This window comes from Engystomops pustulosus, chromosome 6, assembly GCF_040894005.1.
Source record: "Engystomops pustulosus chromosome 6, aEngPut4.maternal, whole genome shotgun sequence".
NCBI lineage: Eukaryota > Metazoa > Chordata > Amphibia > Anura > Leptodactylidae > Engystomops > Engystomops pustulosus.
The window spans coordinates 94,690,480-94,834,658 of NC_092416.1; the positions used below are offsets into that span (position 1 = coordinate 94,690,480).

Sequence of the window (144,179 nt, forward strand, 5' to 3'; positions counted from 1 at the left end):
ATAGATTGAGTGCCTGTATGTGGCAGTCCAAAAAAGTTTTCAAACCAGAGGAGCAGGTAGGTGGCCCTCCAGAAAAATGGAATAGATTGAGTGCCTGTATGTGGCAGTCCAAAAAAGTTTTCAAACCAGAGGAGCAGGTAGGTGGCCCTCCAGAAAAATGGAATAGATTGAGTGCCTGTATGTGGCAGTCCAAAAAAGTTTTCAAACCAGAGGAGCAGGTAGGTGGCCCTCCAGAAAAATGAAATAGATTGAGTGCCTGTATGTGGCAGTCCAAAAAAGTTTTCAAACCAGAGGAGCAGGTAGGTGGCCCTCCAGAAAAATGGAATAGATTGAGTGCCTGTATGTGGCAGTCCAAAAAAGTTTTCAAACCAGAGGAGCAGGTAGGTGGCCCTCCAGAAAAATGGAATAGATTGAGTGCCTGTATGTGGCAGTCCAAAAAAGTTTTCAAACCAGAGGAGCAGGTAGGTGGCCCTCCAGAAAAATGGAATAGATTGAGTGCCTGTATGTGGCAGTCCAAAAAAGTTTTCAAACCAGAGGAGCAGGTAGGTGGCCCTCCAGAAAAATGAAATAGATTGAGTGCCTGTATGTGGCAGTCCAAAAAAGTTTTCAAACCAGAGGAGCAGGTAGGTGGCCCTCCAGAAAAATGGAATAGATTGAGTGCCTGTATGTGGCAGTCCAAAAAAGTTTTCAAACCAGAGGAGCAGGTAGGTGGCCCTCCAGAAAAATGGAATAGATTGAGTGCCTGTATGTGGCAGTCCAAAAAAGTTTTCAAACCAGAGGAGCAGGTAGGTGGCCCTCCAGATAAATGGAATAGATTGAGTGCCTGTATGTGGCACTCCCAAAAATTGTTTAAAACAGAGGACCGGGTCGGTGGTCCTCTGCTTTACTGTACAAAGAGGAGGAGAAGGAGGAAAATGAGGAGGAGGAGGAGTGGATAAATTATTCAGGTTGAGCTTCCTTCACCTGGTGGAGATTGCAAATTATGGGAAATCCAGGCTTTATTCATCTTAATAAGCGTCAGCCTGTCAGCGCTGTCAGTCGACAGGCGTGTACGCTTATCGGTGATGATGCCACCAGCTGCACTGAAAACCCGCTCGGACAAGACGCTAGCGGCAGGGCAGGCAAGAACCTCCAAGGCGTACAGCGCCAGTTCGTGCCACATGTCCAGCTTTGAAACCCAGTAGTTGTAGGGAGCTGTGTGATCATTTAGGACGATGGTATGGTCAGCTACGTACTCCCTCACCATCTTTCTGTAAAGATCAGCCCTACTCTGCCGAGACTGGGGACAGGTGACAGTGTCTTGCTGGGGTGACATAAAGCTGGCAAAAGCCTTGTAAAGCGTACCCTTGCCAGTGCTGGACAAGCTGCCTGCTCGCCTACTCTCCCTCGCTACTACGCACTCTGCCGCTTGCGCTGTCAGAAGGGAAATACTGTTTCAGCTTGTGCACCAGGGCCTGCTGGTATTCATGCATTCTCACACTCCTTTCCTCTCCAGGGATGAGAGTGGAAAGATTTTGCTTGTACCGTGGGTCCAGGAGAGTGAACACCCAGTAATCGGTGCTGGAATAAATTCTTTGAACGCGAGGGTCAGGGGATAGGCAGCCTAGCATGAAATCTGCCATATGCGCCAGAGTACCAACGCGTAAGAATTCACTCCCCTCACTGGCCTGACTGTCCATTTCCTCCTCCTCCTCCAACTCCTCCAACTCCTCTTCTTCTGCCCATACACGCTGAACAGTGAAGGACTCAACAATGGTCCCCTCTTGTGTCTCGCCAACATTCTCCTCCTCTTCCTCCTCATCCTCCTCCACCTCCTCCGATATGCGCTGAGAAACAGACCTAAGGGTGCTTTGGCTATCAACAAGGGAATCTTCTTCCCCCGTCTCTTGTGACGAGCGCAAAGCTTCCGACTTCATGCTGATCAGAGATTTTTTCAACAGGCCAAGCAGCGGGATGGTGAGGCTGATGATGGCGGCATCGCCACTGACCATCTGTGTTGACTCTTCAAAGTTACTCAGCACCTGACAGATACCAGACATCCACGTCCACTCCTCATTGTAGACTTGAGGAAGCTGACTGACCTGACTGCCAGTTCTGGTGGAAGTTGACATCTGGCAGTCTACAATCGCTCGGCGCTGCTGGTAAACTCTGGATAACATGGTCAGTGTTGAATTCCACCTCATGGGCACGTCGAACAACAGTCGGTGAGCGGGCAGTTGGAGGCGGCGCTGCGCTGCCCTGAGAGTGGCAGCATCTGTGCTGGACTTCCTGAAATGCGCACAGATGCGGCGCACCTTCGTGAGCAAATCAGACAGATTGGGGTATGTCTTGAGGAAACGCTGAACTATCAGATTTAACACATGGGCCAGGCATGGCACATGTGTCAGTCTGCCGAGTTGCAGAGCCGCCACCAGGTTACGGCCGTTGTCACACACAACCATGCCTGGCTTCAGGTTCAGCGGTGCCAGCCACAGATCAGTCTGCACCGTGATGCCCTGTAATAGTTCTTGGGCGGTGTGCCTTTTATCGCCTAGGCTCAGCAGTTTGAGCACCGCCTGCTGTCGCTTAGCGACGGCACTGCTGCTGTGCCTACAGCTACCGACTGATGGCGCCATGCCCACGGATGGTAGTTCGGAGGAGGAGGTGGAGGAGGGGTGGGAGGAGGAGGAGGCATAGTAGGCCTGAAACACCTGGACCGAGGTAGGCCCCGCAATCCTTGGCGTCGGCAGTATATGACCAGCCGCAGGGTCAGACTCGGTCCCAGCCTCCACCAAGTTAACCCAATGTGCCGTCAGCGATATATAGTGGCCCTGGCCGGCAGCACTTGTCCACGTGTCCGTGGTCAGGTGGACCTTGTCAGAAACGGCGTTGGTCAGGGCACGGATGATGTTGTCTGACACGTGCTGGTGCAGGGCTGGGACGGCACATCGGGAAAAGTAGTGGCGGCTGGGGACCGAATACCGAGGGGCGGCCGCCGCCATGAGGTTGCGAAAGGCCTTGGTCTCTACTAGCCTATAGGGCAGCATCTCCAGGCTAAGCAATCTGGAGATGTGGACATTAAGGGCTTGGGCGTTCGGGTGGGTTGCACTATATTTCCGTTTCCGCTCCAGCGTCTGGGGTATGGAGAGCTGAACGCTGGTGGATGCTGTGGAGGATCGTGGAGGCGACGATGGGGTTTTTGTGCCAGGGTCCTGGGCAGGGGGCTGACTATCAGCTGACACAGGGGAAGGAGCAGTGGTGTGCACGGCCGGAGGTGAACGGGCTTGGTGCCACTGAGTGGGGTGTTTAGCATTCATATGCCTGCGCATACTGGTGGTAGTTAAGCTAGTAGTGGTGGAACCCCTGCTGATCCTGGTTTGGCAAATGTTGCATACCACAGTCCGTCGGTCATCCGGTGTTTCCTTAAAGAACCTCCAGACTTCTGAAAATCTAGCCCTCGCCGCAGGAGCCCTCGCCACGGGAGCTTCACTAGTTGACACATTTGGCGCTGATGCACCAGCTCTGGCCCTGCCTCTCCGTCTGGCCCCACCACTGCCTCTTCCAACCTGTTCTGGTCGAGGACTCTCCTCCGTCTCAGAAGCACTGTGTTCACCCGGCCTATCAACCCAGCTTGGGTCTGTCACCTCATCATCCTCCGATCCCTCAGTCTGCTCCCCCCTCGGACTTCCTGCCCTGACAACAACTTCCCCACTGTCTGACAACCGTGTCTCCTCATCGTCGGACACCTCTTTACACACTTCTTCCACTACGTCAAGAAGGTCATCATCACCCACAGACTGCGAATGGTGGAAAACCTGGGCATCGGAAAATTGCTCAGCAGCAACCGGACAAGTGGTTTGTGACTGTGGGAAGGGTCCAGAAAACAGTTCCTCAGAGTATGCCGGTTCAAAAGCCAAATTTTCCTGGGAGGGGGCAGACTGGGGGGGAGGAGGCTGAGGTGCAGGAGCTGGAGGAGTGGCGATTTCGGTGACATGGGTGGACTGCGTGGAAGACTGACTGGTGGACAAATTGCTCGAAGCATTGTCGGCAATCCACGACATCACCTGTTCGCACTGTTCTGGCCTCAACAGTGCTCTACCACGAGTCCCAGTAACTTCAGACATGAACCTAGGGAGTGTAGCTCTGCGGCGTTCCCCTGCTCCCTCATAAGCAGGTGGTGTCTCACCCCGCCCAGGACCACGGCCTCTGACCCCTGCAGTAGTTGGACGCCCACGTCCCCGCCCTCGTCCTCTACCCCTAACCTTTGGGTTAAACATTTTGAAAATGAGAGTTATAACTTGTTTTTTTGGGGTTTTTTTGTGTTTTTTAGTTTTTAAAACCAAACGATGCTATCCTATTGCTATGGCTATTTTCTAGCCAAGTATGAAAGCACACTGCTATGCCAGATGAGATGACGCTGAGTTATGAAAAAAATAAACGTAAAATAAAAAAGGAAATGGCAGACTGTGCCTAATTGAAATACAACCCCGGGCCCTAATAAATTTTCCCACTTCGGTCTTTGCGATGGATATGTGCGTCACTAAGCGCAAAACACAGCGGTCGCAAGTCTCACTCCAAATTGCTCACAATTTGCTAGTAGATGCACTGCAGCAAGTACAGCCACCAGCAGATCAACCAGAAATCAAATATATATAACGCTACTGTAGGCGTAAGTAAGCCGTTTGGATTCTCCTATGGCTATTTTCTAGCCAAGTATGAAAGCACACTACTATGCCAGATGAGATGACGCTGAGTTATGAAAAAAATAAACGTAAAATAAAAAAGGAAATGGCAGACTGTGCCTAATTGAAATACAACCCCGGGCCCTAATAAATTTTCCCACTTCGGTCTTTGCGATGGATATGTGCGTCACTAAGCGCAAAACACAGCGGTTGCAAGTCTCACTCCAAATTGCTCACAATTTGCTAGTAGATGCACTGCAGCAAGTACAGCCACCAGCAGATCAACCAGAAATCAAATATATATAACGCTACTGTAGGCGTAAGTAAGCCGTTTGGATTCTCCTATGGCTATTTTCTAGCCAAGTATGAAAGCACACTACTATGCCAGATGAGATGACGCTGAGTTATTAAAAAAATAAACGTAAAATAAAAAAGGAAATGGCAGACTGTGCCTAATTGAAATACAACCCCGGGCCCTAATAAATTTTCCCACTTCGGTCTTTGCGATGGATATGTGCGTCACTAAGCGCAAAACACAGCGGTTGCAAGTCTCACTCCAAATTGCTCACAATTTGCTAGTAGATGCACTGCAGCAAGTACAGCCACCAGCAGATCAACCAGAAATCAAATATATATAACGCTACTGTAGGCGTAAGTAAGCCGTTTGGATTCTCCTATGGCTATTTTCTAGCCAAGTATGAAAGCACACTACTATGCCAGATGAGATGACGCTGAGTTATTAAAAAAATAAACGTAAAATAAAAAAGGAAATGGCAGACTGTGCCTAATTGAAATACAACCCCGGGCCCTAATAAATTTTCCCACTTTGGTCTTTGCGATGGATATGTGCGTCACTAAGCGCAAAACACAGCGGTTGCAAGTCTCACTCCAAATTGCTCACAATTTGCTAGTAGATGCACTGCAGCAAGTACAGCCACCAGCAGATCAACCAGAAATCAAATATATATAATGCTACTGTAGGCGTAAGTAAGCCGTTTGGATTCTCCTATGGCTATTTTCTAGCCAAGTATGAAAGCACACTACTATGCCAGATGAGATGACGCTGAGTTATTAAAAAAATAAACGTAAAATAAAAAAGGAAATGGCAGACTGTGCCTAATTGAAATACAACCCCGGGCCCTAATAAATTTTCCCACTTCGGTCTTGGCGACGGATATGTGCGTCACTAAGCGCAAAACACAGCGGTTGCAAGTCTCACTCCAAATTGCTCACAATTTGCTAGTAGATGCACTGCAACAACTACAGCCACCAGCAGATCAACCAGAAATCAAATATATATAACGCTACTGTAGGCGTAAGTAAGCCGTTTGGATTCTCCTATGGCTATTTTCTAGCCAAGTATGAAAGCACACTACTATGCCAGATGAGATGACGCTGAGTTATTAAAAAAATAAACGTAAAATAAAAAAGGAAATGGCAGACTGTGCCTAATTGAAATACAACCCCGGGCCCTAATAAATTTTCCCACTTCGGTCTTTGCGATGGATATGTGCGTCACTAAGCGCAAAACACAGCGGTCGCAAGTCTCACTCCAAATTGCTCACAATTTGCTAGTAGATGCACTGCAGCAAGTACAGCCACCAGCAGATCAACCAGAAATCAAATATATATAACGCTACTGTAGGCGTAAATAAGCCGTTTGGATTCTCCTATGGCTATTTTCTAGCCAAGTATGAAAGCACACTACTATGCAAGATGAGATGACACTGAGTTATTAAAAAAATAAACGTAAAATAAAAAGAAACTGGCAGACTGTGCCTAATTGAAATCAAACCCCTAATAAATTTTCCCACTTTGGTGTTTGAGGTGGATATGTGTGTCACTAAGAGCTAAACACAACGGTAGCAAGTCCCCCTGCAAATTCCTCACAATATGGTACTAGCTGCCACCAAGCCCAGCCACAAGCAAATAAAAAAAAAAAGTATAACGTTATTGTAGCCCTAAGAAGGGCTGTTGGGTAGTTGTACAATCACTCCTGCCTAACAGTAAGCTAATAGAACACCCTAACGCTTTCCCTGACCAGCAGCAGCTCTCTCCCTAGCGGCATCCAGACAGAGAATGATCCGAGCAGCGCGGGCAGCGGCTAGTCTATCCCAGGGTCACCTGATCTGGCCAGCCAACCACTGCTATCTACGTGTAAGGGTACCACGTCATGCTGGGTGGAGTGCAGAGTCTCCTGGCTTGTGATTGGCTCTGTTTCTGGCCGCCAAAAAGCAAAACGGCGGGAGCTGCCATTTTCTCGAGCGGGCGAAGTATTCGTCCGAGCAACGAGCAGTTACGAGTACGCTAATGCTCGATCGAGCATCAAGCTCGGACGAGTATGTTCGCTCATCTCTAATCATCACTAATCAGTCTGCAACACAACTAATACTCACAGATCTAATACACAACTACAACTCACTAGTCTACAACACTTCTTGTTCATGACCAGATCACTACTCACTATTCACTAATCTACTACAATACTACTCACTATTCACTAATCTACTACAATACTACTCACTAATAAACAGCAACATCTACTAGTCTTTCACCACTTACTACACCGCTACTTTACTATACTTATACTACATACTTTATATAGGAATGGAGTGTTGCTGTACATCTGGGAGGATAAGGCGTTTATGTTACTTTTGCTGTACGGTACAGTATGGGAAGTCTGTGGTCTGTATATGTTAGTAGAGGGTATGGGAGCACAGCAGCGCACCCATAATCAGGGTCAGGCACCGGCTGCTTGTGATGCTAATAAGAGGTTAATATGATGCTAATGATCAACACATCTATAATGTATGTAATGGAGGAGGAAGTAGAGGAGAATAACAAATGCAAAGTGAATTAAGAAAATCCCTTCAGTTTTCGGTGTCACCGTCCTTTACCTATAGAACACTTCTTCTAGGGACACTTCTATACACTTGATACAGTATCATAGTATCATAGTATATAAGGCTGGAAGAAGACGCAAGTCCATCAAGTCCAACCTTTAAGAATTAAATAAATGTTTTATCCCCATAACCCGTGATATTTTTTCTCTCCAGAAAGGCATCCAGGCCTCTCTTGAACATGTACATAGAGTCCGCCATAACAACCTCCTGCGGCAGAGAGTTCCATAGTCTCACTGCTCGTACAGTAAAGAACCTTTGTCTATGTTGATGGTAAAATCGCCTCTCCTCTAAGCGTAGAGGATGCCCCCTTGTCCTGGTTACAGGCATAGGTATAAAAAGATCTTTGGAGAGATCCTTGTACAGGCAGTCCCCGGGTTACATACAAGATAGGGTCTGTAGGTTTGTTCTTAAGTTGAATTTGTATGTAAGTCGGAACTGTATACGTTATCATTGTAACCCCCAGCCAATTTTTTTTGGTCTCTGTGACAATTGGATTTTAAAAATGTTGGGTTCTCATAAGAATCAGAATTAACAATAAGGCTTCATTACAGACACCTGTGATAACAGTTATAGCTGTTTATTGTAGCCTAGGACTAAAGTACAGTAAATTGCCAACATCCAGAGGTCCGTTTGTAACTAGGGGTCGTATGTAAGTCAGGTGTTCTTAAGTAGGGGACCGCCTGTACTGTCCGTTCAGGTATTTGTACATTGTAATGAGGTCTCCCCTCAGTCGTCTTTTTTCTAAACTGAATAATCCCAAATGTTTTAATTCTAGTTTCCCCATTCCCCTAATAATCCTGGTTGCTCTCCTCTGCACCCGTTCCAGCTCTACTATATCCTTTTTATACACTGGTGCCCAAAACTATACACAATATTCCATGTGTGGTCTGACCATGGATTTGTATAAGGGGAAAACTATGTCTTTATCATGAGAATCTATTCCTCTCTTGATACATCCCATAATTTTATTTGCTTTAGCAGCAGCCACCTGGCTCTGGTCACTAAAATTAAGTTTACCATCCACCAATACCCCCAAGTCCTTTTCAGCTTCAGTTTTACTAAGTAATTGACCGTTTAGAACATAATTATACTTTTTGTTTCCATGGCCCAAGTGCATAACTTTACATTTATCTACATTAAACCTCATCAACCATTTCTCTGCCCACTCCTCAAGCTTCCACAAATCCCTCTGTAATGCTAAACTATCGACCTCAGTATTAATTACTTTACACAGCTTAGTATCATCTGCAAATATTGAAACTTGACTATGTAAACCCACTACAAGGTCATTAATAAAAATATTAAAAAGAAGTGGCCCCAATACTGACCCCTGTGGCACTCCACTGGTAACATAAACCCAATCTGAGAATGTGCCATTAATGACCACCCTCTGTTTTCTATCACTAAGCCAATTACTTACCCAAATACACAGATTTTCTCCTATTCCCAGCAGTCTCATTTTATATACCAACCTTTTATGTGGCACGGTGTCAAATGCCTTTGAAAAGTCCAGATATACAACATCCACAGCGTCTCCCAGATCCAGTCTTGAACTTACCTCCTCGTAGAAACCAATCAGATTAGTCTGACAGGACCGATCTCTCATAAACCCATGCTGACGCTGGGTTATAAGGTTGTGCACAGTGAGATACTCCAGGATAGCATCTCTAATGAACCCCTCAAATATTTTCCCCACCAGAGCAGTTAGACTCACGGGTCTGTAGTTTCCAGGATCGCTATTTGATCCTTTTTTGTATATTGGTACCACATTTGCTATGCGCCAGTCCTGTGGAACATAACCAGTCCTCAGTGAATCTTCAAATATTAAAAATAATGGTCTGTCTATCACCATACATAATTCATGCAGAACCCAGGGGTGTATGCCATCAGGCCCCGGTGATTTATCTATCTTAGTGGTTGCGAGGTGGCGCCGTACCTATTCCTGGGTGAAACTGTTGACATTCCAAAAAGAATTTACATTATTCTTCCTTCCTACACCAACTTTTGAGCCACTTATTTACCTCCCTGATCTCCCGCTGCCTTTCTGGTGTGGCACGTGGTACAGGCAGTATTTCGGAGAAAACTACCTTTGAGGTCCTTGCCCTGAGCTTATGGCCTAAATCCCTGAAATCATTTTTAAGGACCTTTCACCTACCTCTTACTTTGTCATTAGTGCCAATGTGGACCATGACCACTGGTTCCTCACCAGCCCCTCCCAGTAATCCGTCAACCCGATCCGCAACATGCCGAACCCGAGCACCCAGCAAACATTACACTGTTCAGTATGCATGGTCTTTGTGACAGATTGCCCTGTGTGTTCCCCTAATAATCGAATCTCCCACTACCAGCACCTGTCTGACCTTGCCTGTGCTCCCATTACCCTTCTTACTGGAGCAGACAGTCCCCTGGTTGCTAGAGGCCACGTCTTGCTGCAGCACTGCTACCCCAGAGCTGATATCCCCCTCATCCGCCAGCCGGGCAAACTTATTGGGGTGCACCAGATCAGGACTAGACTCCCTACAACTCTTCCCTCTACCCCACCTTCTACATGTTACCCAACTAGCTGCCCCCTCACTCTGCACCTCCATACTTCCCTCCCCACACCCATCTTCCCCATAGAGTTTCTGCTCCAGGAGCAGCAAACTTCGCTCCATATTGTCAATTGCCCGCAGCCTTGAAACTTGCTCTTTTAGATCCAGAATCTGGGCTTCCAGATGAGCAATTTTCACACATCCCACACAGCATTATTCCCCCTCAAACGGCTGTTCAAGGAAAGCATACATGGCACAGGATGTACACTGTGCAGCAATGCCACTTATGGAGTCCATTGTTCTAATGGGGATTACAAGAGAAATATGCACAGAAAGAAGAATTTACTGTCAAAGTAACACAAAACACAGCAGTTACCTGCTAAAGCCCCTCAAACTTAAGTCCCTTAAACGTAAGTCACACTTAAGACACTGCACACACTTTGGATCAATGCACACTCGCCACCAAGCTCCCACACTCACTTTTCTGATGCTTTTTTTTAAAGGTTATCTGCCACAAAAATCTGCAGAGCTCACTGCAACAAGATTTGGCTGCAAACCAGGAATTTACAGGAATTCTGCAGGGAGGTTGTTCCAAACATCTTAGAGATGTAAGCACAGATCTTACATGACTTCAAGGCCCCATAGCAGTTGCCATGGCTTCTACCCCAGGTTTCTTCCACACCTGCCCCAATCCTTTGCCCCAGATCCAGGCAAAGTAGGCACCTCATAATCTATATCTATCCAGTGTTACCAGTCTGTGCGGGTGCATAGGTGGGTGTGCCAACAACACCTCAGCAATTTGACAGGCTTGGTATTGGTAAAGCTGTCACCACGTGATGACATCTAGTAGAGCGCAGGATATCTGACTAGTTCCACTAGCACTAATAGACCAGATATGGAGTGAGATAAGTGCTATGGAACATGTAACTACAACTCCCAGCATGCCCTGACTGTTATAGAGGTGGGGTGCAGAGAGAGGAGGAGGAGGTGGGGAGCAGGGAGAGGAGAAGGTGGGGAGCAGGGAGAGGAGAAGGTGGGGAGCAGGGAAAGGAGGAGGTGGGGAGCTTGGAGAGGAGGAGGTGGGGTGCAGGGAGAGGTGGAGGTGGGGTGCAGGGAGAGGAGGAGGTGGGGTGCAGGGAGAGGAGGAAGTGTGGGAAGCAGGGAGCGGAGGAGGAGAAGAGCAGGGAGAGGAGAAGGTGGGGGGCAGGGAGAGGGGGAGGTGGGGTGCAAGGAAAGGAGGAGGTGGGGAGCAGGGAGAGGAGGAGGTGGGGTGCAGGGAGAGGAGAAGGTGGGGTGCAGGGAGAGGAGGAGAAGGTGGGGAGCAGGGAGAGGAGGAGGTGGGGAGCAAGGAAAGGAGGAGGTGGGGAGCAGGGAGAGGTGGAGGTGGGGAGCAGAAAGAGGAGGAGGTGGGGTGCAGGGAGAGGAGGAGAAGGTGAGGTGCAGGGAGAGGAGGAGGTGGGTGCAGGGAGAGCAGAAGGGGGAGCAGCGTGATATGGATGTGATGTGGGGGTGCAGGTGACATGGATGTAATATGGGGGTGAAGGGTGACTAGGATGTAATGTGGGGTGCAGGTAGGTCCCAGTGGATAGAGGGACCCGCTCCTTTAGCCCATTAGGATTTAGAATCATTTATATAAATCAAACTAAATGCTAGATGGCAAAACCGGGTCCCTTAGCCCACCAGATTTTGGCTAGTAAGAGATCTCCTTAAACGGGTTTTCCCATGAAATAAAGTTCTCACATCTCAATGTTTACACAATAAAGATAATTTTTAACCCCAAAGTTACAATGTTACTGTTAGTGTTATTGGTATTTTAGTTCCTATCACTCAATGATGGTCGGTGTAAGATTTCAGAGTGTGAGCGGGGACTCTCTGAGCAGACACTTCATGATCCCTCTGTGCTGTGAGCGGGGACTCTCTGAGCACAATGTGCTTAGATTATAAGGTACAGGGTTTATCTACACTTTCATTTACCTTCTGAACATTCTACTAGTATCTGACACATAGGAAGAGAGATGAGACAGATTAGAGATGATGAGATCCATGAGATGCCTATTACACAAAAGGGGCCAGATTTATCAAGCTGTGTAAAAGTCAGAATATTCCTAGTTGCCCATGGCAACCAATTACAGCTCAGCTTTCATTTCACCAGTGCTCATGAATATTTTAAAGGAGAGCATGGAGAGATTGGTTGCCATGGGCAACTAGGAATATTCTGACTTTCAGACAGCTTGATACATCTGCCCGAATGACACTCTCAGCCCTGCTACATCTCACACACACAGTCAGCTCTGCTATATGCCTCCCCTCCCCTGGATAAAGATCTTATATTTCCTTTAACGAATGTCAGCTAGTATATGGCCGCCAGATACGGACACATGTATTACTGTACTATGCCCCCCTAGAAAAAAGATAGAACGTGCTCCAATAGAAACATACACACACACCCCAAAAGCCTGTATTTCTATATTTAATAATTGGTATCACATTAGCAGATTACAAAGAACACGACCCAGACCAGTAATAATGAGACCATCCTGATACTATATAGATGTTACCCCACACATCAACTGACTGTAGGTGGCGCCTCTATCATCCCTCTCTCTCCATCATTGCTGTCTCCGAGTGACTTATCTCTAAATGGATCCTCTTACTCTTAGTTGTCAGTGTGGATCCTCTCACTCCTAGTTGTCAGTGTGGATCCTCTCACTCCTAGTTGTCAGTGTGGATCCTCTTACTCTTAGTTGTCAGTGTGGATCCTCTCCCTCCTAGTTGTCAGTGTGGATCCTCTCACTCCTAGTTGTCAGTGTGGATCCTCTCACTCCTAGTTGTCAGTGTGGATCCTCTCACTCCTAGTTGTCGGTGTGGATCCTCTCACTCCTAGTTGTCGGTGTGGATCCTCTCAGACCTAGTTGTCGGTGTGGATCCTCTCCCTCCTAGTTGTCAGTGTGGATCCTCTCACTCCTAGTTGTCAGTGTGGATCCTCTCACTCCTAGTTGTCAGTGTGGATCCTCTCACTCCTAGTTGTCAGTGTGGATCCTGTCACTCCTAGTTGTCAGTGTGGATCCTGTCACCCCTAGTTGTCAGTGTGGATCCTGTCACTCCTAGTTGTCAGTGTGGATCCTGTCATTCCTAGTTGTCGGTGTGGATCCTCTCACTCCTAGTTGTCGGTGTGGATCCTCTCCCTCCTAGTTGTCGGTGTGGATCCTCTCCCTCCTAGTTGTCAGTGTGGATCCTCTCACTCCTAGCTGTCAGTGTGGATCCTCTCACTCCTAGTTGTCAGTGAGCTACTGCCTCCGTTGAGAAATAACACATTTTTTCACACTGTAGCATTATGGAGTTGTCTCTCCCCCACACACAGACCCTATTTATAATATGTTTTTTGAGCATTAGTGAATTGTTTGCACACGCTTATGACATACTCTTCCGAAGATCTACTATCTGCTGTCCACATGTTCCTGCTTAGACGTCTAATTGAAGTGAGTGAGCCTTTCAAGCATTGTTCACACTGGGTAACATGAAACTGTACTAAAAAAAACCTGTGCATGCTAGTAGCACATTTTTGCACATATCTATATGTCTATGATTGTTCATTCTTCGGCCACTATGATGACACGCTTGGGAAGGGCTCTGCCACTTTATATGTGGTTATTACTTTGTAACATGTATAGATGTCAGATCAGACATGTGTAAAAATTACCAACAAGAATTATGTGGCAACCACTTCCTAATATTCACTAGTTTGTTTACAATACTTGTGCAATAATCATTGTATCTTTGTAAAGAAGCACCCTGTGTGTGGATAATGCGGATCATTTTTATAATTTGTTTCTGTTTTTGAACATTGAATTGTGTACACTCGTCTAGTGTTTCAGGTCTTGCTCCCCATAGGCCCATGTTCACATTTGTATGATTAGTGATCTCTGTTTAACATAGGCCAGCAATTCAAAGGTTAATGTTGGTTTGCAGCTTTTCCCCTCCCACTGGACATGAGGTCTAGGTGAGGAGGCTTTTTTAAACCGAGTTTGTTCACACAATTTTAGATCATGACTAAGGCTATACGCCGAAACGCGCCGATCGCTAATATTACGATGTACCTGTATTTGTGATCGCTATGTCGGATTTTAACCAATAAAGAAAAGGATTTCCTTACCTAAATTGTGAGTGCCGGATCCTCTTTCCATTTGAAGTAATACCGTGCTGTACCGTAATATGGTGGGCATACATCGGCGCTGGGGAGAGGAGCCCCTCTCCATAGGAATACACAGCGCACAGCACCGTATTCCGGGAAAGATAGGACCTGTCCTATCTTTCTATGGGCTACGGGACGGTACGGTGCCCACGGTACAGCACATACTGCTCCTGTACGGTGCCGCAAGGCCATTGAAATGTATGGGGGACGTATATACGCCTCCCATATGTTCGTGTGAATGTAGCCTTAAACTGTTACTAGAAAGGTTATTAGAAATGTTCTTTTTTTCCCACTAGAGATTACATTGTTTATATTAATAGGATTGTGATTGATGTGCACTTAACCCCTTAGGGACGCAGCCTGTTTGTACATTGAGGCTCAGTCCTTTTTTTTAAAACTTGACCAGTCTCTCCTCCAGGGGTAATAACTTTTCAACACTTTCTTGTGAGACATTGTAGTTTATGTTGGTAGTGTCATTTCACTGATCAGTTTCTTTTTTGGGGGGTAAAAATTCAATAATTTTGGAAAAATTTGAAAAAAATTACAATTTTCAAAGTTTCAAATGCTCTACCTTTTAGACAAAAAGTCAAACCACATTTTTTTTGTAGAAACCTTTTGCCATTGGTCCTCTTTTTATTTCCATAATTTGTTTTACGTTTCCATTTTTTTCAAGAGATTTCCGTTTTCACTAGATTGGTTTTGGGGGAGCCCCAGAGGTACCAGAACAGTAGAAACCCCTAAGAACTGACCCTATTTTGGAAACTACACCCCTCCATGAATTAATCTAGGGGTATAGTTAACATTCTAACCCCACAGGTGGACCCCCCAAAAATGCATAATGGATAGTGCATAGTAAAAAATATCCTTTATGTCATATTGTGCCCAGCCTCTGCCACGGGAGACAAACACCCCAAAAATCATGATGCTTGTTTTCCTGGCTACAGCAATACGGTGCAATCATCTACAGGTTGGGCACACGGCAGGGCTTAGAAAGGAAGGTGCGGCATGCGTCATGATGTATAAACTAGGCATAGTACATCAGGGTAACAACAGGGTAATCCAAAAATCCAGGGATGTGTGATAAATTTGGAAGCATCTTTCATACATAGTTCTGGGTTTTCTGGGCATGTCTCACAATGATAAATTGTGTCCTTCCCAATGCCTTTTTTGGAGCACACCCTGCACCTCTTCTGTGTCCTTCCCTTCTTGACAGTTTGGGGAACTTCTCCTGGAAAGTTCTGCCCTGGTACTATGCATGATGTGGCCTCAGTTCCAGAAGTGCTGGCCCTCCCCCTTCCTGATCTCCACAAAGAAAATACTTTATAACTACCACCTCTTGAAAATCCAGGAAAGTTCCCCTCTGTGCATGGTCAGCTTCTTGTACCACACCTCGACTTCCACATGGCGTTGTATGGCTGAAGCTCCTAGTCTGACAAGTTCACCCCTCCCATATACTTTTTATAATCTATAATACAGTCTGGCTTGGGGGTTTCTGTACTGGTACCTTGTACTGGTACAGGGGTGGTGGTGTGCCCATGTATTGTGGTTAATACAAGGACCTCTCTCATGTACTTGTACTTGACACACAATATAGAGTCACTGCATAGTGCCTGGCTCTCCTGTACAGTCACTGCATAGTGCCCGGCTCTCCTGTACAGAGTCACTGCATAGTGCCCTGCAATCGTGCCTTTTAAGTTTTTGCCCAAGCAGCGACTTAGGGAGACCTCTCTGATTTCTGCGTACAGTGCCGCATGCCGCAGTATTTCTGGAAGTGAGGCACTTGAACAGGGTAGTGCTGGTGTAGAAATTCAGGTAGAGGTGGTAGCCCTGGTCCAGCAGTGGGTGCACTAAATCCCACACTATCTTCCCTGTAACACCCAGGAAGGTGGGGCATTATGGGGGCACTATAGTGGAGTCCTTCCCTTCATATACCCTGAACTTGTATGTGTACCCTGATGAACTTTCGCACAGCTTATACATTTTCACACCATACCTTGCCCTCTTATTGGGCAGGTACTGGCAGAATTGAAGTCTCCCTTTGAATTGTACCAGGGACTCGTCTATGCTCACATGTTTGGCTGGGGTATTTGCCTGAGAAAACTTGGCACTAAAATGATCTAATATGGGCCTGACCTTAAATAAACGATCATAACTGGGGTCTTCGCTTGGTGGGCACTGTGTTTTGTCGGTGTACTGCATAATCTTATGGATGGCTTCACAGCGCATCCTGCTCATAGCCATGCGGGACATCAGGGAGTTATACAGAATGTCTGTGCTCCAGCAGTCCCTGATTGCAGACTTCTTTACATGTCCCATAAGAAGTATTATGCCCCAATACTTCTCCATCTCTGCTGCAGTGACAGGGGTCCACCTGTAGGGTTGTGCATAAAAAGGGGGTTTTGGGCAATATGCTGTGCAGCTTAGAGATTGGTCTGGACTACAATTAAAGTCAACAGCTCCTCATCAAAAAAAAGTCCACAGCTCTGAGCCCTGCCTTGTCAAATTTGATTTCAGGTTGGCCCAAAAAGTCAGGGACCTAAGGGGTATAATTATCTGGGGCTACCCATGTGGGGTCATTGGAAGCCCCAGACACCTCAATCGCAGAAGTCCCAGGCACAGGAACCCTATGGCACCTTCTCGGGGTCCTTCCTGGTCACTGGAAGATAAGCAGGAGGATGATGATAGGTCAAAGGGGACATCATCCCCACTAGTCATCACATTTTGTTGCACAGAATACATTGTGAACAAACGGCGCCCCATAGTATACAGCCCCCCCAGCAACCACTTTATACAGCTCCCCCAGCAACCACTATATACTGCTCCCCCAGCAATCACTATATACAGCCCCCCAGTAATCAATATGTATAGCTCCCAGTAATCACTGTATACAGCTTCCCCAGCAATCACTATATAAAGCTCCCCCAGCAATCACTGTATGCAATCCCCCAGTAATCATTATGTACAGCCCCCAAGCAATAACTATATACATCCTCCCTATAATAACTATATGCAGTCCCCCTATAACTATATATAGCCCCTCTGTAATAACTAATATATACAGTTCCCCTATAATAACTATATACAGCCCCCACTAACTATATACAGTCCCCCTATAAGAACTATATACACCCCCTATAACTATATACACCCCCTATAATAACTAACTATATAGAGACTCCTGTTATAACTATATAAGCCCCCCTATAATAACTATATACAGTCATAGGTAAAATAATAAAATTGTACTCATCTTCCATTGTTCCCCCAACGCGCGCTGTCCTCATCTTCCCTTGCAGTGGATATCGAAGGTTCAACAAGATGGCCAGCGGCAGGGTGCCATAATCTTGTTGAACCTCAGATTGTGTATGGCAGAGAAGGGAACTTTTTGTTCCTTTGTTCTGCCATACACAGTTTTTTCGGGCAGGTCTATTGTGTATGGGCCGGGGAGCCCAGACCCAAATATACTGTGGGTGATTCTGGGAGGTCATGCGACTGCTCAAATCACTGACATTTGGTTGGGGCCCAGTTAAGGGCAAACTTTTGGGGGTCCCAGGGGCGCGCAACCCTGATCCAGCCCTGATCATGGGATCTTTGGGCAAGCTTGAGGGCATAGACAGACAGAAATTAGTCTCCACCCACTTCACTTCTTATGAGAAAGATTCAGAACAGAAAGTGCTATAACTATGGAAAGAAAAAGGTGAGCAGCACAAAGTAGGCTTTGTTCTGTTTGTTGTAAATAAGGGAATCACATATAATAATCTGATAAAATCTTTACAGATTAACTTTACAGTTACCTTTTAAACTACAAACAATAGGGAAGATGAGATGGGTCCATAGTATCATTGGGAAAAGAGAGGGCCACAATATGATGGAGGGGAGAGAGAGCCACAATATGAAAAGGGAATTTATAGGGCCATAATCTGACGGGGAGATGATTGGGGCACACAGGATGAGGGGGAATGAGAGGAGTACCACAATATGAAGAGTGGATGAGGGGGTCACAATATGAGGGGGGCAAAAATGTGAGAGGAAGATGATTGGGACAGATGATGCTAGTTTCCTAGTGTTAGAGAAGACAGTCCTTCATGTCGTACAGGTGACTTTCAAATTAAACATTTCATGGCTCCTGGTACCAGGAGGGGAAGAAACCCCAAACACACATCAGTCTCTTAGTGTATGTAAAGATCTACTCCCTCGTTTATTTCACAACCACAGTCATATATAGAAAAAAAAAAGGACAGAAAGGTCATCAAAGAGGCGTGAATAGTACACTGCAATGCTATTGGCCATAATGAATTTACTAGCACATTCTGTGAAAAAATGAACAGGCCTTGTTCCTCAGACATGTTTATCTACAGAATGTACAGAGAATGTCTCCAGAACCCAAACATTTATGATAAGAAGAAGAACATACTGAAGGTCAAACATCTCTCACATGCAGGGCCGGATTAAGGTTGGTGGGGGCCCCTGGGCGCAAAATCTGGTGGAGGCCCCCACTGAGTGCAGCGTGCATACACGTCCTCCTGCTCACTATCCACTATCCCCGCAGTAACACAGCTACATACAGCCGCCTCACCCCCAGTAACACAGCTACATACAGCCGCCTCGCTCCCAGTAACACAGCTACATACAGCCGCCTCACCCCCAGTAACACAGCTACATACAGCCGCCTCGCCCCCAGTAACACAGCTACATACAGCCGCCTCATCCCCAGTAACACAGCTACATACAGCCACCTCATCCCCAGTAACACAGCTACATACAGCCACCTCATCCCCAGTAACACAGCTACATACAGCCGCCTCACCCCCAGTAACACAGCTACATACAGCCGCTTCATCCCCAGTAACACAGCTACATACAGCCGCCTCGCTCCCAGTAACACAGCTACATACAGCCGCCTCACCCCCAGTAACACAGCTACATACAGCCGCCTCACCCCCAGTAACACAGCTACATACAGCCGCCTCGCCCCCAGTAACACAGCTACATACAGCCGCCTCTCCCCCAGTAACACAGCTACATACAGCCACCTCATCCCCAGTAACACAGCTACATACAGCCGCCTCTCCCCCAGTAACACAGCTACATACAGCCACCTCATCCCCAGTAACACAGCTACATACAGCCACCTCATCCCCAGTAACACAGCTACATACAGCCGCCTCTCCCCCAGTAACACAGCTACATACAGCCACCTCATCCCCAATAACACAGCTACATACAGCCACCTCATCCCCAGTAACACAGCTACATACAGCCGCCTCACCCCCAGTAACACAGCTACATACATCCGCCTCGCCCCCAATAACACAGCTACATACAGCCGCCTCATCCCCAGTAACACAGCTATATACAGCCGCCTCACCCCCAGTAACACAGCTACATACAGCCGCCTCACCCCCAGTAACACAGCTACATACATCCGCCTCACCCCCAATAACACAGCTACATACAGCCGCCTCATCCCCAGTAACACAGCTATATACAGCCGCCTCACCCCCAGTAACACAGCTACATACAGCCGCCTCATCCCCAGTAACACAGCTACATACAGCCACCTCATCCCCAGTAACACAGCTACATACAGCCGCCTCTCCCCCAGTAACACAGCTACATACAGCCACCTCATCCCCAGTAACACAGCTACATACAGCCACCTCATCCCCAGTAACACAGCTACATACAGCCGCCTCACCCCCAGTAACACAGCTACATACATCCGCCTCGCCCCCAATAACACAGCTACATACAGCCGCCTCATCCCCAGTAACACAGCTATATACAGCCGCCTCACCCCCAGTAACACAGCTACATACAGCCGCCTCACCCCCAGTAACACAGCTACATACATCCGCCTCGCCCCCAATAACACAGCTACATACAGCCGCCTCATCCCCAGTAACACAGCTATATACAGCCGCCTCACCCCCAGTAACACAGCTACATACAGCCGCCTCTCTCCCAGTAACACAGCTACATACAGCCGCCTCGCTCCCAGTAACACAGCTACATACAGCCGCCTCGTCCCAAGTAACACAGCTACATACAGCCGCCTCATCCCCAGTAACACAGCTACATACAGCCGCCTCATCCCTAGTAACACATCTACATACAGCCGCCTCACCCCCAGTAACACAGCTCCATACAGCCACCTCATCCCCAGTAACACAGCTACATACAGCCGCCTTGCCCCCAGTAACACAGCTACATACAGCCGCCTCACCCCCAGTAACACATCTATAGACAGCCGCCTCACCCCCAGTAACACAGCTACATACAGCCGCCTCACCCCCAGTAACACATCTATAGACAGCCGCCTCACCCCCAGTAACACATCTATAGACAGCCGCCTCACCCCCAGTAACACATCTATAGACAGCCGCCTCACCCCCAGTAACACATCTATAGACAGCCGCCTCGCTCCCAGTAACACAGCTACATACAGCCGCCTCACCCCCTGTAACACAGCTACATACAGCCGCCTCGCCCCCAGTAACACAGCTACATACAGCCGCCTCATCCCCAGTAACACAGCTATATACAGCCGCCTCACCCCCAGTAACACAGCTACATACAGCCGCCTCGCTCCCAGTAACACAGCTACATACAGCCGCCTCTCTCCCAGTAACACAGCTACATACAGCCGCCTCGTTCCCAGTAACACAGCTACATACAGCCGCCTCGTCCCCAGTAACACAGCTACATATAGCCGCCTCATCCCCCAGTAACACAGCTACATACAGCCGCCTCATCCCTAGTAACACATCTACATACAGCCGCCTCACCCCCAGTAACACAGCTCCATACAGCCACCTCATCCCCAGTAACACAGCTACATACAGCCGCCTCACCCCCAGTAACACATCTATAGACAGCCGCCTCACCCCCAGTAACACAGCTACATACAGCCGCCTCACCCCAGTAACACATCTATAGACAGCCGCCTCACCCCCAGTAACACATCTATAGACAGCCGCCTCACCCCCAGTAACACATCTATAGACAGCCGCCTCACCCCCAGTAACACATCTATAGACAGCCGCCTCACCCCCAGTAACACAGCTACATACAGCCGCCTCACCCCCAGTAACACATCTATAGACAGCCGCCTCGCTCCCAGTAACACAGCTACATACAGCCGCCTCACCCCCTGTAACACAGCTACATACAGCCGCCTCGTCCCCAGTAACACAGATACATACAGCCGCCTCACCCCCAGTAACACAGCTACATACAGCCGCCTCGTCCCAAGTAACACAGCTACATACAGCCGCCTCATCCCCAGTAACACAGCTCCATACAGCCACCTCATCCCCAGTAACACAGCTACATAAAGCCGCCTTGCCCCCAGTAACACAGCTACATACAGCCGCCTCACCCCCAGTAACACATCTATAGACAGCCGCCTCACCCCCAGTAACACAGCTACATACAGCCGCCTCACCCCCAGTAACACATCTATAGACAGCCGCCTCACCCCCAGTAACACATCTATAGACAGCCGCCTCACCCCCAGTAACACATCTATAGACAGCCGCCTCGCTCCCAGTAACACATCTATAGACAGCCGCCTCGCTCCCAGTAACACAGCTACATACAGCCGCCTCACCCCCTGTAACACAGCTACATACAGCCGCCTCGCCCCCAGTAACACAGCTACATACAGCCGCCTCATCCCCAGTAACACAGCTATATACAGCCGCCTCACCCCCAGTAACACAGCTACATACAGCCGCCTCGCTCCCAGTAACACAGCTACATACAGCCGCCTCTCTCCCAGTAACACAGCTACATACAGCCGCCTCGTTCCCAGTAACACAGCTACATACAGCCGCCTCGTCCCCAGTAACACAGCTACATACAGCCGCCTCATCCCCCAGTAACACAGCTACATACAGCCGCCTCATCCCTAGTAACACATCTACATACAGCCGCCTCACCCCCAGTAACACAGCTCCATACAGCCACCTCATCCCCAGTAACACAGCTACATACAGCCGCCTCACCCCCAGTAACACATCTATAGACAGCCGCCTCACCCCCAGTAACACAGCTACATACAGCCGCCTCACCCCCAGTAACACATCTATAGACAGCCGCCTCACCCCCAGTAACACATCTATAGACAGCCGCCTCACCCCCAGTAACACATCTATAGACAGCCGCCTCACCCCCAGTAACACATCTATAGACAGCCGCCTCACCCCCAGTAACACAGCTACATACAGCCGCCTCACCCCCAGTAACACATCTATAGACAGCCGCCTCGCTCCCAGTAACACAGCTACATACAGCCGCCTCACCCCCTGTAACACAGCTACATACAGCCGCCTCGTCCCCAGTAACACAGATACATACAGCCGCCTCACCCCCAGTAACACAGCTACATACAGCCGCCTCAACCCCAGTAACACAGCTACATACAGCCGCCTCGCTCCCAGTAACACAGCTACATACAGCCGCCTCGCTCCCAGTAACACAGCTACATACAGCCGCCTCGCCCCCAGTAACACAGCTACATACAGCCGCCTCATCCCCAGTAACACAGCTATATACAGCCGCCTCGCCCCCAGTAACACAGCTACATACAGCCACCTCACCCCCAGTAACACAGCTACATACAGCCGCCTCGCTCCCAGTAACACAGCTACATACAGCCGCCTCGCTCCCAGTAACACAGCTACATACAGCCGCCTCGCTCCCAGTAACACAGATACATACAGCCGCCTCGCCCCCAGTAACACAGCTACATACAGCCGCCTCATCCCCAGTAACACAGATACATACAGCCGCCTCACCCCCAGTAACACAGCTACATACAGCCGCCTCGTCCCCAGTAACACAGATACATACAGCCGCCTCACCCCCAGTAACACATCTATAGACAGCCGCCTCACCCCCAGTAACACATCGTATCTACCTTCACCCCTACCAGATATGCAGTCCCATTTAAAATACACCTCAGCCCGTACCAGACATGCAGTCTGCAGTTTATACAATTACACACATTTATACACTGATATATACACACCTTTATATACACACAAAGTTATACACTCATATACTTGCATATATATACAAGTATACACACACATTTATGTAAATACAGAGTATACACAAACTCATACAGTATATATACACATCACACATACGGCATACACACATATATATATATAAATATATATATATATATACATATATATATACACACTTACAGTATACACTGACCATATATACATATACATGCAGTATAAAAACACCATATACACACATGCTGCATATACATACAGCAAATACAGACACATTCAGTATATACAGCATTTTCACACACATATGGGAAATACATACACACATTCAGTATACAGAACATATACATACATACCATATACACAGCATATAAACATACATCATATATACATATATATATATATGCATATATTTAAATGTGCACATATATATGCTTATATAAATATATGCGTGTATAAATACAGTAGATGCATATATACACAGTATTTACATATATAGACAGTAGATGCATATATACACAGTATATAAATATATAGACAGTAGATGCATATATACACAGTATATAAATATATACACTTTATATACACAGTAGATGCATATATACACACACAGTATATACATATATACACAGATACACAGTATATACATATATACACAGTATATACATATATACACTTTAGATACACAGTATATACATATATACACATATACACAGTATATACATATATACACACAATATACATCATATATACACACAGATTAATAAATATGTAATGTATACTTACCCTTTTGGGGTGTTCGGCTGTCCCGTCAGGAGGGTGTTCGGGCGGGGGGAGCTGAGGACGGCTGCTTGTTCCAGCTGGCATCGGGGGCCTTAAGAAGGATGACTGCTTGTTGGGGGGGGGAAGGTGTGGAACGGAGGGCGGCTTCGTTACCCGGCGCCGGGGTATGGGGTTCTTCAGGGCCCTGGACCGTTGTCAACTGCATGTTCCACGCCGGGGGGAATGTTCCCGCGGGGGGGGGGGTGCGCGGACAGCGGAGGACGGCTGAATGCTCTGGCGGGGGGGGGGGGGGGACTTGACTGGAGGACTGCTGAATGTCCCGGGGGGGGGGCGGGGAGCGGAGAACGGCTAAATGTTGCCCGGGGGGGGGGGGGCGGCGAGCGGAGGAAGGCTGAATGTTGCCGGCGCGCGGAGGACGGCTGAATGTTCCGGCGGGGGGGAGGGGGGTGGGGGGGGCTGTGCGCGGGGAGCGAAGGACGGCTGAATGTTCCGGCGGGGAGGAGTGGGAGATGCGGAGGATGACAGGAGGGGGGTGGCGGAGGGGGGATGCAGGGTAAGGCTGCGGGATGGGCGGCCAGGGGGCGGACGGCTCGGCCATGCAGCTGAAGGGCGGGGAGGCGGTAACTTGTGCCGGGGGGCGGACAGGTGGGCGGGCAAGCCATGCAAGGGGATATCCGCGGCGGTGGTGACGTGTGCCGAGGGCGGACGACTAAAGGAGGCGGCGGGTGAGGAGTCAGGGACCGGGGTACGCGATATGGTGGGGGCCCCCTGGGGGGGCAAGATGGTGGGGGCCCCGGGGCTCGAGCCCCGGGAGCCCCGCCTATAATCCGGCCCTGCTCACATGTGCCAAGGAAAAACTTTTACAAGCAGGTTATACAATAATGGCTGAATCATGACACTAGCTGGACAGTGGTCAGCGAATATGTCCGCTGTATCTAACATGGCTGACAGTTTGCAAGATGGTGTCCTAAACCAGTGCGATCTCCTTAACACTAGCAGCTATTTTGCCATGAAGGTCTCTAATCTGAGCTCTGAGTTGCTGTTAACTGGCCATTTCTGAGGTTGGTGACATGGATGAACTTAGCAGAGGTGATTCTTGGTCTTACTTTCCTGGGGCAGTCCTCATGTGAGCCAGTTTCTTTCTAGTGATTGATGGTTTTTGCAACTGCATTAGGGGACACTTTCAAAGTTTTCCTAAAGTTTTTCTTAAAGTAATGATGGCCACACATTTTTCTTTACTTAGAATTTGTATTATGGCTTGGACCATCAGCTATGTATCCACTTGACTTCTGCACAACACAACTGATGGTCCCAACACCATTTATAAGGCAAGAAACCCACTTAATGAACCTGGCAGGGCACCTGTGATGTGAAAACCATTTCTGGTGACTGCCTCTTGAAGCTCATCAAGAGAATGCCAAGATTGTGCAAAGCAGTAATCAAAGCAGAAGGAACTTAGAATATAAGACATATTTTCCAGGAATATGAATGTCTGACACAAAAACCAATGATGCTATAAATAAATTAATATAAAAAAAACCTTGATGTTATTAGTTATTAATAAAATGGAGCTTAAATAGCTTGATTTTATGCTTCACAAAATTTTATGGCCTCTTTAAAGTATGCAGTTATCACCAAGATGACCATCACTGGAAACTATAGTTCCCATGATCCTTTAGTTCTCAGTAATCCCTCCTCCCTCTTATGTTTTGCTCCCAGTGATGATCTAACAATTTTTTTTTTTGCTCTGTTACCATTAGAGATGGGCGAATCGATTCTAACGATTCTAAATTCGTTTAGAGTTTCAGGAAAATTTAAATTTGTTTTGACTCTGAAGTTTACAGTGATTCGTGGGTACAAATTTAAAAAAAATATATATATATTTATTTCCCCACCCGTTAATTAGCAAAATGGTTGTGAGCACAACGTGTTACATGGGGCAGAGAACTCTGGGAAGAGGAAAGGAACATCGCGGTACTGTTGATCACTGAATGGGGGCAGTGTTCCTCACTGTATGGGGGTAGTGTTCCTCACTGTATGGTGGTAGTGTTCCTCACTGTATGGGGTAGTGTTCCTCACTGTATGGGGGTAGTGTTCCTCACTGTATGGGGGTAGTGTTACTCACTGTATGGAGGTAGTATCCCTCACTATATGGCGGTAGTGTTTCTCACTGTATGGCTGTATTCTGGGCCGACTCCAGGTTTTAGTAGGCCCCTGTATGGCAGTAGTGTTCTTCATTGTATGTTGGTAGTGTTCTTCACTGTATGGGGGCTGCGTCCCTCTCTGTATGGCGTCAGTGTTCCTCACTGTATGGCGGTAGTGTTCCTCACTGTATGGCGGTAGTGTTCCTCACTGTATGGGGGTAGTGTCTCTCTCTCTGTATGGCGGTACTGTTCCTCACTGTATGGCGGTAGTGTATCTCACTGTATGGGGGTAGTGTCCCTCACTGTATGGCAGTAGTGTCCCTCACTGTGTGGCGGTAGTGTTCCTCCCTTTATGACGGTAGTGTTCCTCACTGTATGGTGGTAGTGTCCCTCACTGTATAGAGATAGTGTTCCTCACTATAGGGCGGTAGTGTTCCTCACTGTATGGTGGTAGTGTTCCTCACTGTATGGAGGTAGTGTCCCTCACTGTATGTTGGTAGTGTTCCTCACTGTATGGCGGTAGTGTCCCTCACTTTATGGAGGTAGTGTTCCTCACTTATGGCGGTAGTGTTCCTCACTGTGTGGGGGTAGTGTTCTTCACTGTATGGCTGTATTCTTCACTTTATGGAGGTAGTGTTCACTGTATGGAGGTAGTGTTCCTCACTGTATGGGGGTAATGTTCCACACTGTATGGCTATATGTCACTGTATGGGGGTAGTGTTCCTCACTGTATGGCGGTAGTGTTCCTCACTGTATGGCAGTAGTGTTCCTCACTGTATGGGGGTAGCGTTTCTCACTGTATGGGGGTATTGATCCTCACTGTATAGAGGTAGTATTCCTCACTGTATGGCTGTATTCGTCACTGTATGGAGGCAATGTTACTTACTGTATGGAGGAAGTATTCCTCACTGTATGGATGTAGTGTTCCTCACTGTATGGAAGCAGTGTTCCTCACTGTATGAGGGTAGTGTTCCTCTTATTGACACTGTCATGCCCTCTTTTCCCACAAGGAGGCAGCAGCGCTCCACCTATATTGCCCAAAACTATCAGATACGCATATATGTATTTGCAATGTGTTCTGCTCCCCACATAGCATTTACCTGAACTTCCTTCCCCCAACCCCCTAACAATAAAGGAACATAAACATCCTACATATACCCACACAGTGTGCAACCGCAGTCGCCTTTTGAAATACAGGTCCCGGTGAAAATGGAACCCTCCAGGCTGAAGTGTCAACACTTGCAGTGTTTGTGGGGGAGAGTTATCTAGAAATAACTGTGGCGCGGATTCAAAGCATACAACACAATAAACCTGTGAGTCAGTTACAGTAAAGTAATATGCTGATAAAACGGAAAAAAAGAGAAAAAATACAAATATAGCAGTGAGCAAACCGCTTTGCATACCCATAATAACACATTTATCGTACTGAACCTCCGTGTTTTAGAAACAGAGTGTCCAGGGTGAAACCACAGTCTTAGGTCGGACCATACTCACGGCACGACCCCTGAGAAATAGTAGGGAAAGTCCGGATCATTCTACGGCGTTGATGTCGTCCCTTATTTGCCGCTCATGCATGTCGAGCCATCGGAGTGCATCTTGGGGGGAATTGAAAAAATGAGTGGTGCCCAAAGCAACAACTCACAGAAGAGCTGGGTACATCATGGAGTAGGAGACTTGTAGATTTCGCAGACACCTCTTGATATCCAGAAACTTTGCTCTCTTTTTCTGTACATCCGCCGAATAATCCGGGAAGAAGGAAACTCGTTGACCATCAATCGACAGCCCCTCCATATCTCTGGCCTTGTGTAGTATAATGTCGCGGACACGATAGTGCAGAACTTTGACCAGCACAGGTCTAGGAGGACTAAAAGGAGGAAGTGGCATAGTAAGGACCCTGTGGGCCCATTCCACTGCAAACAGCGGGGTCAGAGAGTCCTTGCTGAATTTCTCAAAGAAAGAAATCAGTCGGCCGCATCCCCTCTACTTTCTCAGGCACTCCTACCAGACGGACATTGTTCCGCCTTAGGTGGTTTTCCAGGTCATCCTGTTTAGCCAAAATGGCGTCTAGGGCTCTTGAGTGTGTTTGAACGTCCCTTTGGAGGGGCGGGAGTGCATCCTCAATATCACATGTTCTATCCACCAAAGCTGTAGTGTGCTCTGAGAGCTTTTTAAAATCATGACGCATTATAGACATGTCTTCCGCCTTAAAGTGGTGGGCAGCCAGTGATTTATTTTATTGTAAGAATGTCTTTAAGCGTAGGTTCTTCTGTATCAGAGTGGGGGGGGGGGGGTTATCATGTTGGGCAGTGGTGAGTGGCTCTTGAAGGATGCTCCTGACTGTATAACAAGGGTGCCCACAGACTGGGGGTGTCCTGGTGTTGCAATTTATTACATGGGACGTTTGCACTTTAAATAGGGGTGGTATTTGCTCCCTTTCTCCTCCCTGCTGCTGCTCAACCCCTCCCATAGCTGAGGCTCTATAGGGCAGGCACTAGGCCTGCACTTCCTCTTGCCCGCGCCATCTTGCCCGCGGTATCTGGCTTGTGTCCTGGTACCTTAGGTAGCCAAGTTATTAATGGGCGATCCCTTCCCCTTATTATCCCCCTTATTCCCCTTTGCACCTGCATATGAACTGAAGGAGAGGGCTGGCTCTGCAGCTCCTCTCTCCTTCACTGCCCCTGCTTCCCCTCCATCAGTAATGTCAGTTTTGAAACGGTGCATAGGCAGTCCGTGCATAGGTCATGACTGCTGGCAGATTTAGGTATTGAGGGGATTACATGCCGCCTCAGCCTATAATGGGGAAGAAACAGTGCACTATTATATTACAGTTAATAGTAGCTGCTTTGCCCTTTGTTACTGTTACTGAGGATTATGTCCCTCCTTGTTGTTTGCTAGTTTTTGGTTAATTCTAACAGATCACCTCTTACTTGTTTGGAATTTTGGTTTCCAGCAGGTGTTTGTCCTGTTGGTAGTGGATCTGTATGAGTATGAGACTTACCTTTCACATAAGTGTATGTCAAGCTTTAATAGGACATTGGTGTGGTAGTGTGTCGTAGTGAATTGGGAGATAACCCCCCCCCCCCCCTTGATGTGCTTGGACGGTGTACGCACAAATGATGTAAGGCTAGAATGTTTGTCGGGTGGTAGGATGGCATTGTGCAACCCCAATTGCTGTTGGGTGGGGACCCTAGTGGTAGAAAAGAGAATTGATGTGTATTTTGCCTGGAAGTCGAAGTGGTGGTTCAGGGGTCCGGATGAGCAAACCGCTTCGGGCAGCTATGGTTTCCGAAGATACGAACAGAGATTGCGGTTGATTTTGAGAATATTAAAATAATAATAATTGAGTTTATCAGCAATAAATAGCTGTGAGCTTTTCTACCCAACAAGAAGCCGTGTGTTATAAATTCTTAGTTATGTTTAGTTATTAATGGTTGATGGGGTTAATGTTACGGGTAGAATTATGTATCTTAACTAAAGTGCCTTAATGTAGAGTTAAATGGGTAATGTTTTCTACCATCCAGTCTTGCCCAGTCATCCTCTGCTCCCTCTGTCTCAGACATCTCTAAAAACGACTCCTAACCGTGGCTGCCCTTCCAGGGGAGTAATAGTTAGGACCAGCCCAGTGGTCACCTCCTTCTGTGGGCCTATTGCGGGCAAACTGTCCTACCCTCTTTGCAGCACCTCTGGCTACCTCACCAACGCGCGAGGAGCGGGCAGGCATGGCCTCAGCAGCGCCATGTTGTGAGGCTCTCCTCATCCCCTTACCGGACTTGCCCCCCAGAATATCTGCTCCTCGAAGCAGAGTTTTGGGGCTCCGGCTGATGCAGGAGGGTCTCCCCTGTTAGGGGCACGTGAGTATGGCGCTTCTGTGAGTGAAGGTGCAGGCTGGGCACAGCGGTATGTACGGGTAGCGGCATGAGCTCAATGGCAGTGCGTCTGCTCACATCGCCGTCGTAGTTCCGCCCTCGGGGGTAGTGTCCCTCACTATATGGCGGTGGTGTCACCAAATTTGACGGATGACGTCACAGGGAGCGACGATCCTTGGAAAGATGGCGGCGCCACAATATGAGAGGAAAGCAATGGACCCCACCAATATGTGTGGGAGATGAGGGGACCAATGAGGGAGGGATGGTGGGTTTTCTGTATGAGGAGAATACGAAGGGGCCACAATATGATAGAGATAAGAGAGGGTAACATATGAAAGGAGGCCATAGATTGAAGAAGAGAATATGGGGCCACAGTATTAGGTGAGGGAGAGATGAGATGAGGCCATAATGTGAGAGGGAAGATGAGAGGACCACAATATGAGGGGGAGAGGATCAGGGCACACAGGATGGGAGGTGGGGTTGAGAAGTGCCACAAAATGAAGGGGGAATGAGAAGGACACAGGATGAGAGGGAGATGATAATATACAATATGGGCCACAATATGAGGGGGAGATGATGAGGCTGCAATATGAGGTAGAGATGATGGGGGCACAAGAAATAAGGGGGAGATGAGGGGACACATTATGAGAGGGAGATGAGCTGGGGCCACATTATGAGTGGGGAGATGATCGGGGCATACAGGATAAGGGAGGGATGATGGGGTCAATATGAGGAGGAGATATGAAGGGGGCAAAATATGAGCGGAGGCAACAATATGAGGGAGAGATGTGATGAGGAATTAATATGAGGGAGGAGATGAGATGGCCACAATATTATAGGGAGAGATTATCAGGACACGCAGGATGAGGAGAGATGAGAGGGGGGCACAGAATGAGCGGGAGATGAAAGGCCATAATATGAGGGGGAGATGACGAGGGCACACAGGATGGGTGGTGTAAGAGGCAGCCACAATATGAGGGGGAGATGATCAGGACACACAGGATGAGGGGGTTGAGAAGGGGGCCACAATATGAAAGGAAGATGAGGGGAACAGTATGGGGATAATAATGTCACAATATGAGGGAGAGATAATGGGGCACATGGGATGAGGGACATTACCCCTCCATCAGTAATGTCAGTTTTGGAACGGTGCATAGGCAGTCCGTGCATAGGTCATGACTGCTGGCAGATTTAGGTATTGAGGGGATTACATGCCGCCTCAGCCTATAATGGGGAAGAAACAGTGCACTATTATATTACAGTTAATAGTAGCTGCTTTGCCCTTTGTTACTGAGGATTATGTCCCTCCTTGTTGTTTGCTAGTTTTTGGTTAATTCTAACAGATCACCTCTTACTTGTTTGGAATTTTGGTTTCCAGCAGGTGTTTGTCCTGTTGGTAGTGGATCTGTATGAGTATGAGACTTACCTTTCACATAAGTGTATGTCAAGCTTTAATAGGACATTGGTGTGGTAGTGTGTCGTAGTGAATTGGGAGATAACCCCCCCCCCCCCCCCCTTGATGTGCTTGGACGGTGTACGCACAAATGATGTAAGGCTAGAATGTTTGTCGGGTGGTAGGATGGCATTGTGCAACCCCAATTGCTGTTGGGTGGGGACCCTAGTGGTAGAAAAGAGAATTGATGTGTATTTTGCCTGGAAGTCGAAGTGGTGGTTCAGGGGTCCGGATGAGCAAACTGCTTCGGGCAGCTATGGTTTCCGAAGATACGAACAGAGATTGCGGTTGATTTTGAGAATATTAAAATAATAATAATTGAGTTTATCAGCAATAAATAGCTGTGAGCTTTTCTACCCAACAAGCGGCCTTGTGTTATAAATTCTTAGTTATGTTTAGTTATTAATGGTTGATGGGGTTAATGTTACGGGTAGAATTATGTATCTTAACTAAAGTGCCTTAATGTAGAGTTAAATGGGTAATGTTTTCTACCATCCAGTCTTGCCCAGTCATCCTCTGCTCCCTCTGTCTCAGACATCTCTAAAAACGACTCCTAACCGTGGCTGCCCTTCCAGGGGAGTAATAGTTAGGACCAGCCCAGTGGTCACCTCCTTCTGTGGGCCTATTGCGGGCAAACTGTCCTACCCTCTTTGCAGCACCTCTGGCTGCCTCACCAACGCGCGAGGAGCGGGCAGGCATGGCCTCAGCAGCGCCATGTTGTGAGGCTCTCCTCATCCCCTTACCGGACTTGCCCCCCAGAATATCTGCTCCTCGAAGCAGAGTTTTGGGGCTCCGGCTGATGCAGGAGGGTCTCCCCTGTTAGGGGCACGTGAGTATGGCGCTTCTGTGAGTGAAGGTGCAGGCTGGGCACAGCGGTATGTACGGGTAGCGGCATGAGCTCAATGGCAGTGCGTCTGCTCACATCGCCGTCGTAGTTCCGCCCTCGGGGGTAGTGTCCCTCACTATATGGCGGTGGTGTCACCAAATTTGACGGATGACGTCACAGGGAGCGACGATCCTTGGAAAGATGGCGGCGCCACAATATGAGAGGAAAGCAATGGACCCCACCAATATGTGTGGGAGATGAGGGGACCAATGAGGGAGGGATGGTGGGTTTTCTGTATGAGGAGAATACGAAGGGGCCACAATATGATAGAGATAAGAGAGGGTAACATATGAAAGGAGGCCATAGATTGAAGAAGAGAATATGGGGCCACAGTATTAGGTGAGGGAGAGATGAGATGAGGCCATAATGTGAGAGGGAAGATGAGAGGACCACAATATGAGGGGGAGAGGATCAGGGCACACAGGATGGGAGGTGGGGTTGAGAAGTGCCACAATATGAAGGGGGAATGAGAAGGACACAGGATGAGAGGGAGATGATAATATACAATATGGGCCACAATATGAGGGGGAGATGATGAGGCTGCAATATGAGGTAGAGATGATGGGGGCACAAGAAATAAGGGGGAGATGAGGGGACACATTATGAGAGGGAGATGAGCTGGGGCCACATTATGAGTGGGGAGATGATCGGGGCATACAGGATAAGGGAGGGATGATGGGGTCAATATGAGGAGGAGATATGAAGGGGGCAAAATATGAGCGGAGGCAACAATATGAGGGAGAGATGTGATGAGGAATTAATATGAGGGAGGAGATGAGATGGCCACAATATTATAGGGAGAGATTATCAGGACACGCAGGATGAGGAGAGATGAGAGGGGGGCACAGAATGAGCGGGAGATGAAAGGCCATAATATGAGGGGGAGATGACGAGGGCACACAGGATGGGTGGTGGTAAGAGGCAGCCACAATATGAGGGGGAGATGATCAGGACACACAGGATGAGGGGGTTGAGAAGGGGGCCACAATATGAAAGGAAGATGAGGGGAACAGTATGGGGATAATAAGGTCACAATATGAGGGAGAGATAATGGGGGCACATGGGATGAGGGGGAGATGAGGAATGAGAAGGGGCCACAATATGAGAGGGAGATTATTGGGGCACACAGGAAGACTGGGGTGTGTAAGAGGGGGCCACAATAGGACGGGGAGATGATCGGGGCACACAAGATGAGGGGGAGGAGAGGGGGCCCCAATATGAAGAGGAGATAAAGGGCCACAATATGAAAGGAAAATGATAGTTGGCCATGATATAAAGGAGAGATGAAAGGGGGCTGCAAGATGATTGGAAGATGAGAGGAAGCCTCAATACTGTATAAGGAAGGCGATGGGGCCACAATATGAGAGAGAGATGATGGGGGTACATGGGATGAGGTGAAGAAGAGGGGCCATATTATGAAGGGGAAATGAGAAGAGGCCACCATACGAGTGAGCAAAATATGATAGGGAGGTGCTAGGCCCACAATATGAGGGGGAGATGAGGAGTCTCAATATAAGGGAGGGATGATAAGGTCACTGTATGAAAAGGATATGAAGGAGGCCAGAATGTGATGTAGAGATGAGAGGCTAAAATATGAGATGAGGCCACAGAATGAAGTGGAGACTATGGGGCTTCAATGTGAGGGAGAGATAAGATGGGGCCATAATATGACAGGAACCTGTATTTTCATCCCCACGGTAAGATGGGCTAAGTGAATGTTTTTGTGTAGAAACCACATTCAGCGTAACCTAGGAACGACATGGACCTAGTAGTTTTCTGATCTCTTCAGGTGCTGGTTTAATTTGAGTCCTCTTGCCTCACATCGGAGAGCTTGATTAATTTAAAGGGGTTTGCCCAGGAAAGAAATTTCAATCCCCTAGTGATGTGTACACAAGATAACTTTTAACCCCTTATTATTGCTGTTCCAGCTCCTATTACTCTCTAGGCTGATCAGTGTAAGACACCTATCAGAGAAAAATGGACCTATACCAAGACATAGAAAGGCAAATGCCATAAGATAGCAGGGCACAAATCAGTATGCAACCATCCGCTCAAACTTTACCTATAAGGAAAAAACTAATTGAGCACTAATGGTAATAGTAAAACCACAATTTTATTTAATGTAATTAAAAAAGAACATATGACAAACAAGGTGATTACATAGCAAGCATATATGAGTGCCGGGCAGTGAGCACGTTCAGTGAGCTATGAATATATCAATATATAATAAACAAAGTGGAAAGTGCATGGAGCTGAACATGAGAAGGAATAGTGTCAAAACATCACAAACATTAATAATGCGCACAAACCATAGAACATAGTGGTATATACCGTATATACTCAAGTATAAGCCGAGATTCCCTAATTTTACCACCAAAAACTGGGAAAACCTATTGACTCGAGTATAAGCCGAGGGTGGGAAATTCATTGGTCACAGACCCAGCCAAGTATATAGCCAGCCAGCCCCCTATAATATACAGCTTGCCCCCAGTAGTATACAGCCCCCGCTGCTGACATCATACTAGGCGCCGCACGGGAGAAGAACAATGGCGGCGCCCAGCACGAAGAAGACAGGAGATGGCGCGGAAGCAAGAAGAGATGCCGGGAAGCCAGAAGAGGAGCCGCGATGACATCGGGGGAGCAGCGCTGCGCATCGGGGCCACCGGAGGGTGAGTAAATAAGTTTTTTTTTTAGTCCATTTTTTATTATTTTTTACAAGTATTGACTCGTGTATAAGCCGAGGGGACGTTTTTCAGCACATTTTTTGTGCTGAAAAACTCGGCTTATACACGAGTATATACGGTACCTTAGATCCAGTAACAGTAAAATGAATTAGAAAGACGCTGCCCAGCACCTCCCCGACACGTGTTTTGTCCTCTGCAGGACCCCTTGACAAAGTCCTGCAGATTATTTATCAGGGTCCAGGTTTATATACACTTTCATTTAGCTTCTGAAAATTCACTAGTATCTGACACAAAAAGAGATGACACAAAAAATACAAAACCGATTGGTAGGAGCACAATCAATACTGTATTCAAATAGCACAAAAAGTTTGGACAACACAAGAATAAATTAGTCAAAAGTATATTAATCATATCAATCTTTATTGAAACACAATAAAAACATATATGCACAAGGCAATAATGAGGAAACTACAATGGATTAAAAATGTGTGTGTCCCTAGTAACAGCCTAAATGAGCCTAGAGGTAGGTTACACAATCATACCAACAGTACTCGTACATAATAATCAGTCCATTTGTAATAACAGACTGGCAAAAATATTATCAAAGAAATGACTACAAAACCTGTAAGGACAAAACTTTGTGCGGTCCTTAACTTGGTATGGTAAAATAAAAAGAGGAGAACCAGAGGAAGTGCTCACTTAGATTAAGCATGAAATGCATAGTTTCTTTCTAAAAATGATAGGTGGTAAGGATAAAGTTAGTAGCGATGTACAGATGCAAGGTGGTAGCTGCTTCAGTCAAACCAACTGATGGCTGAAGATAATATAGTAACTGGGCTGTGCAACTCCACTTTAATTGGGCAGCCACTAGATTTCAGAGAAAGGATAGCTCTAGCCACTCCATCTAGTTTTCTCACCCACTGTTCTCCAGGTTTGAGGATGGCATCTATCAGGGCCAGTACAAGGCATTTTGGCGCCCTAGGCAGACAAGCAAATTTGCGCCCTTTCCCCCCAAAACCTGCCTGAATTAGGGCCGATCCTAACTGGAAAAATTATATGCCCCCCATTAAAAATAATTAGAAAGGCCAACTGGTATGGAAACATCTACAATAAGGCCTCCCAGCCGTGAATATAACATCAAATAGAAAAATATGTCCCTCCTGCAATGCTTATACCAAAAATATCTACCTGCCAAGAATTATATCCTGCACTTATAAATATAGACCAAAAATTTATTTAGTGCACACATAAAAATATACCAGCATAACATATACTGCACTCGGGCACAGACATCACTTAATGCTGCTACTGTCAGTTTTGGCCTGGTCCATCCCGCTCTTCTTCCTGTAGTCTTCTTATTGTTGCCAATCCTTTTCCATCAGGGAGAAAATGTCATGGAAAACTTCTCCAGGCTGTGACTGTCTCTGCAGAATTTGCCACCCAAATGACTGTGGCCTCTGGAGAACATCTCCATACTCATCCCTAAAAAATCAGTTTCAATATACACATCAATATTATCTGTAATGCGGTAGCCCCAGCACACTTCCCCAGTATACATGTAGGTAGCCCGGGCCCTCAGTGTATAGCCAGCCAATATATGGTTTTTTATGTGGAAAAGTGTGGAGTAGAAACCTGTTGCTTCCTCTTGTGAAGGAACCGGCCTCAGAACATTCTTCTGTGACAGGGTCTTTATTTCCACTTACATAGCCTCCTGTGTGGCAGGACCAGAGACTCTTGTGACCTTGAAACGCCATGGTAAAGAACGATGAAGATCAATTTTAGACCCTCCTGAATTATATGTAGGGCCCAGTTGCATCCCGAGATCATCTTCCATTCCTGAAAGAAAGCAGAGTGCCTGCCCCATCAGCATTCTTGCGTTATTGCTGATTGGACTTCCTTCTTGAGTCGGATGGCTTGTTGAATAAGAATCCTCTTCATTTCTTAGAGCTCTTCCAACCCCCTTCTCGTCTTTCTTTCGGCATCTGACTGGAATTGAACTTCCTGGAGGAGGGATCAAAAAAATTTTACTGGGTGCGGGGAACCCTTTCTTCCAGCCCATGCCTTTTCCAGAATCCTGTCTGTGAAGAACCAAATGGAAAATCACCTTTACAAGGAATTATTATTACAATAATAATAATAAGTGGTTCTTGGAAGACACATCCCCTTTCCAGCCTTTAAGCTAGAGAGCCCTTCTAGCTCAATTTGACATACTCAAGGATCTAGCTGATAGCCTTAATGCATCCACTAGCGTTCGCTAGAAAGGTTGAGGCCTTCTGTGCAGAGGTGCCGTTCAACAACAGTTGCTCTCTGGGCACACCATCTTTAACCCCTTAGCATTTCGTGGCGGATATATATATATATTATAATCAGGTGCGCCTTATATTCCAGTGCGCCTTATATATGAACCTCAGGCATTTATAGATGGTGCGCCTTATAGTCTGAAAAATACTGTAACACAAAAAAAAGTCTAAATCATAACACAAACCCCACATATATAGTATCACCACATCCGTAACAACCCATAGAATAAAAGTAAATAATTATTGAACCCGTATGAACGCCGTGAAAAAAAACTGCCAAAATCCCTCCAAAAATTATGATTTTTACCTATTCAATCCTACAAAAAAATGCAATAAAAAGTGATCAAAAAAACAAGTACAACATGTCCTGCAAAAAACAAGCCATCATCCAGCTCTGTAACTCAAAAATTAAAAATGTTGTGCCACTTGGAAGACAGCAATGCAAAAATGATAGATTTTTCCCACATTAGAGTTTTATTTGACAAATTTAGTAAAACGGAAGAAAAAATATTCATGTCTGGTATCCCTATAATCGTACTGACCCATAGAATAAAGATAACATGATTGTTAGGCTATATAGTGAACACCGAAAAAAAAAGAGGAAAAATCCTGTACAGAACTGAAGTGTTTCTACTCCTGTCTTAAAAAAAAGTTCCTAAATTTTAACAATAGGGGATACCAACCCCAAATGGAAACACTGGAAAAAGCATCTCATCCCGCAAAAAAATGCTGTCACATGGCCCCAATAACGAAAAAGCAAAAATTTTATAGCCTCCAAAAGGGACAAATGAGTAAACTAAAATCCTGGCAGCTGCAGGTCCCTCCTTGTCTTCTGCGCCTCGCTGTGCGCCCATAAAACAATTAACAGCCACAAGTGGGGGGTCTCTGTACTCGGGAGAATCTGTAGAACAAATTGTATGGTGAGGTTTGTATTTTTATCCTTTGGAAATGTAATGATTTTTCAAATTTAAAAGAAGTGAAATTTAACCACTAAAATAAAGTACAACATGTGGGGAAAAAAACTCTCAGAATCGCTTTGATAAATAACAGTGTTCAAAAGTTATAACCATATAAAGTCAGAATCCAAAAAATGGGGTTGAGCCTTAAGCTGTAAAATGGCTGCGTCCTTAAGGGGTTAATTTTATGCTCCAACTGAGATAACCACATAATCAGGAACCGGGACACACATGTGGCTGCAATATTAGGTTTAAAAGGTAGGATTACGATTCCTATGAACAGCGAAGAAAGCTTTCTGCATTTCTATCCATAGGGTCCTTCAGGTAGAACTGATTTTTTTGACACTTTTGCAATAGCTACATCTACACTAGGAGCTGTATCCAAACAGCCAGTCCCTTTTTCTGAAAAGTGATATTTTCTTTTATCTGCACTAGTGACAAACGCCTTCCTCTCAGGCTTTCTCCATTCTGTATTAATAATGGACGTGATATTTTCATTAATAGGGAACACCTTTTTCCTTTTCTCCCCTAGTTCCTCAGTAGCTCAGTTCCTAGTTCCTAGTTCCTCAGTATCCTCTACTGGGAACAGAGGCCTTCTACTATTATTCTCAGAACCGTTAGACAACTCTGCATCAGAATGAACCTCTAAATCTGACCTCCTTGAGGTACTCGGAGAAGCTGGATACCTTGTATTCCTCCTAGAAGCTTTAATATAACTGGGCAATTCTTGCTGAATAAAAGAGCGCATAGAGTCCAACATAGCAGATTAAACGATGACTGGAAGACTAAACGATGGATGCGAGACTCACAGAAGGACTTCTGATAAGAAGATGGCAGGCTTTCTCCACAAATTCTGCAATCATGATTCTTTGCTTTTCTGGCAGCCTAGGGGTCTCTTCTCTCTACAATACAATTGCATAATAGACCGTCAGAATAGTTTATCAGGCCCAAAGGCTCTCACCCTTTCTCAGAGCTCATAGCGTAGAGATGGAGGGGCAGCAAATCAGGTCCATAAAGGAATACAGATGAGACAGTATTAGCAACAAAATGTTCCTGTGGCTTATTTTGTGATTATATTCCTACTAGATTTCTTCCTATCTGCAAAGTGGACTATTGAGGATTCATTTCTTTCCTCTTCTGGTAAGTGGAGTCTATTTATCTATTTTTTGGGGGTCTGTGCAATACTTTGTTTTATATGGCTGCTGGTAAACATTATTAACTTGTGGGCTCATTGTTCATACTTCTTGAGGCAGGGTGTAGGAGAGTGCCTCTAGGGACCCTGCTTTACACTCACAAAGGCAACGTAACATTGGTTTACGTTTTTAAATTTGCTGTGTGACTTGTTTAATTTAATAAAGATATTTTGTTCATAACCATTATTGCTCGTTGTATGCATCTTCCTGCTCTTCATGCGGCTATAGTTGTCTTATTGATGCATGGCTGTTATATTGTTGCAGTGCCCACCTCCTTTCCTTGTGCTGTACATGCAGGATATCGGGCGCACAATCCTAGTGAATCGAGGCAGAGTGCATTCTCGTCGGACAATGCACTTCGTCGGACAGGTAAGTAAATGTGCCCCAGTATATATACTATAATACGGTACATAAAGTATTCAGACCCCTTTACATTTATCACTATGTTTCATTGCAGCAAATTTGATTTTGTACACCTGCGCCCAATCTTGACAGAAAAAACAAAAAAATGTCGATATTTTTGCCAATTTATTAAACTGAAAAATCTGAAATATGACACGGTCAGAAGTATTTAGACCCTTTGCTCAGTACGAAGTAGAAGCACCTTTTTAGCTAGTACAGCCATGAGTCTTCTTGCGAATGACACAACAAGTTTTTCACACCAGGATTTGGGGATCCTCTGCAATTCTTACTTGCATATCCTCTCCAGTTCCCTTAGGCTGGATTGTGAACGTTGGTGGATAGCCATTTTCAAGTCTCCAGAGATGCCACTCAAGAGTTGTTCTGAAGCCACTGCTTTGTTATTTTAGCTGTGTGCTTAGGGTTATTGTCTTGTTGGAAGGTGAACCTTCAGCCCAGGATTTCATCCAGGGTGCCTATGTACTTGCCCGCGTTAATCTTTCCTTCAATTGCATCCTATCCCTGCAGCTGAAAAATAACCCCATATCATGATGCTGCAACCACCATATTTACTGTTGGAATTGTATTTGGCAGGTGCTGAGCAGTGCCTGGTTTTCTCCACAAATTCTGCCTAGAATTTACACCAAAAAGTTCAAACTTCATCTCATCAGCACACTCTGCCATGAAGCCCCGACTGGTGGAGGGCTGGAGTTGACTTTGTGGAACTTTCTCCCAGCTCCCTCCTGCCTTTCTGGAGCTTAGCCATAGTGATCTTGGGGTTATTTTTCTTTAGCTCTCTCACAAGGGCTCTTCTCCCATGAAATGCTTAGTTTGTCTGGACAGCCAGGTCAAGGAAGAGTTTCAGTTGTCCCAAACTTCTTCCATTTAAGGATCATAGAGGCCACTATGCTCGAGTGCTGCATAACACTTTTTGTAACCTTTGCCTGATCTGTGCCTTACCACAATTCTCTCGTGCTACGAAATGTACACACTTATATAGTCAGGTGTGTGCCTTTCCTAATCACATCCAACCTGTTTTAAATGCAGCTGGGCTCCAATGAAGGAGTAGAAGGATCAGAAAGAAATGGACGACATGTGAGTTAAATATGAGTGATACAGCACTTATGACCATGTGATATTTCAGTTTTACTTGTTTAATAAATTAGCAAATTATATATACATTTTGTTTTCTTCTGTCAAGATGGGATGAGGGTGTACATTAATGAAAGAGTGGTAATACAGCGGAAGCAGCCATAGCAGCTGCTATGGGGCTGACAGTGTCAGGGGGCCTCAATATCTGACACACTAAAGAATGAAGGATGTGCATATTTTCTGAGGGGGTGGGGGGACCCATTCAAAGTCTGCTACGGGGCCCTACCTCTACTAGTTATTCCCCCGGTTAATGAGAAAAATAAATAATTCTTTTGATCTTACCAATTGGCGTCAATGAAACAAAGTGAAAAATGTAGCCTTTCTGTACCCACTGTGCGTATAGATGTAGATTTATATACACCCACTTTTACATACTGAATAACACACACAAAGTATAGCTGGTTCTTGAACATAATAGATTTCAAAATAAAGACAAAAACTAAAGACCCCATACATTGATGCTTTATTTGCATATTACAGTTTTGCATGGGTATTACAAAACAGTATAAAGCATATAACACACATTTCTTTGTATGTCTGGATTTTTTCCTTCAGAAAAAGGTTAAAATGAATAGCAGATTTCTGCAGTTATTTAAAAAAAACTAAATAAACTGGTAATATACATGTAAAGGAGAACGGTAAAGGAATGGTTAACAAATACAGTATTAACAATACTATTAATAAGGCAGTATTTGGTTTTGTGGCAAATATAAAAAGGAAAATGAAAGGTATATAACCAAACATTATGAAAAGGCAACACTCCAGGTATAGTATGCTTGAAGGTTAACGTTAACAAAGCCATGTGATAAAACCGTTAACAAACTACAATGTATTAAAAATGTAAAAACAACTGACAACTTAGGATTTCTTTTGTTTTATAGAAGACAAAAATGTACAAGTCAGAATAATTACAGCTGGTTATGTCATTTTGTTTCTCTTGACTTAATGGTGTAATGGCATCCAGGAACGATTGTGGGCTTTACAGAAAATAACCAATCAAAAAACAAACCTTCATGATCTTGCTACTCTATATAACAGAGCATTTAAACATTTTTGGTACAATATCTTATTACCTTAAGTGACTTTGGCTATCTTAAGGAACAAACAATTTCCACACATAAGAGTGAAAAGCCCTCGAAATGATCCAGTCTTCTTGTTTCACAGCTTTGCCTTCTATGCAGGCTTTAAATTCTCTTATCTAGTGCAACTGTGCTCTGCAGAGCGTCATAGACGGTGCAAATGACCATCTGAGCATCCACTAATAAAGTATAGCATAGAATTTATCTAACACTTTCCAAGTGCTTCTGCATGATCGGGAGAAACTCACTTTCCATGTCCCTATAGTACTTTCCTCACTCTATAATGGCACATCTTCATCCACATTTACATCATATCACCTTCTCAGAACGGTCTATGTACATTTATTTACACACTTCACAACCTTCACTATAAACCATCATATCAATCTTCCGTGTTTCTACATAATCTGTGCCATAATGAAACAACTTTCTATCTCAGGATTCGTCTCTCACTTTCATTGTCCAACGAAATGTGCATTTTTCACAATCACACAAGCCCGAGGGTTTCTGTGGATTCTAGAAGCTGGACTGAAGCAGTGTGATTCGGATGGGTTCCCTTTCTTCCTTGCAGAAGTCAGTGACTTTGCTCATACTCAGTGGGTTATAATGCAAGTCTTCTATAAGGAAATCATAACTCGCCACCTGTCCGTTACACTTTGGTAGGGCAGAGGGGTCTGGATTTGTGCTTGGCATGTGATCTTTGCCCTCTCCTGGTTTTTGTGCTGGCCAGTTCTCGTAGTGCAGACTGCTGACCTGGTCTTTGGTCATGCCAGGAATAGAGGCTCCTTCAGAACAATGCTCGTGCAACACAGAGGAACAGCAATGCTCATCTTTCTTTGTGTAGGTTTTTTCACTTTGAAGTGAACTGGTTGATGCTGCTTGGCAGTGTTCTCGGACATCATGCTGTTTGCTGCTGTGGGAATCTCGCAGAAAGTCCCATGGATAGGTTTCATCTGATGTGGAGACATCACTGTTTGTATCACAGTCATCTGCTAAAGCTTTAGCTGCAGAGAACACCACAAAAGGCATTAGTTGAATCTCAATTTTCTTAGCTATTTTCTGACTAGAGGTGGTCATTTTTATTTAGTCTGCTCAATTTAAAAAAGGCCATTGATACAAACACTTACACACTTAAAGAACATCTACCACCAGGATGAAGGATTTTAAACCAAGCACACTGACATACTGGTGTGTGACTCATCTAGCAGAATCTGCTCTACATTAACTTCTTATTCCCTGGATTTAACACACAAAAAAATCATTTGCGTAATTAAAAAAACCTTTTTTTTTTTAAAGAACAAAAAGACATAGGAATCTTAAAGAAGAGCGGATATTGCCCAGAGGGGGATATGTCAGTGTGCTTGGTTTACAACTCTTCATCCTGGTGTTAGATGTCCTTTAATATAAAATGAACAGCCAATTATTACAATGCAAAAAGTTTTAAAACTGAAATAGCACTGTATATTTGGAGTATCGTGCAATAAATTTAAAAGATATACAGTCCACACATCTGATTATACCAGCAAAATTCATTTGATCTAAAATATAAACCTCTAGAAAATCTACTGCACACATATCATAGTTTAAAACCAGCAAGATGTTAAAGGGATGCTGTCAGCAGAAATTGACCTAATAAACCACTACCAGTATGTTGTCAAGCAGCTGAAGACCTTCAATATCATGTTTCTTTCATGACCCAGTGTGGTGGCAGCATTCAGAAAATCTACTTTGAAGTGAGATGTAAATTAGTTGTATAAAGTCAAGCTTCCTCTTCCTCAGAAAGCCCCCTTCACTGTAACTGATGGTCCTGCATCCAGAGACATCACTAACCAGATCTCCTGAAGTCCACTGAATGATTTCCATCCCAGAGGAGGAGGCGGCATTCAGAGCTCCCCACCTTGACTTCAGTGTTAAACTCTCCACCTCCCTGATTTTATACAGCCAATTTACATCTCACTTCAAAGTTGATTTTCTGGATGATGCCATGACACTGGACCATGAAAGAAACAAAAACTAGAAGGTGTTACGCTTTTTTAAAATATTCTGGTAGTGGTTTATTGGGACAATTACTGTTGACAGATTCCCTTTAAGGTTAAGAACAGAAAGTCACCTGTAAATATTTTGCTGCATTGAAAGGCTTCCGATGCAAGTGTATAGGACAAGTTTACAATCCGTTCCCGTTCATTCTCAACTGAGATGGTGTAGCCTTCACCTGGGCTAAAATATAAAATGTTTACAACAGGGAAAGAATGACAGGGCATATGCCATCTATCAAAATCATACTAATAAAAATGTATGTGGATTTATTACAAGGTTATGCAATATGTTCTGTCTAGAAGTTAGGAGCATACCTGGTCCTAGACATGGTGGGTTTGAGTCTGTCCGCAGCCATCCCTTCCATTTCTGGATTTTTAAAAGTGGCTGTTCCCTCACTTAATCTGTGCTGCAAAAAAAAAATTTAAAATCTGTCAGGCATGAGTATGTTATTTTGTGTTGCAAATGACTGATGTAAATGATTGAATGCATGCATGAAACTCCTCAAAACCCAACATGGGGAAACATTCTATATTTATTTCTATGTTGCAAACCATTTCAAACCAGTGATTACAGCTCTAACGTCTGTTTGGTGAACTTGTAGCCATGACAGTGTCATGCAAGCTTAACACCTTAGTAGTCCAAATGACCCATCAGCCTTTCTGTAAAATCACTCCCAGGGGGAGGGTCATGCAGTTTAGAAGCAATGGATCCAGCATGCAAACAAAACTTTGTTTGAAGCTTACCCCCTGCTTATTGTAGCTGCCATTGTGCATATCTTTTTTCACTTGCATGCAGGCAGCAGTGACAATTTTACTGCTTGTTCTTAATGGAGGAGTCACCTTTACCATCGGAGAGATCTCATGACTTGTAACAGAGGTAACACTTTCTGTCTGTGGTTCCATGACAACACTGTAGGTTGGGTCCTCAAGCATTGTATCTGATGAGGAATTTTTTGTAGCCTTTCCATTCAGGGGTGCAGATGTGTTGCTGGGGTAAAAAGAAGCCGTGACCCTCACCAGTGTTGGCTTTTTCTGTTCTGTAGAAGTTTTGTCTATCTGTTGAGAGCTTGTGGAAGAATCTGACAAAGACGTTCTCAACTGCTGAATAGGGGAAAACACAATTTAGCAGATATCTACGCTACACTTATATGGAGTTTATACTTATTATACAGATTCCATTGGCATTGCCTTTCCTATTAACGTAATGCATGGGTACAGCATTCTCCAGGGCATCTTTTGCAGCAATTTTCCATTCTGACCAAAAGAAGAGACTGATGTGACCACCTTTAAGGGAAATCTTCCATTTGTTTTTATGCATTGTGAGCCAAAACATACCTTGAGAATGCTTTAGCAGGAACATATCTGTTTAAAGAGAACCCGTCAGGCAAAATAACCCCCTAAACAAAAGATATTTTCATAAACAGAGCATTGCCTCTATCCCTTCATTGTCCCTCTACATGCCTGTAAAACTAAGCAATGAGGTGATAAAGCTGTATGCAAATGACCTGTGAAATGTCCAATGAGTCATTAACATATTCAAGCTGTCCACCTTATTCATGAGTGGGAGGCACAGCCACACCCCCAGTGCTTGACTGACAGCCTGTATAATGGTGTAATGGCTGCTCCATTTGCTTGCTGGTGGCCACGACCCTGCAGCCTGTGTGTGTATAGAGATACAACAGCTCCAGGATGCAGCCATGTTATAGCAGAACATGTCAGGTACTTGTGTAGCTGATGTCTGTGTCTCTGTGTATTAGGAGGATGCAGCATGTCAGCAGATGCAGCACTCACACTAGTAATGCTTTACTATATATTACACACAGACATGAGCAGGGGAGGAGAGGGGAGAGGTAACAGGAGTGACATCACTGCCTCTGACCATGTGACCAGCCTCATTTACATAATAAAGAATAGATGATTTTGCAATGATTAATGTATGAATTGACTAGATTAAGGCTGTGATGGGATCCTTGTGAGCTGCTCCAACAGGTAGTGGTGACAGGACAAGTGACAGAGACCTGATGACAGGTGTCCTTTAATCCCTGAACTGAGTGGTTTTGCTGAAAGAAAATCATAAAATTATGATAACGAGGCTCTGGCGCTCTTGTGGCCCTCAAACAGGGCCCTAGACGCTCTCATTTTACACTTATTATGCACTCCTCCAGCCTTGTCCAGCCCAGCATAAGCCTAGAACACTGTATTTATTCACTGGGGTGGAATTTATCATTAGAGCAGTGTTAGCCCTTGATAAATCTGCCAGCAGTGTTTTTTGCTGTGTGGGTTGACCAGGGCAAAAATTTGCGCCAAATCACAAATCGTGAATTCAGTCGTATTGTAAAAACTAGTCTATGCAAATAATGAATTTGGCACTGTCCTTTCAGTTCATTCGGTGCAATGAAAAGTCGCAAAACGGCATTTGTACCACAACTGCACCTAAACCACACCAAACAGACAAAAACCTCAATGATAACCCACCCCCCACTGTGTTGACCTTAACAAGTAGAGGTAAACATCCGCTTCACCATCTCCTATCTTCCGTGTACGAGTGATCCAGCTCAGGTTGATTAGTTCTGCCTGGACAGCGCAGGCAGCCCGTTGTATGTGGAAGGAATGTGTTTATATACGGCAGCCAACCTGCACCCAGCTTTACCAAGTTCCTGGGTGTCGTCAGCGGTGCTTGGGAAGGCTTATGGGAGGGCAAGATGAGGAAGCCTTAAGCACGCTGGAGGAGTGCATAATTAGGGTAAAAGCCTCATTATCATACTTTGAGCAAAACCACTCAGTTCAGGGATTAAACAAGATATGTTTCTGCAACAGTGTGGCTACAACTATCTCAAGGTATGTTTGGTTCACAATGCATAAAAACAAAATGGTAGATTTTCTTTAACAATTCAATTTATATAATTTCAGCAACTTCAAGTCTCGTAAAATTCCAAGTTTATTAGAACATTAAAAAAAAGAATTACATATTGAGTGGTAGCCTAATCAAAATGAGATTTAAGAGATTTCATAATTTATCCAAATCAGATTATACAATCCTAAAAATGTCATCATCAGATCCCTAAATCAACTTGATAACCAAAAAAAGATGTATTGTCATAGCTCCGTTATGAAATACCTACCTTGCCCCCTATGGAACCTGTAATGGACCGCTGAGAGTTCTGACGTTGTGTAGTGACACCAAGCTTAGGTTTTTCATGGATCTGTGCCTCCTGGTGCCTTCGCATTCTCTCCATCTGCTCCTCAGTACTCATTCTCTGCTTTCGAACTGTTCCCATTTCTGGCATATATGGTGGCGATGCCTAATAAAAATAAAAGATAATATATGGGGTTAGGCTTTTAGACTTGGGCTGGAGAGTGGACAAGTATACAGCAACATCAATATATACTGTACCTTTGGTTCTAGGGTCTTCTTGTGACCTGAAGGAATAGACACTGGGTTGGAAGACTGAAATGGATGATCATCTGCCACATCCTTGAGGGGCATCACAGCATCTTAAATATAAGAAAATTATTATATAATGGTATACTAGTTAAAGGGATATTCTCACCAGGGTACTGAAATTTAAAGAGGACCTTACTTAAGTAAGCAGCTACTAGTGAGGTTTTTTTTAGGGCGACAGGTCCTCTTTAATTAATCTGGCATATAGATACTATCCAATTTAAGAAATGTATTTAAAAAAAAAAAAAAAAAAGTACCCATGTGTATAATTTTCCATAAATGTAGCCATGGTGAAATTAGATGGTTTTCCTTGAATACAACCAACTCTGCTTTTCACTGTGATTTAACAAAGGAGCAAATTTGCATATGAAATGTCTAGCAGTTACTGCATGTCCCACAGCAGTCCTATGGTAATGAAAGCTGTATGTCTATGGAGCCCAGAGACCCTAATACAATTTTTTTTTTGTAAAAATAAGGGCATAAAAAGCTAAATGAAGATCAGACCCTGCCAGAGGGGGTACACACCAGTATGTTATTGTGTCCGGTTTACAATCCTTTATCCTGGTAATAGAAGTCTAAAAACCATGTTTCAGCAGGTAGCGCTGCTCAGGACCCAAGTTACCTGAGCCAACAGCACAGGGCCGCATGTATACATATAATACAGACATGCAGACACATAAATATATGTCTGTGTAGGTCTATATTATACATATACTGTATATGGGTGCAAGTATTATACATATATGTGTGTGTGCTTATGTCTGTATTATACATAGATGCGGGTGTAGATGATATTATATATTTGTATTTGACTGCATTACACATACAGGCAGTCCCCGGGTTACGTACAACAGAGGTCCCCAACCAGCTAGCTCTGCGGCCCTGCGCCTGGTCAGAGCTTTCTCTGTGTGGATTTATAATGTTTTCTGCCATAGCCATGACAGCTCGCAGCTCCCGGCAGAGAACATTATGCAGGACGGGGTGGGGCGTCGGGCGGGTCTTCGTGACGCAGCCCTCCACAGCACAGCAAGGTACCTGTTGTATGTCACGGGGCGGGTCTTAGTGACGCGGTTCTCCTGCACAGCATGGCGTGTCCCTGACGGGTGGGGCGGCAGGCTCTCCTTACTGGCACGCCCCCGGCAGAACATTTTATGTGGGGCATGCTGGGGCAGCAGACTGGCTTCAGTGACACGGCTCCCGGTACCAGTGTTCAGTGTGTAGCGCTGCTAAGCAGCAGTGCTGTATACACTGACGCTCAATGTACAATGCTGCTACTTAGCAGCGCTGTACACAGAGGTCCCGTCAGTATCCTCCCCATACAGTGCTGTCTGGTGCATATAGCAGTGCTAGTAGCAGTGCTGTACACTGAAACTGGGTTTTCTGCCATGACAACAGCAAAAACGAGATTACGGAGTAGACTGGACATAAGGAACACACTTCGGGTTTCACTGTCTCCCACATTCTCATTTTAAATGTCATAATTATATGATAAGTATGCACTAAGCTCCACCCCTCCATAACCCCACCCTATATGACCAAAGCCCCACCACCACCACCGGACCATGGAAAACTGGTCTAGCTTAAAGCCGGTCCATGGTGCAAAAAAGGTTGGGGACCTCTGACGTACAAGATGGGGTCCGGAGGTTTGTTCTTAAGTTGAATTTGTATGCAAGTCGAAACTGTATATTTTATAATTGTAGCTCCAGGCAAAAAAATGTTGTCCCCAGTGACAATTGGAGTTTAAACATTTTTTGCTGTAATGGGACCAAGGATTATCAATAAAGCTTCATTATAGACACCTTACAGCTGATTTTTGCAATCTGGGACTAAAGTAAAGCATTCAGAAAGCTTCACCAGAGGTCAGAAGGGTCTGTCTGTAACTATGGGTTGTCTGTAAGTCGGGTGTCCTTAAGTAGGGGACCGCCTGTATATGTTTATGCATATGACATACATTGTAATGTGGTTGACCGCAATATGCTTACCCTGTCAAGGGTACCTGCCACTCGCAGAGGTATCGTGTCAAAGGCCAGTACATTTTGTTTTTTAATCTGCACTGTGAGTTTGCAAAAAAGGAGGTGGCACTTGGTAAAGAAGGGGGAAATTTGGTATAAAAAAAAAAAAGAAGTAGCACATGGCAAAATAAAAGGGGGGGGGGCACTTCGGAACAAAAGAAGAACTATGTTCTAAGGGGAGAGCAGCATTTGCCTGTGGATTACAAATACTAATACTTAGGGTGCACTTCATCGAGTGACTGATACAGGAAAGACGTGTTCTTATAGGACTTGTATCTATCAAGTAACTGAGGGAACTAGGGGATAGTGTTAGTTTGCTGCAATTCAATATTACTTTGCACACTCATTTGCATACAGTCCTTCATCCGGATGGAAGATGCCCTTTAAAACGCTGTTTGTGTGGCATACCTGTTGAACCTGTGGGTCCAGCCCTTGGTCCTCTGCCACTTCCCCTTTCCCATTCTCAAAATGTCTCATAATAAAATGTCATTGTAGATCTTAAGTTTACCTCTGACTTTGACAAACCGTAACCTCTAAAAGCTAACTGTTCGGCTCCCTTCTCAAAACCCACCCATTCGCCAGGATTCTAAGTTTATGAGAGAAGTCAGCTACACACGAAGGCCTCACTCATAATCCGCAATGGGGGCCATGGTCTGGTCGCATAATTTGCGACCAGATCACAGCTCCAATAGATTTCATGGTCTTGTTCTGCCTATGGAGGAAGAATTTTCATTACAAAGCTACCTTTGCCTTATTTAGGAGTAATTGTCGTACATTATAAACCTTTAGCGAGTGCTAATACGCTAATGTGTGGGGGTATTGCAAAAGTAAACGGTCATCTAATCCACAATCCCTCCTCAGTTCATCCCAACAGCCAGCCCACTCTCCCACATGCATACTGAGAAGTGAAGACTCTTAGTGTGCATGCATCACTTAGCTGGTTGCTAGACAGTGAGTAAGTATGTAACTCACAACGTGCAACTGCGAGAATTGCTTGCTGCAGTGTGCTGACCAGGGTTGGGTTCGAGGGGAGATAATGAAAGGAGGAGAGGCGATCACTTAGGTTTGAAGTGCCCCCTTCTCAGGGACACAATTCTGGCAGGGAGCCAGGTAAGCTAAAATAAAGGATTCTAAAGCAAGAAATGTATTCCAAAATAAGAGAGCCAGCTACATAATGAACATACATTGGGTTTTTGGGACCGGCCATTATAGAAAAATCACCTTTGTGAACCTGGGGTGACAGGTTCCCTTTAGGTTATCCACCTTTCAGTGTAAACTGGAAAAAAGCATGCAAATCATCAGATTTCCCCAGCATAAGACTACAAGAATGCTGTGAGGTCCAGAATTCTAACTGAATCTCTGGACTATAATATAAGCTCATATAGATAGATAATGCAATCTATGGTATTTAATCAAGGTACTCAACTTTGTATGCAGAATTTGTATTTAAATGGGACATTGATAATTAAAAAAGTATTCCTATGAGGGGCGTGGCCAGCCATGGAAGAGTGAGGTCGCACTGAACCTGAGCTCTGCTGTGTATCCCTCTCCATCGACAGCCATCAGGCACACGGGCATGGGGAAACCCACCAGAAAAGGGCTACCAAAGACCCCCCAAAAGATCTCTACGACCAAAAAAGGAATTGGGCATTTTTTTACATCCACTCCGGAGAACATGGACCTTATGCCGCCGACCACGAGGAGCCAAGATGGCTGCCACCGCCCGTCCTGCTCCCCATCGCAGCCAGGCGCGGCAACAGCACCGCAGCTCGCAGCCTCCGATCCCGCTCGGATGACTGCTGCTCACACAGCTCCGCATACCTCAAACGGCTCTGCGCCTCTCCTACGCGCTGCTTCGCCGGAACCCGCGGCCATCGCCGAGGAAGCCACAGGCCTGCAACAAGCCGCAGCCGTCCAACAGGCCGTCACATACCCGCCGCCGGCGCGATCAGTGCCGCAGAAGCAGCAAAGACCTACAGGGAGGAGAAATGGCTCTGGACCAGGGAACATCACACAATGGAGGCCTGCTTGATCTTCCCGTGGAAACCCAGCACAAGACCGGGACAGGAGTCCCAGAGCCCTCGAGCCCCTGCAGTGCAGAACTAGGCCGGAGGCCTACGTGTGAGTACGGGGCTGGAGTCCCCTTAACCTCCCCCCTGCAAACCACACCACAGCTTGGGTTAGGGACCATTCCTGCTCACACAAGGCCTGGAACTAGCCCACAACCAGGAACTCTCACTCCTCCTATGGACATAGTGCAGGATTCTATACCCACACAACTTTCCCTCACTGAAGAGAGAATGCCCACCCTGTCAGACCTCCACACATTATTCGCCTCCCTGCCTACTAAGGCTGACATGTCTAACTTCGCAGCGCAGATAACTGCCGACTGCAAGCAAGAATTCGCCAAACTGCATTCTGAAATCTCTACGCTCTCCAGCAGAATTGATGTTCTAGATCAGGCAAAAACCTCCACGGAGGCATCTATTGAGACCCTACAAGACACAGTTCAGCGACAACAGGCCCAGCTTTTCGCCATACAGCAACATATAGACGATATTGAAAACAGAAGCAGGCGCAATAACCTGCGCATTAAAGGCCTTCCAGAGAGTGTTTCACAGGCTACACTGCTCTCGACAATAACCAATATATTCAATGGCATTCTAGGACGACCACCTGACACATATATTGAAATTGACAGAGCACACCGCGCTCTGAGACCCCCTGATCCGAACTCTCAAACATCTAGAGACGTCATTTGCCGGATACACTTTTACGCACTAAAGGAGCAACTTCTATTTAAAATCCGCTCTCAAAAACAGATAACATACCAGGGTACTGTCATTAAAATCCTACCGGACTTGTCCCGTTATACATTGGCTCAACGGGCTGCCCTTCGACCCCTGCTTGATCTGTTACGTGAACGTGACATACCCTATAGGTGGGGTTTTCCCTTTGCTGTGCATGTCCGCCAAGGTGGCAAAGAAACCTCTCTTCGCTCAACTGACGACTTGCCTTCCTTCTTACACGACCTGAACTTACCTACAATTCACCTAACCACTTGGCCTTCCTTCTCCATACCACCAAAAGGAGGCATCAATCCACTCTCCGCCAACCTAACACCATTAGGCCTCCCGAAGAGAAGCCCCAGGAAGCGGCCTCATCGCACCAATGGCCAGGACTCCGCACCCCCACGCTGATGTCTAGACCTGACTCACCAAAATATTGGTTCATGGACTCTATCTGCTGTTACCACAACTTAATTGCATTCTCCTTTCAGGAATCTATGCCCTCTTATCTGTAATGTATAATGTTTTGCCCACTATACTTAACATCCATACGTTCTGCCTGATGGCCCATAATCTTGCCAACTCACCATAGGGGGACCACCTGTGGCTCACCCGGCTAGAATATCACACCCCAATAGTTGGAGGACATCGGGCGACATTGGTTGTCAATCCGGCACCCTCTATACCACTGGTTATTAGTTACTGCTGCAGCTCCTTCGCTTCTCTTTGTAGGTGCTGCTTCTGTATTGTTTTCATCCCCTCTCTTTCCGCTACTTATTACCCTCCCCTCTTCCCACATCAACCCAACCCCACTCCCTTTCCAAAACCCTCCCTAAGCATCATTTTGGTTTCCACTGCTAACTCCTTTCTCCCTTAGTACCTAGAGACACGGAAATTCAATAAAGTGATCACTCACCCTGACGATGGCTGAACTCAAGATTGCCTCCTTCAACGCCCAGGGACTCAACTCTCCCTCTAAGAGAGCCCAGGTACTGCACCACTTCCACAGAAACAAAATACAAATTTTATGCCTGCAAGAGACACATTTTAAGGTGGGTCATACCCCCTTGATGAAACATAAACACTATACCTCCTGGCACTTTGCTAATAATCCCCAGTCACGCTCCTGTGGAGTAGCCATAGCCATACATAAATCCCTACCCCATACAATAATCGATTGCACAGTAGACCCCAACGCCAGATATCTTCTACTCACTATTGACATTAGTGGCCACATCTTCACTATTCTTAATGCCTATGTGCCCAACCAGGGCCAAGTGACCTACTTACTTAACCTGCTCGACGAGGTACTCCCATTGATAAGAGGCTCTGCTATACTATGTGGTGACCTAAATTTAACTCTAGATCCTACCCTTGACAACTCGTCGGGTAAATCTAGCATCGCTTACTCAGCTTTGAAAAAAGTAAAACGAGCCCTGCAGACAATTACAATTATGTGATATCTGGAGGATACAGCATCCCTCGGACAGGGATTACAGCTTCTACTCAGCTCCACATGGTGTTTATAGCAGACTGGATCACATTCTGACCCAACACAACACTCTCCCCTGGGTGGTATCCACCTCCATTGGCAATATATTGCTATCTGACCATGCCCCAGTTTACGCCTCTCTCAGACTGCCCTTCCTGACCAAACGCGAATGGTCATGGAGACTAAACGAGTCACTCCTGCTAGATCCCCTTTGCTCAGATGAAGTATCACAAGCAATCACTAACTACACTCAAGAGAGAGAACAAGACACGACCCCCCTTCTGACCAAATGGGACACTCTTAAATGGTTGCTTAGGGGCGTATTTGTTAGACATGGGACACGCCTGAAAAAGGAAAAGGCTCACAAACTGCATTTAGCCCTACAAAAAGTTTCCTCTCTTGAAACACAGCACAAACGCGCCTTAGCGACCCCTACACTACGCGAATTACAAGCGGCCAGACTAGAAGTTAGACACCTGCTTGACCAGGCACACGGGGGAATGCTGCAAATATGTCGCAGTAAATTTTATGAGTACGGCAACAAATGTGGACAAATGTTAGCGAGAGCCTTGAAGAGGCGCGCGGCCCAATCCTTTATTTCAAGTATCAAGTCTGCACCGAACAAGATAGCACACTCCACCCCAGACATATGTGAGGCTTTCCACTCCTTCTATACAGACTTATATAATCTCCCAATCACCCCCCCTCCCGCAGGAGAGGCGAACATATCTCCCCCCTCTCCATTCACCCTCCCCTCAGCTGAAATCATTTCTGCTTTGGAAGAACCATTCTCACAAGCAGAATTAGAAGCGGTTGTCAAAAGCCTCCCTGGTGGTAAGAGCCCCGGCCCTGACGGCTACACAGGGAAATTTTATAAACACTTCATGTCCACATTGGGCCCTATTTTACTGAAAGCATTCAACACGGTTTCTCCGGACTCCCCCTTCCCCCCCCAGGCGACTTCCGCACACGTCGTGGTCATTCCCAAACCAGGCAAAGACCCCCAATCCTGCGGTAGCTATAGACCGATATCACTCCTTAATATCGATCTTAAGATTTATGCCAAACTTATAGCCAACCGGTTAAACCCCCTTTTGCCAGATCTTATTCATAAAGATCAAGTAGGGTTCGTCCCTAGCCGGGAAGCTCGAGACAACACCATAAAAACCCTCGACATCATGAAATACGCCCAGTCCCATAAAATCCCCATGATGATACTATCCCTGGACGCCGAAAAGGCCTTTGATAGAATTGCATGGTCCTCACTAAAAGAAACCCTACATAACATAGGAATAGGCCCCGCCTTCACTGCCAAAATATTATCACTTTACAACAACCCATCAGCTAGATTGAAAATCAATGGAACCCTATCTGCCCCCTTCTCCATCAACAATGGAACCCGTCAAGGTTGTCCCCTCTCCCCGCTCCTATACGTTCTAGTGATGGAACACCTATTAGGAGCCATACGCAACAACTCTAACATCCAGGGTATTTCTATTGCCGGGGTCGAACATAAGTGTTCAGCTTTTGCAGACGACCTCCTGGTCTATATCACCAATCCTGCCCAGTCCCTACCAGCCCTGATGTCCACCTTATCAGCATTCGGGAAGTGGTAGAAATTTAAAGTAAATATGACAAAATCAGAAGCCCTAAACATATCTCTCGCCCCCTCTGAAGTAGAAACCCTCAAGACAACCCTGCCTTTTACTTGGCCTCCGGGAGGCATTACCTATCTGGGTGTTAAGATCTCTAGGGACCTATCAAAACTGTTTAATAACAATTTCTCCCCCTTACTGGCCAACTTCATTTCTGACCTAGATACATGGCGGAAAAAAGATTTCTCTTGGTTTGGCAGGTTAAATATCCTGAAAATGACCCTCCTGCCTCGACTACTTTACCTCCTACAAACCATTCCCATCACCATTCCTACCTCCTTTTGGGATAGAACCAGAAAGTGCTTCTCTAAGTTTGTTTGGTCCACGGGTAGTCCCAGAGTGAAGAGAGACATACTGATTTTACCAAAAGACAGAGGAGGCGTAGGTCTACCGGACTGTCGCCTCTACTACTTGGCGGCAGCACACGCTAGAGTGCTTGACCTCTTTCATCATAAACGCTCCAAAACATGGGTCGCACTGGCGCAAGGTATATGTCCCAGAGAACTTTCTACCCTCCCCTGGACGTGGTCCCCTACCGCTAGAGATCCCACCCCTCTCTCATTCTCCACAGAACACACACTGCGGATCCTGAAAGGCTTAAACCCCCGTTACTCCCTAGTGGACAAACGAGGACCCCTCACACCTATCATGGACAACCCCCTATTCCGACCTGGTCTCCAAAAAAGCGAATTCCTATCGGGCACACAGCATAAACCTCTTCGATTTACACATGTCCTAGCAGGAACCACCCTACAGCCGCTCTCAGTACTATTATCAGACACCACACCGACAGCCGCTCACCAATTCCAATATACCCAACTCCAACACTTTCATGCCTCCATTAAATCTCACTACCAACTCTCACGCACTCTGACACATTTCGAACAACTATGCTTGGCACGCACTCACACGCCCCATGCATTATCAGAGATGTACAAACTGCTAATTTCTACCAACCGTACGCCCACTCCGTCTTTTTGCAAAGCCTGGGAAACTGAATTGGGGAAGACATTTTCAGAAGGACAATGGTCACAGTGTTTCTCTTTGGCTCAGAAGGCAGTCATAGCCTCTAAACACCAAGAAACTAGTTATAAAATTCTGACGAGATGGTACAGAGTACCATCGTTACTACACAAAATGTACCCAAATGTCCCAGACACCTGCTGGCGTTGTGGATCGATGGGAGGTACAATGTCCCACATCTGGTGGAGGTGCCCTCGCCTACAAAGCTTTTGGCCCAAGGTACTTCAGGTCATTGAGGAAGTCACAGGCCTTAAAATACCCAACACCCCTGAAGCAGTGTTACTATTCATGTTTGACATTCCCGTTTCAACATACAAGAAATCGTTGGCAAAACACCTCTTGCAGGCAGCCAAGACAATCATCCCACGGAAGTGGAAGTCTGACTCCCCTCCCACACTGAGTGAATGGTTTGGGGAAGTAGCCCTAACGCACAGAATGGAAGAACTCATCGCTCAGTCCCCAAAGGACCGTATGCGATTTTCTAAGACGTGGTTTAATTGGCAGCAGTTCTTGAGCTCCCAATCCTATCGCGTATTACAAGACTAAGGTTTCTGTGGAGGTGGTGCAACTTGGGAAAAATACAACCCCATGCCCTCATCAGCGACATCACTACATGCCCCTCTCCCCCCCTCCCCCCATCCTCTCCTAACCCCCACTTACCTAATCTTTCGTCCCCCCCCCCCTCTATCTCCTATCTTCTCAAGCTATATATGTTATGTGTATTGGCAACAAGGTTTGCCTTAGTTTCACCACAATGTATAACCTTTTAAGACAAAGACAATACTATAGTGAAGATCAGTTCTTATTGTTCGTTCTTGTTATAAAGGTTCCCTCTTTGTATCTTTAACTGGAATGTTGACTTGTTAACTATGCATGCCCTAAAGGCATATAATGCATAAATTCATATTATTCTGTATGTTTCTCAACTTAAACCAATAAAGCCTTGAATGATAAAAAAAGTATTCCTATGTTAGGCACACCTTGCCACATCTCTATTAAATTGCATGAAATGTGGGGTCATCAGGACCAATAGAAAACTTACCACTGGGTGCACTTGACGTGGTTACTGTGCCCTCATGTTGCTCGGATACTTTATCTTGCTCATTCTATAAAGAAAGAAAGATGGCAGTTTAACCCAAATTCAGTCTCAGTTTGTGAAAGTGGATATTTTTTTGAACAAATATTTCATTGAATTAAAAAACAAAATTAAAATATTTCATTAATCTATGTTCCACTTTTTAGAATGCACTTTGTAATACATGTAAATCACTGAGTAGCCATGACTACATGCATACTAACCTGTTCACGGGTTGTTCCACAAGGTTGTCCATCAAGCTCACTAGTGGCTGTTGGGTGATTTTTAGGAAGAGGTGGTCTTGGAGGAACAACTTCAGAATCCTTTAAAATATAAATAGGGGTAGGTTGGTATTTAATGATTCACCTAGAAACTTAAAATTTAATGTTTCATAATAAGCTGCAATTTGGTCAAAAAGATGGTCAAACTTTGCAAAAGTCCAAAAAAGTCCTGCCCAAAGGTTGTTCCTACTAGTTTATAGATCAGTGATGGCGAACCTTTTAGAGGCCGAGTGCCCAAACCGCAACCAAAATAATTCAACCCTGTCTAATTCTCCCTCTTCCTACAGTCCCAAGTAGTGAATATATGACCGAAAGCAGCATCTTTTAAGTTTCTTGGAACTTGAGGAAGATTCTTTGAGTCCTGTTTGGTGTGCTGGGGCGATCGCCCGAGTGCCCACAACAAGGGCTCTGAGTGCCGCCTCTGGCACCCGTGCCATAGGTTCGCCACCACTGCTATAGATGTTTACAGAATCACTGACTGGTATCCTCAGAAACTGCAGATGTCCGTCTGCTTGACGCCAAGTAGTTGGACAATCAGCAATCTACAACCTGTATTCTCACACTTTGTTATGTGATAACTTTGAAGTCGATATTCAAGAATAATAGGAAAAACAATAGTAGTACTAGATACTGTGTGTACTATTAGAGTAATGATGGTAGCCAAGAAGTAGGGAAACAGTAGTACTGGATACACATTAATATAAGCCAAGTGTTGGATAGGTGTTTTCACTTACTATGGGATTTTTTTCTTGACCCAAGGGATTCAATACAGTCTGATGGTAGAGAAAGCTTCTCTGGAAGTTTGTCTGTGTCTCACTGGCAGGTGAAGGCGACATCATCATTGCTGCACAACATTACAAATGAATCCAATAAAAAAATTTTTTTTTTCAAAAATAGCTCTGAGAAGGAGGAACCCCCTAAATGAAATTATCTTACATACCAGGGTGTCTTGCAGGATCAGGAATAACATGAATGTTGGCTTTATTAAATCTGAGGCCAGATATGATGTCATTGATCATCCAAAGATCTCTTTGAGCAGCTGCCTGGTCCTTGAAGTATAAGAAATGAATTGAATACATAAAACATCTGGCAATATCTTTAATAGAGGAAAGTGACTAACTGAAGAGATATTTTTGGGCAGCCCTCAGGGGTCTTTCTAGAGTCACTGATATACATTTACTTACCTGTGGGTGTCCAATTTGACTGACTCGTTCTAATGTCTCCCGCACAGTATGAAGTTCGTTTTCTAGCATTCTGTATTCTTCCCATGCACGCTCCCGATCCTGAAAATATAACATTGGTGAATATAACCATCAATGTTATTAAGATGTAAAAAGGCATCTAGGCCCTTCTTGAAGCTCTGCTATCCGGATGAACACAGCCTATGTCAATTGAATTGGATATAAGCTGCAAGAGCACAACCTAAGGATAGAACATTGATTGTCAGTGCCTAGAGCACTGCAACTCTAGTTACTTGTAAAATCTTTTAACAGGACTTTAATATGTTCTTCTAATCACTGGGTATTTTAGCTAAAATTTGATAAGGAGAATTTATCTGCTTTAGCTATGAGAGTGCCATGGAATGGTCATGTTTTGCTGTTTTCTTGAGTTATACATCTGCTCTTATTTTTATTTTATAAAGCTCAGACAATTTAGTGTTTTAGTATGATCCAAATGCATTTACAGATGAGAAAATGCTTTGAATGAAGACTCACCAAAGAGATATCACACAGCCTTGCCCGTACATATACCAGGTCATCCTGAAGGAGCCTCTGCTGGTACCAGATATTCTCAAGTACTTGCTCTTGACCCTGAAACTCATCAAGGTGCTGATGAGTTAACTGGAGAGCCTCCTCCAACTTTTCCTAATGAAAAAACAGTGATACATGAATGGTTACATGGAAACAATTAAAAATGAACTATAACCCATTAAAATATATCTATAAATCCTCACAATTTTACATTTACTAGCTATATCACTACTTTTCTTGACATTGTGAGAAAAACCCTTTAAAACACATGACACCAGAAAAAAAAAAAAAAACCTTTTCAGCTCGAAGATGAGCAGATTCCTCTTCAATTCCAGCAAGTAGTTTATCTTGACCACACATCTTTGTGAGTAGAACCTGTAATTGAAGTTACAAATTAGGAGATGAATTGCGACTTATTGTAAAGCTCTTTAGTGTAAAACATAGAAAGGGGATAGACGCCTCACTCTTCACTGCTGCAATGAGATGGGTCAAGTGACCTCCATTTTGATTTTTGGAATGCCCTTAAATATTATTATCTGCTATTATTTTTTATTTATTTTTTTATTTTCCCCAATAAAAAAAAAAGTATTGTACAGAATAGAATGTCTTCCCAGAGCAAAGCACGATTATGCCTTTTCCAAAGATTTGCTATGGAAAAGTCTCCAGGATTAGAGGTGTCAGGATCCAATAAATTTTGGCACAAGATATAAGGTTCCCACACCGATGTAAATTACAACCTAGATTCTAGATTCACATCCAATGCAACACACACAAAAAACAAGGATGCAGGCCACATTGCGTATTCTATAGTATCCAACATGACATTCAGTTCTCATTGAGCTCATTGCAAGATTCAGGTAATCTCCTTGAGGGGTGAACCGATGTGTGGCATAGTAAAGAATCTGCAATTTGAGTCCTGCCTTGAATACAGTTTTCTTGTATCAAGGCTCTTCTGAATCATGTCCTGTAAGGTTTGAACCACTATTTGATTAAGTTGGCAGACTTTACTCAGACAGATTTATTACCAGGGAGCCGCTGAATAAAAAGGTTAGATGGTATACAATATTACCAAGGGATACAGAAACTACACACTGTTAAACTACAGAAATGTCTGTATACAAAAAAATGTCTTCATGCAGAAGTTAAAGGGGTTGTCCAGTCACAACTAGTTAGCCCCTATCCACAGGATATCCTAACTTGCTGATCCATAGGGTTCTCAGTAATGGGACCCCCCAAAGATCACTAGCACAGGGGCCCGGTGGTACACCAAAAGAATGTAGTGGCAGGCCAGACATGCAAGCTGCTGCTCCATTCACAGTCTATGGAATTGATGGGAATAGTCGAGTACAGCGCTTGGCTATCTCCATCAGTGCCATAAAGATGAATAGGGCAGCTCCACCTACTTGCCATACCTTTGTTTTCGTTCCAAAGTGGTTTGTAACATTTTAAAAGAGTCTAAGATAGAAGATTTCCTTTTAAAGGGAACCTGTAACCAGGGACTGAATTTTCACTAAAGATAGGCTGCAGATTGCCAAGATGTCTTTAAGGTCTTTTCTAAAGATTTGCATTACAATATAATTGTGTGTTATAACTTACCTTGCACCCTGACAGTTTGCGTGCATTTTAAAAAACAAAAATGCGACTTGTCTGTGCAATGCTCTCCTCAGCTCTCACCTTTGTGCTCCTGTACAGCTCCTCCCTCCCCACTGGTGTCAGCTCACCAGGCTGTGAGCTTTGTTCCTATGAGTGAAGAAGCAGAAGGGATGAGCTGTACAGGAGCAGAAAGGTGGAGGCTAAAAGCAGAGGAGAGCATAGCACAGACCAGTCGCTTTTTTTTTTTTAATGCATCCGAACCAGATCCACCAATGGGACTTAGCAGAGGATTCTGTCAGTGTGCAAGGTAATTTAAAACACACAGTTAAATTGTGATGCAAATGCATTAAGGCAGAAGGATATCTTTGCAATGCAGCCGTAATGGGATCTACTACCCTCCTTTCGTGAAAAAAATGAGGTCCCTGGTGACAGGTTCCATTTAAAGCCAAGTAGCTTCTGAAGCTGGATGTTTGCTTCTATTGTTTGATATCTAAAATCAAGGTGTATCTATGCATCGGAGGTCTCTGAAGCAAGTATTTTCCAAGTATTACCAAGTGAGCTGATCACCTCCTTTTCTGAATAGAGCCACAGGATGCACCTGTGACTGGCAGCTTTGTTCATTCAGAGTACAATGGGATTCTGTACTCGTGATGTGTAAGTCCCACCACTGAGATCCCCACCGATCAGCAAGTTAGCCCCTACACTGTGGATAGGGACCAACTTGTTGTGACTGGACAACCTCTTTAAAAACACTTACATCAATACTGTTCTCTGGCACACGAGCCGAATATGGAGTACGGTCACGATACTGTGTGGTTCCTGTTGGCTAGAAACAGACAAAGACCCAATTAGTAATGAAAGAAATGATAAATAGAGAGATTGTTAGATAATCTTTAAATAGAGGTCACTCTTTGTGATTGAGACAGTACCTTAAAACATTAGATCATTCTCTAATAAATATAACATTTTCTCATTTTAAGTACTTAAATCTTTAAAAAAGTTAAAGAAAACATTGTTGCAATTGAGAATGTAATCTAGATTATGGAAATCTCACCACTGCACTCAATGACATCCTCTTTCCAACCGGCAGATGTGGACGATTGGGTCCAGGAGGCAATGGTGGCAACTGTGAATAACTCACTGATCCCTAAAATTCAAACATAGATACCTGTCAAACTTAATGCATGATCTGGTGAATGGTAAAAGTGTTGCAGTACTTAAGGGGGAGATTTATCAGGAGTGTCTGAAAGAAAAACTGTTCTAGTTACTCGTGACAACCAGAGCTCAGATTTCATTTTCTCATTGCAGTTTAGAAAAGGGAAAAACTGAGCTCTGATTGGTTGCCATGAGCATCTAGGACAGTTTTGATCTTAGACAGACACTTATCTCCCCCATAGTGTGTGTCAAAGAATAGATGGTACACAGACTGCAACACAGTAATGTGTATTAATATATATGATCTAATCCTATGAGTGTAAATAATACTCTTTAATGTTGTTGACATCTCTACAAAAGCTGCAAACTCAATGTTATATTAACTTGTACAAGGCTACACTCACCATCTTTGACAGGTGCTTTGGTGTGTTGCCAAGACCTCGACTGGAACATGCTGCAGGGGGGAGGAATGACCTCTCAGAATACTATTGGCAGAAAGAAATGGAAAACTAATCAAAACAGGAACACAGTTGTATTGGGAATATTCCATTTGCTGTAACTACTAAAGGAAACAAAAAACATTTGTTTACAGTGATCCATGTGCGTTCTCAAGTCCATTTATAAATTCTATACTTCAATAGAGAGTATTCATGGATCACAAAATACAACAAACAGATACCTACCCTTGGACCTTGGCTCCTATGTCTTCTTAGAGATGGAGTCAGAGACATCTCTGCGGGGTATTCTTCTACTATGACCCTCTCTGATGGAGTGTTTTGTCTGATTTGCATTCTGCCATTTGGATAACCATGGGTTCTCGGGGGTAAACTAATTCCACAACCATCCAGCCTTTCATCTTCTGCCCCCAAAGGTTGTGATCTTCTAGAATATCTACTAGGTCCCTTTGTCATTGTACATGTACTGAAAGAGTCATCAGATGGCAGAACATCATACCTATCAGATGGAGTTAGAGGCCTTGATGCAGACTTCACAATGTGACTTCGGGTTCTGGAGCAAGCTACATAATAATCGCCCGATTTTTCTTCACAGAGTCTGATATTTGCAGAATTTGGGATTCTGTCTTCTGAAGGAAGAATGTCCACTCGTCCAATTGGAGTATTGGATCGAACAGTTATTCTTCCCAAAGAGGGGGAACCAGTCACAGCCACAAAAACATCCTCATTTGAAGCAGTTTTATGCTGCTGTGTTTGTACTTTCGGACTGAGGATTGGTGTAAAAGACATGTCTTTCTTGGTTGGACTTCCAATTGGTAACACAACATTTGCCTTCGAACTCTCAGGATAATGAAGGGTTTTCTCGCAAGGCAACTGGCTTCCATACTTCAAGTTAGGAGGAGGACTTCTTTTAATCATTCTGTGTCTAGTAACTTCTGAAGGTGTTGGTGGAAGAGATTGTGATCTTGAGGCCTTAATTATCCTCTGAACTACATACTCCACTCTTTCTGGCGAGGGGCATGTTGTGGTCTTTAATGGAGAAGAAGAAAGTGGGGACATTTTTCCCCCATCATGAACTTCCAATAGCTCAGGTTGTGGCAGAAGTTTTTCATCTTTTACATTCCAGTTGCGCTGTAAAAGGTCAGCTCTATAAACACGAGTAGGAACGACGACAGGAGAAGAAGGGGCAGAGAGTGAATGAGGAGAGGCATATTCATCATGTGGGCATTCAAAGCCCTTAGGCAGATGTCTAGGAGGACTCTTTTCTTGGTACGGCCTGTGAAAATATACAATTAAATATTACAAAAAAATAATGAAATTATTTGACTAGCAAGCACCTTGTCACATTAATGCAATATCACTCAAGCAGATGCTTACACTGACAGACACTTATGAAAAGGCACCCACTCTTCATCCTCAGGAATTGACTCCTTCCCCTCTGCAGACATCTTTGATTCCACTTCAGATCGGCTGTAAGTGAATTCTGCATGCTTTACTACACTTTCAGGTGTGGGTGGAGGAACAGCACCATTCTGGGATACAGAAGTATAATGTTGTATAGCATCTGTTAAAGACTCCCTCAGTCCACTGAACAAGCGGTCTTTTTCAAAGTCTCCATTTCTGTCTTGATCTGGAAGACTATCCCTGGAGCTCTCATCCTGTGATCTGGTTTCAGATAGATGAGCAATCTCTAAAGATTCTGAACTTTTTCCATCATCCCCAGCAGTATTTATTTCAGAGTGGGAGAAATCTTCATAACTGGCATAAAGTTCATCTTGTGGGGTTAAGTTGGGACCATGGCTATTCCTGAAAGAAAAGGTTAAAACAATTAAAGTTGTAGCTATTCTATCACCATGTATTATGTCCCATACTAAGGGAACAGTTATGCAACTCTACCCATCTAAGTTTCCCTGGGAGACCTCAGATTACGTCATTTTATACCCTACTGAATGTTGATTTCAATAAATAAAACAATTGGAATTTTCACACTGTGATAGAAGTGCCTGCCCAGTCCCATTCAAGAGGATTTTCCCCAAGTTTGACTGAAATGTGTTTACCAATGCTGTATGGTGTTTTTGTGTGTAATAAATATAATACAAGCTGCCTGCTTCTTCCCTAAATAGTTAATGCATAATTTGGAGGTGTGCTTTGGGTCATTTTCCTGTTGTAGAATGAAATTGGCTCCAATCAAGCGCTGTCCACGGGCATTGCTGAAAAATGGAGTGATAGTCTAACTTTTCAAAATCCCTTTGACTTTGTACAAATCTCGCACTTTACCAGTACCAAAGCAACCCCAGACCATTTTTTCTGGTCATTGTGAGAGTTTCATAGAACAAAACAAATGTGATGCTCCAGATTCTCAGCCAGCTTAAAAGGAAGGTCAGTTTTATAGCTTCTCTAATTAGCCAAACTGTTTTCAGCTGCGCTACCATATTTGAACAATGGTTTTCTAAACATCCATTAGCATTCCTACACAATTAGCAAACACAATGTACCATTAAACCCGATATATCGGACGCAGAGCTGATGCCGGTTATTTCGAGATCTGAGCCGAACTGTAATTAACAACTGACGCCCTAGTGTAACACCCACAGTTGAAGTGGGCTCCGATTGCAGGTGTTTAATCCATTAAATGCCGCTCTCAGCGTTTAAACTGCTTTTGGGGGAGGGGGGGGGGGGTCGGGAATCTTTCCCCCACGATCCCCCTCCCCCATATGAAAAGGTCGGCACTAGGGCCCCACAGTGCCACCTTTCATTATAGCCCAGCCTGTGATCCTATTTACACTGTTAACAGATCTCATTTTATGTTTTATATGAAGTGTTATTTTGTTTCATATGAAATGTTGTTTGCCTATAGGTGAATTCAGGTACATTCATGTATTTATATTGTGTATCAAATATAGCTTATGTCAGAATCTATAGCCACAAAATTAAATAAGGCTATTAGTTGTTATCAGGTCACTATTTGACTTTTTAATTCTTTTAAAACAAATATCTGTTCCAGATTTGCATCACGTGTCTGGTGTAGTGCGAGTTAGTGATTGGCATTTATTTTATGGACATACATAATATATACATACATAGCATGATATTGTGGTTTAGTATGAAGGTAAAATTTGCACAACCATCAAAATTTCATAACAATTTTAAGGGGCAGACTTTGATATAATTTCCACTATTAGAATGATACACACGTAATGATAAGATACATTCCCTTTCTGCCGTGTGCCAAAGCCAAGGGTGACTTCTTTTCTTATTTCTCTCATCACATTTATTCATACTTTCATTAAAATTCTGACTGCAAGCCAAAATGGAACTACAGAAGCTGCTCAGTAAGCTGGCTCCAGCCGGCTCCCATACATACACCATAATAATAGGTCACCCAATATCCATACTTGTTTTTGTTGTCACCAACGACCAGAGCAGATTGATTCATGGCACGGATCCAGGCATTCAAGTCTTCCTGAGTGTCGGCACCAAAGTAATAAGTCCTCATGCCAGGATGTTCTGCCTGAAAGGTTGGAGTAAATTAATGATGGTTACAATGTGCATGGAAAGCCAGTATTATATGCAATGTGTTTATAAAGTCTTCATCATTGATCTATCTATTCAAAACTAGCAGACCTTAAAACTGAATCTTCGGTTTTTTACTTCTCTTGGGTTGGCTGGCATGATTTCATAGCTTGGTAATAAAATACTGCCGAGAACAGTCTCCTCTCTGCTGTCTGTATAAAAATACAGCATAGAAAATTATTGGAGCAAAGTAAACAAAAGCATCTAATATTTTAGTGCAATTTCTCCCATAAATTGTTCAGCAGAGAAGCTTTAATGTTGAAGGTGTGTATTACCTCTATAATAGAACAAGCAGAAATCGGATAATACGAACCACCTCCTTTTCCATAGACGTAAACCTGCACTGTCCTACCAGAGAAAGAAAAAAAAAAAAAAAAAAAGGTCCATGAGGAACAAATTCAGACTGAAGTTCAAATATATTGTACTGCATATCAATAACATATTTTTCGCAAAAGTGTCTATATAGACAGAAGCATGTAACTTATGACAAGGTAACCCTTTCATTGCTGACAGTTATATTTCAGGGCAAAGCCAAGGGATGGGGCCAGAGAACCAGTTGCAGCTGGTACTGCGATGCAGGAATGTGTGTAGAAGAGATGAGTGTGTTCATGTAAATGTCCAACAGGGAATTTTTAAGTGGTGTTAAATATTTTATATTTTTGGATGACCACACCTGGGTTCAACTAAAAGTAAGGTGCATCTTATAGGCAGTAAAATACGGTAATTTAATGTTGTCAAACAATTCCTATAAATTTACGGCTACATATATACTGTCATTTTCTAAAATGCCACTAGAGGGAGATGTGACACCTTTTACAATTCCTGTTATCAGCTTGCTGGCAGGGATCCAGCTCAACTTTTATTTACATTTTTTAGTTATTGAAATGTGGAACCAGTCATCAGGTGGAAATGTCATATGCCGACAACAGGTTACTTTTATAGGTTATATTTATGCAAAACGTGTGTACACCAGAAAATATTTTACTGTAATAGTACCAAGTAAAACACCATGCTGCCTAATTGCTTCCTAGGTAAAATATGTACTCAAACTAATATTTATAGTGTTGGATATTATTTATGACCGGTTTAGATATATTCTTAATGGTTGACTGCTTTCGAAAGTTACAAACCTGTTTATACAGCCAGCCACGAATCACCACAGGAGAGTTGGGGTCCCGCTTGATAGAATATTCTCTTTTCCCAAATGTATGAACCCTCTTCACCGATCTGGTGGACGGCTAAGAAAAAAAAAAAAAAAAAACACATTGAACCACATTGTAAAGCAACATTCGGTTTAAAATGTGATATAGATTAGATTTACTTTGTATCCCAATAAATGTTAAGAGGAAAATAACTGGAACGTGTCACTGTAGTATCGGGCCAGACTTCCTTTCAAAAAAGTAGCTGAATGAATTGGATATGGATACATCCAAAACAGCCTCTCAGAAGGGATAGAGTGGGGGATTTGGAATTTTACTAAGTTTTCCAGCATTTAAAAGACATCTCCATGGTTTTGCTGGTGTGAAGCTTGTAAAAGTCTGCTGCATTAATCTCTACAAACATTGGTGTATACTCAAATCCCCCAGCTCCAAACAGCTCAAGTTTGATCCCCCAGTATATACTGTCCTCCTGGGAAAAGCCAGCTAAGAATGTTTTTTTAAACTGCACATACCCTTGACCCCTGGCCGACTGAGGCAGTTGTGATGATGCTGCTGGCCATACTTAGCCCACTCCTGGGCCTGTCCATTTCTTCAGTCATGGTTCACGCTTCCTAGTATTATAGGGGGTTTCACTTGCTTGATGAAGAGTTCATAAAAGTCCCTGTAAAATAAACAGTTCATTAATGATCAATGGTGAGTTACTCAGCTAGAAAGTCAACTCTCAACACAGAAGTTTTTTTTTATTCCTATGAACCTTACTATATAAAAGCTGCAGAACCCCTCACAGACTAGCAAATGCCACTTTGTGAGAGTGTATGCAAAGAAGAATAGTATTGCAAAATATGGATGAAAGGCACAAGGCACCTGCAGAACAGTAACACATTTCAGTTTCTCCATTATACAACGTTAAGTAAGTTTTGACAGAATCCATCTTTTAGATCCAATTTTTCAGCTCTCTCATGCAAAAATTCTGCAACATCTGTTTGGCAATACATTTTCAAAACAAATTCTTGACTATTTAAGATTATGGAAGGTTAAGTCTTCCTAGTTAGTCCAGGCACAGACATAAGAGAATCCATTTAACAGAGCGACAATGGAAAGATTTTTAGAAATCTTGTTTCAGTTTCAAACAAAATCCCTGTATCTGAAATTTCTGTTTATAACCCATTTTTTCCCACAGTCTGCCCATGGTATCTTCCAGCTGTACTGAGCAGCCTTATAAATAAATGAGTCTTTGTGACTATATAGCAGGCCAATGTCTGCAGGGCCTGTTATGTGTATAGTATAATCTTTGTAGGCTCCATCCCAGGGTTCAGCTGGAACACACACTAGCTATGGACCAAACTCTAGAAATGGAAGTGTACAATGCCACCATTAATGTTTCTGACTTGACTTTGTTAGGAGATCAAGGATTAATCATTTATGGTCACTCATTTCATGAGACCATTACCAAGCAGATGCAATTAAAGTCCATATAATTAACACATCTTGCTGCTCTAGGCTACTAGAAGTAGGGATGCAGAGTTCTATAAATGGCCAGTCAGTGTGTCTGCCTCTAATGACCAATCATAATAGACCAGGAAAGTGATGGTAAACTCACAGAAGACATTTAAAAGCAACAATTTCAAGCTTTTTCATAAAGTTAAAAAAGATGCCAGGTTTGTGTGTAAACTTCTCCCTTATCTTACATACAAAACTTAACCAGTAGTATCTTCATCCATGTGTGCTACAGACCTTGCCATCTAACCCATGCACAATCATAGTGCCCATCTCTGGCTCACACAGTCAAATAAAATAACTTAAGCAAAATGTTAGGGAGTGGCCAGACTCATTTGGCAGAATGGCAGAAACCTAGTTAGAATACACCCTTCAGTCCTATATAGGTGCTGATACGATGGATATACATGCCATGATAAAGGAAAGCCATCAGAAGGCTATAATGCACATGTACATGTATAAGAACTCTCCTGGAGAAGCACTTCATGCATTCAGCTGAAAGTTGTTCCATCTGCAAAGCCAATTGGAAATCATAGATGGATTATATTGGCCAGAAGGATAGACATCTATGTAATGTATCAATGCAAGAAGGCACGGAACACGATTTGTTCATGCTAAAGCCCCATTACTGATGTTATCATTGGGGACGGGTAAGTGGTCTGCTCATGAAAGCAGGAGGAAAATTAAAGGGTTATTCCCAACTGGGCATTCACATTTAATCAAATTCATTTGCCATATGTAAACATTTATTCAATTGGATGTTATACAAAAAAGGAATGTTCCTGCGTGAAGATAATTGCTCATAAATGTAGTCATGTTGTCCCTTAGAAACGAGATAGCTTCCTCAGATACGATCTCCTCACATTTTGGTAGCCGTGACCAGACATGCGCTATTGAGTCCTGCCACATGGATTCAGCGTTCATTATTACAGATTAATGAAACTGAATGTGAATGTCCAGACGAGAATACCCCTTTAAGTAAAGAAAATAAAAAGTATACGTGGTTCTGTGCTGATCAGGTTACATTACCATCTGGTTTACGGATATGTTGAGTACATATACATTAGGTGTATGTGTCAGGATGCATCTACAGACATATACTACCAGACTGAGCCATCCTTTTTGCCTTTGCATGCACACTAAACATCGGATCCTACAGCTGTAAACACAGGAAAGATGTTGATTGGCAGAAACGCTCAGCAGAGGCGATAATAGCATATGGGGACGGATGCAAAAGTATTATATCCAGCAAACAGTACATTCCAGCCCTCTGTTGTAAGGACAGGGAATCCGCCCAAAGTATCCTTACAATTGAAGGCAAAAACGTGCAGACAGAGCCGTGTATGAGACAAGCCATCAGAGAAGGACTCTGGCTCCTCCCCATCATAATCTCATCACAGGTCCTGTTCATTGCTTCAGTAATAATTTTTTTTTTTGCAAGCAGATTACGTTTGGCCTACAATCTGACCGCCTTTACAGATCAGAGTCTGTTCCTCGGCCAACTTCATGGGACACATTCCTACTAGTGCACCATCTACATGGAATGTTCTTCCTCCTATTAACATAGGAGGATGCCCCACTGGAAAAGGGAGTGGCAAAAAGAAGCCTCAGCTTACAGCGTATTTTGTATCTGTGTATTTGATACCTGCAAAAAGCACAATAAGTATTGGGCAACTTATATAATACCAACGAACTAATCCTAAATATTACATGAACCTGAATAGTAGCTCCAGAGAAATTAAATCATGTACATCCAGTAAAGAGTTAAGCAGAAATACAGCAAGGACTATGTTTTACCCCAGTAAAACAATAAATCACATGCAGTTGGTTAGGGTTGTGGAGATGGTAGAACACCTTGTTGTTTCAGCAGTTCTGAGTTGACTCTGTTGACCCCTCACAATGAACGGTGGTGACTTCGTATGCAAAAGTTTAATCAGGAAACACAGCTTGCCAGAATCTTCAGAGACAGTTGAAACTAAATACATACAGGCAAGAGAAGAAGGCAGGTTAGACGGAGACTGGGGTTTATCTAACTTGAAAAGGGAGTAGATCAACATAATGGTGTATCCAAGGGGGAGTGAAAAGGTGAGAAAGAATTTGGCCAGCTTCCACAGAAGGGTTATTGCAGAATTTACTGCAGACCAATATATTAGCATTATGCACCCCAGACTTCTAGTGAAACAAAACTTATACAGCTTCCTTAATATTATAGTATCAAGTAGCATATTGTTATATGGTTAAAAGCACAACTATGAGTTCAACTTAAACTATATTGAAGAATAGCTCAATTCATATAAATGGAGCTGGCATTACCAACACACATTAACACCAATGGACCATTATGGAGGGACAACAAGCATTTTGACATGCGATTGTAGCTACTGGGCTACAGCACCCTGGGCTCAATGTCTGGGGTCCATGCCCAGGACCAAGTGTGTGGGAGAATGTGTCAGAAAACAAGAATTCATTAACAATGGAAAGAATGTTCCCCACCTACAAATATGAAGAGTCAAGGTTCAGATTGGAGGAAATATGAATGGGCTATTCATGTGGAGAAGAAAGGTCAGAAGCAAATACTATTATATTAACATTTTTGGCATAGTGTGGCTTGGATAAGTATCTAAATTGTAATGCATGAAAACAGATAGTTGTCTATAGCATCTTTAAGGAGGAGTCAGCTATATATTTTATGCCGACATCAGTGTGAAATCGTGAAGGTCAACCACATAATATTGTTGACTCAAAAACAAAAATCTATAATTAGGTTTTGTGCCTTAGTCTCCATAGAAAACCATAAATGTACATTGAGATAGTGGATCTACTGTACCTTCCTATACTGCATTGCACTTAGTGTTAAATATATAGCATGCTCTTTGAAAATGTGTCCTAGATCTGAGTGAATACAAGGCTGCATATCCACAAAGAGTACCGTATTTTTCAGACTACAAGACACACCTTTTAACAAGAAAAAAAAAAAAAAAACTTGCTAAAAAGTGCCTGCGTCTTTAAGTCTGAAGGTCAGTAGAATGCTGGAATGTCAGACCCTCCTGACCAATGTAATGGGGATCAGGTGAAGTGCTGACATTGCAGAGAACCTCCCCACTGCTCCCTCTCCTGAGTGTCTCAACATGGTCACTGCCTACAGGACCTGTAGTGATGTCAGAATCATATGCTTCCTACATCACTCAAGGTTCTCATGCTGCTGAGTATAGGGGAGAGAAGAAATGCTGGGACAGAGTAAGAACAAGAACAGGGGAGGGGGTTCTGTGTGTGTTTGTGTTTATGAGTATAGTAGTGCCCATTGTGTTTGTGTATATAGCAGTGCTCTGTCAGTGAGTGTATTTGTGTGTGCAAAGCAGAGCCCAGTATGTAGCAGTTCCCACTGTGTATAGCAGAGCCCAGTGTATGCAGAAGTACCCAGTATGTTCCTATGTGTGTATGTATAGCAGTGCCAATCTGTGTTCCCATTTCTGTTTGTGTTTTTGTATAGCTGAGCTGTGTGTGTAAATGTACGGATGTAGAAGATCTGCGTGCGACCATTTTGTGTGACCAACAGATATATTTTAATTGGTGTAAAATATATTTTTCCTTTTTGTGGAAGGAAAAATTTGAGTTGGGTCTTATGGTAAGCGAAAAATATGGCAAAAGTACAGCATCAATCATGTATACAGAAGAAAATTTAAAAAACTTTACATCTGAAAACTGACAGGAGAATGAGAGTGTGAGTTCCCAACGTTGAATTCACTCATCATAAATTGCTTGAACTTTATCAAGTGTTATCTGAAAATCAGTAGAAAAGAAAATACATTTTACCATGCTGACTTAAAGGGGTTTGCCCATGAAAGAAAAATTATAGTATAGTATACTATACTGTAGTATCTGACACATAGAAAGGAAGATGAGACCTTACACCAGGACAGAGACAGGTTGGAATTATATCTACGAAATGATGTATTTTTGTTAACAGGTTATTAGAAAAGGTTTTATTTGGTTATCCTGAGTATATTTAAGAATCTAGTCTTTGTGGGAATACCCCTTTAAAGAAACATACAAATGTTGCAATTAAATCTGCATCACAACTGCAGGTTAAAGACCTGAATTCTGTTTTTTGGGCAGTTTCTTAATTTGACAGATAAAATACCAGAACTGAACAAGTGAAACAATGATTCAAGAGTTTTCACTAGTAAAACCAAAACTGAACGTGTAAGCGCAGCCTCCGAGAGCCACAGCCGAAGGCAATAGATTAGTTTTAAAAAAGAATTTCTGAATATCCAATGGCTTTTATTCTTTTATGTAGGAAGGCCAAGCAGCCTTCTGAACTGTAAATTAGAGACTTGTAAAAGCATGGAAAATGATGAATATATTACACAATAGATATACTGTATCTGTCTGCAGACAACAAGGTTTAGGTAAAGAATAACCATATCACTTCAGTATCCAGAATACGAAACTTGATAGGGAACCTATCATCTAGAAATTCAGGCACACAGCATAGTTCCAATGCTGAACTATAAAATACTTTCCACAATTTTAAAGAATGTTTGAAAATGGAAATGAGAACCACATGTTTTGAGTTTTCAAACCAAGCATATTTGTTTAGGTGTAAATGCATATATGATCAAGAGTAACTCCTCCCCATTTTATTGTATTTGCCTTTCAAACACCACTTGTAAATGTGGATCAGGGTTATAAAGCAGGGGAGAGGAGCTCAGCTCCACATAAATTTGGTGCTGCAGTGACCCAGTGGAAACATTGGAGAGAGCCTTTACTTCCTGAACATAGCATGGTCATGGGATCCAATAAATGCACAAGCAGACAGACAATTCCTTTACAAAATCGGAAGCCCACAAGTGTGCTTCATCAGATCACTGACCCCTGGAGTATTGAGATCATTGTAAAGTCATGGTTTTCTTAATAACTTAATGAAGTTTCTTCTGCATATGGCCAGTAGACACAGATAATGTATTTTACAAATGCAGTAGTAGGAAGCAAGAAACACAAGGAGAACTCCCCTATGTAAACAATCTTCTAACAGGTGCCGAGGTTGTTGTCCACTATTTCAGTAACACAGCTGTTAATGACTTGGCCTTTCCTCTGCTTGTCCTCTCTTTATCTTTGCTTCCCACTCTTTCCATTTGTAGCCATGACAAGCAGCTAGAGGAATGTGTGTCCTCTTATTCGCCATGGGAACTATCCTCACCTCTTTCCGGAGAGTGAGGAATTGTAGAAGAGCCCATTAGAAGGCAAGCTCCCAGGTCTCTTCTAAAGATCAGGATCAAGTTGGGTGAAGTGTTCAAAAAACTATCAATTACAAAATGGACCCGAAAATGACAATGGTGGGGTTTATACAGCAATACATCTAATGCTGAAGAAAAACAAACCATTAAGTGAGCAAATTGATTTATGTATAGCAATAGTAATTTATATACCGTAATTCATAATTCGCATGCCAGGTCACCCAGCATACCATCTTTCCTGGATAAGCTACCATATGCATGTAAATGAGGAATAACATTTTAGCTTAACATTAAATTACATATCATAGACTCTTGTTAATTTTTCAGTCACCCCTAATTGGAGGCTAAGACTAGCTACTATAATGCCTCCCACGCTAACAGCAGATTGTTCTTATAGTCTAATAGAATTGTTTCTATTGCTCTGGTTAACTGGTAGCAGCATATACAGTGAAGATTATACAGGCAGTCCTCGGGTTCCATACAAGATAGGTTCCATAGGTTTGTTCTTAAGTTGAATTTGTATGGAAGTCGAAACTGTGTATTTTATAATAGTAGATCCAGACAAAAAAAAAAAAATTTTGCTGTAATTGGACCAAGGATTATCAATAACGCTTCATTAGACACTTTACAGCTGATCATTGCAGTCTGGGACTGTAGTAAAGCTTCCAGAGAGCTTCACCAGAGGTCACAGTGGGCAGAGGGGTCTGTCTGGTGTCCTTAAATAGGGGACCAGCTGTAGTTCACCGATTTATATCATATTCTAATACCGCCTCAAGACCATGCTCGTCTATGAATGCTTGACATACAAGCTGTGAAGTTCATCTTTTTATAACATAACTGGGGTGTTGGCGACACAAAGTGCTGGGAGACATATAATGCATTTCCCTTCTCTGACAGTTTTAAATTACAAAAAAAAGACTAGAGATTTCCTGTTTCTTACAAGTAGCATATACATTCCTAAATTATAAAAGAGTCACAGAAATAATATACAGCATAACGGATGCAAAGCACAACAGCATTGCCCCCATATACTAGGTCAGCAGCTCTATTTGTAGAATAACTCCATATTATCAGATAGTTCTAGAACACTTTGTAAAACTTATTTGTAAAGAAAACTTCTGCAGGCCAGTTCTCCAAACATGCTACCTTGCCCAACTATGTGGCATCTATAAAACTGCTGTCATCCTGCAGTATGTGATATAAGGACAGGTAGCAATTGTCACTTCTGTAACCAGAAACTCCAACCACTTTCAAACACAAAACTTTACTTTTTGGGACCTTTTGTTTTTACATTCATTAGGACTTTTGTGTTGTTCGCTAAACTACAATGTGGAAAATGACAAACATATGCAGGGCAATGAGAAGAATCTGCCCATTATTACATGAAGCTTAGTATTATCAATCTCAATAATTGGCTCCTTGCATTACCTAAAACTGATCAAAATATTGAATATGTTTATTGTGCCCCTGAAGCACAAATTAGAATCAATGGCTCACTATCGCCTCCCTTCTCCATCAAAAACGGGACCAGGCAGGGGTGCCCCCTGTCTCCCCTGCTCTACGCTCTAGTGATGGAACACCTTCTCGTTGCTATCAGATCGCACCCAGATATCAAGGGAATCAGAGTAGGAAAAAGAGAGTACAAATGCTCAGCATTCGCTGATGATGTCCTCCTTTACTTAACAAACCCCAGTACCTCCCTACCTCCACTTATGGCAGTCCTAGAAACGTTTGGCTACTTCAACAACCATAAAATAAACGTTACCAAAAGCGTAGCGATGGGGCTAGGGTTGCGGGACACCGAGATACGCGGCCTCCGCCAACAATACCCTTTCTCCTGGCAGCAGAAGGAGATTACCTACCTATGGATTCAAATCCCCTCAGATCTCAAATCCACATACGCTATGAACTTCGAGAATTTCCTACACTCAGCAAAAAGGGACCTTGCGATCTGGGCGTCAAAACAAATCTCATGGATGGCGAGGGTAAACTGCGTTAAAATGACCCTACTGCCAAGACTCCTATATCTTTTTCAAACGATCCCATTAGCCCTGCCCAAACTGTTCTTTCAGAAGTTAGGGAGTCTTCTTAATAAATTCATCTGGTCCTCCTCATCCCCTAGAATAGCAAAAACTACAATGGTGCTGAGAAAACTACAGGGGGGACTGGGATTGCCTGAATGCAGGCATTACTTCTTTGCAGCTACATACGCGAGGGTTCTGGACTGGTTCCATAACAGTACACATAAACTGTGGGTTCAGATAGAAGAGAGCCTCTCTCCGGTTAACTTAACCACCTTACCCTGGTCCCATTCATATGCATCTTTAAACCACCTCCTGGACACACTCCCCTATGTAGCTGCTCAAACACTAAAAACGCTAAAACGACTAGACTCCACTACCCGCCTATTCGACCCCGATGGGCCAATGGTCCCCATCACGGACAATTCAGACTTCCCCCCGGGGAACCACTCTGAGTTTCTCGCCCCCATCAGATCCGGTGCCACTCTGATGTTCAAGGACCTGATGCAAGACTCCTCTCTCAAACCCCTTGACAAACTTATCTCCCAACCCATGTGCTCACCACGCACTACTTGGGAATACAAACAGTTGCTTCACTTTTATACCGCACACAAAAGGCGCCTCAACCTCCACCGCCAGCTGCGACCCTTCGAACACATGTGCACATCTCCTATAGCTACTCCTCACTCGATCTCAGCGATCTATGGCCTTTTCCAGGACGAGTGGGCTAAAGTAACCCCGCATTACGTAAATGCTTGGGAGAAGGAACTGGGTTACAACAGACGAGTGGTCAAAAGCTTATGAACTCTGTCATAAAATCTCTGTCTCAGGTAGGGCTCAGGAGACTAATTTCAAAATCTTGTGCAGATGGTACTGGACCCCAGCTAAATTACACTCCATCTACACTTCTTGTCCAGCCGAGTGCTGGAGATGCAGACAAGATGTAGGCAGTATGCTGCATATTTGGTGGGAATGCCCAGTTTTACAGCCCTTCTGGACCCGAGTTGTGGACCTTGTAAACGACCTAACGGGCAACACACTGAGAAATGACCCAGCACACCTTCTGCTATCTATGCTCCCACTATCAGCCACAAAAGCCAAAAGGTCACTGACTGGTTTTTTACTGATTGCAGCCCGAGCACTGATCCCAAGATTGTGGAAGTCCACCAGGGTGCCAACCATGTCGGACTGGTTTGCAGAGATACTGTTTTTGAAGAGGATGGAGGAGCTTTCTGCGGAATCTCACCGCACAGGAGATAGCCACATCCTGACTTGGTCCCCTGGTTGGACTTTATGCACTCTTCCACCTACACCACGCTGCAGGACTGATTCTCCCCCTCACTCTTACCACATCTCTGCATCCCTTATCCCTGTAGTTTAAATTTGTTTTTCTCTTCTCTGTACAATTTGGAAAAATAGATACTGTTATTAGTTGCATAAGGCTATTGTGCTCTCTACACATCACAATTGTAATTAACAACTGCATTTAACGGATTCATTCTTTGTAACTGTAAATGCTTATATTATGCTCCCGCAATATAGTGCTACTATTTTATCTGACTGTACCCTTTGTGCAATTTCAATAAAGCGCTTTTGAATAATAAAAAAAAAAAATATATATATATATTGAATATGTTCATAGTAATGTCCTCATTTGACAAATAAATGTCTTGGACAGAGATCGCATTAACGCCTCACCAAGCGTCATAGACGCATGATGAGGCGCAATTACTCCCCAGAATAATTGCCAAGCGTAAAAGTACGCTTGGCAATTATCCCCTGTAGTGTGTGGGCTGAGCGGTCCGGAGCGCACAGCAATGGTATGCAGGACATTACACTGGCAGCGCACGGCTGGCACTGCTCAGCTCACACTACAGCGCTGGTAGCCTGTAGAATGGAGCTGCTCCGGGTAGTCGTGATGTCACAGGAGGGGTGGAGCCTCCTGGAAAGGGGCGTGGCTTACTACGCAGTCTCCTCACAGGAAGTAGAACTGTAATGGCTGCCTGCAAGTAGAACGTGTACAGGTACTGTGTGCATACATGTGTATGGAGTTGAGGGGGCTTGATAGGAGTGGATGTGATAAGGTCAGGGAAGACTTGTATGTTACATGGGACTGCATGTCTTGCAGGTGCTGAGTTGGCATGAGGTGTATTTTACATAGGACTGCATGTGTGACAGGTGCTGAGGTGGCATGAGGTTTATGTTACGTAGGACTGCGTGTCTGGCGCGTGCTGAGGTGGCAGGTGTGTGTTACGTGGGACTGCATGTCTGGTGCTGAGGTGGCAGGTGTGTGTTACGTGGGACTGCATGTCTGGCAGGTGCTGAGGTGGCATGAGGTATATGTTACGTGGGACTGCATGTCTGGTGCTGAGGTGGCATGAGGTATATGTTACGTGGGACTGCGTGTCTGGTGCTGAGGTGGCATGAGGTATATGTTATGTGGGACTGCATGTCTGGTGCTGAGGTGGCATGAGGTATATGTTACGTGGGACTGCGTGTCTGGTGCTGAGGTGGCATGAGGTATATGTTATGTGGGACTGCATGTCTGGTGCTGAGGTGGCATGAGGTATATGTTACGTGGGACTGCGTGTCTGGCGAGTTCTGAGGTGGCATGAGGTATATGTTATGTGGGACTGTGTGTCTGGTGCTGAGGTTGCATGAGGTATATGTTACGTGGGACTGCGTGTCTGGTGCTGAGGTGGCATGAGGTATATGTTACGTGGGACTGCGTGTCTGGCGAGTTCTGAGGTGGCATGAGGTATATATTATGTGGGACTGTGTCTGGTGCTGAGGTTGCATGAGGTATATGTTACGTGGGACTGCGTGTCTGGCGAGTTCTGAGGTGGCATGAGGTATATATTATGTGGGACTGTGTCTGGTGCTGAGGTTGCATGAGGTATATGTTACGTGGGACTGCGTGTCTGGTGCTGAGGTGGCATGAGGTATATGTTATGTGGGACTGTGTCTGGTGCTGAGGTTGCATGAGGTATATGTTACGTGGGACTGCGTGTCTGGTGCTGAGGTGGCATGAGGTATATGTTATGTGGGACTGCATGTCTGGTGCTGAGGTGGCATGAGGTATATGTTACGTGGGACTGCGTGTCTGGCGAGTTCTGAGGTGGCATGAGGTATATGTTATGTGGGACTGTGTGTCTGGTGCTGAGGTTGCATGAGGTATATGTTACGTGGGACTGCGTGTCTGGCGCTGAGGTTGCATGAGGTATATGTTACGTGGGACTGCGTGTCTGGCAAGTTCTGAGGTGGCTTGAGGTGTATGTGAAAGAGGACTGCATAAACAGTAAAAACACGTAAAAAATGACAAAGACGCAAATTCAATTAATAAAAAACCTAAAAAAAAAACGCCGCCCCCCAACACAGACACCAAAAAAAATAAAACAAAATTTCTTTTTAAAAAAAGCATTTTACAAAGAAGCAATCATCAAGGATTTGCAGTGTCAGCTGCAGTCTGGCCACTGGGGCTCGGCGGCGGCTGCCACAGTCTGGTCACTGGGGAGAGGGATACATTGTGCGTTAGCCGCAGTCTGATGTCAGCGGTGTTAGCCACAGTGTGGTGGTGGGAGGATTTGGCGGCCGCAGTGTGGTGGTGGGAGGTTTTCGGCGACTGGTTGGGGGGTTGGTGGCGTCAGCTCCAGTCTGGGCAATGCATGATGTAACATCACTATAACTGCCTCAATTTGCTATTTAAACACAGAAGATACTGACACATGATTTTCTGATATAAATAGCGTCTATCAACATTATATACAGCTATGAGTTATATACTTGTATTACTGAAAATTTCATACTCCTTCCCGGCTAAAAATACTCCTCAAAAATAGTAAGAGGAGTATTATTACCCTTCTAGAAATATGTTAGTGCGACCTCTGGTCTTGGATAATGCCATCATATCAATCTGCTTAGTAGACATAAACTGTGATGAATCCAAAGATTTTAATATCACTGACCTAAGTTTACTAAAGTCACTAAACTTCTTCCACATGCCAACACAGACACTTGTTTCAAGTGGTAGAGAAGAGTGATCACACCTATATGTGCCATTTCATGGGTAGTACTCAAAAAGACCTTCACTAGCAGCAGTCTCTTTCATATCACCTAGCCTTTAGTATGGGAGAGATGGACTACAACATAGAATGGCGACTGCCCCCATGAAATACTACTAGCAAATAGAACCCGTCCAAATGTTCCAATGTTGTTAGAGAAGCCCAGGATATAACTCAATACACAGGGCAACTGCAGCATATGTGTAGCATATGCAGAACCAGGTGCTGTCAATAACACTAAAATTTAACCTTTAATAGAAATACTTAAAAACTCCTCAGGTAACATATCCACTTGAATCTACATTAACACAGGCTTAGATAAAAAGAGTACCAAGACCATCCAGTCCACAATGGTGCCTGTGAAGATGGGCAACAGTGGTCTCTTAATTGGAAACTAAAAGGTGCAGTGGCAACCTGGCTCTAAACATATAACAGCGCCCCCATAAAATATCACAAACATGCACCATTTACAGGTCATGAATCAAGCTTCCATGTGATATGAACTCAATTGGACTTGTCATGGACTTTGCAAGTCGCATTTTTCTACTATGGTGACAATTTACAGAGAAGAATAGCCTAAGGATATGTACATTCAGAAAAGCATTATTTGCCAAATCACAATCCTTCTGTGAATCAATGTATCAATCCATGCATTCCCTAGCACTAAAGGCAAGACATTCTATGCTTGGTCCTTGAATTAGCATACATTACAAATTAAACACATGCTGATAGACTAATGTACTTATTGATGCCATATCTATTCTCCTCCGCAGTATAAAATGAAAGAGTGTGTCAAGTCTCTGAAACATTTCACAGTCATAATTTACCTGAGCCCCTCCCTGTTACTCCTGGAGAAACTTAAAAGTCTCATTGTTTTCACCCACAAGAGCGTGTAATGCTTTGATCCCAGACATCACACAGTGCATACATGGAGCAGGGACAGAAAAGACTGCTCTGGGTAATACAGCAGATTTTCCCACCCAATCAGTTCTACGCATATGTTCTGTACAGTATTCTTTCCGGATTCATTTCATAGTTAATTTAAAAGAAAACAAAAACATCCTTAATTCACCCCTAAACATAAAATTTATATACATTTTGATGTAGAAACCTTTGGATAAAACCAGAAAGATTAAAGATAAAAAGGCAGCAGCACTCCAATTCTTGCCAACAAATCTTTATTTGTCAATCATCATAGGTGCGCTAAATATAAACACCCAGATGCAGACTGAAAAAGTCATATTATATAATATTATGTATCCATCCTCCCTTTATTTTAGTTACTCGGTACATTTTTATTTAATTGCTTGAATGCAAACATTAGTACTTCTTGGATTTGTAAAGACATTTGATAAGTGGATCCAGCAGTTCTAAGCTCCATACCAGCTGGAGCACTCTGTTCTGGCTTTCTAACCTTCCTTTGAAACAGAATACATCAGGATTCCAGTGCAGAATTAACATAGTAACAGACACAAAGAGGAATTATGATCCAAATAGTGTCTCCCTCCCACAGCAGTGTTGTAACCATTCCAGACAGAGAGGTCTTTGATAATCTGCTTGCTTCCATTGTCATTTAAAACAATTTACTGTATGTCTTATGCAGTCCACTACGCATGCATTTTGTCTTGCTTTGCTGCAGAACAAAAACTTGTTTTCCTTTGGCCCAAATGTAAACAAATGTCAAAATGATTGTGCTGCGGAAAATGAAACCCCTTTAAAACAAACAACCTGAGTCAATGGTGTAGAGATGGTAAAAAGTAAACAGCAGGTTCATAGCGTTGTAACCACACAGTGAAATACTATGCATAATATAACTATAGAAGTATGTATACAAGACAATATGTATACAAAAAACTATGTATATGGCGTGTACTTTGGCCGTGAGCTTGCCTCACAACCAACGACCAACTCATGCCAAAAACACACAAAAGAACATAACCAGAAGCAAATTCTTACAAGTTCTCCTGGACTACAGCAGGACAATTTAGCAGCACCCTACACACCCCCTGACAACCCTTGGTTGTAGGTAAAAAGCTCATCAAGGAGTTTTGCTCAGTCCCTGACGCACAAAGGTTTCCCCCAACATGTCTTGTGGTACATCTAATCCGTACATTTGCCATGTAGACATAGATGCATGTTATATATTGGCCATGGGACCATCTTGCCCCAATCTGGGTGTATTGGACAATTAACTTGATTTGGTTTTCAACACGGTATCTAAAATTATGTCATACTGAGATTTATGGGTTATATTATGAATGATTAGCAGATTATAGATAGAAAGATATAATTTTAATTGGCATCACACCTACCTAATATTTGCTTTATCCTCTTTATCTTATAAGGTGTTATGTTACAACTGGTATTACAACCATATAGCTAAAATGTCGAGCTTTGTTGCCTTTAGGGTTCATTTAAATTCTCCCGCTTTATCCATCTGATCCAAGGCTCTCTCTCGAAATATATTATATAAATATATATAACAATTTTGATTACGATCATACTGTCAGATAATTTTTTTTGGGTATGTTTTTGGCCGAAGTTTAGTGTCTATTTCTTTAGGGTATCTGATGCCATCTGCATCCCCATGTCCCATGCTTTGTTCTCACACATTCAGTAATGCATTGTCACCCCCATGTAATATTTCTCTTCACACAGCTTGCACCCATAAGCCCCCCTTTCTTCCTCACCCCAATGTCCTCTTCACACAGCTAGCAGCCCCCAGGTCCCCTCCTTCTTACACTACATGCATCCTTGTCTGCCCTGTTCACAGCAACCTGTATCATCTTCCAGGACAACTACGTATTGATGCTATTTTCTACAGAGGTGTAACTATAGCCGTAGCGGCTGCTACGGGGCCCATGAGCTGCAGGGGCCCGCGGCACAGTCATGCCTAATGTCACTTCCATAGTGCAGCGCTCCTGGCCCCTGCTATACGGCACAACAGGGGCCCCGCTTGGCCCCTCTCCGGCTCCCTCTGAATTCCCAACACTACCCTCTGTCCCCCTCTCTTCCTGAACTCTGGAGGAGCTGGAAGAGCCAAGGTGAGCCACCATTTTGGAGAGAAGGAGAGAAGAGACAGGGAAGACCTGAAGTCCACTTCTACACCAGAGGGTGAGTATATAAGTTTATTATTTCTAAAGGGAGGCCGCTGCCGGGGCAGGTTATGCGTACAGGGAGGCCGCTGCCGGGGCAGGTTATGCGTACAGGGAGGCCGCTGCCGGGGCAGGTTATGCGTACAGGGAGGCCGCTGCCGGGGCAGGTTATGCGTACAGGGAGGCCGCTGACGGGGCAGGTTATGCGTACAGGGAGGCCGCTGACGGGGCAGGTTATGCGTACAGGGAGGCCGCTGACGGGGCAGGTTATGCGTACAGGGAGGCTGCTGACGGGGCAGGTTATGCGTACAGGGAGGCCGCTGACGGGGCAGGTTATGCGTACAGGGAGGCCGCTGACGGGGCAGGTTATGCGTACAGGGAGGCCGCTGACGGGGCAGGTTATGCGTACAGGGAGGCCGCTGACGGGGCAGGTTATGCGTACAGGGAGGCCGCTGACGGGGCAGGTTATGCGTACAGGGAGGCCGCTGACGGGGCAGGTTATGCGTACAGGGAGGCCGCTGACGGGGCAGGTTATGCGTACAGGGAGGCCGCTGCTGAACATATCATACATTTTATTAGGAAGGGAGGCCACTGATGAGAAGGGGGGGGGGGGGCAGTCAAAAGTTTGTTATTGAACCATTCACCACCGATTGTGTACTACGTGTCTGGACGTAGATACTGTGCTCATCTCTGGTCCTAAAGGATAATACAGTGAAACTCATTGCATTTTCTAGCAAATCTGCAAAAACACAACAACAAAAAGCTTTTACTGCTAATGGAGAAGCGCTACAATTCCTTCTTGATGTTCTACAAGCAGTCAGGCTGCATGAACAAGCAATGACGGGGTCTATTGTGATAGAAACATCTAAGGTCAAGGAAATTATTCAGCAACCACAGGCATGCACTCATCAAATCTCCCTTTCTACTAATGAGTGACCCACTGGAGACAGAAACTAAACAGATAGTCTTTCATAAAACCTTAATTCTCCTACCACCCGCAGGAATTGGACTGGCCAGTAGAGGACAAAGGCAGCAATAAGCCCCATAGATACCTCATTTACCACCTTATGGAATAAACACATACAAAGCCAAGTGGGTAAAAAAACCTCAAAAATGTCAATACCAACAAGTCAATGTTGGATGGACTGATCAACTTACTATGAGTAAGCGGCCCCCGACTCTCTCCTGATGCTGAATATCCAGGGTGGGGAAAAGGAGCGATTGGGCAAGTTGGGTTTCAACATGAGACAGTGGTTCCAGTACCTGCTCCCTATTAAAATAATAGAAAACATGTAGTCAGCATGAAATTAAAACATAGATCTGTATGAAATATAATATAGATCCCATTACAGGACCCATGAAGATCAATAAGGCCTTTTATATAGCCACAATAAAATCTGTGTACATAACCAGTTCTACATTATGTGCAGAGCACTTGAAAAACATCTTTCATCAGTCATAATAAGAATTTTTAGGGCCAAGTTTCCCTAGCAATATACAACAGCTACATTTTTATTGTTCAATAACAGTTTTATTTAGAATGCACATTGACAATTAAGGTACGTTACAGCAAGTGTATGAAATGTAATGATATTGTTAAGATGAATGGTTAGGTTGACAAGATTAGATGCATTTTGATATCAGATATTTTTGAAGAGAAAACTCAGAAAACTGGAGCAATCCAAAAAGGACCGTAAACAATAACTCAATTAACCCAGTACAAACAACATAGGGACACAAGACAACATACGCAATAGGACAGGAAGGGAAGTGGGTGGAGGGGAGGGAAAGTAGAGAGACACCCTAGATCTAGGAGTATAATTTTTTTAAGATGCAGGACACTGGTCATTTAACCAAGCTTCCATAGCTGGTAGGGTTCTAAAAGTGATCCAGGGACTCCAGGTATTATGGAAAAGGTCATGTTTACCTTCTTCTTTAGCCTTCAGTTCCTCCATGTGTAGAACCGCTACATTTTTAGGCAATTATTAACTTATATTTTACAAAGTTCTTATTAATGCATCACTAAAACAATTTAGCTAATGGCATAGTGGGCCACATTTACTAAGGGCCATTCACCAGTTTTCTGTCGGACTTTTGCATATTCTTTTTAGAGCAAACTGCTTGCACAGGTATTTAAGAATGGTCTGTACCACATTTGTGCCCTTTTGTGGCGCAGCTGCCCTAGGCACCATGCAACCCAAATTAGGGGACGTTCTGGTGCTCATTGGGACCATGCGCCAGATTTATGATTAAAAGTCTGACAGAATTGTGTTGCATGTGCCATGTTAAAGGTGCAACCAAAAAAAACCCCAAGGGTCAGAGATGCGCAGGGGGCCCCAGATTCCTGCAGAACATGCACCGGAAATCCTGAATCTGGCCCCTTCTGCACACTACACAGGCAAACTGCGTTTAGTGCAGTTTGCACAGTTGTTAGTAAATGTACCCCAGTCTGTCTGGTTCTACATTTTATATATCCCTACATATTAAGGATTCCAGGATTATTCACTTTACTATAGAAGGTTAACTACCAACACAATATTAGGTTTCACATAAAAATGTAATACAACTGACGCGTAATAGCCACCATATGACTGATATTGGATCCTGAAATGTGGACATCAGCTGACAAATGCCACCCTCAAGTTCATGTTATTCTGCATTCCAAAAATTCTACTCACCCATTCTATCTAAAGTAATGGAGTACCATCTGTGAACTGCACTTGAGAAATGCCACAGAAATGGAATACGCAGCTGCGTCGCGCAGCACAGAAATGAAAGAAGAATTCTACAATCCCACAGTGTGATGCTACAGTGCCTATGGAAATATTTTGATTTACTAACTCATGAACATTTAGGGTTAGGCTCTCTGAAATGTATACTGCTAATACCACAAATGCCTCAACAGATTTGGTTTCCATTTTTATGGTCAACATGGATTGTAGAAATAGAACTTTAGAGTAATGTTGTTGTCCAAATAGCTGGGGGTGGGGCTAGAAGCAACATACCTTGCTGGGGGCAAATATTAATTTTGTGGGGCGGGGGGAGGCTGTGGATGACATCTATTGCTTTGAAGGTAATGGGACCATTAATTTATGGGGGGGCGGGGCTTCACTCACATCCATTGATGGGGGTGGTGGGGGGGACATCCGTTGCTTTGGTGGGACTGGGGTGGAATATTAATTTCTGGGGGGGGGGGGCTGTATATGACATCCATTGATGGGGAGATAACGGGAACATTCATGTCTGGGGGATTCGATTTTTGAAAGGGTTGAGGAGAACATCAAATTGCTGGGAGGCTTTGGGGGACACCAATTACTAGGAGGGGATGGGAGGGCATCAATTAGTGTGAGAGGCAGGAAAGACATCCATTGTGGAGAGGGCTGCACAGAACATGAATTTCTGCGGGGCTTTGGGGAACATCAATTTCTTTGGCATTGATAATTGCTTGGGGTGTTGTTGGGACATTATATACTGGAAGGTCGTGTGGGACATTACTTAATGAAGGAGACTTATGATGGTGATGCCAGGCCTGATGGAGAAAGATAGAGAAAAGCTACAGTCCGAGGACTCATCACCTGCAGGTGATGGATGGAACAGATAGGGATTTCTCCTGAATTTTCAATAGGTTTTGGCGGGAAACTTATTTGAGGGGGTCATGTACAGGAATGGTCACTACTGTCAATTTAATACAAATGCATTGGGGCCCATGCCCTGCATCTCTTACCACTCTAGCTACGCCCCTGTTCTGATATAATTAAAATTGTGCAGAACTTTATCTGAATATATATGTAAATATATATTGTAATATTATGTTCCCAATGCATGCATGTATGGTATGCTCACACATGAGGGATTCACTGTTAATTTTCATTGCGTGATGGTATAGTTTATGGATGGCTAGGGTGAATGATTAGATGAAAACCTGCAACATAAAATGAGATGCAGCAGCTTTTTTAAAGCATGTGAATTCTATATGGCAGGACAGAACTGCCATATCACCTGTATAGATAGATAACACAGGATCACAACATTCACAATAGGTCATGCACAGACTACATTCTCCAATCATAGGACATGCAGACAATGTTCACAAACAAAAAAAAAAAAAAAAAGAGACTTCCAGGCTATCCATTCCCATGTGGCTGTGTAGAGTAAATCTCTGAATGCTGTTCCATATACTATAATATTCAATCATTTATTTAAAACAACTGTGACAGCTTAGGCTGTGTTCAAATTTCAGGGGGAGGGGAGTCGACCCTGGGCAACGTGTCGCACTGTATAACAATATGATGGGATACGTCTGTGCCATATGTTTTAAGGACACGTATGGCAAAAAACGAGATGTGAACCCAGCCTTCGTAAACTGTTGTTACTTTCTACTACAATACTGCTAAGCTAGCTCAAAAGGAAACAACCACACTTTACTGATATGTGCAATATCCAAGAGCCTTAGGCTAGTCTGATGGCTGTAATACAGCATCATACCTTATATTACACTCATGATGAATAAACATGTACACAGTCATGGCACACAAGCTTACAAAGCACTTTACAGAAATCAGACAAGAGAAGGAAAACGTCATCATGCCCCACAGAAAGAGAATTCCTGAACTCCAGTTCACCATTGGTGCAGGTGGGAAGCAAGACTCCATTTATTATCAGCCAGGTGGGTATTAGGAATCTCTATTAAAAGTGTTCTAAACTATAAACTAGTACTGTACAGCTCATCACTATGAAAATGGATCTGCAGTGGAGAAACAGACAGAACATATGGGCCCCATTAACAAACACTGCATCTGTTGGGAATAAATGAAACACTGGTTGCATGGATATGACTAGTGCACCAAGAATAGAAAGTCTGACCTGCTGTAGTATGAGAAGTAAGCATATGGCCTGGTGACTGCACCCATCTAGGATTGAAGGGTGGGGCTTTAACAATCCCTGTAATGTCAACAATTGTCAGTTGAATACATGTTCACCAGAAACAGCTGCACACTCACATGGTAGCGGAGTCAAACGCAACTATGGATAAAACAGAGAATAGTAAAACATGGAAATGACATATCAGCAGCACACTATGCTTGTATGGCCTAGTACACACTTTCCAATAATGACAGATAATCACTTCCAATTTGTTCCTACAGATGACTGAAGATGATATTCATATTTCACAATATCCTGCCTTATTGTGTTACGGTGTACTTAATTACTTTGTAACATAATCATTGATTGCAAGTCTGTATAGTGGATATTTCTCACTAACTTACAGAACTTATGAAGCTACAGAAAAATATAGTGAAAAAGAAAGTACAATAAATTTGTGAATCTGAAAACAATCTAGGAAAGCCTAAATATACCTTTTGTTTTATGTTAGAAGCAGCTTCTGGGCATCGGTGCAAAACTCGGGGAAACATGCAAGACCAAGTCTCATTCTTTATTACACAAGGATGCCATTTGTCTCTTACCAGCTGCCATACTTCCGCCTTAGAGCAACTGTAGAGGCCCTCTCATTTTAAACAAGGGCTGTCATGTGAAGAACCATTTTTGACAAAAGGCTTTGGCTATTTAGACTGCAGTATTCTGCATCCATTCCTCCAGCATAAGAAACTAGCTGAAGTCATCTGGTTTCTGATTAGAGATGAAAGGATCCGATGGTCAGGTTCAGCCACCTGACCCGGATTGGCTGTCCTGGCTGATCATAGCCATAGTTGCTTTGGCCGTCAATTTACTGGATTGGCAGTTTGGCTGCCAGTATGTCCGGGTCAGACAGCAAAACCTGAACGCTGAACCCCTCATCTCTATTTCTGATGCATTTTGGGCCGCACAGACTTTGCATTGCAGAGATTGAAATCCACCAGATCCGTGGGGAATGCGGTGGATCAAAAATCCAGAGCGGATACGTTTTTTAATGCAATGTGAGTACAAGGCAGTCCCCGACTTGCAGATAACCCTAGTTACAGACAGACCTCTCTACCTACGGTGACCTCTGAATGCTGGTAAGTTACTGCACTAGTTCCAGGCTGCAATGGTCTACAGTAAAGCATCTGCAGTGCAGCTTTATTCTTAAACTGTCACAGGGATAAGAATATTTGTCTGGATTGTTCCAACTTACCTAAGAATTCAACCATGAGAACAAACCTACAGAACCCAACTTGTTTGTAACCCTGTCTGTATATGATTTGGATACAGCCCATGCACTGCACTGTATTTTCCACAAGCAAATCTGTGTTTGATGTAATTGGGTAATCTTAGTCAAGGTTACATGGAATGTGTCCAAAATTATAAAACTAATAAATCCAAAAAACGTTATTTTCAGATTGTCTATTTCTTTGTCTGTGTCTTCCAGCATTATAGTTGACTCATTGGGGATCTTTGAAGAGGTTTCTAGATGTGTTTTGCACAGATAGGAGGTATAAATCATCTATTGTCCATGGTGTTATCTTCTATTGTAATCTGTCTTGTCTGATCATGTCTGTCTGTCTTGTCTGATGTAAATGAGGTGACTTGTATACAATTGCTATACAATTAGCAAGAGGCAATATTAAAGGAAATCCATCATAATGAACCATGATAAACAAGGAACACTTACTCAGATCCAATCACTGTTACTCATATTTGTTATTCATGGCCTCTTCCTTCTAAAACCATTAAAATTATATGAATGAGTGTGAAGGAATAGTGGGGGCGTTAGAGCCCCTGTGTAACACCCTCTGAATCTGCAGCACCGAGGTGCTCTGGTAACACCCACAGGAGCCCTTCAGGCTAATCAGCATAATTTTAAAAGTTGATTTTATAAGGAAGGAGGCAGTGGATAACAAATGCCACAGTCACAGTCCATGGATTTATGTTTCAGTGTACTTTGTTTTTATCAAGCTAGATTTGGATGGTAGATTTCCCTTTAGCCTACTGGCAATGACTACTGTCTACTAATAACAATCATAATTGTAAAAAACAATTGTACATGGTCCTATGTAGAAGTCTAATGTCATTTTTTTTTTCTTCAAAGAGACCAGACCCCCACCAATACCCTGTGGCTAATGTCCACAATATGCCCAGTCTCTAATGCTCTTCTCTTCTTAGATCTTGGAATAATTTCCTACTGTCAAAAACAGACAGGGCACTCATATTGGCAAACTATTTTACCTGTAATGACATGTACAAAAGCATTACCATCTTTTCATTTATATTTCCAACTTCAAATACATTTAGCACTCTAAGCGTACATTATATGTGAAAGTGGACATATGGATAGGTTGTTGTTCTTTTAGGAATGTAACTAAATTACTACATATGAAACACACTTTTTGGCATCAGTGCTAAAGAGCTCAGTGGTTTGGAGATCTGTAAAAAATATAGACCTAAATTTGAAAGGCTTAATTGTGGTTTAGTAATGCTATTTTTACAAGCCAAGCAGAACAGAATCTTCTCTCAATGAGGAATATGGTTATTTAAAAACATATTATAGCTGTAATAGTTTTATATCAAAGCACCAATACAAAATATATAGATAAAGGATTAAAAGGGTTTCTGCAGGAAGAGTGCAGGGAATAGGTCTGTGCTAGATATTGCATAGAAAATCATCTTTCAGATCACATGCTTGTGAGGAAGTATGGCTGTAGACACAATAAGAATTTTGTTACAAGACATATGGTTACTCAGTATGCAAGACCAAGTGCAATGACACACATGCCTGCTATGCCAGCTACTTGTGAGGGTAGCATTGCTGTGCAATGGTGAGCAAGTGCCAAATGTGTAAACTATTTTCAATAGACCAACACCAAGAATACAAACCAAAAAATAAAAGTAACAGATAGAATTGTACCATGGTCTGCATTGCTTTAAAATAGGCTTTAAAGATTCACCAAGACACATACAACATCTTAAAATCTTTAAAAAGGGAACCTGTCATGAGGATTGGGGTCCACAAACCACCATCAAACAGCTAGCCAAGGAAGAAATGGGATCACTACCATATTCCTGGGCCAATAAGCACTAAGCAGAAATAGAACTTTGATGCTGTTTGCAAATGACCACTAAAAAGTCACACGGGCAGAAAATATTAGGTTTGCCCATTTTTGGCTTAATCAATTTGCTATACTCCAGGTACATGCCAATCCGCTGACTATAATGGATATTGGACTGCAGGCTTCTTTTCGGTGTGTTGCTAAATCAGAATATAGAAGTACATCATTGTGATCCTGTAACCATCTGTATAACAGATTTAGGCCCTAAAGTTGTCAATCTTCATGAGAGATTATCTTTGACAGAGACTGTGGCACAGAGGACTGCCATACCGATAATGCAGCTACTTAAAAGTTGCTATGTAAAAGGTCACTAAGGTTTCTCCTGAACATGGGTCACTTATTCTGAGCATCTAGTAAACTGAAACAGGACACATAATACTGCCCAGTGATGTTAGTAAATACCCGAATTGTTGGGAACTACATGCCCCAGAGTCAGTTAGCGATGCATTTTTTTAGTCTGCATACAAAGTACCTGTTGCAGCAATGAGGACGCAATCACACTGGATGTTTTTACATGCACTGCAGAAGCGCATGTGTTTTAGATTGAACACATACGTTTGACATGTTACCATGTGTTTGGCTGGTTTGAAAGTTTAAGCAGTTGCAAAAATGCATTCAAACCAGCCAGATACATGGTAACATGCAAAAATGGATGAGTTTTTAAAACGCAAACGCTACATGTGACCACACCCTGATAGTTTTAAGTAAAACATAAACAAAAGAATATAACAGAACCCTCCTAAATGGCAGATTATGGACTACTGATCTACAGTAAATCAAATATTGCGGTTCAAATACTACTTACAGGTCCATGAAATCAAGAATAGAAACACAACAGTAACAGGGAACCATAGTTTGCAGTGTTATCCTCAGTATAGCATCCATTTGTAAGCTAGAGCAATGGATTGGGTTTGAATGTTCAAAAGCAGCAGTTGACACCCACTATAGAGAACATTGCACATTTGACAGATGCTCGGCATGTTGTGTACGGTAATCTCTGAATCTATTCAGTCCAAATTAAGGTTTTTACATTTAAAGGAGTGGATGATATGACCAATATGCTACAAGCAATTCAGCAATGCAAACAACAAAGCTGTATTTTTAGATGCAAGTGAATATTTTAAGAGTTGCCAGGGAAATGCTACACTAAAAGCAAATAATTATTTTTGCACATTATTTGAGACAATATGTACATGTAGTAGATGCCATTTAATGAGAACTCTTTAATTTTCTATGTTTGAAGTCTTAAACATTCTTGGATCTTATGAGGAGGAAGTCTCTGGTGTCCTGCTTTTGATATAGCTTCTGTGTCTGTACTGAAGCTTTAATAGGCTTTTCTATTGTAACTAAATAGTAACATAAATGAGACTTAATAAGTCATTTATTAGATTCTCAGCTAGAAATAATTCAGAGGACAAGTGCCCTGCAGGGCATGACTAACCAGATATTATAACAAACCAAACTCCATCCCCATTTGCATTCTGCCACACTATGCAGTGTTCACTTGTAGATAAAGCTTTTCATTTACTTTATCATTTTACATTGTGGTAATCTGGTTACACAGTCTTACTGTTTCCTCAAGCAGATGACTGATAGGTAAGGCCACAAACATCTCTGTAGTGCCCATGCTGACAGCAGTATACAGAAAACATGAGCCCTTTGTTGGCCACTTTTCCTGTTGGCCACATATTCTATGCCAGTCTGACCTAACCCACAGCTTTATCAATCACTGAGGTAATGTAAGTTATTTTATGATGGTGGTGCCAGATCATGGCCATCTGAATGAGCCCCTATGGATTCCCTTCTGCAATTCCAGGGGACTGTATAGTTTCAGTATTTTTGGTTGTAACTCCTCTTGCTCACTCCATGCATGTGCAGGATTTACCAGACCAAAGCTAGAATCGCTGAACTGAACTTAGCATGTCCACTCAGTCCAGCAATCCTTGGTTCGATCAGGTAATCCCACACAAACACAAATCAAGTTTGTCAGAACAAACTGTTAATGGGTAATGGGTTTTAAAGGGAACCTGCTGCCTGTATTTTCATAAACCTACAGCTTCTTCAGGTAGGTTTCCTTTTGGGGGCCACACAACATTGAGGGAGACTTATTAATCTGTCAGAGGGAAGCATGAAAAGGAGATAAATACGGAGGTAGTTGGAGCTGCCCCTACCCCCATGTGACTCGCTTAACTGTCTAATATACTTTTATATAGAACTAAAACTAATACAGACAAAGGTATTTAAAGTCATCATTGCAGAGGCTAAAAATTACATTCCTGGTGACAGTTTCCCTTTGACCCCTTTTCGATGTGTATGGAGAGGAATCACTGGAAAGCCCCCTCCACACAATTGTCCGGAACACCAATTTTTTTTGTCAATTTGCAACTCCTAAAAATAAAAAAATTGACAGTCTCACAAAAGGTTTCAATGTAAACTTCATCACGTCCTGAAAAATGTGACACTTTACACAACTTCATACACCAAAGTATGAAAAAGTTTGGCATTAATTGGAACAAAAAGTGAAAGGTGGAGCCCACAAGAATATAGCACTGATGTGGGTTTTTTGCCTATTTCATCACATTTGGAATTAGACATTTGGGTAGAAAATCCACGTTTTCTTCCCATTGTCTGCTGAGTGATCAAATAAAAAAGCCAGGCCATGTTGTCCACTCCCAAGCACCATTGTGTATTATCTTTATATAATGTATACATGGAATTACTGTAGCAATAGGCTCCAGGGAGCCAACTATGTAAGCTAGACATTTCATGCTGAGCTGCAAAGGGTAGTGAAGAGACCTGCCAAAGATGACAAGTATATCCACCACTCAACACTTTTCACAAACAAGTGCTTCTTTGTAACCAAACTAACCAATGGTCACAAAAAAATAAATTGCATGTTGTGCAGGGATCTGTACGGAGGATGTTCTCTAGACTTTTTCCACTGTACAAAATCTTAGACTTGGCTACAGAAGCCCAGGCCATGTGACTGTCATTATTCTCTGCTACCTGTGTACTGTATAAGTGCATGCGCCTCCAAGCCGGCTTTACAGCTGCTTCAGACCGTCATCATTAAGGAAGCCTGGTTGTATAGCTTTAGCTGTACAATATCATCATCCCTTAGTCAAGAAAAGAAAACAAACCTCATGAAAGAGCAACAATTGGTGAGAGATTTAGCACCAAATATCTCCTCTGTGTCAATGACAAGCCCCCTTACTTACAACAATAGGTCCCAATAAGGTTACATTGACGTGTCTTTTTACATTTAAGTGTTTACACCAGGAAAGTTCCACCAGTACACATTGAAAAGGTCCATATACATTTACTGTCAGATGAAGACCTCGTTTTGGCCTCCATTTGAAACATTGTATACAGCAGGAAACAGTTTACACCTGTATACCTGCTATTAAAAAATGTATAAATTTAGTGAAGGCCTTATGGGAGATGGATACCAATGTATGCCATCCATCTCCAAAACAGAGACCATGGGTGAGCCCCTATGATGCAACTGTCCATACATAGAGACATTCTAAACATCGGCAGAAGCAGATCAACGCCCACTGCTAATTTTCACTCCCCCTACTGCTTTTAAGGTAGGACAGACAAAATAATGCACTGCATAGGATACTTTGAAGGTATTGAATATTCCATGCCATGTACTGGAAAGCGGGAAAATCCAAATGCAGTGAAAATTGTGAAAAAACGCACTTGTGACATTTTCTTGTGGGCTTGGATATTACGGCTTTCACTGAGCACCCCAAATGACATGTCTACTTTATTCTTTGGGTTGGTACGATTACAGGGATACCAAATTTGTATAGGTTTTATAATGTTTTCATACATTTACATTAAAACCTGTACAATTTATTTTGCCATCTTCTGGCGCTAATAACTTTTTTTATACTTTGTTGTACGGGCTGTGGGTGGTGTCATTTTTTGCGACATTTGATATTATTTTCAATTATATCATTTTCAGGACTGTACGACCTTTTGATCACTTTTTATAGATTTTTTTTTATATTTTTCAAAATGGCAAAAGAGTGTGGCGCTATTTTCCGTTACGGGGTTAAACACATTGAAAAACCGTTAATATATTTTGATAGATCGGGCATTTTCAGATGCGTGGATACCTAATGTGTTTATGATTTTTACTGTTTATTCATATTTATGTCAGTTCTAGGGAAAGGGGGGGTGACTTGAATTTTTAGGTTTTTTTTATTATAACCCTAGGTTGTCTGATCGATCCTATCATATACTGCTATACTACAGTACGGCAGTATATTGGGATTTTCCTCCTCATTCACTACAATGTGCTATCAGCACATTGTAATGAAGGGGTTAAAACGAAATAGCCTCGAGTCTTCAGAAGACCCGAAGCTACCATGGAGACGGATCACCGCTCCCCGATGACGCCCATGCGCCGCTATCTTTTTGAGGCTGCTGGCAGCTTTGCCGGCAGCGATCGCTGTAATAACACCCGCGATCGGTGTTAGCAATATGCAGCAAAGACTTACTGGCTATGGAGAGGGCTCAGCCCGTGAGCCCCCTCCATGCGGCGAGACCCAACCACCGCCATGAATACACGGCAGGCGGTCGTGAACCAGTTAAGTAGCTTTTTGACAAAGTCATAATTACTGCAACATATTTGCTGTGGACAACCCACAGTGATTCTTAGTAGATCCAGAATTTTTTATTGATTTATGGTCAGTTTTATTTGGGGATGTCAGTAAGTATTTTATTGTGTGATCCATCCTTTGTTATGCATCTTGCATTACACAAGACTATGTTCAAAAAATCCCTAGAATGCCGTTCCCACCCTTGGAAATGTCTTTTGCACAGTACCACCAACACCCTCAAATAGGGTAGAAGAATTTCAGACGGTCTCATATTTCATGCATGAAAAAGTGATAATAGACCCTTTTATACGAGCTATAAATTCTCCTTATCAAAGTATTAAGATTCAACTGAAAAACACATGGATATTATACTGGGACCTACAATAAATATCCTAAAATAAATATAAGGTGAAGAAGGTTCACCAGAAAATAACATAATGGTAGTGGTTTATTAGGTTAATTACCGTTGACAGGTTCCCTTTAGGACTGCCACACACCGAGTGGAATCTAGCTACTGGAACATGTCATCATGTAAAAATGACCTTCCTGATGACAGGTTGTCTTTCAGGTCTCCAAACAGATTAGAGCAAAGTTAGCCTACAAACATTGGGTAAAGAAGGATTAGGCATGTTGAATTTCAACAATAATATGGAAGTTGGTAGAGGAATACTTCTTCTCGTTTAAAACAACTGCAGAACGAACCAAGTATACAATATGCAATTTAGATGCGTATTAGGGTGGTCTGGAAAAAACTGCACACTATCAATATTTTATTGTATGTACTTGCCCTAGAATGTCAGCACAATGTCAGGGATAGGTTGATAACAAAGTCTACTTGTTTTCCCCCAGGTTCAGAATTATATCAGTGATGATGGATTTAGTAGAAAGCTTTCTGGACAGATAAACACTGCCCAGCTTTGTGCTCTAGCAAGACTGATAAAGGCCTAAAGCACTATTTATAAAGGAACAAGGTAAGCATGAATGACCTCTGCAGACATTGTGCTGACTCACCCGTCCCATTATCCCATTATTCTAATCACAAGCACACCAGACTGTATGGAGAGAGCAAACTTGCCAAAACTTTCTGAAAACTTCCAGTATCTCCTACAATCCATATACAGGTCCATCAGAAACAGGAATGAAATCAATGGAAATATTTAAAAGCCCATTACTGTGAAGATCATACTTACTGCTAGAGAAAAACTGTACATGTCACAGAGTGACCAGGATTTTTAATCCCAGGCAAAGTTATGTTGGGGGCCCCAAATACGTAGCAACAAAGAAAGTCAGGTATTTGTGTATAATTTCACCTTTCTGCTACTAATGGTTTTTAATCTTGCACCAGACTTTGACCCTTAACCTGACTGCATTAGTCCCATTTAACTAGCAAACTTTGCTATTTCTTATCTAATGGTATTGAATACTTATCCCCATATCAGGCTTATTGTCTATAGGACCACAAAGACAATGTGTTCTGGAAACTCCTTTGTCAGTTAGATTAGATTTTGTTATGTCCTTTTTCTAAATTCAAGCCCATACACATTAAAGCCAATCAATTTTATTAGGTAGGAGTAGCTGGCAATCTGATCTTTTGTTCCCCATTGTCTGCACCATTTCAAAATCTGTAACAGGGCTCTTGTAAAGGGTTGAGACTGTTGGGACTTAAAGTAGTTCATCAATTTCACCACTTAAAGGGACGGTCCTTATTATGTATTGATAGAAGTATCATTTTAAGTAATAACTGCTTGCTAGTCTGCCTTTTAATTTCCAGTTTAGACAGGAACAGCAACATTTGAAAGAAAAAAAGGTTTTAACATAATTAAATGAGCCCAAAGTTCTCTGCAGAGCACCTCCAAGCTCCTCGGTCTTAATTTATTCGCTGCTCTCGTCTTGCCTCCTATTCACACTAAGTGCAGAGAGCCGGTCTCTGTACTAGTGTGGGCGAGGCCGAAGGCAAGATTAGAGCAGTGAATAAATTAAAAAGATGGACAAGTTTGGAGGTGCTCTGCAGAGCACCTTAGGCTCTTACATTTTTTTAAAAACTTTTTTCTTTTAAATGTTGCCATCCTAAACTGAAATCAAATCAGATAAGGATAGGGCCTAACAGGACAGAACAGTTTTCAGCCAATTTCACGGTTGTGTGCATCTGCCCTAAACCCATGCTTCGCAACCCTACAGTTTCTGACTGTAATTAACCACCTGTTTGGACACCAATTATTGAGAAGCTCAGCTTACCCTGGTCGGGAGGTAAGAGTTCTCCTTACGGAGACTGCCAATTAAAGGAAACCTACCATTTCAAATGGTAGGTGTAAGCTGTAAACACCGAGCACCAGCTCAGGGTGAGCTGGTGCCGGTGCTTAGTTTCGTTAGTGTTAAAACCGCGGTATCGCGGTTTTAACACTTTTTAAACTTTATAGCATAAACTGCTTCGGTGCTGCGTGCGCACGATCGTGCGCGCGCCTACATAGGAAATGGCGCAGGCGTTGCGCGCGCACGGTCGCGCGCAGCGCCGAAGCGGCTTCTGCTATAAAGTTTAAAAAGTGTTAAAACCGCAATACCGCGGTTTTAACACTAACGAAACTAAGCACTGGCACCAGCTCACCCTGAGCTGGTGCTCGGTGTTTACAGCTTAAACCTACCATTTGAAATGGTAGGTTTCCTTTAAGGATACCATGAAGCGTGTGGAGTTTTCTAGCCATGGAGGCTCCACAAGAGAGATTCTGGGAAAATATGCATAGTTTTCCAGGATAGGATGAGGAAAACCACGCCACTTTTAGCTACCTTGTAAAACAGCTCCCTTGACATCAAGAATCACCTACAAGAGGCCTTATTACATGATGTCTGTGATTGGGTCTCCTCAATAAGGAACTGGCTTGGCTGGGTGAGAGACTTGTGACTAGGGTCCAGAAATAAGACCCAATCAGGTGGAAACAGTGCTGTCTACAGTTGGGAGTCTGTTCCTTCTGGAATAGATACACTGGCTTGATGTCAAGGGAGCTGCCTTACAAAGTAGCTAAAAGAGGTGTGGTTTTCCTTATCCCATCCTGGAAAACTTTGCATATTTTCCCAGCTTACCCTGGGGCAGAGAAACAGGAACTATATGTGGTTTAAGAACCAGAGAGAGGTCATTTTGTAGTTGGAAAACATATTCTGCATTTTATAAAATACACACATTCCATACAACTCCCTGGTAAAGTATTGTTATAAGTCAGGGCTGGGTTTGTATCTTTTAATTTGCCTCCAATACAAACAGAAATCAGCATACATAGGAAACCTGTAAATGCACACAGACCTAAATCAGCACACACATCCGTCCCAATGGCTAGCACAGGGCAGCTACTGGAAGCCCCCTACTGTTTTGTTACTTCTCATCCTTATACACAAGGAAGACTAGTAAATAAAAACCAAAATACCTTAGTCATTTCCACAGAGGCAAAGTTAGACAAGAGTGAGTGCTAACAGAAAGGCTGTAAATGCCTGATGCAGAAAGTGTCGCATAACACAAAGATACTTCTTTTATTTAGGACTCACAAGAATGACACAAGAATGACAATATGAATGACTGTGGGATGACTATGATCCATTAAATGGTAGTGCATTTGATGTGTGGGTCACTGTGTCCGAGCCCCATTCATCCACTGAAGTGAATTGGTTCCAACTCCTTCACTACAATTTGGCTGAAACTAACTAAACATAGTTATTTTTGTTTAAAGAAAAAAATAGAAGATGAAAAAAAAGTTCAAGTCTGACGATGAGACTTCTTTCCTTACAACATCAATAGTTTCCGAACAAAAGACTTGCAGAAAGCATGGAACCAAGCTATGTGCACACAACTATATATGGACCATCATAAAGGTCTATTGAGCATTTACTAAAAACTTCACTATATGCAGTTCGCCTGTGTAGTGTGCAGGGTGCACCAGATTCAGGATTTCTGGTGCAAGTTCATGAATTTGGCCCCCTCTGCACTGCTCCGACAGAGTGCACCAATTTTTTTTTTTTTTTTTTTTTTTTTTTTTGGTGCACCTTCTCTAACATGGGCGTGTGACACATTTCTGTTGGACATTGTATGATAAATGTGGCACATGGTCTGACTGTGCACCGGAACGCCCATTTCAGTGATGAATTTGTGCGAAGAATAGCGCAGCCTCAACACAAAAGGGTCACGTGCTACACATATGTGGTGTGGACACTTCTTAAATACCTGTGCAAGCAGCTTGCGCATAAAAGAATGTGCAAAGTCTGCCAGAAAACTAGTGCAAGGTCCATGGTAAATGTGCCCCAGCGTTTTTTTTTACATGAAATCCAGGGGCTTCAACCACTTTTACAACACCTCAAACTGAAGATATGAGCTGCTGTCATTGCAGCATGGTAGTAGCTTATACCATCTTCTGTTATATGTACCAACAGTACCATAAAACATGTAAACACAGTTATGTTCCAATTCATCGGTAAAAGCTAAAGCAAAATTACATAATTTCATCAAGTGTCTGCTGGACATCACCAAATAAAAGAAATGCCCTGTTTTGTTGTTTGCAATTATCCCTAACCTTTAACCTTGATGGACAGTTTTCGTTTTCCAGCGTATGCAGTGCTTTTCTGGGAAATACTCAATTCTGCATTTTGTCATCCAATGACCCCATACACAGGCTAGTAACGCGTGCGCACCAGAATTGTTGTATTATCAGATGTCCAACTACAGAATGGTTACATTTCCCTTCTTTTTTTTAAATATCCTGCAGTACAGACTAAAATGTGCCTTTTGTCAGAGAACACTCCTCTCAGTTTTCCCTTGGGGCATGTCTGTTAACACACCTACGGTGATTTAGTGATGACACAGGCTGAATCATAATGCACAGTCTGTTATTATACATTATCGTTGGAGGGGTCATAAAAACAAAATGTTTAATCATTTCCAGCTGCAGATTAAAATTATTACGGGGAATTTCACAATGAGCTCTCCAACCATCTGAGTACACAACACTTCATGTACTTTATGTGATAGCACAAATGAGAAACTAGAACATGCTTTAAAATTGGATGCATATATATGGGTTACATGAGGAATGTGTGTGGAACATTTAGAACACTAAGCCCTTAACTGAGATGCCCCAAATATGATGCACTGTTGTCACCAGGTAGCCATATATCCTTTCAACCAATAGCTATTCCACCTCTCTCCCTCATAGACATGCATGCTGCCTTCACAAGACAACTTCCCAAAAGGTAAAAAATGAGGGGTTAGCCCAACATTGACTTACTGTGCATTGTCAGGTTTAGTGGTATTATAGATCATTTACAGATTTTTTTTCTAATGGATAACCCCTTGTACTTCATCTGATCGCAAAGGGTCAGGTCCTCAGAAAAAAAGCTGTAGCTAACCAAGTATTGCCCTGTAGCAGAACTTAAGAAGCATAAGCAACCATTGGAATGAATGACAGAAGTTTTTGGCAATTGTGGGATTGTGCTTAGATGCACCTACACAAGTCATATGGTCAGGTCCTATTAATACAATTATTACAATTTACTAAGAAAATGATTATGTATAAAAAAAATTTCTAAGTGTATTTTGAAAATATACATAATGAAAAGCAAAAATACATCACAATCCACCAATAATCAATCTATTATCAATAGGGGCTCCTAGTGGCCAGCGGTGGATTTAACTTTAGATATGTCTGACATCCACTTATATCCCATGCTATTAAAATTACATATCAGTGGATTGTGGTCAATAGTCATAGAAAGTAATTGGTCCTAGAGGCACTGTGCCCTAAATAACGCAATACAGCAGATAAATCTGAGCCTACAAATGTAAGATTAGCAGCTAAGCACACACATATATATATATATATATATATATATATATATATATATATCAGGTACTCAAAACTGTACCTTGTGACAGGGGTAACACTGCTTAACCAGGAGGCATTCTCACTTGTTTTAAGAAAGCCAGGCTAACAGGTGTGTAAGGAACCACAGAGAGAACAAAGCCTGCACTATATCCCTATCCACACCACATTTATTAATCTGATTCTGTTTATTAATCTTTGGAAGACATATCTGTGATGAGTAGCACAAAGGACCTCCAGGAAGCTATGAAGCATGTGTGTCATGGCTTGTTTACAGACCCCGTTGCTATATTGAGTGAAGGGAGGGCTTGTCTGTGCCTGGTGCCATAGGTCGCAGATGTCTGCTGGATCTAACAGGGGATTGTCATATGAAAGCAGACATGGAGAGAGTAATCCTTACAGTGCCAGTCAGCCTATCCCAAAATTCTCATTATCCAAAATACTAACCTGATAAGCAGACAATGTGGAGTCTGCCTGTGGCCAGCTTAGGACTGCAACTAAACTAAGTTTCCAATGCACATACAAAGCATCGTACAGTTTTGTATCCCAGGCTGATGGATTATCAGGACTATAATTACTGCTCCAGCCAGAGAGTATGGGCTTTCTGATACATGACATCAGTAACTTGGTAGCAGTTCACACGTGCAGGCAGGTGCTGCACCTATACAATAGGCTGCTGGTATAAGCGGAGCACACGAGAACTTTCCCATAACACAATGGATTGTGTCTTACCTGACTAGTGTGGACTGGTCTTCTATTAAGGAGTCCAGGGCATGAGTCTTAGCTCCTGGTCAGCGCCCTATGCTGTCCCGCTCGCCTCCCCTCACATACTCTGTTTACTTTCTGATCCCCTTCTGCACTTCCTTTCCTCCTCTTCTCCTTCCTCTCATTCACTTCCAGTCTAGCTGGAGCCCCTCACTTGTAGCTCTCCCTTTCTGTCTCCCTCACACCTCCCCCCTCAGACCTCGGGGCAGGGTCTCCCTAGAACAATTGAAGGCCCAACCTCTAGCAACTCCCAGATTCCTAAAGGCAGGGTTAGGTTTCAGCCTGTGCACTCCCACACTTGCCTGCTGATTCCAGACGTGTCTCAGGAGACAAGAAAAATGCCAAAATATAAGAATATATCTAGTTATTCGCATCTAGTGGTTTTACATGCCAGGTAACCAGGGAAACTTCCACATTTGCAGGATATCTCTGGAGGCTTTTGTTAGTTTCCTCACTCATGTAACCTGCGTCTGCCTTTATCTGCATCACTAGGGCTAGAAGGAAAGTCAAGCAGTCTGTGCTCATACTTTTCCATTCATTAGATTTGAGCTGGCATTTTCCAATGTGGCCTATAACATTTACATTGCATGAGAATCAGTAGAAACACCACAGCTTTCAGGCAACTCCACAGTTTGCACAGACGATAAGCGCACAGAGATATATACCTTACCTTTTAACAACAGAAAACACACATTGCTACTTACCAGATACATGTGCATTTTGGGAGGAGTTTCATCGATGCACTAAAAAACCCAACGCGCGCCGCAAATAGAGCGCATGCCTCTATGCAAGAATGTCCATTCACATTCTGCTTGGGACTTGGGAACCATGAAGGGGATCTATCATATGCTAGCGCATGCTGCTCGAAAGCTGGCATACAAGCCCTGATAAAGCCTGTGACACACATGATGATTTTGTCACTTTTTTTTGTGAATTCAAATGCACCCTTCTTCATCACCTGTGTCTGGTATGACAACTCAGCAGGTTCATTGATGTTGGCTGAAATGCATATCCCATATGCAAGAATGACGTGTGTTGGGAAAAACAGACTAAATTTTGTAATCTCCCACAAACCATTTAAACTCCTGTGATGTGAATTTGAAGGAAATACAATTGTTACAATTTTTCTTTTTTTCTATTTACACTAGACAATGTTTTTTTTAATTCTGGTTCTGTACTCCAATCAAAAATTGTGAGCCAAATCATGGATCAGTTGAACAAAGAACAGGTGCGGATATTGCCATTATGCTTCTTTTCTGTGTAATCTTTACACCTGGTTTTGGCTCACTATAACTGAAGCAGAAAACAAATGCAATAACTAAGAAAAACCCCTACAGAATTAGCGTTTGTCTATTATTTGCGACCATAGTGTAAATGACTAAATTTGGTACTTACCATGCTGCTATGGCTGTTTGGTTGGCCTGTGGGATCTGACCAGTACACACAGGGCCGCATCTGCCATGAGGCGAGATGAAAATATGGGACCGTAATCTGAGCAATTTGGGTGGTCACTGCTGAATTGCCCACATGAAAAAGCAATTGTGTCTGTATCTTTAAGATACACACGCAAATGATGTACAGAGTGGCACAGATCCTGTGAGGTACTAGTTGCCACTATGACTGTGTCACTGACTGGCTACTGTTAGCATGTGTGGTGTCACAGAAGGCCAGTTACTAATTTTAAGTAATGTCGTCAGCATTTGCACTTTTTTTATCAGGTTGTAAATGCTTTTTAAAACTGTATAAATTCAGTTGGCTGAACACATCCCGGAAGCAGGGGAGGTCTGGTGTTGGTGGGGGGCGGCATTTTATTTTTTCCCTCAGGCAGCAAATACCCTAGAACAGGGGTTCCCAAACTTTTTACATAGGGGGCCGTTCACTGTGCCTCAGACTGTTGGAGGGCCGGACTAAAGTTTAAAAATAAATAGCGGTACATATGACCGCATCAGTAATACACTGGGCCCCCCTCAATTAATTAATATACTGCACCCCCTCATGAACTATTTTATATATTTGGGTCAATTAATTTTGAAATATACGAGGACCCCTCTCCATTAATTATTGAATAATGCTGCCCCCCCATTAATTACTAGACTGCCCCTCATAATTTTTTCCTATGCTGCCCCCCACCATTAATTATTTCATATGCTGCCCCCCACCATTAATTATTTCATATGCTTCCCCTCCATAATTAATTATTTTCTGATGCCCCTCCATCATTAATAATTTTGTATAATGCCCCTCCATCATTAATTATTTTGTATAATGCCCCTTATCATTAATTATTTTGTATAATGCCCCTCCATCATTAATCATTTTGTATAATGCCCCTTCTCATTAATCATTTTGTATAATGCTCCTTATCATTAATTATTTTGTATAATGCCCCTCCATCATTAATTATTTTGTATAATGCCCCTCCATCATTAATTATTTTGTATAATGCCCCTCCATCATTAATTATTTTGTATAATGCCCCTTCATCATTAATCATTTTGTATAATGCCCCTCCATCATTATTTATTTTGTATAATGCCTCTCCATCATTAATCATTTTGTAGAATGCCCCTCCATCATTAATTATTTTGTATAATGCCCCTCCATCATTAATTAGTTTGTATAATGCCCCCAGCCGCAACAATCTATTTGCTGCTGGTAAAAAAAAACACCTATACTCACCTCTGGCAGCGGCTTCTGTGTCTTCATTCTTCTGGCTGCTGCCGGACAGCAAGGGGTGCGCGGCGGTGTGATGACGTCATCACGCGACCGCGCATCCAGGTTCAGGGAGTGATGTGCGCCGGGGTTGTCTTCCGGCCACATTGCTCCACCTGCAATAATAGTGCTCGATCGGCCGCATCGAGCACTATTCAATGACGGGCAGGAGCTTCCTGTCCGGACGGAGGCTTCTGCCCGACTGCCCCGACCCACCGGGGGCCGCATGTGGCCCGCGGGCCGTAGTTTGGGGACCACTGCCCTAGATTCAACCCTGAGCATATGGGTCGGTTTCTATAGGCCAGTGGTGGCGAACCTATGGCACGGGTGCCAGAGGTGGCACTCGGAGCCCTTTCTGTGGGCACCCAGGCCTTCACCCCAACACAGAGTCTGCCAGCTAGGACTCAAGGTTTTCTCCTGTGATCCAATACAGCCCAGGACGTGCCATGCTCAGCGCTATTTGGCTGCCAAGACTAAAAGAGGAGCAAGAAGGTGTGGATAGAGATGGATTGTTATTGGACCTCCTGCTCTGGGTGCGCTCATCCTTCCTCTTCAGGGGACCCTGGAGGGAAGCTACAATCCAAATTTCTCCATTCTATTGTACTGGTGAACTCAGGATGCCAATACTATTAAAACCTGTGATACAGCAGGGATCAATAAGTTATTGCTTAAATTGTCATGTTGGCACTTTGCAACATATAATTGGGTTTTGGTTTTAGCTTGGGCACTCTGTCTCCAAAAGGTTCGCCATCACTGCTATAGGCCAAGCATGTTAGTGTGCTGGAGGCCTTAGTATGATAAAAAAAATCTTGTAGTAAGCTTGCACCGTCCTACACAACCTATACAATGAAAGGAGCTGTCTGCTTCCAATTTTATTCACTGGATGGGGCATTAATATGTTAGGCCTGGAAAAGTCATGTAATTGAATCTAATTCTCCACTTCTTTGACTATGAGCTCAGATATATATATATATATATTGTGAGAAAGTGAGAGGTGTTGTGTGGGAAAACCGCTATCTGTCTTACAGGCAGATGAAATGCTGGTGGTAAAAGCCCTGGGTTTGTCTGCAGTAACCCAAGGGTTAATGCAGACATGATAAGCAGGAATAGTCTGTTTTGTCTGTGTTGGCCTAGCTAACACAGACACATTTGTAATGTCCGTACTGGGCCTGCTTATTATGGAGTAGGGGTAGGCTGGTAGTGGGACTCCTACTCCACCCGGGCTTCGGTCCTGGGCTTTTGTATAGCCCACAGGTGCAGGTCACAGGCCTCGTTAGGGTCTGATTTAGTCTGCAGGCCAGAAGCAGTAGGGGAGGCCCTACCTGGAGAGCTGAAAGCGAGATTGCATTCTCACAGCAAAGGTAACTGAGGGTCTCTTGTCTTGCTGCTGGCCAAGAGCGTGTGCCAGGCAGCCTGGTACCCGGATAGCTAGGGTCCTCCAAATGTATTAGACAGCGCCTAGCCGGGCAGGAATTACTTTTATAATGTTTTTGCATGTGCCTAAGCCAAGGCTGAATTTGTGTTCTGTTTTGCAAGTGTGAATAAACACTTAAGTTGGACTTTTAAACCTGCGTGTGTCACTGCTTCCTGCACTGCTACCTGTCAACTACCAGAGCAATTCCCCACATATGGTGGAGGATGCGGGCAAAGTGCAGTGAAGTATACACTAGTGCATGTCCTGGAAGTTGACAGCACTGAAGCTGCAAGCCACAGCCATGGAGGAGTTAATCAAGCAGCTTGTCCAGTCCAACGTGCAGCAGCAAGAGACAAACAGATTGCTGCTCCAGCAGATAACAGCCCTGACCGCTGCTCAGCAAAGGACTGTCCCAGCAATGACGGTGAAGGACGCCAGGAAAGAGGTCCGCAAAGCTATGACCAAGATGACCGCCGAGGATGATGTGGAGGCCTATCTGACAGGCTTTGAGAGGGTGGCCACCCGAGAGAGGTTGCCACAGCAACACTGGGCAGAGGTGTTGGCCCCCTTCCTCGTCGCTGATCCCCAGCAGGCATACTACAACCTGAGCGAGGAGTATGCCCGGGACTACTCCAAGGTAAAGGCAGAGATCTTGGCCCGACTAGGAGTGGATCAGCATCTACGCGCTCAAAGAGTGAATAGCTGGAGATACCAGGAGGCGCTACCACCGAGGGGGCAGATGCACCAACTTGTTCACTTGGTCCGCAAGTGGCTTCAACCGGAGACATCAACCCCAGCCCAGATGGTCGAGAAGGTTGTTTTGGACCGTTTCCTGAGGGCCTTGCCGGGTGAGATCCAACAATGGGTGGGACACGGGGACCCGTCTGATGCCGATGCGCTGGTGGGGTTGGTGGAGAGGTTTTGTGCCACTCAGGCCCTAACAAAGAAAGCCCCTTATACCAAGACAGGCCTTAAGGCACGGAAGGTCTTGTCACCCACAAATTCCCGGGGCAGGACAACGCCCAATGTCCGGGAAGTACTCCAGGGGAGGAGGAGGGGGGAGGCTCCCACCTGTTGGACCTGCCATGAGCCAGGTCATATTGCAGCCCATTGCCCCAATTCCTCAGAGCCCATGGACTGCAGTTCCGCCAGAAGGGTTTCTCTCTATGCTGCCCCTGTCTACACAGCTACTAGCCCCGACTCTGCTGATGAGCGCCACCTGTGCCGGGTGACTGTGGCAGGGCATCCAGCGTTGGCCCTGCTGGACTCAGGCAGTCGGGTGGCCTTGATTAATGGGTCCCTCACAGACCCCAAGGCGGTCACAGGGCGCACAATTGGAGTCCTGTGCATCCATGGGGACGTAAAGGACTACCCCACCACAGTTATTAACTTCCAGACCTCTTGTGGAGAGACACTACATGAGGCAGCGGTTGTCAAGAACTTGCCCCATGACCTTATCTTGGGACGGGACTTCCCCATGTTCTGGACTCTATGGCGGGGAAACCAAGAGTTGGGGGGTTGTTCTCCTGTGTTGTCTGGTCAGATCTCTGAAGCCGAGCCTGATGACCCAGACTCTGGAGTTCTTGCCGTAGGGGTGACCGCCACAGAAGATGGAAGTGTAATGTTTCCCCTAGATGTTATGGCAGGCGAAACTGAGGAGGTAGTTACAGGACTGCAGTTGTCTGATTTGGAGGTATCCCGTGACAACTTTGGTACTGCCCAACTCCAGGACCCCACTCTGGTCCGCGCCAGAGAAAATGTGGTAGAAATTAATGGCGTACCTCAGCACCCAGGTGCGGATAAGTTGTTCCCTCATGTGGTGGTAAATCAGGAGTTATTGTACCGCATTGATAAGGTCCACGGTGAAACCCGGGAGCAGTTAATGGTGCCTCAGCCATATCGTCAGATGGTGTTAGACCTTGCACATAAGCATGTGATGGGAGGGCACCTAGGTACCACAAAAACTCTGGAACGCATCTTGCAGCGTTTTTACTGGCCAGGAGTATATGATAGGGTAAAAAGGTATTGTGAAACTTGCCCTGATTGTCAATTGCATGCTCCCTTGGTACACTTTCGAAGTCCGTTGGTACCTCTGCCCATTATTGAGGTACCCTTTGAAAGGGTCGCCATGGATTTGGTCGGTCCTTTAGTTAAATCTGCTCGGGGGCATCAGCATATCCTGGTAGTCATGGACTATGCTACCCGATATCCTGAGGCCATCCCACTGCGGCACACCTCTGCGAAACTAATTGCTAAAGAGTTGTTTGCCATGTTCTGCCGGGTGGGACTTCCCAAGGAGATCCTCACAGATCAGGGGACTCCTTTTATGTCAAAAGTCACCAAGGAGCTATGTCGGCTCTTTAATATTAAACAATTACGCACCTCAGTGTACCATCCTCAGACGGATGGATTGGTAGAACGGTTCAACAAAAAAGCTAAAAAAGGTGGTAAACAAGGATGGGAAGGACTGGGATGTACTATTGCCATATTTAATGTTCGCCATCCGAGAGGTCCCACAAGCCTCTACTGGGTTCTCACCGTTTGAGTTAGTGTATGGCAGACATCCCAGGGGTCTCCTGGACATAGCCAAGGAGACATGGGAACAAGAGCCCACCCCCCACAAAAGTGTAATGGACCATATCGCAGATATGCAGGACAGGGTGGCAGCCGTTATGCCCATTGTCAAAGAGCATATGGAGGAGGCACAAAGAACTCAAAGCCGGGTTTATAACAGGTCAGCAAAAGTAAGGAGCTTTAGTCCCGGTGATCGTGTGTTGGTGCTAGTCCCCACTGTAGAAAGTAAGTTTCTCGCTAAATGGCAAGGACCGTATGAGGTTATAGAGAAAATAGGAGAGGTGAACTACAGGATACGTCAGCCCGGACGGAGAAAACCCGAGCAGACTTATCATGTAAATCTGTTGAAGGCCTGGAAAGACAGAGAGAGTCTGCATACAGAGATGGTTCTGGCTAGTCCACCTCCTGCGATACCCTCACCGGCCGCATATAAGCCTGTGCCGGAGGCAGAACTGCGAATAGCCGATACCCTTACCAAAGAGCAACAGCGAGAGGCTCGAGAGTTTGTAGCAAGAAATACAGATGTGTTCTCAGAGTTGCCAGGCTACACATCTGTAATTAAACATGATATTGTCACTGAGCCAGGGATAAAGGTAAGATTAAGGCCGTACCGAGTCCCTGAAGCTCGTAGACAAGCCATATCAGAAGAAGTTCAGAAGATGCTGAAGCTAGGGGTTATTGAGGAGTCCAAAAGTGAGTGGGCCAGTCCAATTGTTCTAATTCCCAAACCGGATGGGACGTTGCGATTTTGCAACGATTTTAGAAAATTGAATGAGGTGTCTAAGTTTGATGCCTATCCCATGCCCCGGGTGGACGAGCTTATTGAGAGACTAGGGGGTGCTCGGTACTTCACCACCCTGGATCTAACTAAAGGATATTGGCAGGTACCCCTGACAGATAGGGCTAAAGAAAAGACAGCCTTTGTTACCCCTGAGGGCCTTTTTCACTATGTTGTATTACCGTTTGGGCTTCATGGGGCCCCCGCTACCTTTCAACGGTTAATGGACATAGTGTTAAAGCCACATAGGAGATACGCCTCCGCCTATCTAGATGACATTATCATCTACAGCCAAGACTGGGCGAGTCACTTGGCCAAGGTACAGGCCGTAGTGAACTCTCTAAGGGCAGCGGGCCTGACTGCAAACCCCAAGAAGTGTGCGCTGGGAATGGAGGAGACACACTATTTGGGGTATGTGATCGGTCGAGGTATAATTAAACCTCAGATCAACAAGATTGACGCTATACAGGGTTGGCCTCAACCAGTGAGCACAAAGCAAGTCAGGGCATTCCTGGGCATTGTAGGGTACTACAGACGGTTTATACCAAATTTTGCCACCATGTCCGCTCCCCTGACAGACCTGCTGAAGGGTAAAAGGCCTGTCATGGTGCGGTGGAATGAACAAGCAGAAGGTGCTTTTCAGGCATTGAAGTCTGCGTTGTGTGGATCTCCCATCCTCATTGCGCCAAACTTCAAGAAAGAGTTTATTGTGCAGACGGATGCGTCAGATGTAGGACTGGGAGCTGTCCAGTCTCAGGAGGTGAATGGCGAGGAACACCCCATTACTTACCTGAGCAGGAAGCTCACGCCAGCTGAAAAAATTACAGTATCGTAGAGAAGGAATGTCTGGCGATAAAGTGGGCATTAGAGTCCCTACGGTACTACTTGCTGGGACGACAGTTCCGTCTCATAACTGACCACTCTCCTCTCACGTGGATGAGTAGAACTAAGGAGAAGAATGCCAGGGTCACTAGGTGGTTCTTGTCCCTCCAAAATTTCAGTTTCATGGTGGAGCACAGAGCCGGGAAGCTACAGGGCAATGCGGATGCCTTATCCCGAACGCATTGCTTAATGTCAGGAGTTCGCCCCGGTGGGTCTGAACTGAGGGGGAGGGTATGTGAGAAAGTGAGAGGTGTTGTGTGGGAAAACCAAATCTGTCTTACAGGCAGATGAAATGCTGGTGGTAAAAGCCCTGGGTTTGTCTGCAGTAACCCAAGGGTTAATGCAGACATGATAAGCAGGAATAGTCTGTTTTGTCTGTGTTGGCCTAGCTAACACAGACACATTTGTAATGTCCGTACTGGGCCTGCTTATTATGGAGTAGGGGTAGGCTGGTAGTGGGACTCCTACTCCACCCGGGCTTCGGTCCTGGGCTTTTGTATAGCCCACAGGTGCAGGTCACAGGCCTCGTTAGGGTCTGATTTAGTCTGCAGGCCAGAAGCAGTAGGGGAGGCCCTACCTGGAGAGCTGAAAGCGAGATTGCATTCTCACAGCAAAGGTAACTGAGGGTCTCCTGTCTTGCTGCTGGCCAAGAGCGTGTGCCAGGCAGCCTGGTACCCGGATAGCTAGGGTCCTCCAAATGTATTAGACAGCGCCTAGCCGGGCAGGAATTACTTTTATAATGTTTTTGCATGTGCCTAAGCCAAGGCTGAATTTGTGTTCTGTTTTGCAAGTGTGAATAAACACTTAAGTTGGACTTTTAAACCTGCGTGTGTCACTGCTTCCTGCATTGCTACCTGTCAACTACCAGAGCAATTCCCCACAATATATATAAAAAGAATTTTCATAGCTCCTTTCAAATTGTGTTAGAAGTATCTGTCTAAAGCTTCTGTATCTTGTTCAATAAAATCCATTTATGGATATACTAAGAGAATATTTCAGAATAACATCCCTCATCCTGCAGGCACCCAAAATGGAGCCCGATTTCCATATCCTTTTTTTTATAAAAAGCGCTTCTGGCATGTCTGCAGCATACAGTAATTACTGAAACAAATGTTTTTTGGCCTTTGTTCTGTTCTTTTTTGCCTTTGTTCAACAAGGTTTTTCTTTTTCAATATAGGGAAAAATGCAGCCCACTGCATCATATGAAAGGGTATTTGATAATGACAAGTAATCCATTATAGAGGAGATAACTGTCTGATAGGAGTTCAAACACTGAGAGCAACATTGAGCACAATAATGGGCTCCCCTGTGTTGAGTTGTTTCTATATTAAACTCTTTTTGACTTGTAGAGACAGCTAGGTACAGGCAGTGCCCAACTTAAAAGGAAATATGCCACTTGTGTAGTAAATTAAGCTATAAACTTACCTGTATGCAAGTAGTAGATTTCACTCGCTTTGCAAACAACCACAGCGTGCACCCACACGCTCCGAGGGCGCGCAAGCCCACACTCGAGGATTTAAAGGGCCACCACCCCTCCGATTGGCGCTGGCACTCACGGGTTTCCTTAAAGGCCCGATGTTCCCAGGATTCCCTGGCGGATCTTTGCGCTCATTAGCCTTAGAGAAAGCTTCCCTGTGAGTTCCTGTGTCCTGTGACGTTCCTTGTTCCCGTTCCCTCCCTCTACTTGACCTCTTGTTGTGACCTCGGACCTGACCTCTGACCCTGTGTCTGTTCCTGATATTGAGCCTGGATCCCGTTTCTGTTCTGCGAGCTTGGCTACCACCGCGGACTGGTAGCACCTCGCAGCAGGAAGACCATCCTTTGCGGAGGGCTATGGTAAAGACCGGGTGTCACTTAGACTCCGGTCCCAGCTGTCAGGTAGTACCATCTCCCATGGTGGTCCAGGGGGTCCTCTGATCCTGAACCCTGACAGTAAGATCCGACCATTGACCCCGCCGATGTACCGCTTCCAATACTGGCTGATATTTCCAGGGTTGTCGCCCAGCATGCTTCACATGGAGAACTACTTGGTCAAGTCACCGTCGTACTGCAACAGCTGATTTCCTCTGTGCACCAGCTTCTGGTTCCAGCGACCACTCCCCGAGCAACCCATCCCGTCACTCAGTGTCGGTACCAGCACTCCGGTGCAAGTTTTTGCATTCTTGCACTCTGGTTCTACGGAGAACTTTGTGGATGCCGCTCTGGTCTCCCGGCATCGCATTCTGGGGGTTCCTCTCAAGAATACCCTATCTTCAGTCGATGGACAAATCTTGTCCAATTCTGGTACCACACTGAACCAGTTTTTCTTCAAGTTGGAGATCTTCACAAAGAAAAACAGTCATTCTTCATGCTGCCACGCTCCACTTCACCTGTCCTCCTTGGTCTCTCATGGCTGCAATGTCATGCTCCGGTCCTCAACTGGAAAACGGGTGAGATCCGGCGTTGGGGTCCAGATTGCCCTCATACTGCATGACGTCACATCCATCTGTCCTCATGTCTTCGGATGTTGTGGGACAAGGGCCAGTCCCTCGGCATATCATCTCTCCTGTAAAACCTGCTCTCCGGAAGTGGTTTCTCGGGACCAAGAAGAAGAGGAGGCGGCCGAAGGGGGGGTTCTGTCACGGGTGCCCCCGCGATCCATGTCTCGGAACACGGGCAGACCCGTGCCCCTCTCCTTGGTGCTGCCCCAGCACCTAACTCACCTCTCCACGCTCTTGCTCCTGTCTGGCCTAATCCACACATGCTCACCCGCTTCTACGGCATGGCCGCGCCGGCACTTGAGGATTTAAAGGGCGAGCACAACTCTGATTGGCGCTGGCACTCTGGGGTTTCGTTAAAGGCCGGCTGTTTCCAGGATTCCCTGCCCGATCTTTGCGCTCATTACCCTTAGAGAAAGCTTCCCTGTGAGTTCCTGTGACGCTCCTTGTTCCCGTTCCCTGCCTCTGTGTTGACCTCTTGTTGTGACCTCGGACCTGACTTCTGACCTCAGCATCTCTGCCGTCTGCCCTGACTCTGTGCCTGTTCCTGACGTTGAGCCTTTACATTTATGTTCTGCGACCTTGGCTGCCACCGCGGGCTAGTCGCACCTCTGGAACGACCTGGTGGCACCCCACTGCAGCAAGACCATCCCGCTTTGCGGAGGGCTCTGGTGAAGACCAGGTGCCACTTAGACTCCGGTCCCAGATATCAGCTAGTACCATCTCCCGCGGTGGTCCAGGAGGTCCACTGACCCTGACATGAACTTTCTGGATTCCTGGTAAATTACAGAACTTTAGTCCCAGGCTGCAATGGTCAACCGTAAGAAGTACCTATGGTGTCTGAAATAAAGCTCTTTTATGAATCCTTGTTCTCATAAAATAATTTTGTCTGGAGTTACACTTTCAAAATATACATTTTCAGACTTACATACAAATTCACCTTAAGAACACACATACAGAACCTATCTTATAGGGAACCAAGGGCTGCCTGTATATAGAGCAGGACCGAGTCTCTGCGACCTGCTCTTCTATTTTGTAGGGTCAAACAGGTCCCTCATTCTCAGAGTAGAAGAGGGTCTGAGTAGTAAGAACGCTACCCATCAGACAGTTTTTCTTAATTATCTTAATAGAAAACCTGCAATTGCTAAAGATACTCCTTAATCCATACTCCTACTCCTTTGATGTGTGTATTCACAACATAGGACCATCAGGCAATCACTGGTCCTAGCAGTAGTATAGCAAAATGACCACAGATGTGTTCCACTTGTGTCATCTTCATATGTCATTGCTGGAGAGACCAGCTACTATTGTTATGCACAATTATGCTATTATTTACTGTATACACGCCCCTTGTCACAGCCCTTAGCTCCATGTCAATATAACTTGGTTTAACAGTTCTGCACATATGCAGTGCGCCGCCGAAGCCAGCTAGGGTCAAGCCAACCAGTGCCACAATGCAGTAACGTGATGCTGGGGCTGTAACAAGGGTTGTGCAGAATGAAATTGACTGGACCCTACCTCCTTGACTGCTCTCAGAAGAAAGTGATGGTGATAAAAGTCTTTTTGTGTGCAGACTGGCACCATTATACCACAACTAGTGACCTACCTGTAGGCTACGTTTAGAGGTTTATTTTTGGGGTTTTGTGGTGACTGGTTCCTTTTAACACTGGCTAAATAACAGATGAAGTTTATGTGACATACCTTATATACTCGAGCATAAGCCTAGTTTTTCAGCACAAAAAATGTGCTGAAAAACCCAAACTCGGATTATACTCAAGTCAAAAAAATAAATATATCTAAACTCACCTTTCCGGCGACCCCTGTATATCTTCTGTGCAATCTGTCCGGCAGCGGCGGCAGGCTATATTCACTGGGGCAGGGTCCTGCAGGCTATATACACTGGGGCAGGGTCCTGCAGGCTATATACACTGGGGCAGGGTCCGGCAGGCTATATACACTGGGGCAGGGTCCGGCAGGCTATATACACTGGGGCAGGGTCCGGCAGGCTATATACACTGGGGCAGGGTCCGGCAGGCTATATACACTGGGGCAGGGTCCGGCAGGCTATATACACTGGGGCAGGGTCCAGCAGGCTATATACACTGGGGCAGGGTCCGGCAGGCTATATACACTGGGGCAAGGTCCGGCAGGCTATATACACTGGGGCAGGGTCTGGCAGGCTATATACACTGGGGCAGGGTCTAGCAGGCTATATACACTGGGGCAGGGTCTGGCTGGCTATATACACTGGGGCAGGGGCTGGCTGGCTATATACTGGGGAGGCTGTGACCAGTGCATTTCCCACCCTCGGCTTATACTCGAGTCAATAGGTTTTCCCAGTATTTTGTGGTAAAATTAGGGGCCTCAGCTTATACTCGGGTCGGCTTATACTCGAGTATGTACGGTAGGTTCATAACATGGCAGAAATGTCAGTAGTACCTTAAAGGAAGAGTCCCCTGCATACCCCACTTCTCTTCATTCAAGGGGGAACTTAAGGTTTTTAGTGGATTCTATTATATAAAGTGAAGCCGCTGCTTCATCTTGTGCAACAAACTTTATGAATGCGGCAAATGATTGATAAAGCGGTCACATAAATTGACACATTTTTCATCAATTAATGTTTCTGCTCAACAAAAGAAAATTCTTATGGGCCTCTTTTAATGGCTGTTGAGAACGTCTATATGCTAAAGCCTGGTATTGTGAATTCCACCAGCTGACAGATGGTACCCCGAACCTACTGAAAGGCTCCCCCCTTTCAACTGATCCAGAAGGGATCTCCGACAAATTTGTAATTGAAACCAGATTGAGCCCGGACTTTAGACCAGGCTTATTCATATTCCTTTACTGCTTCTTGTTTCTTTTTAAACTGCAGGTGCCAGGTGTTACAAGTAATACATGGCTGATTTAACATTTTCCTCTTCCACATGCAATTTTTAAGCACTGCTGCCCTGTGTGAACAGGACCTTATCCTGTCATTTGGAAATATTCAGCAGGATTCTCCAGTGTTCAATCATCTTTAGAGCCCATTACTTGAGGACAGCATCTCCCGTATGTTACTCTCCAATTTCTATGTGAGATTTACAAGAACTTGGACTGCATGTATTATGCTGTTATAGTAAACATGCTGGTTTCCGGTTGCTTTGTCTCTATGTTTGGAAGTGAGACTGACCCTTCTGTCTGTAGCCAAAATCGAGGTGTGGTTCAAATGTAATAAGATCTCATGCTGCAGGGAAGGGGCTGCTGCATTATGGATATAAAAATATCCAACATATGTTTCATATCCTTATCTGCTAGCATTATACATCTACTTATTTATTTAAAGGTTTTCCGACTGTGAAAATCATTAGGAAGACAGAGTGTCATGGATAAAATAGCCTGCGGGGGAACGCAGCTGCTGAGACAAAAGTCCAGAGGAACATCCAGGGGAAAGAACAAACAGTAGCAAAATAGGAAGGACTAATCCTGGACTGGTACATAACGACATTGTTGCTTTGTTTGTCAACAATGTGTTTAAAAACATTGTAAATCCTTCACAATCCACAAAAACCCTTGTGTGGAGCTAATGATTAGTGCCTCATAAAGGTAGAGCTGTACCAAAACATACAGCAACTATGCAAGATTATAGTTTTTTTTAATTTAAAAGTAAATATAACATCAAAATCCATCCCAATAAACCAGGGATACGCACTTATAGATCCAGTCACCGTGGCTGTGGTAATCTTCTTATATTTGTTATCCATGGTCTCCTTTCTTCTAATATCAACTTTTATTATTATGTTAATGAATCTGAAGGACTAATATGAAACAATATGAGTGAGGGCCATGCTTGCAAGAGCTTACCGCCTATGAGGATAAGGGGGTGACACAATAGGTATAAGAGTTTGTATAATTGTCCAGGCATTTTTATAAGGGAAGGGAATAAAATAATATCATAAAAATGCTGCTGCTTGAACCAGCCATGAGGCACCATCTTATATACAAAGTTCAAAGTCAGTGGGACTGCAGAGAAGCATTTTCTGGATAACAGACAGAGTACCCAGAATTGTTTAAGAAGGAGTTGAAGTTGCTTGCAGTTAGTGAGTGTGATAGGCCTGCCTAAATAAACAGCTTTTAAGAAGCTTTGGGGGTTGGGTTTTAGTCTGATAGACCGGGTTAGGGCAATCCAGAAAAATGGTGCAGCTCTGGAGAAGTCCAGTAGTGGAAACGTGAGTGGGATGTGCGACTTAAGGAAGAGAATAATCTAAGATCACTGGCAGATCGAAGAGCACGGGTTGGACGATAGAGTTAGATATATCATGTAATAAACCTATAAAATATATAATATAAAATAAATATATTAAGTATCTAGTAGTAAATGATTGACTTCTCAAATGATTTCTGTCAGTGTGCAATTATACAGCAAACCCCTGTCCCTTACACCAGCAATTGTTGGTGGCACTTAGAGGGAAGCTGTCATCAGAAATTGGTTTAATAAACGATTACCAGTATGTTGTCTAGCACCTGTACACCTTCCAGATCATGTTCCTTTCATGGCCCTGCATTATTCCATCATCCACAAAATCAACTTTGAAGTTAGATGTAAATTGGTTGTATAAAGTCAAAGGGGCGAAACGTTTAATATGGAAGTCAAGCTCCCCCTGACTTAGAATGCCTCCTCTCCTGTGATTGACATAATGCATCAGACTTCTGGAGATCTGACTGCTGATGTCTCTGGGTGCAGGACCATCAATGATACAATGATAGAGGCATTCTGAGAAAGGTAGAGCTTGAATTCAGTGTTAAGATCACTGCCTCCTTGACTTTATGCAACCAACTCCAAAGTTGATTTTCTGGATGATGTCACCACATTGGATCATGAAAGAAACACAATCTGCTGCTTGACAACATACTAGTAGTGGTTTATTTGGTCAACTGCTGCTGACAAGTTCAATTTAAATGTTATCGGTTGCTATGACAGCCGGGAGTCTGTGTACAGTAGTATTGCGATATATTGTGTAAGTGATCAAACCCCCTAGGGTTCAAGTACCCTATGGGGCCTAAAAAAATATTAAAAGTCCAAATCACCCACAATTACTCAAAACAGAGAGAAATATAAATAAATGCAATCAGTTTGATGTTTATATTCAGTGCAAGTACCATAGAGAATCGAAGGTGAGTGGAAGAGTAATGGCAAGGGCCAACACAGGTGTGTAGACAGTTTACAGCATTCTATTCTGGTTAATGTATCTGACATAGTTTAAGACTGTACAGGCAATCTGAGCACCTCTCATTAGTTGGCTAAGTTTCATGCAGAAATTGTGTCGCCTGATTAGCCACATCTATAAAACACTTAGAAAATGTGGCACATGTTAGGCAGATTTTTTGTGACAAAGATGGGACAATTCTTTCATCTCACCCATTAAAACCCCTTAAAGGAAACCTACCACTTGAAGTGGCAGGTGTAAGAAGGAAATACCGAGCACCAGCTCAGGGTGAGCTGGTGCCGGAGCTTATTTTTGTTAGTGTTTTAAACTTTATGGCCGGCGCATGGAGGTACGCGCTCGGCGCACCATGCACGCGACCGTGCATGGTCGAGCGCATGGTGCACTGAAAAGTGTTTTAAACCGCGATACAGCGGTTTAAAACATTAACAAAAATAAGCTCACCCTGAGCCGGTGATCGTATTGCCTTCTTACACCTACCACTTCAAGTGGTAGGTTTCCTTTAACCCCTTAAGGACGGAGGGTTTTCCGGCTCATTTCTCGCTCTCCAACTTCAAAAATCCATAACTTTTTCATTTTTACGTGTACAGACCTGTGTGAGGGCTTATTTTGTGCGTAACAAATTTTACTTTCCCGTAATGTTATTTATTTTAGCATGCCGTGTACTGCGAAGCTGAAAAAAAATTCCAAATGTGGAAAAATTGAAAAAAAACCGCACGTGCGTCACGTTCTTGTGGGCTCAGTTTTTACGACTTTCACTCTTCGCTCCAAATAACACGCCTACTTTATTCTTTGGTTTGGTGCGATCGCGGTGATACCAAATTTATATAGGTTTTATTGTGTTTTAATACATTTTCAAAAATTAAACGAATGTGTACAAAAAAGAAAAAAAATTTTTTGCCATCTTCTGACGCTAATAACTTTTTCATACTTTGGCGCACGGAAATGTGTGAGGGGTCATTTTTTGCGAAATGAGGCGACGTTTTCATTGCTACCATTTTGAGGTCTGTGCGACATTTTGATCATTTTTTATTTCATTTTTTATGTTATGTAAAAAGGTGTAAAAGTCGCATTTCGGACATTTGGGCGCCATTTCCCGCCTCGGAGGTCACCGCCGGCCGTAACCGTTTTTATATTTTGATAGATCGGGCATTTTGGGACGCGGCGATACCTAATATGTCTGTGATTTTTACTGTTTGTTATGTTTTATATCCGTTCTAGGGAAAGGGGGGTGATTTGAACTTTTAATATTTTATTAATTTTTTTTATTTTTTAAACTTTTTTTTTTCTTTTTTTTTTTACTATTTTTTAGACCATCTAGGGTACAATAACCCTAGATGATCAGATCGCTCCTACCATATACTGCAATACTACAGTATTGCAATATATGGCGTTTTTGCAGGTCTTACATTACAATGAGCCACTGGCTCATTGTAACGAACCTGCATAAACCATGTAGCCTCGTGTCAAGAGAAGACCCGAGGCTACCATGGTAACCGATCGCCGCCCCCCGATGACGTTCGGGGGCGTGGCGATCGAAAAAAAGATGGCGGCGCCCGCGCGCCGCCGTCTTTTAAACGCCGCCCGCGACTTTGCGGGCGGCGTTTAGAGGGTTAATAGCCGCGATCGGTGCAAGCACCGACCGCGGTTATTAGCGGTGGGGGTTTTGTGCAAAATGCAAAAACCCCCACCTCTGTATGAAGAGGACTCAGCCCGTGAGCCCTCTTCATACTTCCCTTATACCTCTGCGCCGTAGAGCTACGGCGCAGAGCGTTAAGGGGTTAAGGACGCAGGTTTTTTTCATTCATTTTTCACTATCCACCCTCAAAAATCCATAACTTTTTCATTTTTCTGTGTACATAGCTGTGTGACAGATTTACCTTCTCGGTGATGTTATTTATTATTACATGCCGTGTACTGGGAAGCTGGAAAAAAAAATCCAAATATGGGGAAATTGGTGAAATCACATTCATGTGGGATCAGTTTTTACAACTTTCACTGTGCACTCCAAATAACACCTTTCTTTTATTGTTTTTTATTTCATTTCCAAAAATGTAACAAATGAGTACGAAAAAAATTGTAAAGAAAAAAAAAATCTGAACTGCAAAATTAGTCAATCTGACTTTGCTAAATTTATTGATATAGTTCAAATATTTCCCTGTAGTAGAGGACTATAAGAATTATTGGCATGTGACCCTTTTGCCCCACTTTACCTGTCTGATGCTTGTTCAAATGTCACAATGTTAGTGGGCGTGAGAAAGGCACATGGGAATTCTTCTTTATTACTTGTGCACCATAAAAAGCAGGCAAAACCATCACAAGATTATGCCCTATCACCTCTCTGTGAATATTCAGCAAATTGTCAGAGCAGGTGTCAGTAGTGGCTTCCCAGTGTCCATATTTTAAGCCTTGGTTGTAGCACAGGTGGCATGGCTTCAGCCACTGAGCCTAAAATTACGGTACATCACTTGAGAAAAAGGAGAAAATAAATACATAAATCTGAAAAGGAGCATCAATACAGTACACTTTTTTCAATAATGTCACACCATCAAGAGTTTTGCTTTTTCCTGTCAATTGTTCTGACATGTCTGTTTTAGTAAATTCTTGTTTTGCTATTAAATAACTAAGCTTTTCATAAGACATTTATGTTAAAGGGGTTATCCGGGTTTAAATTTTTTTTTATGGCCGGGCTGGGGAGGGCTAGTTAAACATAATAAACATGTACTTACCCCCTCCGGCGCCGCCGATGTCCCGCGCCGCGGTCGCTTCGATCCGTGCCCCTGTTTGTTTACAGGGGCACGGAAGCCGCACACAGGGAGCTTCCGGTCCACGATGTGGACGGCTCCTCCCATGCGTCCCTATCTCTTAGCGTTGTAAGCGCTGAGAGATGGTGCGCATGGGAGCTTCCGGCCGGCCGGAAGCTCCCTGTGCGCCGGTGTAATGAAACCGGCGCACAGAGAAGACAGGCCGCGGCGCGGGACATCGGCAGCACCGGAGGAGGTAAGTACATGTTTATTATGTTTAAATAGCCCTCCCCAGCCCGGACATAAAAAAAAAAATGTAAACCCGGATAACCCCTTTAAGTAACTGGGGAAAAATAAGTGCTGACAGTATCAGACTATGGAGGAATACAAATCCACAACTGGTTACATTTCATTTACACTTCTAAAGGCAATTACAAAGGAACATCTGAACAAAAAGTTATAAGAAAAGTTTCCCCAAATTTTTATTTCATGAGGAATTCATGTCAGGCGTGGTGCCAGGTCCTCATGATTTTAACGAAAAAGGCATTTAATATTATTGAGCAATACACAATATAAAAGAGCTGGCAGTTGGTATTAATTTTTGCATACTCCATAAAGCCTTTCAGTATAATATCTTAAAATAGCAAATAAACTCTTCAACTAGACAATCTAAATTCTAAGCTGAAGCATTCCATATGGCACATGGCACAGTCACAAGGCGGACAAGGCATAGTTAACAAATATTAACTACAGAGGTTCTGTAAACTTCTAAACTTCTGCATATACTGACGAACTTGGCAGAACTTGGCTATCGGAAGATGTAGTGGAAATGCTACAGGATTTACCATCGATAATTTTTCAAGTATTAAAGACCTGCCAAAATTGTTTTTGTGCGGAAATGTCCTGAAACACATTCTTTTTATTTGTTTTGTCTAAAGTATTCGGGGTATTTTTCATGGGAAAATATGGCTTATACTCAGGGCTTATTCACACAAACAAAATGGGGACCGATATGTGACTGCACTATTTATCGGTACCAATTCTGATTCTGCAGACGAGGAGCCATTCTTCACAGGGCCATCAAAATGTGCATTTCTTCTGTGTCTATTGGAAAATACACCCTCTTATATGCCAGTACATGTCTTATATGCCAGTACATGCCAGTACATGTCGATTTAATAAAAATAATGATTGATGCACAATATATATAACAAACATTCGAAAATATTACGGAAATCTACAAACAAAATCAAGCATGATAAACCAGGGGCACTTACTCATAGATCCTAGCAACCGATACTGTGGTAAACATCTTATATTTGTTATCCATGTCCTCCTGCTTTTAAAATCAACTTTTATAATTATGATATTGAGTCTGAAGGGCTTTCGTGTTAAGTTAACAAAGCATTCCATGCTGGAGATTCACATACTGTTACACTGTGTTACATCAGACAGAGCGAGAGGGAAGTATTACATCAGACAATTGGGCGGGGGAAGTGCTGAGGGTGGAGGGGAAACAGTGCAACAGCCTGTGAAGCTACAGCATGGAGGGACTCCGTAATGCCCCCAGAGCTCTGGCTCCTTAGCATAATTTAGAAGGATTTAGTTGATTTTAGAAGTAAAGATGCCAGGGATAACAAATATAAGAAAACGACCATTGTCACAGTACCTGGATCTATGGATAAGTGTTCCTGCTTTATTGTGCTTAATTTTGATGGTATATTTCCTTGAAGCTATAGTTTAAATTTTAAACAATGTTATTGCACGCCTGACATTATGCTACTGTACTGTTTAATGTTTTGTCAATTCTGGTTTATTGGAAGAAAAGATGGTGTATTTCTCCAAATTATGTAGCTACAATACTAGGCACTGATCCCATAGTATATAGAACCTATATTACCCCTAAAAAATTAGGGGAGGAGCTATGAGGCAAAAACAGATTCCAAAAAATAGTAAAAGTAACAAAATTTTATTATGTATAAGGTAAAAACACATAACCATAAATAGACAGTTATTAAAAGGAATTGTATGACAGGGTTACAAGGTGAATATACAGCAGAGAAAGAAAGCAGTCATACCCGGACATAGCAAATTGCACAGAGGTTGAGCCAATTTAGATGGGCTGGTATATAGCTATTGTAGACCTATTCAGGGCATAGTAAAAATGCACTCATGTAGTGGCATAGCAAAAGCTCATGCCTGGTGAAAGCCTGATCCGGCTCCCATAGTAAATGCTTCAGCATTTTACAAATTATGGTGATATTTGATAAACATATATTTTTATGTTTGTACGTCTGTGAAACATTTAATCATCTATTTGACTTTTGCAAATATTGAAATGCACGAGATACCATTCCATTGAAAGAAGTTTAAATATTTGCAGATCATTGTGGCTCCACATTTAATGGTTCAGTGGGTCAAGGTCCATTTTTGTGGCACTTGCATTGCTGAAAAGACTTATAACATAAAATATGTTAGAACAACACATCTGTAGTACTCTAGTGTACGCTTCATGATTTGTGTATATTTTGACAAAGGTGTATATAGAGTTTGTGGTTGCAGCAAAAACTCAGCATTTGTTTCATAAACATTCACTGTAGACACCAAACTAACAGCAATTACACACTATGGGGCACATTTACTTATCCGGTCCCTGCACGATCCCCGCAGTGTGTTGTCCACCGGAATGCCAATCTGCCGCGATTCATGAAGATCGTGCACCCGTTTTCCTGCATGTGTCGCTTTTCCGATCAGGTCCGCTGGAGTTTACCTTCTTCCTCCCAGTGCATGCAAGTGCATGGCTTGTGACACAAATTGAATTGTTAATTGTTTAGTCCGAATCTGTCGAACAGCCCGCCAATTTGTGTCGCATGAAAGCCGGCGCAATTGCAACACGTGCGACACAATCCCCGGTGTTGCAATTGCAACACGTGCAACAAATCGGGAAACCCGACGGAAATAGGGCCGCAGGACACTTTGTAAATAAGCCCTGATATGTATTGCAACAGATGGCTACAACGTATGCTACTGCAGGCTTATACGGTTTACTAATACATATATCCTTTGGTTCACTCCCATTCTTCGGAAAGCTGGAGAAGTGAACATAGGCAGCAACCTTCTTATCATAATGTAAGAGCAGTGAGACTGTGGAACTCTCTGCCGCAGGAGGTTGTTATGGCGGACTCTATGTACGTGTTCAAGAGAGGCCTGGATGCCTTTCTGGAGAGAAAAAATATCACGGGTTATGGGGATAAAACAATTATTTAATTCTTAAAGGTTGGACTTGATGGACTTGCGTCTCCTTCCAGCCTTATTTACTATACTATACTATAAACTTATTGCTGTTCTCTTGCTCCCTTAGAGATCTTTATGATACTCCCCACAGTAGCTTATATAGAAACAATGGCCTCACGTTAGCCAACATAGTAAAAATGCCCACCCTGCAACCAATATATTAACATTTCCCCACAATAGCCATTATAGTCACAGGGCCTCCACAGTAGCCAATATAGTAACTTTGCACATGAAAAATGGAATACAGTTCTCTGTATATTGTAAGTCATGAGCAGGTAGGTAGCTACCTGTCAATACAGCCCACTGTCACTAACCTGCAGAGGAGCAGCACCTTCTATATTTCTCCTCCTACCCTCCTTCCAGCTTCTCCATGTTGTCAGTGCTTTGCAGTCCTAGCAGGAAGTAGCATCACTGAGGTATGCTGCCACCTACTGGACACAATAATTATCTCTCCTACAAAAAAGAGGGAAGCTAATTATTGTATACTTCCAAGAGGAAGGAACTTCCATGAACTTCTATACAGCAGAACAGAGTAAACTAGAACTACCTTCTCTGTTCTGCTGCATAAGGGCCATTTTCAGCTTGAGGTGTCTGGATGCCGCATGTGCTGAAGACTGAACCAGCTGTGAAGTGGTGGGGGGCAATGGACTAGGCCTTACTTATAAAGGTTATGGTGTGTATTCAACTTCCATCTAATGGATGAAGTTGAAATTACATGTTTGATTCCGGAACTGTGTTTAAAGAAATGTTTAAAGAAACATGTCACCAATGACCTCATTTTCACTAAAGACAGGTTGCAGGAGCCCATTTCATCTGCATTAGAAAGATGCCTTTTCTAAGCATTTGCATTACAATATAATTGTGTGTTTTCACCTGGCATCCTGACAAAATCCTCTGTTGAGTCCCAGGGTATGGTTTGGTTTCGATGGATTAAAAAAAAATAACGTGACTTGTCTGTACTTCTCAATCACTTCTCAGGTCTCAGCCCCCACCTTTCTGGTACTGTACAACTCCTCCCTCCAGCTCTTTCACTCACAGTTTGGTGAGCTGGCAACCTGACATCAGCCGGGGGCGGAGGAGTTGTACAGGAATAGAAAGGTGCGGGTTGAGAACAGACAAGTCTGTTCAGGGGCGGAGTTAATCATAAGGGGGTGGGATTAAATGAGCCATTGGCTCACTGCGGGGAAGCAACTTGTGTAGGGTGATCATGTAATAAATAGATAGAGGGACGGGTCAGGTGGAGGGGAAATCATGTCTTCCTTCCTGGCCTCCACCTCATTGGTATAATCAGAATCAAAACTGCTCACTTGATCGGCTTTCAGACAGGAGCTGGCTCAGATCATTTAGTAAAAAGAGCCCAACCCATCACTAGTTTGTTGATAGAACTGGAAAAAATGATTGATGAGACCCAATTGGCTATATTTATGGATCCCTAAAGAATAAATCATTCTAAATTTATAATTAAAGCCTATCAGACAATTGCTTTGTGTTTGTGTTCAAAGGGGATGCAAGTCAGTTGCTGCCTGCTCTCTTGGGAGAGCGGAGCCTGCACAGCTGGGTGGAGAACGGGCATGACAGGCTTGACAGGGAGGGACGTATAATATGTGGGTGGATTTCTATTGGGGGAAGAGAATAATAGTGTTAGGGATAGGGGGATTTAAAATGGGGGGAGGAGTTAGAGGTTATTTAGGTAGCTGGCAGGAAGAGGTGGCCTCATTGTGGCCAGAAAAAATTGTAGTAGGTAGCAGAGCTGCGGGCACTTATTAGTGAGGTAGGGCTGAGGTAGCCTGTAAGGCTAGGAAGTGAGGGAGAAGTAGGGATGGCTGACCTGGAGGAGTTCCTGGCAAGGATGAGGGAGGAAGCAGCGTTGCGGGGGCCCGGTTGGATTTCCGAGCAGATGGCGGTTTGGGGCCCAGGAGGGTCACCCGAAGGTGGAACTGAAGGACCGGCTCAGGCCAGGCGGCCGCCGGAGAGACTGAGCCCCTCAACATCACCTCAGCGCAAGCCAGGCCGGGCGGCAGTGGAAGGCAGAGGCGGCAGCGACAGGGAAGTGGACCCACCTACTAAGAAGGCGCGGGCGAAGTCGGCTGGGAGTCGCAACGGCAGGAGAAGTTCTGGAGCCGGATCCAAGAAGTCGGCAGCACGCGGGGTGGTGAAGATGGAGGCCGGAGTGGACGATCCTCGGTGGGAAGGTGGCCGGTGTGGCCAGACGGAGGAGACCGGAAGTCGGGGTCGGCATCGCAGTCTGGAGCCGGGGGAGCGGAGAGGTGCAGCGGTCACCACCAGGAGCACGGTGAGCGACGGGCGGGCAGCCAGGGATCGGAGAGCGGCTGCCTGCCAGGGAGCGGGGGACAGTGTTTAGCCCTCGTCCTCTCAGGGCCGTGGATCGGGAGCAGGCTGATGGGGGGTGGAGGGGGTAGGCTAGGAGAGGCGCCAGAGGTGCAGGACCAGCGGGCCGAGGATTGGAGAAGGGGCACGCCGGCAAATATAACAGCAGAGATCGGACTGGGAAGGCCTGCGGGGGCAGAGCTTGCAGGGGGCGGGGGCAGGAGGGAGCAGACGGCGGTGAGGCTGGGGGGCTTAGTGGAGGGCGGGCATAGGGCTGTTTCTGTGGACCTGTACAGCAGGGGAAGGGACACAGCGGCTTCTGCTGCGCCGCTGAGGAGGGAGAATGAATATTTCCAGGGTATTTCGTCTGTCCTTTTTCCCTTGCAGAAGAGGGGTGGTTCAGACGGCGCCATCTTGGATGTGATGCGGCGGGCCAGTGGAGTGGCTCTGAAAGGTAGCAAATGTGTGCCAGGATTGCCGCCAGGACACGACAGTTCTGCTGGCCAGAGGACATTGGCAATGGAGGCTGGATCTGCGCTGGCGCCGCTTAGAGGTGGAACACATCTACCAGGTGTGTTTACAGCTACGCACACACCAGACATCACTACAACATTGGGACAAGGGGTTAACACAACAGGTGTGGCAGTACAGGCAGGTCTGCCCCTTGGGGGAAATTTATACCTGGGAGTGGTAGGACAGTTATTTAATAGGCTCCGTCAGTTACTGGTGTCGGTTGAATCATCTTTGGGGTAACAGTTGGGGGGCCCGGTAGGGCCTGGAGGAGTGATCAGGACAGGGCGACTGGATCAGGAAGTGGGGGACCTCCGGGGGCTGGGGGGCCACCCCAATTAGTGCAGACTGAAAAGGAGGGTTCCAAAGGGTTGCAGGTCTCGGATGCGGCTTAGAGTAGTATATACATTTGTTTTGATGGGCCGTTGGGGGGTCACTTAAAGCAAGAAGTGAAGGAGAAGATTTGGAAGAGGGAGAACATAGACATATTTACTCTTTTGCCTTTTGAATGATTTAGTATGGAGAAATGGGAGAAGGGGAAGGAGCACAGGAAGGAGGAGGATGAGGAACGGAGGAGATATCGGCTGATTCCGAGGAATTTTGGGAATTGGCTGCATGCCTTTGCTAATTTGGATAGTGTTATTGGGGAGAAACATCCGGAGTGCTGTTCTGGGCTGTTCGGGTACTTAGACACGATCTTGGAAGCCTATAAGACTTATGGGGGCATTGCGTGGCTCAAGTACGATGAGCAGTTTAGACAAAGAATGGCGGTACAGCCTACCCTACAGTGGGATCACAGGGATATTTCTTTGTGGATGAGGATTATGACGGCCCCTAAGATGGCGTTGAGGAATCCGTTGGCAAAACGGGTTCGGGGTCATTTCAAGGGGGGCCCGACGGGGCAAAGAGCGGAAACTTGTCGGGTGGGTACAAGAAGGGAGTGTGCTGGAAGTACAATGAAAGGACATGCTCTTGGGGAGCGTCCTGCTCCTATAGGCATGAGTGTTCTGGATGTGGGGAAGCCAACCATCCGCTCACTAAGTGCTTTAAAAAGGGCAAAGCCCGGTCAACAGCGAGTGGGGGATGGGGCTCAGAAAGTGGGTGACTCCGGTGAAGGTAGAAGAAATACGGTGGCTAGAGAGGTATCCGAATAAGGACACGGCAGAGTTATTGTTGTCTGGTTTTCAGTTCGGTATTAGGATCCCGTTTAAAGCCGGTGGTGGGGTCAGTTTTGTTAAAAACTTAAGGTCAGTTAAGCATCATGTGGTGAGGGAGAAGCTGCAGAAGGAGGTGAGCTTGGGCAGGATGCTGGGGCCATTCAGCAGCCCTCCAGTGGAGAATCTAAGAATATCCACACTGGGGGTTGTTCCAAAGAAGGAGGCAGGAAAATATAGACTGATTCATCATCTGTCATACCCGGCAGGGGCATCGGTCAATGATCGCTCATCTTATACCTCATTCGACGCAGCAGTGGCATTGGTTCGGGATGTTGGTCAAGGGGTGCTGATGGCCAAGGCGGACATAGAATCAGCCTTTAGGCTGCTGCCAGTGCATCCCGAATCCATGCATCTGTTGGGTTGCTGCTTTGAGGATGAAAACTACTTGGATGGCTGCTTGCCTATGGGCTGTTCTGTTTTATGTGCATACTTTGAGGCATTTAGCATGTTTTTAGAATGGGTGATTAGCGAAGAGTTGGGGTCACAGAGGGTGATTCACTACTTAGATGATTTCCTGTGTGTGGGCCCGAGCAATGGTTGGGGGTGTTGGGTGTTGTTGCCGACGTTGCCGAAATGTTCCAAAAATTTGGGGTACCTCTAGCAAAGGACAAAACGGAGGGCCCTGTTACTTGCTTGTGTTTTTTTGGGGATTGAGATAGATTCAATGAAGATGGAGTGTCGGTTGCCGGAGGCTAAGTTGGAGGATTTGCGGATGAGAGTACAGGAAGGGACAGGAACAGTTGCAATCATTGTTGTAAAAGTTAAATTCTGCATGTTGTATCATGCCGATGGGGAGGGTTTTCTGTAGGAAACTAGCACAGACAACGGCGGGGGTTAGACGTCCAGAATTCCTAATTAGGTTGAAACGGGAAAATAGGAATGATCTGCGGGTTTGGGATGAATTTCTTGCAAGTTACAACGGCAAGACATTGTGGATGGAGGAACCGGTGTCTAGCGTAGCTCTGGATCTGTTCACCGATGCTGCAGGATCGGTTGGGTTTGGGGCATTTTTTCAAGGGGAATGGAGCGTGGGCAGGTGGCCAGGGAGCTGGGTGGAGTCAGGATTCACAAAAAAACTCTGCCTGCTGGAGTTGTTTCCCATCATTGTATCGGTTGAGTTGTGGGGTACACAGCTGGGTAACAAGTGTGTAGTGTTCCACTGTGACAATATGGCAGTGGTGGACGTCATTAACAAGCAGTCAGCCTCATCTTCACCAGTGATAAAATTGCCACAGCATTTAGTGTTATTATGTTTAAAATGGAACATTATGTTTAGGGCTGTGAATGTCCCAGGTGTGGACAATAACATTGCCGATGCATTGCCTCGTTAGACAGATTTCGGAGTCTGGCGCCAGAGGCAGCGAGAGAACCATTGCAATGTTCGGGGCACTTGTGGGATTTAGTTTGGTAAAGTTTTTGCATTGGATACGGCGATCATTGTCCCCGGCCACTTGGGAGGCATTCAGAAAGGTTTGAAAGAGTTGGTTTTTGTTTACATATGGTTGGGTGGTTTTGGGTGAGCAAGGGACGCAGTCTGATCAATTGTTCTGCTTTATGGCGTTACTGTTTGATAGAGGGGTGTCGGGGCAGTGATACACGAGAATCTGGCGGTGCTTTCCTATTTGTTTAAATTGCTGGGGGGTGAAGATTCGACACAAGCTTTTTTGATAAGGCAGGCAACTAAGGGTTTTGTAAAGCAAGGGATCAGAAAAGACGGCAGAAGGCTGGTGTCTTTTGAGTTGTTGGGGAAAATAATGCGAGAGTTGGGGGCAGTGTGCATGTCAAGGTATGAGGTTTTTGCTGTTCCGGTTGGCGTATCCGTGGGCGTTTTTTGGGGCTTTCCTTATTGGGGAGTTGGTCAGCAGTAATTGGAAGAGTGAAGGGGGAGTGCAGGTCAGACATGTCAAGAAGGTGAACGAGGCTATGCATATTTGGTTGTTTGGGTCAAAGACAGATACGAAGGGGAAGGAGTTTTTGATAAGATTACAAAGATTGGGGGGATGTGATTTTTGCCCAGTCTTGGTGTATGAGGCATTTCTGGAAGTTAGGGGGCAGTTCCCTATTAGTGCATGAGGATGGTTCGGCCCTTTCTAAGTTTCAGTTTGTGGCAGTTTTCAGAGGTTGTTTAGCTCGGATCGGGCTGTGCCCGGGGGAATATAGCTCTCATTCCTTTAGGATTGGGGCAGCCACAGAGGCGGCAAGATGGGGAATGAGGGAGGAGGAGATTATGAGAATCGGCAGATGGGAGTCGCAACGATTCAAATCTTATGTCAGGCCAGGGCTGTTGGAGTAACAAAAGTGGAAAAGTGTAATTATGGGGAGGTTTTGGGTGGTATGTTGCTGTTGAAATTCTGTTTATATTTCTCAGGGGCAGGAAAATGTGTTGTGTGGGTTTTTGGCCATTCTTTTGTGTACTGGGCAGAGAGGAGGGCTAAGCTTCGGCTTTGCGGTAGGTCATTGGGTTTGAACCCTAATCAGGTGAGTGTACACTGGTTGGGTTTTCGTGGCCTAATGTGGAGCAGAGTGTGGCCTAAGCTTCAGGAATGTTTTCGTAGATGGGGCCCACCAAATGTGTTGATGTTGCATGTTGGGGGGTATGATATTGGGAATTTTCCAATGCGCCTTATTATTAAGAACATAAAGAGGGACTTGCTTTGCTTATGGGACATGCACCCAGGGATGATGATTGTGTGGTCGGACATCATTAGGCGCGAGTCTTGGAGGAATGCTGTGTCGGTGTCGACACTGAACAGGTGCAGAGTAAAAGTGAATAGAAGTGTGGCAAAATTTGTGAGGCTGAATGGAGGTTCGCCACACATTGGTGGATGAAGACAAAAGCTACACAGGTCTGGATGGGGTGCATCTGACTGAGATTGGTTTGGATGTTTTTAACTTTGGTCTTTCAGAGGGGGCTGATTTGTGTGTGAGGGTGTGGGGTAGCATGTTGACTTAAGGGGTCAAGTCGGCATGCTTGGCAACAGCCCGTCGTCCATTTAAAGTGTGGTTACAAAAAAGATAGCCACGAATTATCAGTAAGATGTTGTTATTGAAGTGAGGTTGGTGGTTTTTCCCTTGGATCGTTATCCAGGTGGAATGGTTGTTTTCATTGTCTCCGAGTTGGTTGGTCTAGGGCCACATCTTCGTTCGCCATTTTGCTAGGAGGTTGGCGGCAAAGTGGAGCTGGGGGTGTGGTTCTCGTGCGGTGAGCGTGTAATTTATGGTTTATGGAGACAATGAGGAAAACGGTGGTTTGGTTATGGTTTAATTTCATGCCATTAGGGTTGTTGTCAAGAACTTTGCTGTCATTATATGTTGATGTATTTTATTACTATGTTAAGAAATGTTTCTTGTTTTTCAGATTTACATCCATTTGCAATAAAGAGCTGTGACCATTCACCTTTCCAACCAATAAATGTGTCTGTGTTTTATTTGTAGTTAGGTGGTGGTCAGGCTAGTGGGGTATTGTGGGTCCTTCCCTGGGTGCCGAAATCGGGCCATTGCCTGGTCATGTTACTAAGGGCTTGCTACAAACACAGGTCTCTTCAGTATCAAGAGAACATATACCCCTTTGTTGAGGAAATTGATTTAAAAGCTGCTAAGATGTACCTACTGCAACATCTGGGGGGATTAAAACATCATTTCTTTTCAAGGTTCTCCAAGTCTTTTTTTATTAACACATGCCTCTACTGTATGTAGGATCAATCATCACGCTATGATAAATAGTTGCTGGTTGTAGAAGTTTACCTCTGTGTTCTTATGTCTGATCATGGGCTGCCTCACCTATCACAAGCCTGGGACCAGTAATCTAGGAAGCCACAGGGTAAAATACCATTAGTAGTAGTAGTGTGAACCCACATCCCTCTTTTGTTTTCCGTGATTGCTGGGGCTGAGCCTGTCCAAGTAGTAAAATAAAAACCCAATGAAAACATTCACCCCCTTCAATGAACTTAATAATGGAAATAATGGAGGTGAGGTGTTTAACCCTTTAATGACCCTTTAAGTGCTTCACATGGGTTAAAACGAATTAGAAGTACGATTTAGAAACTTTAAAACATTTTTGCGAAAAAACATTCATTTAGGCCAAAAATGACTCTTTCATAATTAATAATTTTATGAAATTAACTCTGCAAAGTTTGATGCCCAATTTCTCCCGTGAGTACTGATATATATATATATATATATATATATATATATATATATATATATGTGGTGGTAAATTGCTGTATGGGCATACAGAATGAAAGCAGCACTATTCAGAGCAGATTTGTATTGTCATAATGTAAAGGCTATAAAATTTAATTTTTTGGTAATACGAATGCAACATCCCTGCCAATGTGCAGGCAGAGGAGTGTTGCAAATAGGCCCCCAGTCTGTGTCTCTCCAAGCAGGTGTGCCTGCACAACTAAACCAGGGATTATACAGTCCTATAGAGGTAATTAGCAGTGGTAGATCCTGCCTGTATGGCAAGGGTTAACAGGGTATGTGTGTAGAAATTGTTAGCCAATTATGTTCCTCTATGTAACTGGAGTGTGATTGGAGAGTGAGCCACCACCTGACCAGGGTTTAACAAAACCCCTGGACAGGAAAGGGCAAGCTCTCTTACCAGCCACCTCTTACCAGAGAGTTGGTCTCTTAGGCCTGAGCCTCGCTTCTGAGCACATGCTCTCACCACATGAGAAGCTCTTAGAACTCAGCTCTTCTGGAGAGCACATCTTCCGGAACACACACAGAGGAAGAGAGTGTCTGTGCAGACACACAGCAAAACCCAGGACAATGGCTGCAGCCTCCACATCTGGGCACAGCCTCCATCCCAACCTGTATCTACCACCAGGCTGGTGAATCTGCTCCTGAGGATCACTCTCCATGATCACTCCAGTAATCTAGATCACTCCAGTAGTCCGACATCTTTTCTGAAATCGTTTGGCCCGTTGCCAGCAGTTGTTCCAATAAAGAACCGTGAGTTATTTTGCACAACATTGCCTCCGTCTGATTCCTTGTCACGGCTCTAGAACCAGCATGGGCTACCTATCCATTACCCAGGGACATATATTATAGACACTAAGGGTTTGCCCCAGGAAGAACCAGTACCTCAGCCTCTCCATCCATTTTTCTTGCACACACCACCTTCTGGAGACCTGCCAGGCTGTAGGGCAGCCCTCTGGTCCCCATACCAAGCACCATGACACTAACGTGCCTAGGCCGCAACCGCCAGCCACTCCAGGCCCCAAGAAAAGGCTAGGCCCCGGTGGGGGATGTTGCACGAATATATAAGGGCTTATTATTTGCGGAGTGAGATACAGATAATTCAATTTGGGGGTCGATAGCTCATTCATGAGATTTTATTAACTATTTTAAGGAGGATACAAACAAATATTTTTTTTATGTTAATGTTCAAAATGTGAAAATAACCTTTACTGTGATCCCCCACATTGGTGTGATACAAATACTCTATTATATATTATCAACTTAGTACCTATAATAAATGGCAGATGGAGACGTAGGGTCAGAGACATGTTGAAACAAAAGGTTCCAAGTGTGCACCCACATGTACTGACACACTGCATCACCCATGTGATTGGCATGTAAAATGGCCATGCTGCAAGGTGTTTGAGATGACAGCTAACTAAATGAGGTGATAGAGTTAAAGCTATTTATACAGATCTAGGTATGTGGATACAGGTTTTACATTTTTTTGACACAAATAATACACTGATATGATTCTGAAATATGCTTGATGTTTTGATCAATGTATATAACATTGGTTTACACTAAATAGTTTAATGGTGATGTGAAAATAAATATTCCTACATATGCCCTTCATATTTGCTTTAGAAAAGCTCATTGTTAGCTCATACTTTGCAGCTTGTGCTTGTCTACAGTATGTCTAAAATAGCTAAATCTGACACAGGTACAACTAGAAACAATAACCTGAAACCTGAAATGATATATAAATGACATATAACAAATGAATTCAGTAAGATGAGTGGTAGATAGAAATCCTAAATTGTGGATGCAGAGCATTTTCAGTTACTGCTGAACACCAGGGCCTCTTGTACAGGAAAAGATCTGCTTATGTAAAGAAACTGGAGCATACTTCAGTCCACATGATCCAATCAGCTAAGTACTGGGGACTATGTTATTTCCTGTTTCAATGATTCTTGCTCTTGGTGAAGTTCAACCATCCAATAATAACAGAACAAAAGGATGAAAGTAAAAGAAAAAAGTTGTTTAATTACATCAGTTTTGGAAATTGAGATACAAAATTCATATTCATCTGAAAAAATACAGAAAACTAAAAATCTATGAAAGCATCCTGCTCTACAACTGACCTCTACAAATATCCCTTGTAAAATAAAAGAACTTCTAAAAAGCTGTAACACAGATACATACAGCCGCCTCACCCCCAGTAACACAGCTACATACAGCCGCCTCACACCAAGTAACACAGCTACATACAGCGGCCTCGCCCCCCCCAGTAACACAGGTACATAAAGCAGCCTCATCCCCAGTAACACAGCTACATACAGCCGCCACACCCCTCAGTAACACAGCTACATACAGCCGCCTCACCCCCAGTGACACAGCTACATACACCCGCCTCGCCCCCAGTAACACAGCTACATACAGCCGCCTCGCCCCCAGTCACACAGCTACATACAGCCGCCTCGCCCCCAGTAACACAGCTACATACAGCCGCCTCGCCCCCAGTAACACAGTTACATACAGCCGCCTCATCCCCAGTAACACAGCTACATACAGCCGCTTCGCCCACAGTAACACAGCTACATACAACCGCCTTGCCCCCAGTAACACAGCTACATACAGCCGCTTCGCCCACAGTAACACAGCTACATACAGCCGCCTCGCCCCCAGTAACACAGCTACATACAGCCGCCTCGCCCCCAGTAACACAGTTACATACAGCCGCCTCATCCCCAGTAACACAGCTACATACAGCCGCCTCACCCCCAGTAACACAGCTATATACAGCCGCCTCGCCACCAGTAACACAGCTACATACAGCCGCCTTGCCCCCATTAACACAGCTACATACAGCCGCTTCGCCCACAGTAACACAGCTAAATACAGCCGCCTCGCCCCCAGTAACACAGCTATATACAGTTTTGGAACACTACAAATATCCCTTGTAAAATAAAAGACCTTCTAAAAAGCTGTAACACAGATACACACAGCCGCCTCACCCCTAGTAACACAGCTACATACAGCCACCTCACACCAAGTAAAACAGCTACATACAGCGGCCTCGCCCCCCCAGTAACACAGGTACATACAGCAGCCTCATCCCCAGTAACACAGCTACATACAGCCGCCACACCCCTCAGTAACACAGCTACATACAGCCGTCTCACCCCCAGTAATACAGCTACATACAGCCGCCTCGCCGACCAGTAACACAGTTACATACAGCCGCCTCGCCCCCAGTAACACAGCTACATACAGCCGCCTCACCCCCCGTAACACAGCTACATACAGCCCCCTCACCCCCAGTAACACAGCTACATACAGCCGACTCGCCCCCCAGTAACACAGCTACATACAGCCGCCTCGCCCCAGTAACACAGCTACATAGACCCGCCTCACCCCCAGTAACACAGCTACATAAAGCCGCCTCACCCCCAGTAACACAGCTATATACAGCCGCCTCGCCCCCAGTAACACAGCTACATACAGCCGCCTTGTCCCCAGTACCACAGCTACATACAGCCGCCTCACCCCCAGTAACACAACTACATACAGCTGCCTCGCCCCCAGTAACACAGCTACATACGGCCGCCTCACCCCCAGTAACACAGCTACATACGGCCGCATCGCCCCCAGTCACACAGCTACATACAGCCGCCTCGCCCCCAGTAACACAGCTACATACAGCCGCCTCGCCCCCAGTAACACAGTTACATACAGCCGCCTCATCCCCAGTAACACAGCTACATACAGCCGCTTCGCCCACAGTAACACAGCTACATACAACCGCCTTGCCCCCAGTAACACAGCTACATACAGCCGCTTCGCCCACAGTAACACAGCTACATACAGCCGCCTCGCCCCCAGTAACACAGCTACATACAGCCGCCTCGCCCCCAGTAACACAGTTACATACAGCCGCCTCATCCCCAGTAACACAGCTACATACAGCCGCCTCACCCCCAGTAACACAGCTATATACAGCCGCCTCGCCACCAGTAACACAGCTACATACAGCCGCCTTGCCCCCATTAACACAGCTACATACAGCCGCTTCGCCCACAGTAACACAGCTAAATACAGCCGCCTCGCCCCCAGTAACACAGCTATATACAGTTTTGGAACACTACAAATATCCCTTGTAAAATAAAAGACCTTCTAAAAAGCTGTAACACAGATACACACAGCCGCCTCACCCCTAGTAACACAGCTACATACAGCCACCTCACACCAAGTAAAACAGCTACATACAGCGGCCTCGCCCCCCCAGTAACACAGGTACATACAGCAGCCTCATCCCCAGTAACACAGCTACATACAGCCGCCACACCCCTCAGTAACACAGCTACATACAGCCGTCTCACCCCCAGTAATACAGCTACATACAGCCGCCTCGCCGACCAGTAACACAGTTACATACAGCCGCCTCGCCCCCAGTAACACAGCTACATACAGCCGCCTCACCCCCCGTAACACAGCTACATACAGCCCCCTCACCCCCAGTAACACAGCTACATACAGCCGCCTCGCCCCCCAGTAACACAGCTACATACAGCCGCCTCGCCCCAGTAACACAGCTACATAGACCCGCCTCACCCCCAGTAACACAGCTACATAAAGCCGCCTCACCCCCAGTAACACAGCTATATACAGCCGCCTCGCCCCCAGTAACACAGCTACATACAGCCGCCTTGTCCCCAGTACCACAGCTACATACAGCCGCCTCACCCCCAGTAACACAACTACATACAGCTGCCTCGCCCCCAGTAACACAGCTACATACGGCCGCCTCACCCCCAGTAACACAGCTACATACGGCCGCATCACCCCCTGTAACACAGCTACATACAGCCGCCTCACCCCCAGTAACACAGCTACATACAGCCGCCTCGCCACCAGTAACACAGCTACATACAGCCGCCTCGCCACCAGTAACACAGCTACATACAGCCGCCTTGCCCCCATTAACACAGCTACATACAGCCGCTTCGCCCACAGTAACACAGCTAAATACAGCCGCCTCGCCCCCAGTAACACAGCTATATACAGTTTTGGAAAAATACAAATATCCCTTGTAAAATAAAAGACCTTCTAAAAAGCTGTAACACAGATACACACAGCCGCCTCACCCCTAGTAACACAGCTACATACAGCCACCTCACACCAAGTAAAACAGCTACATACAGCGGCCTCGCCCCCCCAGTAACACAGGTACATACAGCAGCCTCATCCCCAGTAACACAGCTACATACAGCCGCCACACCCCTCAGTAACACAGCTACATACAGCCGTCTCACCCCCAGTAATACAGCTACATACAGCCGCCTCGCCGACCAGTAACACAGTTACATACAGCCGCCTCGCCCCCAGTAACACAGCTACATACAGCCGCCTCACCCCCCGTAACACAGCTACATACAGCCGCCTCACCCCCAGTAACACAGCTACATACAGCCGCCTCGCCCCCCAGTAACACAGCTACATACAGCCGCCTCGCCCCAGTAACACAGCTACATAGACCCGCCTCACCCCCAGTAACACAGCTACATAAAGCCGCCTCACCCCCAGTAACACAGCTATATACAGCCGCCTCGCCCCCAGTAACACAGCTACATACAGCCGCCTCGTCCCCAGTAACACAGCTACATACAGCCGCCTCACCCCCAGTAACACAACTACATACAGCTGCCTCGCCCCCAGTAACACAGCTACATACGGCCGCCTCACCCCCAGTAACACAGCTACATACAGACGTCTCGCCCCCAGTAACACAGCTACATACAGCCGCCTCACCCCCAGTAACACAGCTACATACAGCCGCCTTACCCCCAGTAACACAGCTATATACAGCCGCCTCACCCCTAGTAACACAGCTACATACAGCCGCCTCACCCCCAGTAACACAGCTACATACAGCCGCCTCATCCCCAGTAACACAGGTACATACAGCCGCCTCGCCCCCAGTAACACAGCTACATACAGTCGCCTCGCCCCCAGTAACACAGGTACATACAGCCGCCTCGCCCCCAGTAACACAGCTACATACAGCCGCCTCGCCCCCAGTAACACAGCTACATACAGCCGCCTCGCCCCCAGTAACACAGCTACATACAGACGTCTCGCCCCCAGTAACACAGCTACATACAGCCGCCTCGCCCCCAGTAACACAGCTACATACAGCCGCCTTACCCCCAGTAACACAGCTACATACAGCCGCCTCATCCCCAGTAACACAGGTACATACAGCCGCCTCGCCCCCAGTAACACAGCTACATACAGCCGCCTCGCCCCCAGTAACACAGCTACATACAGCCGCCTCGCCCCCAGTAACAAAGCTACATACAGCCGCCTCACCCCCAGTAACACATCTACATACAGCCGCCTCACACCCAGTAACACAGCTACATACAGCCGCCTCGCCCCCAGTAACACAGCTACATACAGCCGCCTCGCCCCAGTAACACAGCTACGTACAGCCGCCTCGCCCCCAGTAACACAGCTATATACAGCCGCCTCGCCCACAGTAACACTGCTACATACTGTCGCCTCGCCCGCAGTAACACAGCTACATACAGCCGCCTTGCCCCCAGTAAGACAGCTACTTACAGCCGCCTCACCCCCAGTAACACAGCTACATACAGCCGCCTCGCCCACAGTAACACTGCTACATACTGTCGCCTCGCCCGCAGTAACACAGCTACATACAGCCGCCTCGCCCCCAGTAACACAGTTACATACAGCCGCCTCATCCCCAGTAACACAGCTACATACAGCCGCCTCACCCCCAGTAACACAGCTATATACAGCCGCCTCACCACCAGTAACACAGCTACATACAGCCGCCTTGCCCCCAGTAACACAGCTACATACAGCCGCTTCGCCCACAGTAACACAGCTAAATACAGCCGCTTCGCCCCCAGTAACACAGCTATATACAGTTTTGGAACACTACAAATATCCCTTGTAAAATAAAAGACCTTCTAAAAAGCTGTAACACAGATACATACAGCCGCCTCACCCGTAGTAACACAGCTACATACAGCCACCTCACACCAAGTAAAACAGCTACATACAGCGGCCTTGCCCCCCCAGTAACACAGGTACATACAGCAGCCTCATCCCCAGTAACACAGCTACATACAGCCGCCACACCCCTCAGTAACACAGCTACATACAGCCGTCTCACCCCCAGTAATACAGCTACATACAGCCGCCTCGCCGACCAGTAACACAGTTACATACAGCCGCCTCGCCCCCAGTAACACAGCTACATACAGCCGCCTCACCCCCAGTAACACAGCTACATACAGCCGCCTCACCCCCAGTAACACAGCTACATACAGCCGCCTCGCCCCACAGTAACACAGCTACATACAGCCGCCTTGCCCCAGTAACACAGCTACATACACCCGCCTCACCCCCAGTAACACAGCTACATAAAGCCGCCTCACCCCCAGTAACACAGCTATATACAGCCGCCTCGCCCCCAGTAACACAGCTACATACAGCCGCCTTGTCCCCAGTAACACAGCTACATACAGCCGCCTCACCCCCAGTAACACAACTACATACAGCTGCCTCGCCCCCAGTAACACAGCTACATACGGCCGCCTCACTCCCAGTAACACAGCTACATACGGCCGCCTCACGCCCTGTAACACAGCTACATACAGCCGCCTCAGCCCCAGTTACACAGCTACATACAGCCGCCTCGCCCCCAGTAACACAGCTACATACAGACGTCTCGCCCCCAGTAACACAGCTATATACAGCCGCCTCACCCCTAGTAACACAGCTACATACAGCCGCCTCACCCCCAGTAACACAGCTACATACAGCCGCCTCATCCCCAGTAACACAGGTACATACAGCCGCCTCGCCCCCAGTAACACAGCTACATACAGCCGCCTCGCCCCCAGTAACACAGCTACATACCGCCGCCTCGCCCCCAGTAACAAAGCTACATACAGCCGCCTCACCCCCATTAACACATCTACATACATTCCGCCTCACACCCAGTAACACAGCTACATACAGCCGCCTCGCCCCCAGTAACACAGCTACGTACAGCCGCCTCGCCCCCAGTAACACAGCTATGTACAGCCGCCTCGCCCCCAGTAACACAGCTACATACAGCCGCCTCGCCCCCAGTAACACAGCTACGTACAGCCGCCTCGCCCCCAGTAACACAGCTACATACAGCCGCCTCGCCCACAGTAACACTGCTACATACTGTCGCCTCGCCCGCAGTAACACAGCTACATACAGCCTTCCTCGCCCCCAGTAACACAGCTACATACAGCCGCCTCACCCCCAGTAATACAGCTACATACAGCCACCTCGCCCCCAGTAACACAGCTACATACTGGGGCCAGATATACATCCCCCATACGTTCTTGTGAATCTACCCTTATACAGACATGTTTATATAATTACACACAATTATACACTGATACATACACACCTTTATATACTTATATACACACAGAAAGTTCTACACACATATACTTGCACCCATATATACACACACAAGTATACACCTTTATGACCACAATGTACCCAACATCTGATGGCTACTTTCAGCAGGATAATGCACCATTTCATAAAGCTGGAATCATCTCAGACTGGTTTCTTGAACATGACAATGAGTTCACTGTACTCAAATGGCCTCCACAGTCACCAGATCTCAATCCAATAGAGCATTTTTGGGATGTGGTGGAACGGGAGATTCGCATCATGGATGTGCAGCCGACAAATCTGCGGCAACTGTGTGATGCCATCATGTCAATATGGACCAAAATGTCTGAGGAATGCTTCCAGCACCTTGTTGAATCTATGCCACGAAGAATTGAGGCCGTTCTGAAGGCAAAAGGGGATCCAACCCGTTACTAGCATGGTGTACGTAATAAAGTGGCCGGTGAGTGTACACATATATACCCTGTATACTTCATACACATATACACAGTATATACATATACACACACAGATAAATACATACATATATACTTACCTTTTAGGGCTTCAGACGGGCGTTCGGGCGGTGGGGGGTCTTTTGGTTGTTGTTCGGCCAGGGGAGGGGGTTAGCGGTGCTTGTTCAAGCGGGGGGCGGAGGGGGGGTGTCGCTTGTTCGGCCAGGGAGGGGGGAGCGGCGGGTGCTTGTTCGGGCATGGGGGGGTTGGTGTCTCGGCCATGCATGGCACTGGATGGACAGGCCAACAGGCGGTCACCTGTGCCGGGGGGGGGCGGGCGGAGGCGGTGTCACCTGTGCCGGTCTTGCTTGTTCGGCCGGAGATGGAGCGGGGGGCGGTGGGCGCTTGTTCGAGCGGGAGCAGGGGCAAGGGAATTGAGCGTGTTTTCTTGTTCCAGTGGGCCAGTGGTCCAGGGGTTGGTTGCTCGACCATGCATGGCTGGGGATGGGCGGGCCGGGAGGCGGTAACCCGGTAACCTGGGGAGGGGTTGGCGGGGAGTCAGAGGCGGTGTCACCTGTGCCGAGGGGGCGGCCTGGGAGGTGGAGGCGGTGTCATCTGTGACAGGGGCGTCTCTGTCGTGCAGAGAGATGGGCGAGGAGGCGGTCACCTATGTCTGAGGACGGCCTGCATCTCAGACGTGGGGGAGTGCGATCATTCATTCTGCCATAAACACATAATATACTGTAATAATAATTAAATAAAATATCACTGTATAGGTTCAAATAACAGTAACTTGAAGCTTATGGGCCCCAGTACAAAGTCTGTGTCAGACCCCAGACTATAATGTATGGTTTATAGTACTTGTCATCTCATATGGGAAAGTGACACTTTATGGGCTCCCTAGGCCTGTTTGGCCCAATTGCGACAGCACCCTCATCACCCCCTCAAGTTATGCTCCTGAACAGTATCATGGAAGGTCCAAATGAAGTTACCCTTTTATACATGGGTCACACATTGGTGGCATCTCGGAATTACCATATAGCGTGCATATAATAAATTCCTTGTTACATTCCTTGTGAAATACTAGGAAATGGGAAAAAATTCCAAATACTGTGAAATTGTGGGCTCTGCTTTTACTGCTTTCACTGTTCCAAATGACACCTCTCCTTTGTTCTTCGAGTAGGTAGAATTGAAAATAACTTTTTAAAAATATGTAAATGAGCCGGATTTAAATTTAACCACTCTACAGCTGCTACCCCCTCCCTCCGCCAATCTAAACCAACCTTTCAATGTAATCATACATTCTGTTCCCGGTCCAGGAGCTAGGAATCGGCCGGCGACATCATAGGTGTGGAGAGAGCAAGGCGTGTACTCTCTCCTAGCTCCTCGGCTTAGGGGATGTCAACCTCCGACTCATTTACAAGTTTTCTAAAAGTATGCACTAAACAGTTTCAATTAGTTAATAAACAAACAAAGGAGTTGCAAAATGGCGAAAAAGAGGCGATTCAGACAGTCGAGCACTATTTTCTGTTACGGGGTTAACCGCTGGGAATAACTGTTTTTATATTTTGATAGATCAGGACTTTTTGAAGGTGGCAATACCTAACATATTGGATTTTCTTTGTTTCTTTTTCTTTCTTTTTCTTTTTTGAAAATTGTTTTACTGTTTTTCAGTAACTCTAGCAGTTCTGATGGTTCCTACCATATACTGAAATACTACTGTATTGCAGTATATGGATGTTTTTCTATGCATCTGTAACAATGTGCCCGGGCCAGGGCTTTTATGGGGGGTACAGTGCTGGTTGTCGCCTTGTGGCAAGGGTGCTTTGGGACTCACAGAGGGCCCAATTGAAGAGAGAGCTTCAACAAACGCTTGAGGAGCTGCTGTCGCCATGTGGGAGTTTGCAGAGTCTCAGAGCTAGGTAGCCATGCTGGGGAGAACTCTGGAGCAGATGGATCCTGTGGCTGCGAACGTACACTTTTCACCGTAGGAGGGGAGCCAGAGGGTGTGTGGAACTGTGGCACAGTCACCATCTGAGGCAGGCCCAACTCGCCGTCTGAGGAT

At 44.6% G+C, this 144,179-nt stretch overlaps 1 protein-coding gene across 12 annotated transcripts; it reads right to left on the bottom strand.

Annotated features, from left to right (window-relative positions):
• Positions 1 to 41,576: 41,576 nt before the first annotated feature.
• Positions 41,577 to 103,098, bottom strand: PLEKHA4 (pleckstrin homology domain containing A4). 12 transcript variants are annotated; one of them, XM_072110413.1, is made up of 27 exons: positions 102,839 to 103,097; positions 84,773 to 84,884; positions 71,055 to 71,175; positions 68,216 to 68,364; positions 67,674 to 67,781; positions 66,819 to 66,891; positions 66,595 to 66,695; positions 66,366 to 66,481; positions 64,348 to 64,776; positions 63,199 to 64,246; positions 62,920 to 63,000; positions 62,415 to 62,507; positions 62,118 to 62,186; positions 61,442 to 61,507; positions 60,062 to 60,142; positions 59,732 to 59,881; positions 59,201 to 59,299; positions 58,957 to 59,065; positions 58,751 to 58,860; positions 57,960 to 58,058; positions 57,703 to 57,766; positions 47,642 to 47,742; positions 47,370 to 47,549; positions 44,992 to 45,348; positions 44,563 to 44,654; positions 44,322 to 44,428; positions 41,577 to 43,215 (listed from the first exon to the last, which is right to left on the bottom strand). In XM_072110413.1, exons 4-27 carry the CDS (start codon positions 68,300 to 68,302, stop codon positions 42,728 to 42,730), a joined length of 4,308 nt encoding a protein of 1,435 aa, XP_071966514.1. In that variant the 5' UTR covers positions 68,303 to 68,364; positions 71,055 to 71,175; positions 84,773 to 84,884; positions 102,839 to 103,097; the 3' UTR covers positions 41,577 to 42,727. The 12 variants fall into 12 exon arrangements, with proteins under 12 accessions (XP_071966514.1, XP_071966522.1, XP_071966520.1 ...); XM_072110421.1 differs by lacking the exon at positions 71,055 to 71,175 and having other exon boundaries at positions 47,642 to 47,667; positions 102,839 to 103,098; XM_072110419.1 differs by lacking the exon at positions 71,055 to 71,175 and having other exon boundaries at positions 64,378 to 64,776.
• Positions 103,099 to 144,179: the final 41,081 nt, after the last annotated feature.

Excerpts from the sequence above, each read along its gene's own strand:
- PLEKHA4 (XM_072110417.1), bottom strand. The coding sequence starts at position 68,302 with ATGACTGAAGAAATGGACAGGCCCAGGAGTGGGCTAAGTATGGCCAGC. Across the intron at positions 63,001-63,198 it reads ATAGGAGCCAAGGTCCAAGG|TATTCTGAGAGGTCATTCCT; the intron begins GTAGGTATCTGT and ends TTCTGCCAATAG. Across the intron at positions 58,861-58,956 it reads TGATCCTGCAAGACACCCTG|CAATGATGATGTCGCCTTCA; the intron begins GTATGTAAGATA and ends AATGTTGTGCAG.